General features: G+C 39.3%; 2 protein-coding genes across 21 annotated transcripts; both read left to right on the forward strand.

Moving 5' to 3' along the window:
• The first annotated feature begins 5,610 nt into the window (after positions 1-5,610).
• ABCC9 (ATP binding cassette subfamily C member 9) lies at positions 5,611-85,647 on the forward strand. Of its 18 annotated transcripts, XM_068655196.1 has the most exons (42): positions 5,611-5,841; positions 7,200-7,237; positions 13,389-13,554; positions 16,159-16,300; positions 16,666-16,787; positions 17,884-18,050; positions 18,704-18,946; positions 24,358-24,552; positions 27,682-27,846; positions 29,369-29,524; positions 32,247-32,381; positions 33,633-33,795; positions 34,410-34,450; positions 35,377-35,519; positions 38,223-38,331; positions 39,533-39,643; positions 40,560-40,632; positions 42,256-42,361; positions 44,220-44,264; positions 46,481-46,519; positions 48,084-48,185; positions 53,562-53,646; positions 55,028-55,108; positions 56,135-56,272; positions 56,764-56,889; positions 57,446-57,542; positions 59,195-59,439; positions 60,458-60,606; positions 61,405-61,474; positions 62,325-62,482; positions 65,148-65,240; positions 67,950-68,052; positions 70,338-70,439; positions 73,201-73,321; positions 74,382-74,512; positions 75,758-75,836; positions 78,770-78,878; positions 79,114-79,217; positions 79,897-80,030; positions 80,409-80,471; positions 82,298-82,477; positions 83,307-83,446. In XM_068655196.1, the coding sequence occupies exons 3-41, from the start codon at positions 13,410-13,412 to the stop codon at positions 82,433-82,435; spliced, it is 4,728 nt and encodes a 1,575-aa protein (XP_068511297.1). In that variant the 5' UTR covers positions 5,611-5,841; positions 7,200-7,237; positions 13,389-13,409; the 3' UTR covers positions 82,436-82,477; positions 83,307-83,446. The 18 variants fall into 18 exon arrangements, with proteins under 18 accessions (XP_068511297.1, XP_068511362.1, XP_068511401.1 ...); XM_068655213.1 differs by lacking the exon at positions 82,298-82,477 and having other exon boundaries at positions 5,612-5,841; positions 7,104-7,237; positions 83,307-85,647; XM_068655187.1 differs by lacking the exon at positions 82,298-82,477 and having other exon boundaries at positions 5,612-5,841; positions 83,307-85,647.
• Positions 85,648-93,267: 7,620 nt separating this feature from the next.
• KCNJ8 (potassium inwardly rectifying channel subfamily J member 8) lies at positions 93,268-101,233 on the forward strand. 3 transcript variants are annotated; one of them, XM_068655631.1, is made up of 3 exons: positions 93,268-93,359; positions 94,181-94,629; positions 98,338-101,233. In XM_068655631.1, exons 2-3 carry the CDS (start codon positions 94,265-94,267, stop codon positions 99,236-99,238), a joined length of 1,266 nt encoding a protein of 421 aa, XP_068511732.1. In that variant the 5' UTR covers positions 93,268-93,359; positions 94,181-94,264; the 3' UTR covers positions 99,239-101,233. The 3 variants fall into 3 exon arrangements, with proteins under 3 accessions (XP_068511732.1, XP_068511723.1, XP_068511715.1); XM_068655622.1 differs by lacking the exon at positions 93,268-93,359 and adding an exon at positions 93,518-93,959; XM_068655614.1 differs by lacking the exon at positions 93,268-93,359 and adding an exon at positions 93,524-93,950.
• The last annotated feature ends 9,700 nt before the right edge of the window (positions 101,234-110,933 follow it).

Here is a 110,933-nt window from a genome sequence, read left to right on the forward strand (position 1 = left end):
TTAAGCATTGAATGCATCCTCTTATGGTAGTGACTTTTACAAGAATGTATAATATCTGGTGGAAATAACAAAACAAATGCTGTATTTTGGATACAGCAGATGTCAAATTTTAGGGTTAATATAAGCAAATATGGACTCTATGTTTTCCTGTAGAATGTATTTCTTATAAATCTTTCTTATTTCTTATAAATCTTTCTTATTTCTTATAAATCTTTACTTGCATTTATACATTCATGCTAGCATAGAGCGAAATACTGCTCAAGTATGAATAACAAGTTTCAGAACTACCATCAGAGATCATAAGGCATATTGGAGGAGGCTTGTTCTACCAGGTCTAGTAAAAACGGTGAAGATGACTTCTATAAGATACTTGTCATGATTATTACTCTTTTTATCACATTGTAAAGGACTCTTTTGCCATATTAAAAAAAATAAAAAATAAAAAAATAAAGTGGACTACATGCAAAAATATCTTGTGTTGATAATTTATTTCCATACCTCAAAGAAAAAAAAAAAAAAAGAAGAAAAAAAGAAAAAAAAAGAAAAAAAAAGAGAGAGAGAGAAAATAAAAAGATACAGGGTAGAAAAAGATTTTTTTTAGAAAAAGGTAGAATTTTCAAAAATGTTCCAGTTATCTAGATTCATAATTCTCATTTCTAAATGTATCATAGAAGCAGGTGTCCACTTCACTAATTCTATGTGTGTGAGAATTACTTAAGCCTAAAACAATCATACAGACTCTCTGTTAGTCTATGGAGTGAAATAGTGAAATATCCAGAGGAGAATGAGTTCCCAGTATCTTATATGCTTGCTTTACAATGAAAAGCAAGCTTATCTTCTTTATATTTATATTTTCTATTTATTTATATTTATATATATTTATATTTTCTATTTATTTATATTTATATATATTTAATTTATATTTTCTTTATAGAAAATATATATTTTCTCTTCAAATTCTGTATAGATAGTCTAGGCAACTAGCTAAGATGTAAGCAATCAATTATCAGCTATCTAACTCTAGGTTAGGTGAGTTCTGTTTTCTGGGTTCCCCTTTCAGTAGTTCACATTGAAATTAGTCACCTAAACATCTTTTTGTTCCTGTCTATGATGTATCTAAAATCCAAAATTTGAAAAAAAGGGGACTTGTGAAGGCAGGTGGCTGGTTGATTTCTATGGGAGAAAATGATTCTCTCCCTAGTTTAGTCTTGTCATGTTTGCAAAAAGGATAAAATCAGATCAGAAGGTTTGCTGGTTTAGAAGTGAAATGAGATTTTACGGTCAACATGCAAGAACAGTCTAAATCGTCCAATGTCAGCCCCAAGGACATAAATTCAATACAGCACAAATAAAAACAAAGAAAACACCAACACTTTGCTCCAGCTCCAGCCAGACATACACACACAACATCCAGAACAGTGTTGTCATTTATATTTGTGAGTCTAAGCGTCTAGTAGACTTTATATTGTAGTAAAAAAGACTACTTTATGAAATTTAGGATCAAACACCTCTGTGCTTAAAGGAGATGCAAGTCTTCTATTGTTCTTGACAGACTCAAAAAGCCCTCCAGTATTAGAAGAATAGCTGTCAGGTTTTGTGACTTTTTTTTTTTTTGACTAAAAATGTGTAATTTTGAAGAAAAATGTTTAATTCAAACCGTACATGTTTTCTTGCCCATGTGACTACCCTTAAGTACCTTTATCAAACAGAACAAATACAACTGGAGACCTAAAAGTAATATTGTGTTTAACATTTAAACATATAACTAATTTTTATGTATTTATCCTAGTGCTTTACTTCATATTTCTGGGATCTGAGACACTGAGACTCAGCTAGTCTATCTCATTTTTGCTTACTGCCACTTTCTAGTTAATGCTCTGTGTACAAAGGCATGTTATTCAAGTGTTCCTGTTGCAACTTAGAACTTTCTAACTCTTTATGTGGTTGGACTTGTGTTTTTGTATTCATATAAAAACTACTTGGGGCTGGAAGTTTGGCAAAACAATGTGAGGAAGCATCATGGAAGGATATGCTAACAACTAAGTAGTAGTCCAGACTTATGCTTATGAGCCTTGTGTGGGACAACCCAGATACCTGCAGCAGTGCAAATCTCTTCTGCGGATAAACTGCAATTTTGCACCCTGATTCAGCCAAGATTATGAACTACTGAGATGAGTGTAGCATTGCATTTGGTGCCTGGGACTTCACTACTGCACCACTTACACTTAGTTGTCCGTCAAAAGATCAGAAGGATGGTACATCCCTGCTCAAGTCATGTGGCTGTATACACCTTTTATAGTGATGAACTCCGAGGTCTGGGATTTTCTTGTAGTTCTCCATATAGAGCTCTTTTCCACTTAGGTTGCTCTGTTGAACTTTTGCTGTATATATTTTCCACAACACTTTTCCCCATAGAAACCAGGAATAATAACTTTTTTTTTAAAGCTGTGGAAAATATTTTAAATAATGCTAAGCTTCTGGTGCTTCTCCTCTCCAAGCTTAATCACAATAAATATTTAAAAGGGACAGAGAAGTTATTCAAAGAGCAGGCTGCATTTTCCATTACATTAAAAAAAAATTAAAATAGAAAATTGACGTTTTGGTACTTCTTTAAAGTGTTCTTGGCAGATCCATTTTTTGAGATAAAATTAAAATGAATGCAGAAAACCTTTCTTTTATTTTAAATAGAACTGTAAGCATAAATACAATTAATCTTGAAGGTGTGTCACTCTGGTCTTTTTATATGATGGCAAGAGTCCTGACACAGCACTACTAAAGGATAGCTACTGTGACAAATTTAGAAGTAAGATAAAGGCTTGATATGCTTTAGCTTATATAATTTCCTCCTAGCATTGCCTATGTAGCTATATTAGTGTAAGACTCTGGTACACATAGGTTTAAAATAAGTCAAGTAATTTATCCATACTTATTCAGCTGAAGATCCATGAGAGGTTTTGTGAAAAACAGCTGGTTCAGTGTCAACAGTTCAAACAAAACCTGTGTGTATATGTGAAACAATGGTGATTTCAGCTCTTTGCCTAAGGAATGGGAGAGACTGAGGGCTTGTATGCAGCTACCTGAGTTGGGCTAATGAGTAATAGTTCTTTAAAGGCCAATTATTTGATTGCTAGTGTTCGTGGGCCATGAAGTACGTGTTGAGGGAGGTCTATGGACTGGTCTGCAATGTGGGAGAGAGCTGTACTCAGCAGAGACTCCACATATTGCAAAACAGCTCGTTATGTGAACAGTGTCCAAAGCACAGGTACCCTCTGCTGTGTGGAGAGTTAAATAATCCAAGACAATTAGAGTGGAAAGTGCTCAGCTGGGAGCTGTGGCAAATTAATCCACGGCTGCAATGGATTGTATTCACAAAGGTGAGTGCTATTTCATGAAAACGTTTTCCCACTCCCGCTATTCCTTCACCATTTCAATTCCTTCAGGTTGAGCCAGTCAAGCATGATGCAAGCCTGCAAACAGCACGGAAACTATCGCCAGCATGTTAATGGGCTTTGGCACTTAATTTTGCCTGCTGCGAGCCAGCAGCCAAAACTCGGCGGTTTCGTAAGATCTGCGCACTTTCCCCCCAGAGTCATCAGGTAATATGGCTGGCGGCGCTGCGCTCTGCAGCCCTTCAGCCCTGATGGCTGCACACCCGCTCCCCGAGCAGGGATGGCAGCGAAAGACTGGGGCCTAGGCCAGGGCTGGGGCTGGGGTTGGGGCCAGGGGGCAGCAGCCCGCAGTGGGGGGCGTCCGGGGGCTTCTGAGCAGTGGCTACAGGCATTCGGGAGGCGGGCGTGGGAAACTGGATGGGAGGTTTTGGGCAGAGACACCTAAAAATCACCCCATTTTTCTCATTTAGTTACAAATCCGAACGCATCTTAAACCATTTTGCATTCCTTGTTATTTATTTATTTATCTGGCGAATCAAGAAGCCCAAACGCAAAAAAAAAAAAAAATCATTCTGGATCAGAGCAGAATGTTTTCTGACGTTTTAGAGCTTTCCGCTCTCCTTAATCCTTCTAAACATTCATTTACAAAGCATTTTAGCTAAAAATTAAAGCATTCAATTGGAAAATAGAAAATGAAACATTCTGGTAGCTGCTACATTTATTTTCATTTACTGTACCCTTTTTTTCCTTCCTTTTGAAACAGTTTGATGGAAATGGGTGAATCAAATTTTCATGTTTTAATTAAGAAAATCTTTCCATTACTTTTTTCCCCTTGTCTGAAATCACATTTTTTTTTTTTTTTCCAAAACGCCACATGATGGGTTAAAGATTTTATTTTGTATCATCTTTAATGAAACATAGATATATAACAGAACTCAGATCCTTTCCCCTCAAAGTTACTTTTTCCTGAAACACTAAATATTAATATGTTTGAGGGAAGGAAAAAAAAAAAAAAAGGCAAGTAAAACATTTCAAGTGCTGTGGAGGATGGTCAAGGACTGTCTCAGTCGCTCAGTGTAATGGTGTGTTGATGTTTCAAGTCAGTGTGATATATCAAAAGGCAGTACTCTTCTTTAGATCTGAGGTTTCCACTTTTTTTTTTTCCCTATAGTCATAAGGTAAAAAAATAAAAAATATAAAAATCTCAGAAGAAGGAAAAGGCTGGATTTGCCAAGATTTTAATGATTCTGGCAATATTTGACCCCAAGCATTCCCCTGCATATTCAGATCACAGTTTTCTGTAATCCCTTTCATAGCATGAAAACACATTTGACCACAATCCATTTGAGACCATCCGTTCCCCGCTGATCTCAGTGCAACCCCTGGATTCTGCTAGGTCTGAGCAAGACGCCTCTAGCTCTGGTACCCAACCCCAGAACTGCTGTGCTTGTAAATGCTCTGAGTATTTATGCCAAACCCCAGGTCTAGCCCTAAGAACTTTACCGTTTTTGGCCTCAAGGTGTATGGCTTGATAAAATGAAGCTATCATGACAGAAAAATCTGAACCTTGGCATATCTTGCTTCAATGGCACTGAAAGAAAATAGGCAACAAACCAGCCTTTAGGCTCTCGAGGACCTCTTTAACTTTAAATAAAGAAACATACGCAATGTAGCAACTTCCAGTGTTGCCAAAAAAATATTATCCCTTATAAATAAGGGCAATTGTATGAAAAATTATATCCCTGGAATAAACATAAAATTTACTTTGAATTTTATTTCAAGATTATTTGTTTTCAATCTATTTCAAAAGAAAAGCTATCCAGTGCTTTAAGTGATAAAAAAGTGGAATTTCTTCTATGTTAAGTGGGGGAGTCTGGAGGGATCTAGGTTAAAGTAAAATATCTGAGTAGACTTATGCTTTCTCTTTTGCTCAAGATGATGGACAATTTACAAAATTATGTTGTCAAATTCAAATTAACCAAGCTTAATTCAAAGGAATTCAAAAACTGAAGCTCCCATGTCTGCCAAAAGTTAGACTACCTTGTCCAAATCAATTATTTCAGGATAACCATCTGATAATAGCCTGCGCATTGCAATGCAGCCTCTTGGATTCTTACCACTCCAGCGAGTAAGAATGAAAATAAAAGCAAGCAGAAGAAATCCCAGGGGACTGTAGCTTCAGGCGGCGAAAAATTGGTGCTTCTTGCTTGCCTGTCTCTTCCCAGTTTCCTGCCCCCTTCGGCGTGTGAGAAAGACAAGCAGAGTTTGTGCGCTTTGGAAACTCGATAGGAGGCAGCAGCTGATCTTCCCATCACCAGCCTAAAAATAATCCACTCCAGGGCTTGGAGCTGCTTCACTAAGTGGAGGAAAATCCTGCCACCGGGATGATATTGATCACATAGCACAACCGAGTGAAAATTTGGGTTGGTATTTTGTTTTTGTGTTTGCAAAGGTAAGCTACAAAGTTTGCTCTAACATTCAGCAAGCAAGCGGGGCATGCAGTGCCCCCCCCCACCCCGTCATCCCCCACTAACCGTCTCCTCCTCCTTCCCTTTATATCTGTGGGACAGGGCTGCTCCTTGTTCTTTCCTGGGATTACAACTCAGATCTGTTTTCCTTTTCCTTTTCCATTCTCAGGCATTCTCAGGCTTTACAGTCCCCTACCGCTGATGTTTTCTTTGCTGCTGTGCACAGGGTTATGTTTCTTTTTTTAAACCGTCCTGTCTTAGCATGTGGAGTCATAGGTTTTGCAGCAGGCAGCGTAGCACGCCGATGGTTGAAATTGCATTGTGTTAAGGAGCTTACCAAAAAAGAAAAAGCAATGTCTTAGATGTGTGAGAGCACTGCAGATGTTTGTGTGAAATGCTTTTCAGCGTCAGTATTGTGTTTAGCAGCCTTGGTGTTGTGATTTTCTCTGTGTTTGGGGCCTGATCCAAAACCCACTGAAGTCAATGAGATACTTTGCTTTGACTTCAGTGCAGTTTGGATCGGGCTGCTGGTATACACCAGTTAGTGATGAGAATGCTGACAAGTATCAGAAATTCATCACCTTAAGGCCCAAGGTAACTGGGACAGTGCTTAGCAAGGAAGCAGGGTATATCTAGGGTAGCTGGTCAAAGCCGAAATAGAAATGGAGAAGTTTGGTACAGGATCATTTGGGGTAAAAGAGATTTTAAGTGGGCAGCACTTTTTTGCCATTGACTTAGCAGAACTCTTTGCAAATAATGCATATCTATGGATTGCAGATTCCATTATATCAGGTGCTTTTAGGGAGGTAAGAAAAAAGAATTAATAGGTTTACACCTGGAAAGAAAAATGATTCAGAGCACTAACTGAAAATCCATGGCAAGTTAGGCCTTCCATACTGCTTATCCAACCTAAAAATAATTTGATCTTTTTTAAATTTTCTCTGTGAATTTCAGGAAAGAAGGAAAAAATATCTTGCTTTTGTAATGACTCCATTACTGAGAAGTTAAAAACCAACTACTTTCATAAAACTCGCAGCATTTTCTCCATCCTGCATCTGTATGTGTACACATATGCATATATATATATATGTATACATGTATACATGTGTACTTGTATATATGCATATATGGGCATATAATGCAAATTCTAAGACCAAAAAAATATGAACTGAGACCCAAGTATGCTCTGTAAGCTGATGTATTTTAATCAGGAAGTGCAGCTATTGATTTTATTTTATTTTTTTAGGCAACTGAACTACTGAAATAAATACTTTTTTAAAGTTCCATATTTCCCCCAAGCAAGGTCCACCTGAGAACTGTATTTATGCTGTTTCCTTTACAGTCATATCTTGCAGAGCGTGCAGAACAGTGATAATCCAGGTAAGATAAAACTCTTGAATATGAAGATTTTTAAGCCCAATTTTAAAGTCTTATTTTAAAGATAATTAAAATGTATTTATCTTATTTTATTTATTTATTTATTTACCTATTTACTTATTTATCTTATTTTAAATATAATTAAAATAAATTTTAAAGATAATTAAAATGTCTGTAACTCAAATTCTTAACAGTTTTGCACTCAGCGAGGCTATTCTTATTGTTTTTATGGAAATTTACGTTATCTGCCATTTTCCCATTTTATTCTTTTCTATACCTTATGTAAATTATCTCAGGAATTGACTCTATGCATTAAGGATCCCAATTTCAATTTGTTAAAATGAGATTTGTAAGTGTTTAGGTTAAATATTACATCACATTCTTGCTTAATTTGTTGTCCTTTTACTTTTTTCTTCCCAAAATGCTTTTCTTATTCACAATGAGTATACATGTATGTTCCTAAACTCTTTTGTACTGATTTCTGTTTATTATATTATGACAATGTCTGTACATCTTAACTCAGAGCCAGAAAGTCTCAGTTTGCCAGTGATGGAGATTTTTTGATGAAAATTTAAATGCTTAAAGGGCATAAACTTTTTTAGCTATTTCATTGCAGGGTGAGCTGCTGTTAGTTCACATCCTCATTAAAGTAAACCAACAAGGAATCAGATTGCCAAATGATGTCAAGGAGAGATGAAACTGTCCACTGGCACCATCATGGACTCATCCTCCTGACTGTTCTTTTCATTCCTCTACTCTGTGAAGTTCTGCTCATTGCTTTAGCTTGCAGCAGACTGTTTGCAAAGGGAGAAAGAAAAAGCACCACTGAAAATCTGTAACTAGTTCTACTGTTTGCAAAGACTGAAGTTAAACTGAACAATTTGTCATTAATTTTGAAGCACAAAGGCCTCTCATTGTACAAGTGATAAAACAAAAAATTACCAGGTATTTGGCAGCCTTACTGGGGCTGAATGTAGCTGCTACCCTCAAATAGTATGCACTTGTTATCCGAAGATCTTTATCACATTACTGCATTTCTCCTGACTGAAATGCTAGGTTAAGCCTAGTGTGCTTGCCAATGTTATTATAAAGTATAACATTCCTACTATAATTATTAGTAAAGCAAATATATAATGATATCCTCACTTTGGTGCAATCAGCCCTGCAGAGCTTGGTGGCCTACTGTATTCAGCAGAAAGAGGAATTATCTCTGGGAAAGCCATTTTTGTAATAGCCATAATACTGTTTTCTGAAATGAGTGTTAGGATCTCAACAGGCATCCTGAAAGGCTACAGCTACTTGATGAGAAATAGTGGTCAATAACTTCTGATGTCCAAAAAATTTCAAAACAACTTGTTACCCTTTCATCTGTCCTCTCCTGAATATTTATGTCTAGGTTATGCATTCTGTTGTTTTGTAGTGGCAGTTGGACTGCTCCTGTTTATTGCAGTCATTTCTGTACACTATACAAAGCCATCTGCCTGTAAATAAGCCTTCAGCTACAAACACTACAAACTGAGTAAGAACTTAGAAAAAAGGTCTTGGTAATTCATGTGAGAAAAAGAGGTATGTGTGCTTTCCAGAGGCTGTCCCTTCCTTTGGGACACATAGGTAAAGATTTGCTAAGAAACCAGTGGACATTTCCCTGCTGTGCTATTCCCCATGACTCATAGGTCCTTGAGTTTGTCCTAAATGAGCTAACATTGAAATTGAAGTATGGCAGCTGCAACAACTCAAAACTGGTCTCGTCTCAGGCTTGCAGCGAGCAGAGCTTCTTGTCTTGGAAAGAGTACCATGGTAATAGAACACTGTTAACTCTGAGACTGAGTTAATATTTTTGTGGTTCCCCATTGGACCTTGTAGAGTACAGCAAAGCAGGCAGCTGCCTGGAGCAGCAGGCTGCCGGGGAAGATAAAGCAACCTGGCTTTGCTGCTCGATTCACCTACATACAATTCCAGGAATTAGAATCTCCATGCTGCTGCCAGTGTCACCAAGGATGGAGGCTTGGCACGCGTAGGAGGGCAACTGTGATAACGTCTCTGAGTTGCAACAACCTCTGCTGCTCTCTCTACCATCCCTTAACAACAGAAATCTCCTCAAATCTCTCCTCATGTGGCTCTGCAGCCCAGCTTTTCCTCTTTGACCCCTCACTGCATACATACTGCAGCCTGAAAAATTTGTCTCCACATCTTTGGTAAGGAGAAAAGTTAGCTTTGGCTACACTGTGTGGAAAGCTTGAGTGAACTTTGTATTCTGACTTGCTTAGAGCTAACTCAAAGAGCTTCAACATGGCTATTCATTTCAGGCATAAACTGTTTTTCAGTGTGGCCAATATTCTGTCTTTGGCAATGATAAAGAACTGGTGCTTGGGAAAAAGCATAAGAAGTCTTTGGAGTATTTAATTATGTTATAGTATGATGCTTAGCACTGCATGAAACAAGCAGCACTTCCTCATTTAGGCAATATACCTCTATCCATCTCTCTAGAGGTCTAGTTCTAAATGAACCCTACCATAACCTTACTAAAGCCAATGGAAGAAAAGTCTAATTATTAATGAGGAACCCAAATTTGGTCAGTGATCATTCATAAATGTGTTTCATCTTCCTTTCTAAATCTATATGTAGTTTTGATGAGTTTTAGCAGTAGGAAAAACTACAATTCTTGATATTATTTCTAAATTTGATGTTCTTCCATTTCACATTTTTATTCTGTGAAAAGAAACTTTATAGTATTACAGAACAAGAGGGATTAGTGCTTTTTCATTCTGCCTTTTATCGGTTATATGCAGGTGAGATCTTCCAAGCTATCTTCATTTCCAGAATCAGTTTTTTGACTCAAAATTTTCAAATGTGCATCTGTGCATCTCCAAAGCCTCCTATGTACATGAGTTTTCCAAAAGTCAGAACTAGGTCTAGTGATTTGAGCCACATGGGCAAAACTGGGCTGATCTTATCTGATCTGATACCTTCTGCACCTGAAATGGATGCGAAAGGAATGCTGAAGTGGTTTGTTGCTCCCTGTGAGGGACAATTATTTCTCTGCCTCTAATGTAATGCAGTGTATTTTTGTACATCACTATTCAAGACACAAAGAACAGCTAGCAGCCTGTCTTCAAACACCAGAAAGCATCCACGAAAGCTGGCATGTACCAACAGATGCAGTACATCTCCTCTGTGGGTCCTCCATTCACAGCCATAGTTCAGGTCTAGCTCAATGACAGATGGACAGTTGGAAGGAAGGAAAGGAGGACGGACGGATGGATGGACAGGAGGACAGACCACTGGAATATTAATGTTTCCTGATGATCAGAATACTTTAATAGATTTTAAGCGTTAGGAGCATTAATAATGGTGGTCACTGGATGTGCTGATTAAAAAAGAAGTATTTTCTGATTTAGTAACTTGGGAATTAATGGTCATTTACTTTATTTCATTTCATTGACAATGCAATCTTTTTGACCGTGTTTTTGTTTGTTGGTTGGTTTATTTTAACAAACTAACCAACCTAGACTCTGATTTCTCTCATTTTAAGAGAAGAAAATTAAATTCTAGCTCTTTGAACCTGTAACAAACATGTTGTAAATAGACTGCTTATACGTATCTTGAAAATGATCATCAGTATGACAGACACTGTCTCTCTGTATTGGTGTTAATGATAGAAACAGATTCTTTCCTCAGCTCTATCAATGTACAAAGGATGGTTGTTTTTAAGACAGTATATTGTTGGACATACTCCACCATAAAACTGAGCATAGCAAAGGTGTTATGCATCTTTCTTGACAGCTTCTAGGGACCACTGTTTGAGGTGTCATAAGAATCCTCTAGAAACTGATGGTTAGGTCCTAGCTAGCAGAGAGCACTCTCCATGTAGATAATGGCCTATTCTTCCATGGGGACATCTACTGCCTATATTCCATTTCACTTCCAAAAAAATGGGAAGAAAGAAAAAAAAAGGCAAAACAGTTTCCCTTAGCTTCTCTTGGACACAGTTTTAATCCTTTCTTCCAGATTTATATTTGACTAGAAGCCAAAAGCTACACTTGAAGTCAGTGATTCAGTACTTGTTTGAACCCAGGATCCCCCTGCCCTTCAGTACCAATCCAACCACTAGACCACAATAGCATCTTATGCTGTCTCAGAAAAGAGCCCTATTTGTGGGAAAGGGAGGAAAATTCCCAGCAGAACTCCCTTGGACTTCTGACCTTCGATAAAAATGAGGAAACAACACTTCTGATTTTCAAGAGATTATCATTACCATTTTGTTTCTCTTAAAGGAGACATGTCAAGCTTTTACAAATTAAAAACAAACAATCTCCTTGTAGTTTTTTTTTTAAAAAGTTATTTGTTTGTTCTGTTAATAACTCTACAGACTATTTAGAAAGAATTCATGAATTCAAAGGAATACTTATTTTGCATTATTAAACATTTAGAATTTTGAATATATTTTATATTAAAGTATAATGTCAGATTGATAGTGGTCATATCATACTATTCATTTTGGAGATTGGGTCAAATTCTCCATCAAATTTTGTTCTACTGAAAATTGGGTGGGTTACCCATCATCTGTTGCACCACAGTAAGTACATGAATTCATGTTTGCAGAATGTGGTCCACCATATGACCCTTTGTTATGCTTCACTTCTGGTAAATCTCAATCCACGAATCCCTGATATGTTTGGAAAAGGGGTTGCATTTATCACATTCTTTTCAATTAAACTCCTTTACATGTTTCAGTGATATATTTCAATATGGATTACGCTTTCTGGACCCAGAAAAAACTACTTAAAAGCAAAAAGAGGGGATTAGCAGAGGTTCAAAGTGCTTCTTTGATCTCTGTATTCTTTTGAAGATCTTTGTATTTGTGTTCTCTCCAAGGTAGTACTTGAGTAATTTATATTTACCTTGTCATATTTACCGTTTTTAAACAAGTAAACCGATAAAACTAGTCTGAACTATCTAAGGAAATAAGGAAAGCATTTTTCCTCATTGAACTAAATTTTTATTTTTTAAATTGTATTCATGTATTTTTTGCATGTCTTTATTGTCCTGAGTATGCAAAACTCATTAATGCCAATGTTATTACAGAAAGATGCATTCACCAAAACATACAATATACTTCGCTGAATTAAAGGCATTCTTTTTATTTAGCGTGTAAAATTTGAAAAACAATGTTGTAAGCAGATAAGTTTACACAAGCTATTCTACAGCACTACATTTCTGTGTATAGGTTTTGGGAAAAGAAACCAGCAATGAAACATTTTGGTGGCAATCTTCTTTGATCTTCCTATAAAGAAGAATGAATAAATAACTAATGCACAGGGTGATAAAAGCCAGAATCTGGCCATAACTCTGGGTCATATTGTGGCCCACACTCTGCAAGCATGAACGCGTGAGCTATCTTGGTGTACAAAGATAATCTCATAAGAAAACATGGAAGCCAGATAGTGGCATAGATGAGGCTAAGCATGTGCATAAGGATTTGCAGGATCAACAAGCATGAATGCTGATTTACTGCCCATGCAATCTTCAATACAACCTACTTCGATTAAGTAGGTTCGCACTTTGTCTGGAATGACTAGTGTATATGATCACTGTTGTTCAATGGGACAATGAAAAAATGCAAAATATCAGGGAATTCAAAGCTGCCAAACAAAAGGTTCAATGTGCTTGCACTGAAAATGCGCAACAAATCTTATGAACAGAAAAGTTGCGCAGAGTGTTGTCTCATCAAAGAAAGAGTAACACACAGGATTCAGCTAATGTGAACTTGAGTTTTCTTACTAGAAGTGAAAGTATTTTTTCTCAAAAAATTCTTGTTCTTTTTCCACATCCTCTTATGAATATAGAGCACTTGCAGTCTAACTCTTGTGCATATAATGAACACTAGAAGACATTGCACAGAATATTTAATTAATGTATATTCGTTTAATATATTTAATATAAACACGGCCTTCTTTCCAATGTGCTTGTACTTGAACAGGCCCCAGAGCATTTTCAAAATACCAGAAATTTATTCTTTGTCAATTGCCCAGTGTGTTCCTCATGTATCTCTCTCTCTCTCTCTCTCTCTCTCTGTATGTAGCTGAAAGAAATGTTAGCAGTCTTGGTAGTCAACTCTTGCTTCAACATGTCTCCTGTATTCTCTTTTTTGTAGTAGCCAGACCTTCTGGAAGCCATGAGGCTTGCATTTTGTGGTAACGACAATGCTTCAGCCTATAACATCAGTGCTGGTGTTCTTAGAAATGTCTGCTTTGTGGATGCCCTCAACTTGGTTCCCCATGTCTTCCTGCTTTTTATCACCTTTCCAATTTTGTTCATTGGTGAGTTATTCAGTGGAGCTGTGCAATCCTACAAACACTTGAGCATGTGTTTAAACTCAGACATGTTTACATGTGCTTGGAGGCCTGTGGTGCAAACTGCTGGATGCTTTGTATTTGATAATTTTTAAAAAGAAGAGAAAGAGTGGTTTGATCCAGAGGACCCGGAGCAAACTCACTTGACATATTGGGAATTTTAGATACAAATCTGAAGTAAGAAACAAGAAAGATGGATGAGAACCAGAAAAAACGGTTTGAAATGCTTTGAAACTCCTCTGTGGAGAGGCTTTCTTCAGATTTGAAATAAGCAACTTGCAAACTTTGTTATTTATAGATGCTAGAAGACTTAAGACAGTGGGTCTGAATTCCCTTGAAGTTATGCAAATTTTGGAGAATATCTTGGATCTAGCAGTAGGAGAAGTGTAGGAAACTTTTAGAACAATAATTATCTCTTTTGTCAATATTTGGAAGCAAAGGTGGAGCAAAGGTTACAATCTTTGCCTATGGGAATGAAAATAATAAATGATAAATATTTCTGGGCTAAGTGGGCCAGTGAGCTAAGACACTTAATAACTAGTGATCAAAGCTATCGTAAGGTTCAGAGACTGAAAGCTAATTAAATAATTAAACGGGGGAATAGGAAACAAATTTTAACAGAAGAATAATTAAAGACTGGAGAAAAAAAAATCAACAACAAAGGTTACGGAGCACTGCATCCAACAGAAATCTTAATATCAATGCTGGATCTTTCTCTGAGGTAAGATGTGAGCCATCCTTGAATTACAGGGCTTTCTGCAGAAGTGTTTGAAACTCAGTACAGGGTCTGAGGGCTGACGTTATCTCTTACAACTTTCAATGTTGTATCAACTTGTAGCAGGCTCCTTTAATATTTTTACAGGTATTAGCCAATTAATTTTGAAATAGTATTGCGACAACTAAGAATTCACTCTGTTTTCTAACAATGTTAGACATAAAACATGGTAGCTTAAATTATATGGCATGCAATTATATATGTGTGTGTGTGTGTATACAATTCTTTCTTTTCTATTTTGTACCATGATAAACAGGAGAAGTAAATGTTGGACAGAGCTTTAAGAGCCAGATAGAGTCCACAACATTGACTGAATCTAAAATTGAAAACTGATGATGAAATGTGTGCAGATTTATGTGCAAAAGGTAATAAAAATGAAAAGCAGTTTGGAAGAGACAAAGATAAAAGCAAGGTCAAAGGAAGACATATTTGACTAGGAAAAATCTTTGGAAACTCTGGAGAGTTCTTGAGTTAGACAGGGAGAAGAGAGGATATTTTGGTCCTGCAGTACTTTGCATATTAAAGGATGAAATGGTGATAAACTGATGGTTTCCAAAAATGAATAAACAGGGGTTCTTGTGTATGTCTTAGTCACCTGATGAGCCCTATGCATTATGAGACACTACCTCCATCCATAGTAGGGACTTAGAACTAGATGAGCCTTTCCAACCCAAACCTTTTTATGATTCTATCATTCTGCGATCCTTGTGTATCAAAGGTATATCCTCAACTTTAAATTCAGTTCTGCACCATCTGAAAGAAAAAGATGGAAAGCTCATATCCTAGTTAAAAATGTTTTTGTTTGTTCGTTTGGTTGGTTGGTTGTGTTTTTATTTCTTTACTTCCCCTAAAAATTGGTGTTCTTGAGTTTCTCTCTGTGAGTTCCAGAATTTGCTGTATAGTAAAAGGGACGTGTACGGACCAGAGCATTTAGACTGAATGGTTCAGGACATGCCTGTACCAGAATGGGAAAGGACAGAGGACAAGTTTCCTTACAAAGCAACATGCAAGAAAGAACTCGACACCATGAGAGACTAACCTCTGATCAAACTTCAGCACCTCACAGCACTGACACGCCTGTCAGGTCCCTGGTGTCCAGCTTGTTTTCAGGTTACTGGCTTAGAGACAATCTTCTCTGAAGAGGATAGTTGATATCTGAGGTGATGAAACTGCAATAGGCTTCAAATTTAATTCATTGATTAAATCAGCTGAGTTCTGGTAGCCTAGTGGGAGCTTCGAATGCACAAGGCCAGGCTACAGCAGAGGAGACTGGGAAATGGCTGCGTGGTATCCCCTGAGATAGTGCTCCCAGCCAGGCCTGAGAGAGACATAATAAATTTTATTTGTTTGAAGTAAATATATCTCTTTGAGGCCTCATTGGAGGATGTATTTTTATATCAGTTGGCAGCTTTGCCTGCTCTTGATCCGTGGCTGGGAAAAACATGACGACACCACCATTTCAGTTCTGTCAGCCCCTGTCGTGCGAGGGAGAGACCGAGATATTCTTATTGTCTTTTTCATCTTTGTTCTTGGCCAGGAACCTCTTCTCTTTGATTGCTATTTTGGAAAGTCTGTTGTCCTGTTGTCTGCAGGGTCAGATCTAAATTATGGAGGGCTACATGGCAACTCAGACACTCCTGGGTCACAAGGGTAGTAACAGGTCTTGTAGCTCTTCTATGATGTTGATAGTTGATTTGCTTTTCAACTGATGAAGCATGACTATGGCTTAGAATGGATAACCAGATCTCTTGCTGGCTGAATGCTAACTTTCTTCCTTCATTAATATTATTTTCCAGGCTGGGGAAGCCAAAGCTCCAAAGTCCAGATTCACCACAATACATGGCTACACTTCCCTGGACACAACCTACGGTGGATCCTGACATTCACTCTCCTGTTTGTACATGTGTGTGAAATAGCAGAGGGCATAGTTTCTGATACGTAAGTGACAGTGATGGGTGGATAGCCAAGCTAATCAAATTTGTTAATGTACACTGTTAACATGTGACACGCTTGCTAGTATGTTCTAAAGAGTTGCTTTTTTTCCCAAAAAAGATGGAGCATCAATTCAGAAACTCTTGATTTCAATGGGGTAATGAAATGACTGTTCTTAGATAATTGTTATTCTCCTCTCAAGCTATAACAGTAAGTAAATATTGACAAAAATTAACACATACACATGGAGAAAAAAATGCTACTAGGAAAGTCGTATTTGTCCTCTTAAGTAGTTTAACAGAATACCTAGCAATGTAATATTGGGGAATAAAGACACCAAATTCACTAACTTAAACCTCATTTATTTTCAGACAAATGAAATCTCGCCATCTCCATCTCTTTCTACCAGCTATAATGGGATTTGTGGCTGCTACTGTATCCATAGTCTATTATCATAACATTGAAACATCTAACTTTCCAAAGTTACTGTTAGGTAAGTCTGAGTCTGATATTTCTGTACTCTTACAAAAAGCAGGTTAGCCAAAGTCAGCTTGCTTAGATTGAAAAGGAAGATGAAATCCAGAGGAATATTAAAAGTAATTTTCTGCTCATAGAACTACTATTGCTGTAGGAGTTACTACACCTTTTATTAGGTACACAGAGAAAACTATTTTTAAAAATGATCACAAAAGGGAAAGCACAGTATGCTTATAGTATTTCTAGCATGAGCTTTTAGGTGTTCTTTTTTGACACTGCTCATTAATTTTGGGGAAAAACTTATTCAACTCAAAAGGGCTATTTTGAAAGGCCATTTTTAATAGTAATCTGTTCACAAGCCATCCTGTGCAGATGGCTGTTGTTTCTCAGCATCTATTGCAGCTTACTCTGCATTTATCCAGTCTAATGAATGCCATCCCTTGCTTTTTCCAAATACGATTGGCAGGTAGGGGGTAAGGAAGGTTTATCTTTGAGAAACACAGCTACCTTGTATTCATGACATCTATCTCAGTCAGCAGGTGGTCAGAAGAATTTGACTAGACAATGAAGGATAATGTTTCATGGAACTATACTGTCCAAATTACCTGTATCTCAACAACCTGAACTAGTAATTGTCAGATACAAACCAGGCTGCAGGATATAATTAAACTATATATACTTTGTTTCAAAATAAACACATTTCCAAATGCACACCTATGATGAACCCTACTATTTCAAGGATGCAATAAGATATTTGTCATGTTAAGTGATTTTTCCTTCATTTTAATAACAGAGTTTCCCATCAGATTGTCTTCAATGGACTTTTTAACTGTGCAAAGACTCAACATAGTGGATCTCTCTGAAAGGTGGTAGCCAAGAAAAGTAAACAGTGACTTGTGAAAAGAAAATGCAAAGCAAATCTCATGATCCCCATCTCCTGACTTTGTCTGACATTACCCTTGGCCAGCCTGCAGGCTGGTGATACAGAAGATCACCATGCTTGCATCAAATTAAGCCTAAGAATATTTCTGCTTGAGAAAGCTACAGCTTCTGCAGCATTATCATAGCTAAACTATGTATTTTATAATGATGCATGTGCACCTGTTTTACAGCTCTCTTTCTTTATTGGGTAATGGCATTTGTCACCAAAACAATCAAGCTTGTCAGATACTGCCAGGATGGTGTGCCATTTTCTCAGCTGCGTTTCTGCATCACTGGAATTATGGTCATTCTCTATGGACTGCTGATGGCTGTGGAGATCAATGTTATTCGAGTTAGGGTATGTGATTTCATGATCAGGTTCTGAAAAGATATCTGTAGTATCTCAGGGATGAAGATGGATCATTAGTCCCAGTAACTGTAACTTGTGTCAAGTTTACATCCAACTTTGTCTTATCCATGAATGTCTCATTAATTCTGTAGAAATCAATGGGACCTGGTGTCTTTTTTAAATATATCCTTGATTTAGGCCCTAGACTTGTTATTATGTGTGCATATGAATATATATACATATAGAGAATACATATGTGTATATAGATATACAAGCATATTAGTGCATGTATAGGTATGTGTGTGTGTAATCTGTACAGTATATGTTAATGCAGATAAACTATATATGCATAAACAAGCATATGCTTTTACCCATTGTAATTTAAAACATATACCAAGAGTTCTTTTGTTGCTATTCAGACAGATAGGTGGTACTGGTAGGGTATAGTGGATTGTCTACATACCACAGTGGTCAATTATTTGACCATTACATTGTCAAAATGGAAATACTCCTGCTTAAATGCAAATGTATATTTGACTGTAATGTATAATTGCTTTTACATGCAAATTTGTCACTGCAGTTATATTATACATATTTTTTACTAGAAATTGCACTTAATAAGATAATTCCTGGGGACATGCTGTTTATTATCTTCTTTCCAGAGGTATGTATTTTTTATGAACCCTCAGAAAGTAAAGCCACCAGAGGATCTACAGGACCTGGGGGTGAGATTTCTTCAGCCCTTTGTCAATTTGCTCTCAAAGGCAACTTACTGGTGGATGAATACTCTCATCATATCTGCTCACAAGAAACCTGTGGACTTGAAGGCAATTGGGAAGCTCCCAATTGCAATGAGAGCACTGACAAATTATGTTTGCCTCAAAGAAGCATATGAGGAACAAAAGGTAACCAGAGATGTCCATGTCATTGTTTTGGCTTTCAGAACCGTAAAGTCACTGTGAATTTCTTCTGCTTCTATGAAATCCTTGTTTTAGGATTTTTAACTTAGGACTGTTTGTTCCAAGGTAAAACTTGGCATAGGAAGTTCTAATCCAATAGTTACTGTTTGGTTTTAAGTGAATTTACAGCAGGGGAGAGTTGCCAAATTGAGAGCAAGTGGAAACTAGAACCATAACAGAATGATCACTTGCTGGATTCCTCTTTAAAAAGGAAAGCTTTGTTTAAATATTAGATATTCATGACAGCATGTTAATTTAGAAGTGTATTCTAATGATGAGTATTTTCAACTGGAAATACTCATCTTCACTTTCTCCTTAGAAATTCTGCCTTAGAAATGTTGCATGTTTAAGTAAATGTTGTCCTTTACCCTTGCAAGAGGATACAAACTCATGGACAAACCTGTCCATATGACGTAAGGGCTCAGCTGTGGTTTTCCTCTAAGATGCACATTGGAAGGGGAGCATACAATTAAGAATGTTAATGCAAGGGGAAGCTGGAAAGAGCAGCGCTCTCCACCCAGTAGCTGGTGGAGCTGCAGACTATTCTGTGGTCTCTGATATGAAGGCCTAATAAGTACAATTCTTTACATTTTAATAGATTGAGGTTGCTTCTTTTGCCTTTTGTAATAGAGTTTTAGGCTATCAAAGAGTCAAAGACTCTACTTTAAGCAGAAAACTACAGAGTCATCAGAATTGGGCTTTTCACACCAAAGGAGAAGTGCATCTCTTAGACCAGCTCCTTAAAGAAGCATTTGATACCTAAATCTTACTTAGACCAATGAGCCTTAGACACATACATATCCCTGAAGGGCTCAGTCTTGTTCTTTTCTTTATCACAAGCATACATGACAGTGCAAGCATTTGTCTGTAGCTCATTTATATCTTCAGATATAAATGTGTGCCTGCACAAATATGTGATTCAGATTCCAAAAGGCAACTGAAGTGTTATTGCTCCTGTGCATGAATGCAAGCGTTCAGCGCATAGCTTCCATCAATGTGCACCATGAACATATGAACACTTGCAGAATTTTGCCCATACATTTGCATGCACCTACATTTATAAAGATGACTTACATCAGATTTTTTTTCTTCCTGTTGGTTTGCATAAATGTTTGAAGTCTCAAGGTTATGATAGCCTCTATTTGTGCTAATATTCTAAAACAGGCTATAACCCTTAACTGGTATGTTATAGACAGTGTGGAAGTAAACCAAAGTGCTAAAAGCAACATGTTGGTTTTGTACATGGCCAGGTTAGAAAATAGCCACAGAATTTGGAAGGTTGCACGGTCTGCAATCTGGAATAGATGCTATGTCACTGTCTCTGTTGACAGGGTTGACATTAACCTTCCACAGGTGGTGAGGGAAGCCCCCATATCCTCTGGATTAAGTTGGGTTACCCCTGCCTGCACCTGCAGAGATCTGATCTCATCTGTACTCCCTGGCCATGTGGGAAGGCTACTGTTCCTTTCCAAAACCTTTTCATCACACCTTGATGAAAGACATTGCGCATGAAAATGAATGTTTTGTATTGTAAAATGCCTTTGACACAGCTCACATGAAGTGTGGTTTGTTGCTATGTTGTTGTTTTTCTGTCCCTTCTGTCTGAAATTTAATTTGAAGGCATACCAAAAGATAAAGCAAGGGAAATTAATTAGGTTAATGACCGTTTGCTCAAAATCATTGTTTTCCTGTTCTGTGTCCCAAGCAGATCGGACTGTAGGCTTGTAGGGCTGAGACCAATGTTCTATGGCTGCTATATTCTGCTAAAATAAAACGCCACTTGAGTAATGATGAGGTCTGTGAACACTGGGTGGAACCTTTTCTTCTTACCTTTGATGCCAGTAGGATCACTCCTGAAATCTGTATTCAACTCTTTTGACAGAATCCTTCTGGCTCCTACCAGATGAGGGTTTGCCCACTGACACATGAGACACTTAGTTAACACACAGTTAACACTTCTTGGTGACAAATCTGAATTCACTATTCTTTTCTTACATTTACCAATCTGCATCAAGCAGTTCTTGGCATTGTTAATACAAACACTGCTCAAAATTATTGACTTATAACTATTTTTTTCAAAGCATCAAGTCATTTAATTTTAATATCACTTTCATGCTGCATTATATTTTATAGACTATTGAAGTCAGTTATCAGTAATGTTATCATAATATAAAGTACTTTAAAACAGTACAATAAAGGCTAAATAACTGGAGATAGACATTCTACTTGTCTGTTAGTCTAGTAGTCACTACTGCCAAAGGCATTCCAGCTCTTACAATAAGATACAGGTTGTTTGTTACAGGATTTGTAGACTATTTGTAACAGGCAACATAAAATAGAATAATCATAAAATAGAATACAGCATGTGTTCTTTCAAAGTAGAAAATATTATAAACTAACAGGTAAAACATGCTCTTTTCATAACCAAGCTTACTTAAATATGTTGTTTGAGTTTTTTCCTAATCAATGTATTTGTTTTTTCCTAAGCGATGTTTTTTCCTAAAGGATGTATTTCAGTAAAACACGCTGCAGTTGGATTTCCTTTACTTTTTTTTTTCCTTCAGTAAATATCCTAAAAGATAGACACAATATATTTTCTTGCTTTTCTAGGTAGTCTGCCCTAGAAACTGAAATACTTGATCACTGTATTTTAATCTCACCATTCTAAGAACTGTAACAGTGGATAGGAAGGTTGCTTCTGCAAAATAAGCTGTGGTGCACACCATGTGCATAGGGTTAGACCTTTAATGCATGTTCCCAGTTCCCACTCTATAAAAGAACATTTTGGCTGAAGATAAATAATTCTTTATTAAGATTAAGATGATAAAAAAGTCCTTAATAATATCAAACTAATCTCTCACAGACAAATTTTTGGACCGATGTACTACATGTGAGTAGGACTTGTCATATAATCCTTAAAAATATTTTGATTGTGTTTCTGCTGTTGCTTGGTGTTGTTGTTTTTTTGGTAACTGTACAAGTGGTCTAGATGTTTCAAACCACAAACTAATGCATATACCACATATCCAGGAGAGATTTGCACTGTACACCATACTATACTGCAGCTCATAACATTAGGCCTAGAGGACCATTCTGTAAAATCTCTTGTGATTATTAAAAAAAATCCACTATTCTTTCTCCTCCCTTCACATTAGATACTTCAGTTATGTTGAAGTCCTGATTAAATACAAAGAGAACAAACATTGTTAAGCAGTAGAGATTAATAGTCTAACAACCCTGTGACAGATATTAAATGTCTAATGATGTTTCTATTTTTCTGTTTATAATTAATGTCTTTTTTTTTTTTTGGTAGAAAGTTCTTTGAAGGAATATGGAATGACTTCACAAATTGAAGTGGCAGATATCAGGGAAAGACAATAACTTTAAGGCTTACATTTGATCTTTTTTTAAATTTTTTTTTGTCTTTGATATACTTAGCTTGAATAGCAAGGAGGATGACAATTGCACTTGTAATTAGAATATTAATTTAATTTAATTAGTAGAATTTCAGTGAAGAGTAAATGCATTAAATGCAGTGATGACAATTATGTGAATTTTGTATAAGTAATGAAAACAGCAATTAAAATAGCAAAAAAATAATTAAAGAAATTAGAATTCATCATTACCATTTCCCAAATTTGCCGTTGATGGAATGCCCAGAATAGCATGTGTTGTTGTTTCTAAAAGACGACATGCATTTTCCTAGGAAGGTAACTTAGCTCCTATCAAACTGTTAAAGTGCAGGTCTCTGTAGCTTCCTGGTGAGATACAGATGTGTAGGAGTCCCTGGGTGCAGAGTTGCCCACCGTCTGCTGTTGTGGTCTGGATTGCCCCCAGCAGCAGTGAGGATGTGGGCACAATGCAGGGCAGAACATGCATAACACCCATTCAGACCAGGTCACTCTGTCAGTACCATGGTTTCAACAGGAAAGAAGAGGCTTGAGAAAATTGCACTCTAGCTCCTATTTCTAAATTAGTTCAATGGGATTCTTAGTCTGTCTGATTCCACCTGTATTCATTTATTTATTTATTAATCTGGTTGTTTCATCTTCAAGTGTCAAAACATCTTTAAAATTTGGTCTCTGCTACCTGAATAATCCAAAGTTTGTCTGTGACATACATTCTCCTTGCCTACAAGCAACAAAAAAAGAGAATTGCTTCTGTGAAGTGGAGAGCCTGAAAACAGCCTGTTAGGTCTGGTTTGTCCCCGTGCTGCCTATTTCTACTACACTTCTTGCCATTGGTTATGACCAGCCTGGTCTAATCCCTAGAAGCCAGCAAACAGTTATCTGGCCCTCCAGTACATTTGTATATTTTTGGCACCATGGGAACATTCTACCTCACTGTTGAAGTGGCACAAAAGGAAAAAAAATTGAGAAAAGAGAAAAAAAATGCATGAAGCAGACAGACAATACAGACATACTAGCTTTTTGTTGGTTAACTTGCTGGGTCAGGGGCCTGTTATTACTGGGCTTTACTTAAAATGTCTCTGTGAACACTCAAGAGTGCTTGGCTTAGGTTATAACTTGCAGGCATTTGTGCTACTTGAAAAATGACAGATGCTTTTTTACAGTGTCAAAAGCTGCTGCCCAAAGTGCAAGACAGCACTCTGCAGACCATGGATCTGTTAAATAAACCTCTTTCTTCTTAAGATTAAAAGGGCCTCAGCAATATCAGTACTTCTCTGACAAGGCTCAGAGATATCCATTGGCTGGTGTTTTAGTGCAAGAGTCAAGATATTGCACAGATTCACAGAACTGAAGGCTCAAAAGGACCATTAGATGATTAAACATTACCTCCTAAAATAGCCCACCACTTTTACCTTTCTGAGTGCAGTAATTAGTGATTAGCTGAAGTATAATCTTCCCGAAAGGCATCCAAGAGAGAGAAAAAAATCCAGATAAATTAAATGATGTTCTTCTCGGTGTCTGACCATATTTTTTCCCTCTCATATCAGAAGCCTTTGGATCAAGTTGTTTCATACCTACTGTGAAAGTAAAGATTATCCATAGGAGCAAGGGCTTGAAAGGTCAGACCCTTTCCTGAGCACACGTGACAAATAGCAATATCTACATACCAGTATGCTTAATCTGTATTTGCATCCCTGTGTTCATTGGTTCAGAAAAGTTTTAGGATTTAGAGGTGAGGAACCACAGTTACCAAGAGTAGGCAGAATTTGAATTTGCTGTGAACAGTGTCTGAAATCTGCTGATACCTACATCATGTTTGGTGCTTTGTCTACCCTTAAAACACCCTGCAGGAACCATTTGGGCATCCGGACAGGAATGAAAGGGAAGTTGCCACATACTGCCAAGGAGGCCTCTTGGTGCATTGACACCTTTCTTTCTGTTTTCCAGAAAAAGGTAGCAGACCAGCCCAACCGGAGTCCCTCAATATGGTTAGCAATGTACAGTGCTTTTGGACGACCAATTCTTCTCAGTAGCACCTTCCGTTACTTGGCTGACTTGCTGGGTTTTGCTGGGCCATTATGCATTTCTGGCATTGTCCAGGGCTTCCAGAACACAACCAATAACACAAATACAACAGAAAAGGTAACCCGACAACATGGATTAAAATATTTTGTTTGGCATAAGTTCTTGATTGATATCACATATTTAATACTGTATGTTCCTATATGCCTATGATCATCATTGTAATGTTTTATTATTACTTTCAAGCAAATTGGGTATTTTTGGTGAGAGACCATCAAGTTATAGACCTGAGTAGTGAAAGTCTTGGGTATGAATGCAGCACACGTACAGAGGTAGTGCAGGCTTCCCCCAGCTGCCCAGCTGTCTGCCTCTTTGTGGAGTCTGTTCTGAACTTCTGGGGAGAAGGAACAGCTTCTGTGCTTCAACTGTGCCTCCTCATTTCAGGCAGGACACCTCACTGGTAGTGCCCCAAAGATGGATTCAGCAAGGAAGAGTCTGCGGATTCTGCCTAACTTCTGTCCATCTGTCTATTTGTCAGTCATTGACACTTTGAGCAATTTGCAATCCATTTTCCTCTGAGAAGCCAAGAATAGTCACCCTCTATGACTGATTATTCTGCTTGTTGCTGTGATGAAATAAACTGAGTATGTGCAAAGTTGAAGGTCATCCATTTTGTTCAATAGAATCCGTTCTTCTAGAGATGCACAAAAGTTGCTGGTTTACATATTTCAAACTTCACTGAGACTGCACTTTCAGATTATCACCTCCCAAAGCACTGAGCAAACCTCTGATGCAAGACATTTTCTGTCATAAGAACAAGAATTTGTTAGTAACTAGTGAAAACATAAAGACAACATTTATTTTACTAGCTGACATCATACAAAACACAAGAAAGATATTTTCCTTTGTCTTTTTTAGGGTATGGAAATACAACCATACACTTTATATAGTGAATGTTTTATATTTGAGTGAGCAGATAGGTATATAATGGAATAAAGTTTTCCTCTGCAGATAAAAGATTTGACTGTCATTGTTATCCAATCATCTTCTTGGCTGCTTGCTCCTGACATTCATTTTCTTGACTGATTCTCTCAATTTGGCTTTAGACTCTCATCCAGCCATTACACTGAAGAAGCAGAATGTAACTGTGCAGCTTATCAAATAAAGCATTTTATCATCTTTGAACCTCCACATACTGGATTTGAGCCACAGAATTAAAAGGCAAAGTACATCTTTTGCCTCAAAAATAGGTGGTGTGTTTTGTTTTGTTTTGTTTTGTTTTGTTTTTGCTTGTTGAACAAACAAAACATTTTAGTTTGGGAATGATCATTTCTGGATCTCAAATGTAGTAACCTGTACCTTTTCCCCTTCCTTTATCTGTTGCACTCTTCAGTGAAGTGTATTCTTTTGTTGCATTTTAATCACCACTGCCTAAAAGGAAGATTAAAATCATCAGAGAACTTGAAAGTGCTCCAAGAGGCTGGCTTGGTGACAGTTACTATTTCTGTTGGATATATTTCAGAATACATTTGCTTTTAATTTACAGATTTTGATAAACTTTCCCTTGGTTGTTCTTGCTATTATGTTTTTCTCCTTTAAATTCTTTCTAGCTTCGACTAATGTAAATTACTTGAATTTTATGAGAATTTTACTTCATGAGAACCCTATATATATTGATAAAGGTATCTACAAATGGTAGTTTGTTATTGTTATCCCTACTATGTACACATGGGGAAGTTAGATTTATCTGACCAATTATGCACTTAGGCAGCCCTCGTATCAAAAAGTCTTGAGCTAGTAACCAACTCAGTCCTATTATTTCAGCAGGATTTAGGTGTCTTACAGACTTTAGCTCTTTGGAATACACCATTAGGTGCTTATAAATGTTTGAGTACATCTATGACTTTTGGAATTTTATGGTTTAATTTGTACAGAAGATGTCTGACTGGGGACAGGAAATGATTCCCCCCAGCCCCACAACGGGTTCAGCCCAAACCCAGGCTACCCATTCACTGTGTCTTTGACAGAGGGAGGAGAGTGGAGTGAGGTTAGAAGAGAATAGGACAGAACAGAGCAGAACCAGAACAGAACAGAAAGAACAGAACAGTTCAATAGGAAGGGACCTTCAAAGGTGATCTAGTCCAATTGCATGACCACTTTAGGGCTAACCAAACGTTAAAGCATATTATTGATGGCATTATCCAAACATCTCTTGAACGTTGACAGGCCTGTGGCATCAACCACCTCTCTAGGAAGCCTGTTCCAGTGTTTGACCACCCTCACAGTAAACAATTTTTTCCTAATGACCAGTCTGAACTTCTCCTGGCTGGGTGACCATGGTGAAGTGCACCTGCAAGCTCAGGGCACCTGTCTCCTCCCTGCAGTCCTCTGGGAGGTTACAGCAACCCAGAGTGATGAAAGACTCTGTAAGAGTGTAGGTACGCAGCTTACCTTTCAATATTTCCCAGACCTTTCATCTCAGCATCAGCCTGGGGATTTCAGAAGAACAGGCTTTTCCTTTCTTTTTTTTGTAAGAATTCCAGTAAATCCTGCTTCCAGCTGGATCGGAAATGCCAAAGGAACAGCCTTCCTTGCAGTATTTTGGTACATTTATTTCCTTCTCTGGCTGAAACAGAGTAGCACAACGAACATAAAAAAGTAGAAAAGGAAAACAAATAAAGTGTTTTAAACAAGAATTGTTTTTCCCCGTAGAGGCATTTACATGTCATTTCATGGGAAATACTGGAAGCTAAAATATTTCTTTATTCAGAGTACAAAGGTAAAATAGACTATATTTCTGGAAGGAATTGCTTCCATATTGTACAAATGCAACATACTCAATATTGCAATATCAATGCAATAAACCAATAACCAATCACATGTTATAGAAAATACTATTTTTTCAACTTCTTCATGTGCAGGTGGAATAAGCTTCATCTTCTTCTGAGTGGTATTTCTATCCTCCAAATCAGAATTCAATGGATAAACTAATGATAAACCAAGCATGGTAATCTCACTGTCCCTTTTCTGCTAAAAACAATTTATTTCAGAACTACTAGAAATTAGTGTCCTAAATCTTTGGAACAGGAACAGACAGTTTAAATTCTGCCTAAATGATTATTATACGTACAGCAGTAAGAGTTATAATTCCTGTAACTTTCCCATATTACCATCAATATATTTTATTCTAATGCAGAACAGACAATCCCTCCTTTGCCACTGTTGTCATGTTTTTCCTTTTATTTTCAGTCAAAGGATCCATCAAATTCATATCTCTCCTCAGAGGAATTCCTCAGGAATGTCTATGTTTTAGCAGTCCTGCTCTTCCTGGCCCTTATCCTGCAGAGGACATTCCTGCAGGCTTCCTACTATGTGACTACAGAAACGGGTATCAACCTACGAGGTGCTTTACTGGTGAGCAAAGATGTTCCCGTGATCTGCCAAGAAATTCACTGACATTAGCTCCCACTTTGTATTTTCATTTATCTTGTCTTTTTTTTTTTGTTGTTTTTTTTTTTTTGTTTTTTTTTAAAGACTCAGTTAATAATAATAGTTTGAGAGAAGATATACACTGTATTTTTACACAGAAAACTAGAAAATGTAATATCACTGACACAGCCAAAGTCATGGCAGCAATTCCTTTCACTGAGAACTAGACACATCATAGTAATATGGAAAAGTTTAACACTCAGTCTGTGCATCTAAGAACATATCTCTGCAGATAGTATTAGTCGTATGAAGATAAGCAGCATTGTTCAGCATATTGAAGTTTGAAGCTCTGTGTTTGCCTTGTTCATTTGCTTAGGAAGTTATTTTTGCTGACTGTGAACAGAGTCATCTGCCATATCATTGGCTGAGCTATGTTTTACTGGAGAGCTGTCCATGAATCATGAGTGGTGATTCTGAACAGTTATGCCCTTTTGCACAGAGCCCTGTGAGATGGGACAGGAATGATTCATCTCCAAAATTGTCTTTAAAGCCAGCATCCATTAACCCTTTGTGAAAGTCATGCTTATGAACTAAAGCCAGCAGCTCCAGCTCAAATTGTGGGCTGTAGCTGGAACATCCACAAACCAAACTCCTCAGAAAGTATCAGGACTTTGAGCAGAACAGAAGTTGGACTGATGTTCTCCCAGGTATAACTAACCACAGGATTATTGTGCCATCATGGAGGCTTCTCTTTCTGTGTGCACAGTGACTGATGTAGCTGTTTTAAACATTTTCTCTCTTCTCTCAGGATTGAGGGTGTAGACTTGGTGAAGAAAGAGTACCTGATTATTTGCTCATGTTTTTATGTTTCCTGGTTGCCAAAATGGGGTTCTATAGGATTTACCTTGCTCACAGACAAAACAGGGCAGAGAGTACAAATTATTCTAAAAAATTCCCTAAAGCTGCACTGTGTGAAATTTAATCATAGCTGTGACTGGGTTCACAGCATTTGTCTTTAAAATTCTGGTAGGTAGAAGCCCTAATTAACCTTAAACCCTGTTAAGCTCCTACAGATTTTATGGAAATAGATGGCTAGGTACAGGAGAGAAATGCAAAGGAATATAAATCCACCCTGTTCAAAATTTCATAGCTTAAATTCAACTATTTCACTGGAAACAAGAATTTCTTTGACAGTGCCCAGAAAACCAGGCTCACTATGTGTTTATCAAAAAAAGATCTGCCCAGTCTCCTCAATGTTGATGTTTTCTTGTCATTTTGTTCTGTTTTAGGTCTGCATTAAACAGCAAAGCTTTTGGAGTTTTTAAAAGTCTGTTCTCTCTCTGGTTCTTTTTCTCATTCTGTCTCCATCTCTCTTTGTCTCAAGTGAGAGAGTGGGAGAAAGGCTGTGCTAGGTAATCACTGACACTGAAATGTGAAACATCCTGCTGCTGCTATTGCTTTATAATGACATAATTTTCATATATGCCATTTTATTCCTTTCCCACAGGCAATGATATACAATAAGATCCTGAGACTTTCCACATCAAACTTGTCCATGGGAGAGATGACACTGGGACAAATCAATAACTTGGTCGCCATAGAAACAAATCAATTAATGTGGTTCTTGTTCCTGTGCCCCAATCTGTGGGCTATGCCTGTTCAGGTAGAGCATCAAAGTAAGGGCCAAATGTCAGGATCCTCCAACCTGTTTGAAAAGAGTATATGTCTGCTGTGAGATTAACACCAAATTCAGAACCTCTAGCACTGCACTTCATGCTCATTTTCTTGGAAGAGGACTAACAAGCAGAAAGGTGGTCCGCATCTCCTCCAAGAACTGGGAGGCTGTGTCTTTAAGGGCCGATAAAGAGAGGATTTTTTTTTTTTTTTGAGGATTTTGCTGTCATTGATAAGATCTGTGGCTTTAAAATTATGACCTGTCATCTTTTCCCTGCTCATCTCTCTTCGTCTACTGACACAAGTCATTGCTTTTGCTTCTGCCACATAGCAGCAGCACGGGCATCTCTCCAGAGCCAAGCGTTGCATTTGCAGTGCCCACTTGTAACTGCACTTTGTGGCGGGAACGAAAAGCAATTGAATTCTGCTCTGTGACTGATGGCAGCACCAACACTGTGCTGCGTGAAATGCTCAGAGGTGCTCTGATACAAACACCTGGTTGTTATCAAGGCTGGAAGAAAAGAGCAGATGTGTAGGAAGGAAAGGTAATAATTACTGTCCTGAAAGAAATCCTCAGAAGTACATATATAACTAAGGTCCTAAGCCACACTGATTTTCCACGAAGCTTGAAATCCTATAGCACCTTCAAAATTTTAGCTTCAGGTGGGATTGGCATGGTCCTAACCTATAGGTGATTCCATCAACACCAAACAAGTTAAAAATGGTATAGAAGCCATTCTTGTTGCCTGGAACTGCGTCAATAATTGATTACACTAGACAGCAGTATGACTACTGCTAATGGAAACAAATACTGTTTTTATGTGTATATTTTAGGATATGGTAGGGTTTAGATAGTCATAAAATAACTAATAGAGAAAAAGACAAAAAAAGTTTGCGTGGTAACAGACGTTAGAAATAATGTAGAGGGTTCAGATTTAAGTTATAAATCAATAAAAAGAGGTTTCTGTTTCACATCCAGGTTTATTTGGAAGTGTTGCTGTTAATATCAGTGTCACTAAATGAACAGGTGGTCTGGTTCTACTGAAGGAATGTAATGGGCTTCCTCATCAGCATTTCACTTTCAGGGAATCAGTAGGCAGTGAACACAAGAACAACTTGATCATATCTTTGTCCAAGAATGAGCATAACATCACCCAGGAATTTGCACCTGATGTTGAATTTAGTGAGCGTCTGTGGCCTGGGTTTTACTAGTCTCCTTCTGTGCTTAAAGCACTATAAATTGTAGTGAGTACTTTACAGCTCTGCTTCAACAATAAAATCGGAAGGAAAATACTATTTCCTTCTGAAAGTATTATGCAGTTGATGTCAGTGGCACTGTTATTGTGATAATGTGTCTTTATGCCTGTTCAGTTCAATTGGCAGCTCTTAGCCCTTTGAAAAGGAAAAAAAAAAAAAAAGAGAGAACGAAATAACCCTTGGTAACTATGGACTCGATTAGAAACATACTGCTTTGGAAAAGATGATGGAACTGTCTTGCCTTATGCCAAAGAGATGAGCTAGCAGGGATGTCCCAAGAAACAGCAGTTGTAAAGGCAGCCCCTTTCTCAGGCAGAACAGCTTCTAGCAAATACTGAATTTATATCTGCCCAGTGTGATCAAATGTAGTATAACTGGCCATAGCTTGCTGAATACTGTCACTAACCTTAGGAAATGTATCGTGTATCCAATATATTTGGCCTACTATCAAAGGGCAAAAACTCATAACGGGATTGGGCCTGCAGTAAGGATTTTGGAGTTTACCCCAAATAGAAATTATTACCTGAAATCTTGTACTTTTCTGCTAAAAAAAGGCATCTGTGTATGTTAACTTGCATTACAGATGCCTAGAAATCTAAATAATGCTTTCAGAATGTTGAACTCCACTGATTCTTTATAATTCTTCATATTCTTTATGATTCTTCATATTCTGTATAATAGGGCAGATTTAAAGAGAGAGCTGAGTCATGTAAGGGAGAGCAAAACAAAGTGGGGAACAAGTTCTACGTGTCCTATTATCACCGAGGATCTCTCTGTACCATAAAGTGAAGCTTTATATTAAAATACTTATGTTATAGAGCTTGTATTAACTTTGGCACCAGAATCACGGTAACTGCATCAGAGTCATTCCCAAGTAAACCTGTGTGGGTACTGTTTCTAAACATTTTGTAGTGTTCAGCCAGCACCTTGGTACTTTCCTACAGAGCTATACAGTATTGATGCACAAGCTCATGCTTGTGTCACTCCCAGCATGTCTGCTTTGTGCTTCAGTGCCTGTCTTAGACATGCCTCTGTCTGCAGTTGGAAGAGGACCCATAGGACAGAATGCAAAAGTGATTCATGACAGTTCCATGACCTTTGAATGCTTCTAGCTTGATGTAAGGAGCTGTAGTGTAAATAAGACTTGAGGCCAGTGATTCTGTCAGATGCCTTGGGGCAAGCACCATCTTTTTTGGTGCTACTTCAGTTCTTTGGAATCATTATCTGGAGTTAGGACTACCAGGCACCAAAATAAACTGCAGTTAATGTCAGAAATAAAGGCATCTGGGTTCATTTCCCACACTTTCTAAACATGACCTTCTGAAATAAGGTCTCACTCAACTCCTAGGAAACATTTAGCTGTTTATTAGAAGAATAAATATATAGATACATTTGCTATCATTCCAGTGTATTGAAATCTACTTTTCCTTCTACATATCTTTTTTTCTTCATAGATAATAATGGGTGTCATTCTACTCTATAATTTGCTTGGAGTAAGTGCGTTGGTTGGTGCAGCGGTTATTGTACTGTTAGCTCCAATACAGTACTTCATAGCTACAAAGTTGGCTGAGGCTCAGAAGAGCACACTGGTAAGTAATTTATATTTGGGGCAAGCCATCACTTAATTCCATCATTCTTCCCTTTCTGTTTCTCTGTGGCTCAGCAGCCCTTGCTGTCTGAGAAAACCACCTCAATGTTTGTCAGAAAGAATCCAAAAAAAGTGTGTGGGCCTTGGTTTGTCCTCTCTACAGAGAGTATTTTCACCCAAATGGCACGGTTTTCTTTGAATTCAATTCTATGAAAGGATGTTACTCCTAAATTCAAATGTTGTATTTCATGGGATGTTACCAAATAGTACAAGTGACTGATAAATTATGGTAGTATTTTATTAAAGAATGACAACCCCCCTCTATTAAAGAATACAACCCCCTTCTGAAATGGCTGGAGGTTACACTCTCGCTCCAAGCGAATTCTCTAAAACTCAGCTGGCATTGCTGGATTAATATCTGTTGCGCCCTCTGCTATGCTGCAAGTTTATTTTATTGTCTAATCTAGTTTACCAGTTGCAAGCGTTTTCTGATACTTAGTCTAATGTTTAACCTTATTCTCATGGCCCTTGAACTTTTTTGATCAGCCTTTGATGTGCGAGTCCTCAAATATTTAGAGATCATTGTTATCTTAATATTCAGTAAGCAAATTATATCTAAGTGTATCTACTCTTCAGCATACTTCAATCCTGTTGAGTTATTGCAGTTTATAACAATAGAGGATTTATCTTCTGCACTGGTTCAGAAATCTTTCTTTCACCATTTCTGAATCTTTCTTTTTGCTCTCTTCTGAATTTCTTCTGACTCATAAAATCTTTTGGATTATGATTTTACCTGCACATATAATCAATGTTTTCTGGTGAGGAACAATTAGCTAAATACATGAATAAACATCTCACCTATTTTCATGATCATTCTGTATGAATCCCAAAATGAGTCTTGTATCAGCAATTACACGTGTAGTTTTCCATCTGTTCTTATGGACACCATCAACCTACTAATCCACCTTCCCAAGTTTCAACCTGTTTGAGGGATTCAGGTATTTTGTTTTATTTCTCTTCTCAGAAAAGAGTCACTTAATTTTTCCTCGTGATTGTAAGTATTTTAATATCTCCAAAGAACCTGAAATTGTATGTTGCCTTACTCTGTTTGACAACCGAAACCCTATGCAAAATCACAAACAAAATTATAATTCTTTAATGAATTTTACAAGAGAATTAAAGGGAAGAAAAATTCTCATTAAAAATACAAAGCATTGTCAATTTCTTATCCTTGTTTTCTTTTGAAATAAAGGACTATTCTACTGAGAGATTAAAGAAAACCAATGAAATACTAAAAGGCATAAAGTTATTAAAGCTCTATGCCTGGGAGCACATATTTTGTACTAGCGTAGAAGAAACAAGAATGAAGGAACTCACCAGTCTCAAAACATTTGCTCTTCATACATCTCTTTCCAGTAAGTAACTGTTTTTAGCTCTTGGAAATGCATCCTGTTCCTCATGTCAACATTCCTTCTGACTGCAGCTACAGTGAGATACAGCTGTGTCTATGACATTTTTCTGTGTGGAATGTATTACAGTAAAAAGACATGACAAATACATAACACAGAAACTTGAGAAGATGTCTTGTTGGTTTTTGTAGTAAGTTTTCTGTCACCTTAATTATGACATTACAACTACAAGTTGTTTTATAGTAAGGAGTCTCCAGATAATATCAGAAGCTCTGATTACAGCAAAGATAAATTAGTGTCTAAAGCAAATTGTATTTCTTGTACTGAGGAAGAGCTGAGGGGATAATGTTTTAGTTATGTTGCATAATAATTGTGCACATAAAACGTTTCATCCAAGTTCACTAAAGTATACAAATGAGATAATTCTTTGGCTTATTCATTTGTATGTTTAAGATCTCTCTGTCACGGAAGGAAATTTCTTCCTGCAGAGGAATTTTCCCTTGGGAGTTTTCAGTACTTGAATTGGAAATACCTGGATTATTCTACTTCCATATAACTAATTGTAAGACTGTTTTTTATATGTCATGTAATCTGATGCCTATTTTATCTCTCTTCCCCAGTTTTTATGAATGCAGCCATACCAATAGCAGCTGTTCTTGCAGTAAGAAATGCTTTTTTTCACTCTTTTTCTTAAAAAGGGGGAAAGAAAAAGAGAGGAGGAGAAAGAGAAGAAGGACACTGGTGTTATTGCAGGACCATTTTTTACAGTCATAAAAACAGCACATGAGTTAATACACGTGTGCTGGCTGGAGCATAGCATGATGTTAGAAAAGCCCATTCCCAGTACTTGTATTTCACCAGCTGTAATTCAAAAAAAAAAATAAAAATAAAAAAAATAAAAAATGAAAGGCCCATTTTATAAACTCAGAAGCTCTCATTTTGAGAGCTCTCATTGTGAGTTCTCATTTAGGTGGCTTTGCGTTTCTGTTGTCTAGCAGTGAAAAATAATTCCTGTTACACAGTGCATTGTAAGCCTCCATTTCAGTATTCACGAAAGCATACTACAGAGTTTAAGGAGAAATAAATTTTCCTTGTCCTCTGGCCAGATATAAATCTCAGCCTTCACTACAGTAGTTATGGCCTGCTGGTCAGTAAGAATTCTGCAGAGACCAAATTCTGGCCTTACTCAGAGTTTGATGATGGTGTGTACCAGAATTCAATGAAATATAATAATAGTTTTGTGTCTGTGAAAAAAGTAAAAACATTTAGTAGATTTTTTTCTAAGTTGTCTGTTTTCTCTAAACACTGAAACTTTACAAAGTTTCTATAAAACTTTACAAAACTAAACATTTTGATTTTACAAAGATTTTTATTTTTCATTCTTAATTGCATGAGTCACTTGAAATTTCTCGCAAATGTTTAGATTCTTTTTTACTTTAGCAGGACCCACCTTTCTCTTCAATTTTCTGGAATTCCCAGCAAACTGAGATATGTAGTTATCTGCCTTATTGAAGTAAAACATTTTGTTTGTTTTCTTTGTTTTCAAGAGCCTTTATACTAATATGCTCTGTTTTTCCGATGTGACAGACATTTGTGACTTATGCATATACCAATGACAAGCCACTGCAGCCTGCCCAGGCCTTTGCATCACTGTCATTGTTCCACATCCTTGTCACACCATTGTTTCTGCTCTCCACTGTGGTTCGTTTTGCCGTCAAGGCTATTGTAAGGTAAGCAGTCCTTTTAGTTTCTCCAGCTCTTAACATCTACATTCATTTATACAGCAGGAAAGGTGCTGGAGAAAAAGGTTGTTCCTACCTAGTCACCTGGAAGAAGATTTAGAGTTGGGACTCAGAATGTTTATAAGCCTGAGAGAAAACAGAGTAACCATTTCTCTTCACTGCATGATACAGAGACAGATAAGTGTTCTGTTCTTTTTTATAACTTCACTAAGTTTCTAAGTCTGGATTCAAAACCAGGCCGGTCTCTCTTGTGTTGAGGTTGCTTCTCTTCTCACAGTGTTGCCACCTGTCATTGCACTCACATAGTACTTTTCTGGGCTATAGCCAATGCAGAGGCTGATAAGAGAAGCTGGGTTGCAGTTATCTAGTAAGGCTTGCCTTGCTGGTACAAGGAGAGCAACAGGCTGAACTTGACCTCCACAAAGGATGCATTGTGCTTCAAGTGAGAAGTTAGTATAATCCTCTCTCATTGTCTAGTGATAGCATGGACTCTCTTTGGAAAGAGAGTGATTGGAGGAACATAAGGCACTGAAGAACTAATTATGCAAGAGCAACAGCACTACAGGACTTTTCTTATAGAGGAAATTCTAATTTTTTACTGTCATTCCTCTGAATGACATTAAAGAGGTGCAGGAGAGGAAGCAGAGCAAGGCAGAAATTTGGGAGTTTTGTCTCCAAGTCCAAGAGATCTTCATGTCAGGACAGCAAGGAAGCTGGCACAAAGTGGAAAAAAATAAAAAATAAAAAAATTTAAAGAAAAAGGAACTCATAAAATGTGTTACTTCATCAGAAGCATGTATGTGCCACGCATACACTTCTGCAAGTAACCTGACAAAACAGCTTCCTTTGTGCTGGGGTACAGAACACTTAATCTTAAGGAAGCTGGTTGGTAGTAAGTCAAATTTCAGATCTTCAGCTATTGCATCAGTGGTCTATATGGAAAGAGTCATGGTCATAGGGCAGTTATCTAGAGGTAGGCACTGCCAGGCTGCCCGAAGAGGAACAGACTGACACCTGATGGGCAGTAACATGTCAGAGGCCAAGCACTAGCAGGACATGAAGATCAAACTAGCCTTCCCACCTGGAAGGCTTAAAATAAAAATCAGTGAGACTTCAGGCTACACAGCTGTAATTTACCAGCACTCATTAATAAACAAAAACAAATTAAACAAATAGTGTTTATTTTTATCAAAGCAGCATCAGAGCCACATGAGAGATTTTCCCTACGTTGCAAATGATTTCTGACTAGTGGAAAATATCAAGTCTGCCCTATAAATCATCCTAGCCTCTACATCTTTGTACTATATTTAATACAGCCTTGATATCAAAATGGTGTGGACATTTTCCTTAGCACTGCTGGCCATCCCTCGGGACATTATTTAAAAATATGTTTGCCAAAGCAAACTTTATCCTTTGGCAATCTTCTTTGCTATCATCTTTCTCCCATGAGCATCACATCCCCCAAATAAAGAATGAATTCCATCAGTTAAATATATGTATATAAGTATGCACTCATTTGTGTTAAAGTTAAAACACTAATACTGTGGTCAGAATCTCCATTTTATTTTAAAGAGTAGTTCTAGTAATACAAAAACTTTTGAGGGTACCTGTCCTCATTCAAACACAAAGTAATGTTTGATGTCTTATTAGGCAGATGATCAGAGCAAGGTTTCTTATCTTCTACAAGATAAATTCTTGCCTGATGCAGATATACTTATGAAAGACTGAAATTCTGTTATGTGAGTGAGACATCTAAAGAACATGTATACCGGCAAGAGGAAGCAATGACAATAACAGTACATTCTTGCTAGCCACTACCTCTGTAGCTTGAACAGCTACTGGTTATTCCATACAAAATGCTCAGACAGGTCTTGAAACAGATCTACTTTCCCATTTGCAGGTTCATGTTCAAATCATTCATCTAAAGGTATATACCCTCCTGCTATCTCCTGCACCTAGATCTTAGTTTTCACAAAGTGATGTAGCTCGACTGTGGCAGGTGGGAGTTTATGTTCATCTCTTCCTCAGAATGATGGAGCCAGGTACTTATAGCAGTCTTACAGGAAGTGGGACAGAGGGAAGATAAAGCCTTTCTGAAGAATGAAGAATTAAATGAACCTTTGTGCTGTATTTCCCAGGAAGCAGTTTTACAAAGTAGGCATAGAGAACTCTTGCTGTATTTCTTCAAAGCTGGCCATGGCTGTGCTGTTTTGTGTGGTGTTGGGTCCTGTTAGAATGTAGTTTATGCCAAAGCTGTGTTCAGGATGCACCTACTGCACTGATATTTTCAGAGGATGCAGGCAGGTGAATGACTCATTTATGCACCCTGACTGTGTGTAAACATGTCAGAGGCACAGAAGAGAGAAGTCTGCTGAGACGGAAACCATATTCACAGAGTTCTAGCAGCAAGCACATGACTTCAGTTCTCCTCTTCATTTCCAGCTACCACTGCATTTATTTCATCTGTCCTCCTGATAGGTGAAAATTGCCCCAATGGCAAGTGAAAACTTGCAGACAGTTAATAGGAAGAGGAAAATATCCCGCAAACTTTTATTGAAATATTTTTGGTGTATCCTGCTGGCTGGACTGCAGATAACTGGAAAAGTACCCATGGAAACCTGGGCTTATTTAACTCACTGTCCTGTGGTTGTTTTGTTGTTGTTGTTTGTTTTGTTTGTTCGTTTGTTTAAGTGTACAGAAGCTGAATGAATTTCTCCTCAGTGATGAGATTGGAGATGACAGCTGGAGAGGTGGGGACAGCTCTGTGGCTTATGAATCCTGTAAGAAGCACACGGGACTTGTAAGTTCTGTTTCATGGAACTGAATTTCAAAGCAGAGAGCCCATACAACCCAGGACAAGGCCAATGGCCTGGCTGATAGGGTTCAGGTTTTTTTGGCTTCTTACCTGACATTACTGATGACCAGTTTTATAACTGTCCCAGGTGCATTTTCTGTGTTTACAGGGATTGTTCTGTACATTGACAGAATAATGGTACATTGGGCATTTTTAGGTAGGACAACTCCCTGCTCTGGGAAATTCAGGACTGGAAGTGGAAGAAAACAACACTGAAGTTTGTGAAATAGGAATTAATTCCAAAGTGCTGTTGCCGGAGTGCTAAAAATCTAGTGAATTTGAGTAAAATTTGAGGAATAGTTCTAGCAAAGACATCAATTACAACAATTAAGATGATTTGGGAAAAGATATTTTTTTCATTTCAAAATTTTTCTAAAGCTAGATAATTCAATTGTTTCAAACTGATGATTTCATTTAAAATGTGACTAGAACTCAAAGAAAGCAACAGAAAGAGTAAGCACAAAACAAGCTTTCTTTTCAGCTGAATTAACCTTTCCAAACCAAAACAGCATATTTTTTCTTCTAGCTTAACAATTATAATAAAGGAAATAAAAACAAAATTATTTCAGTGTTTACTTTGTTTCTTTTGTCTACGTACTATGCCTATTCAGCTCAATACAGTGTTGCTTACAAATACCCCAGGTAGCTCTAAACAAGCTCATTCTACAATCAGAATTATGCATTAGTGGAGGATTCTGCACAAGCTAATATAATATGCTTTTCACTGTTGCATCTATTTTGCTTCCAAGAACCAAGCTGGTAACTCTGTGTGTCTTCAAGTCACTCTGTGTGTCTGTTACTCAGTTTTACTGACACAGCTTTGTTTGGAGCTATCTCAGGTAGAGCAGACACACCTAATAGTTTGAGGAGGATGACAGAGCTGCAATTTGGTATAGTTACACATGGGAGACCAACACCAAAAAGATCAATTCCAGTTCTTCACTTAAGGATGATTAAAATATTGCAATATGTACACCACAGTATAGTGTTTTATCACACATATTGAAAAGCACTGTTTTCTTCTTGTGACCAAGAATGGTGGGAGGAAAGGGAATGGACTTTCTTTTTTCTATGGAACGAAATGCTTTCCTTTCTTGAGAATTCCAACTCTTCTCTTCTCTTCTCTTCTCTTCACCTCACTGTTTAGCACACCAAGGCCATCAACAGGAGGCAGCCCTTGAGGTATCAGCTTGAAAGCTATGAACAGCCATCAAGGAGGCAAACACGTCCTGTGGAAACAGATGACATTGCAATCAAGGTGGTTAAAAAAAATCAACACATACCGTCTTCCTGCTAAGTACTACAATACTAGAAAGCACCTAATTGCTGTTCCTCTTCCAAAGGCAAATTGTCCATTGCAAGAACAAGAAAAAAAAAAAAAAAAAAAAAGCACTTTACCCAAAAATAAAATGTGAAGAATTGTCTTCAGACCAATTCTTTACAATGTTTCCCTGTCTTTTTAGGAAACAAGAGGCATCATGAGTCTAAAGGAACAAAAACTAGATAATCTGATTCTCAGAATTAATACAGATTTTTTAGAGTTTCCCTTCATGCACTTCTTTTTCACTCTTAGAACCAGGATCAAAATTTTGTGTCATTTTTTGTCGTTTATTCTGCCATATTATTTTAAGTTATTTTGGACAGCTTTTCCCCCCATATGTCCTTGTTCTCTTTGCAAATAATGGTTCATTGGAGGTATGCACACAAAGGCCAGGTTCCACTGGAGAATATTTTTCTTATGGCCAGCATGAACCTTGAGAATATTTAATGTGTACATTGGGAATCCATTCACAATAGGCCATATATCACAATATGCAGAATTACTCATTCCTTGATAAGCCATGGTATTTTGAGTGTCGCCTGTGAAATCTTGTGATCATTATATTCAGTGTTTAATCTTTTATTTGACAGAATGAAAGTGTTTGGTACAGCTCAAGATCACAACTTTATCACCTTTCATGCTGTGTATATATTTGTGTATGTAACCTTTCTTATTCCCAAATTTTTCTGAGTTTGACAATCTTTTCTAACCTAACTTGCATTTTTATGTGTCTGTGTGAGAATACCTCATCATTCCTCATAGGTTTTTTTTAGTAACATATTTTAAATACAAACTAGACATTCTAGATTTTGCTCCTCATGTTTCTATATCTGACATGATAATTGTTTTGTAGGTGACCAACGGATACTTTTCATGGGGAAGCGGTTTAGCTACGTTGTCCAATATAAACATCAGAATCCCAACAGGTATGATAAATGCACATCTTAAAAATGAAATATGTAATATCAGATTGCTAACAATTCCATTTCTTGATGTTGTGAAAGACTCAAAAATACATATTTTGTGTTTTTTTTTTTTTTTTTTTTTTAATAAAAAATTAGGATTAAAAATATACACAAAGTTATGAATTATATTGGGTATGGAACTTTGTCATCAACATGAAGTACTATATATACACAGAAAAAAAATGTAGTTTTTATATACCTGTATTGTTTATATTGCTTTTATAATAGCAGGAACAACATTAAGAATAACTGTAAAAAGGATGGTTGCAGAAAAATACAATTTTTATTATGAACAAAAAAAAAAGAGAACTCCAGACTTCTTCAAACCACAGGTTCATCTAGACCAGGATTTTGTTTAAGCAGTGGCCACCAGTCGGTGCACAGGAACACAGCAGTCATATATTGTACTTCTCTCATTCTTCAATGTTACCGTCTCCCAGTACACAGCTGTTTTTATCTCAGTGTATTCCTTGACCTTCATGCAGTTTGTCTTTTAAGGAATCCTGAATGAATTTCTTTTTCAATTAGTCGTTTGGTTTGCCTCCTCTACATTTCTTGCATCCACAACATCTTTTGGCTAGGAGGTGCACAGGTTTACAAAACATTGATTTGTTTTGGAAAACCTATGAAGCAAGTGCAAAAGCTATTTTTTACTTTGATAATGGTGAATACTATAAAATTCCTAATGCTGGTCTGGTGGTATTTCATGTTATTAAATAAGTCTTTATATATATGAATATATATGTATTATATCCTACTGTTTACTTTCAAAATAGTTTGTTCCTTTAAGCTGACACATGTTGAATGTCACATAGCTGGTTAGTAATCCTAGAGTACATTATTCTACATAATCTTTCTCACAGTAGCATTAGGTGTCCTATACATGGATGAACACTCCTTTGTGCTGGCCCAGTCCCACCTGTAACACCAGGAGCAGATCTTGGCTCCAGGGAGTTTACAATCTAAGGCCACAGGTTCACAAGTTTGGTCAGCCATTCTAAGAACTTACATACTTTCGAAGGAATGAGTCCATTAACACATTATCTGGCAAGAAACTCACCTGGCAAAAGCAACAAATAGTGCACTTTGTGATTTCAATAAGTTTGTGGCAAGATCTAACACCATTACCACCGTAGGGTGGAACTGCAGATGGAAAAGTGGGGTGAGGAGGAGGCAGGAGGAAGAGTACAGCAAAGGAGAAAAGAATAAAATGGATCTTCTTTCAGAAGCAAACACTTCTGTGATTGGCCCAAATTTTCATGGAATCATGGACTGAATCCTTACTGCCCACCCAAATTATCATTTGACCCTAAATAATTTTTACAAAATAATACATTCTCATACAATGTATGATAATGTATGTCAAAGCAATATTCTTGTGCTTATGGAACTTGGTGTGTACTTGTACTATCCATAAGTGTACTTCTATAATTGAACAGATGCAATGCTATCTAATTATATAGCGTATACTAACAAATTTAACCAACTATCTCAAGTGCTGTAGAATGGGATCTAGTTGGGCCTCAGAGCAGTAGTTTGTTTGTTTGATTGTTTGTTTTAATGTGTTTATTGTTATTATCATAGGTCAGATGACAATGATTGTGGGTCAAGTTGGCTGTGGCAAGTCATCACTTCTCCTTGCTATATTGGGAGAGATGCAGACACTGGAGGGAAAAGTTCACTGGAGCAAGTATGTATCGTATAGCTATTAATTGTTTTAATTCAAGAAGGAGGTAGCTGGATTTTTTTTTTTGTGAGAAATGTAAACTTCATGTCTCATACTGCTTCTTAAATAATTACCCATGTGCATCACCCAGATTCTCTTTGAAAAGCATCAACTGAAAGCTTATGAGGGATTTTCATTTCTGATTTTTTCATGGCTCGTAGCAGGCAGAGCAGAGTGCCTCAGGAAGGGAAATGGGCCAGTATGGTGATTAATATCTAATATATTAGCACTAGGAAATAACTGGAATAGAAAGAATAGAATATACTCTTCATATTATCAAATGTCCTTCCGTGGTGGGAATCAGCTCTGGGTTTACAGTACTCATTATATTAGAAGAAAATCTTACAGCAAATAACATGTATTTCCCTGTTGTGGTAAGAACAATGAGGTTCAATTTATATCTGTTGTGTTTCGTCAGAGGCATTTGTTGTCTAGTAACACTGTGCATAGTATTTGCAACTCAGGTTGCACAAATAACAAGATTCTTCAAGATGCATTGAAGGGATGGGATAGTTAGCCAATGTAAAAGGAAAAACAATGTGGATTCCTACCCAGACTTAAATCAGCATTATTATGCTGCAACTGTTCACAAGTGAAGGCGTGACAGGCTGGAGCTTCTTCACTTGAGAAGTAGCATGTGGGAAAGGCTGTCTTCGCCACTCAGTGATATTGCTGCTAGCAGAAAGAAAAAAAAAAAAAGCTTTAATAAAAAAAAAGCTTTAATAATAATAGCATGAGAAGAATGTTTTCTCCCTTCCCTGCTATCTGCCCAAGCTTCATCTGTGAAAGCCATATTCTTTCCCCTATGCCTACAGAAAGCAGACTGAGGATGCCAAATACTGAAGAGTGAATGCTCTGAAGAAGCTCTTATTGAGGAGGGGATTGCAGATGGGGTCAGACCTCTGGATCTACATGGATTCGGACCCAGTGAATGAAAATTTCCTATGGAAACTAAGTGGGACCTTTATTCCAGTGTAGGCAGGACAGAGGTTGTGGAAGTGGTGTGCTGTAACCCCAAGACTTGTTCTCTGGTTCTAAAGCTCAGTTCTGTTTCCTTAAATCTACCAAGCCAAAATCTTAAGTAGCTTTTTGAGGAGAAAGGATGAATTTCATCAAATATACCAATATTTTTTTTGCCCTTTCCTTGAATAGGAACCTGCTTTGTCATTTTTTTCTTACAGCAATGTTGCAAGATATTTTTACTTTTCCTGTGTTAGCACGCATGGCATTTTTTTGTTCCCTAGCCATATTTCACTGTCTGCTATTCTAAACGTATGATCTCACTAGAGTAGTAGGTACAGTTGGAGCCAAGGCAAGACTTACTTTAGTGTAATCATATGCAAGCTGAAGTTTTGATGGACAAATATGTGACTTGCCATGGTTAATTTTTTCAAGATATATAATGAAAATATTGAGGTCACAATGAGTTGGATTCTATTCTGAAGCAGTTTAAGAAAAGATGAGTCAGAATAGTGTACATAAAAATTATTCTCAAATATTTTCAAAGATATATTTGAGAAAGACTCAAATTGAGTCCTAGAGAAGGATATGAAATCTTAGAAAGATTAGAGAAATAGAGAAATCTAGAAAAATGCAAGATGTTACAGAAAGATTGTGAAATAATGTGAAACTTTATGTTGAACTTTCACAGTGTTTAAGGGATTATTGTCTGTTTACCAGCAATCTGTACATAACCAAACAGGTAACTCAGGTTTTTGCAAGCATCTCAGGCCTTACTGAGTGACTGTTTTCATTGCAAGGTATAATTTGGTTCCTTGCTATAGCTGATGCAAACATGGTTATGTTTTGCTGATAATTTCAGAGTGCCTGACAGAGAGATGAATACATGTACAGAAGGATACTTCAGGTATTTAACTGAATGGATTCTATACTTTACAAAATAGCAATAAAGGTCCTATTGACTTTCTTGAATCCCTTTCCATGTGATTCCATATGCATGACTAACATAGCTACTGATCCAAGGGTGATATGCAGGAAAGGTGAATTCTCCAACAAATTCAGGGGTAACAACACAGTAAAGTAATGATGGATCAAACTTCAGCCATAGTATAATCCTGCAATACATCACTGTGAAAGCTCATCATGGGGCTTGAATGCCCTGTTGCAGTTGTGGTTGGCTCTACTGAGAGCCGTATGCTCTATTGCCAGGGTTGTCATCGTTTTGGTGTCTTAGGGAAAGCAAGAGCGTAACACCTCTTGGCAAGAATAAATTTGATGGGCCAGATCTCAGTTCTTCCCAGTTATATGAGACATGCTTCAGGTGCATTGCAAACCTTAGACAAGGAACTGTGGTTTTGTTTTCGCAGTGAACAATCAGCCAGACAGATGTCTTAAACACTGAAAAACGAGTCTATCTAGATTCAGTGATTCAGCTGAGCCTGTTTCGGATCTGAGTTACTGTTAATTGTATACTGGGAAAAATGTATATTTTCCTCATCCACATCAAGCCAAGGAGTCAGAACCATCTTCTCAGACAGACAAGCAGAGAAGAGTAGCTAAGTGGAAGGCCCTTCACTGGGTATACAACTATCGAACAGGTTTCTGTGCAAACAGGCTGCCATGTACTAAGTGAGAAACAGGGGGAACTCAAGAGTTACTTGCATTAGATTTTCTTCCTTTTTGTTTGGTTTGACCTCATTTCTGACCTCTTTCTAATCTCTCACTAGAGTCCATCTTTTGATTTCTTGAAAATTCTTTCCATGATAGAGAAGACTGGGAGCGTCTGCTCATAAAGGACAAATGCTGGTGAAGCAGCGTCTATTCAAACTAAGCCTCAGTTTGTGGCTCTCTGACCCTTCTGAGATAACCAGCAGGGATCATTCACCTCTGATCTAACATGTTCTGCAGCAGTTGGTGCATGAAGAAAACACACTGATTGTACACTTAAGGAGACATTAATTATCAAAGTTCTTAGAAAGCTGATGCATAGCGTAGAAAGCAGCATGTCTCAGTTCTAGCACTTTGGGAAGATGCTAAATATGTGAGTCTGGCACTATAAGGGCTCTGCTATTAGAATTTTTCTGTCCTTTGCCAGATTTGGATCCTCTGCTTTCGAGTGCAGCTGCAGTTACTGGTATCCTAGCAGGCAAACACATTTCTGTTTCAGCAGGAAAATACTTCAGTTGGAGGATTTGTAGACTTGGGAAGGGAGGATTTGGGGGATTTTTTTGGTGGTTGCTTTGTTGTTGTTTGTTTGTTTGTTTAAGTGAGGCAAATAACACATTAATATAATTTTCCTAGTCCTTTCTAATGTCTGTTTCCATTTACCTGCCATGAACTTACTTGGTAAGGTTTTGCAGTTTGGAGTGATGCATTGCTGTTCCTGGCAGCAAGCACCATTGCTGGTCTAGAACCCCTTTGCCTGAATGCCTGTATGGCATTCCATGGCCTTGGCACTGTTAATAAGTTAATTCATGGACAAAGAACACTGCAATATCATTACTGTCATTACTGACATTGTGTGTTCTACAAAGTGAATTTCATAAATATGATCCTTAGAAGTGGAGGCTGACAAGAAAAGTCTAGGCATTGCAGTGCCATGCATAGCTTGATGCAGCCTCGCTGCTACAAACAGGTTCAAAATCTGTGTCACCTGAACCTTGCAAAATTATATCTGCAAAGGTTGTCTTTGCCCCAGTGAAATCTGATGTTAGGGTAGTTACCAGCTTCCATAGGTCATTGGTGGAACAGTATAGAGAAGCTGACTTACTGATTGTCATTTTTTTATATTCACAGGCAATGTTAATAATTTCATTTTAACAGGTTTTACAATGCAGTTTTCATTTTTAATTCATTTTCTAACAAGATAGATTGCCTGTTTAGCCACTATGCAAAATAGATACAAAACTGTTGTGTTTAGAAAAGTTATATGCTTTTAATTAGTCCATGTTTATTTTCCCTTTAAGAGAAAAAAAAAAAAAAAAAACCTAACCAGACAGAAAAAAGCTGATGTTGAGTTCTTAAAGTATGTACTTAACTACAGTTTTCCTGTATATAAAACTTGCATAAAATGTTATTTTCTCTACTTCCCGCTTACTAAATGTCATTTACCATAACTTACAGTGTAAATGAGACTGAACCTTCTTTTGAAGCATCCAGAAGGTATTATTTCTGTTTTTAGTGTATCATAATACACTAATTTTTTCAGAATTTCCTCAAACTTTCATCTTCATACCCTTCAGCCATCTCTGTGTTTCCTTACTCTGTCAATAATTATTTACTGTAGAATTAACTGACAGATTGCTCTAAATCCAGTGGATCCCAGTCTTTCCCAGCCGTTGTACCACTACCTCAATCTGAGGGCTAGCATCCCAGAAAGGCCCACATCTTGCTTAAAAGAGGTTGAGTGGTCCTAGCTCCCATTTGACAACACTGGGAGTTTAGTGTGTTCCATATCTCTCAAGACAGGACATCCAGATACAAGTCGTCATCACATGTACCCTCCCATGAGCTTGCATGTTTTCTGATCGGCACTAGGTTTCATGCTGTTGGTAACCCAGCTACTTGCTGCACAATGAAGCAGGGCCACGGCATGCAAAGGGAGCAGTCCAGCTCATGTCAACCGGTAATTCCAGCCCTGGCTTCCATAAAGGAGCCTGCAGGATTAAAAGATGGGCAAGCTAAACTAAAAAGGCACGCCATAAATGACAAACAAGTAGTGGCACCAATAGCTGTGGTTGGGAGCCACACCGTTATTTGATACCTGACAATCCTGTGGACATATTTCATACTAGTGGATATCGAACTGCTGAAACTGCTAAAATTTTGGGAGTACTACTGACTGCTTCTAACCAGCTATTACTCATACCCTAGCACCCTCTCTCTCAAAAGTAATAGATACTTACATTCAAAGCTAATTTGAATGCTTGGTTTTAAGCAATGCAATCAAAGAAACAGAAAGGAAAGATAACTGTTCAGATTTACAAGCCATTAACAGTGCTTCCCACATGTCTCAGGCATCACAGAAAAAGGCCTGACATTATATGATCATTTTTGCCACAATACACAGACAAAACACCCAGAAGTAAAGAATTTTCTTACACTTACTGTACATATTTAATGAAGTATTTAGACACATTTAAAATTAAGCCTAATAAGTACTTGGGATACTGTAATGATTCTTTCCAAATCTGTATTGAATTGTCCTCTCCTCCCATATCATGTCTGTTCACTGAACATCTAATAGGCTTAAAGAAGAAAAAACTTTGCCTGAGAAAAAGATATTTCATGTGCACAGGCTGGTAAAATAATTTAAGGCTTCAGAAAGCAGCAAGACAAGTATAGTGATGACATTTGAGCAGTGCCTTTTTACTACCTGTTTTAATGTTGGAGAAAAAAAAAATCATTTTTGTCATAATTTCATCATTCTGAATATTTATAATCTACTTTTGGATTGAAATTACAGTTACTAAATTGAGGTAGGTACCAGTCATTTATAGCAGAATAGAGTACAACCTAGAATATAGATCGTGCCACCAGGGGAGAGAGTGCGTGCTGTTCTAACAAAAGCATCTCATTTAAAGTTCTTCCCTTCACTTCAGTAACAATTGCTCTGCCTATGTGTTTCTCTGTATTTTTTTATGAATGAACATTGTTTCCCCTGATTCTCAGACATTTCATAATGTGGATGTGTTGCTTTTTACTAATGTTCTTTATTCATCTACAGTAGAAACAGATATTCAGTGGCTTATGCAGCTCAGAAACCATGGCTGTTGAATGCAACAGTGGAGGAGAACATTATATTTGGGAGCCCATTTAATAAACAAAGGTAAATATGAAACCACTTGCAAAAAAATAAAAATTTAATAATAATAATAATAATAATAATAATAATAATTACAGAATTACAGAATTTCTAGGTTGGAAGAGACCTCAAGATCATCGAGTCCAACCTCTAACCTAACACTAACAGTCCCCACTAAACCATATCCCTAAGCTCTACATCTAAACGTCTTTTGAAGACTTCCAGGGATGGTGACTCTACCACCTCCCTGGGCAGCCCATTCCAGTGCCTAACAACCCTTTCAGTAAAGAAATTCTTCCTAACATCTAACCTAAAACTCCCCTGGCGTAACTTTAGCCCATTCCCCCTCGTCCTGTCACCAGGCACATGGGAGAACAGGCCAACCCCCACCTCTCTACAGCCTCCTTTAATGTACTTATACAGAACAATAAGGTCACCCCTGAGCCTCCTCTTCTCCAGGCTGAACAAGCCCAGCTCCTTCAGCCGCTCCTCGTAGGACTTGCTCTCCAGGCCCCTCACCAGCTTCGTCGCCCTTCTCTGGACCCGCTCAAGCACCTCGATGTCCTTCTTGTAGCGAGGGGCCCAAAACTGAACACAGTACTCGAGGTGCGGCCTCACCAGAGCCGAGTACAGGGGGACGATCACCTCCCTAGCCCTGCTGGTCACACTGTTTCTGATACAAGCCAGGATGCCGTTGGCCTTCTTGGCCACCTGAGCACACTGCTGGCTCATATTCAGCCGACTGTCCACCATCACTCCCAGGTCCTTCTCTGCCTGGCAGCTCTCCAACCATTCCTCTCCCAGCCTGTAGTTCTGCTTGGGGTTATTGCGCCCCAGGTGCAGGACCCGGCACTTGGCCTTGTTGAACTTCATACAGTTGACCTCAGCCCATCGGTGCAGCCTATCCAGATCCTCCTGCAGAGCCTTCCTACCCTCGAGCAGATCGACACACGCACCTAACTTGGTGTCATCTGCAAACTTACTGAGGGTGCACTCAATGCCGTCATCCAGATCATTGATGAAGATGTTAAAGAGGACCGGCCCCAGCACCGAGCCCTGGGGGACGCCACTAGTGACTGGCCTCCAACTGGACTTGACTCCATTTACCACAACTCTTTGGGCCCGGCTATCCAGCCAGTTTCTAACCCAACGAAGCATGCGCCAGTCCAAGCCAAGAGCAGCCAGTTTCTTGAGGAGAATGCTGTGGGAGACAGTGTCAAAAGCCTTGCTGAAGTCAAGGTAGACCACATCCACAGCCTTTCCCTCATCCACCCAGCGCGTCACTTTGTCGTAGAAGGAGATCAGGTTCGTCAAGCAGAACCTGCCTTCCATAAACCCATGCTGGCTGGGCCTGATCGCCTGCTTGCCCTTCAAGTGCCGCATGATGACTCCCAAGAGGATCTGCTCCATGAGCTTCCCTGGTACTGAGGTCAAACTGACCGGCCTGTAGTTCCCCGGGTCTGCCCTCCGGCCCTTCTTGTAGATGGGCGTCACATTTGCTAGTCGCCAGTCAGCTGGGACCTCCCCCGATAGCCAGGACTGCTGATAAATGATGGATAGGGGCTTGGCCAGCTCCTCTGCCAGTTCTCTCAGTACCCTTGGGTGGATCCCATCCGGCCCCATTGATTTGTGGACATCCAAGTGCCATAGCAGGTCACCAACCAGTTCTTCGTGGATGTTGAGGGCCACATCCTGCTCCCCGTCCCCTTCCACCAGTTCTGGGTACTGGGTATCCAGAGAGCAACCGGTTTTGCCGCTAAAGACTGAGGCAAAGAAGGCATTAAGCACCTCCGCCTTTTCCTCATCTCTTGTAACTAAGTTTCCCCCTGCATCCAGTAAAGGATGGAGATTCTCCCTAGTCCTCCTTTTTGTGCTGATGTATTTATAAAAGCGTTTTTTGTTATCTTTAACAGCAGTAGCCAGATTGAGCTCCAGATGAGCTTTGGCCTTCCTAATCTTGTCCCTGCACAGCCTCGCTACATCCTTATAGTCCTCCTTAGTGGCCTGCCCAATTTTCCAAAGATTATAAACCCTCTTTTTTCTCCTAAGCTCAAGCCACAATTCTCTGTTGAGCCAGGCTGGTCTTCTTCCCCGCTGGCTCATCTTTGGGCGCATGGGAATAGACCGCTCCTGCGCCATTAGGATTTGCCTCTTAAAGAGCGCCCAGCCTTTCTGGACCCCTCTGCCCTTCAGAACCGCCTCCCATGGGACTCCACCAACTAGTGTCCTGAGCAGCCCAAAGTCAACCCTCCGAAAGTCCAATACAGTGGTTTTACTGGTTCCCTTCCTGGCCCCGCCAAGAATAGTGAACTCCACCATTTCATGGTCACTCTGCCCAAGACTGTTCCCGACAATCACATCCTCCACCAGTCCTTCTCTGTTTGTGAAGAGAAGGTCTAGTGGGGCACCACCCCTGGTAGGTTCACTAATCAGCTGCGTCAGGAAGCTATCTTCCACTTTCTCCAGAAACCTCCTAGACTGCTTCCTCTGGGCTGTGTTGTGCTTCCAGGATATGTCAGGGAAGTTGAAGTCCCCCACGAGTACAAGCACTGACGATTTTGCAACTTCTGTCAGCTGCCTGTAGAACTCCTCATCCGTCTCCTCATCCTGGTTCGGCGGTCTATAGCAGACCCCGACCAGGACACTAGCCTTGTTGTCCCTGCCGATCCTAACCCAAAGGGACTCGATCTTGTCATTCCCAGCCTCGAGTTCCACAACATCGAAAGATTCTCTAATATAGAGAGCCACACCGCCACCCCTTCTGTGCTGCCTGTCCCTTCTGAAGAGCCTATAGCCAGGCATCGCAGCACTCCAGTCATGAGACTGGTCCCACCACGTTTCCGTGATGGCAACCAAGTCGTAGCCTGCCCGCTGCACGATGGCTTCCAGCTCCTCCTGTTTGTTACCCATGCTGCGTGCATTGGTGTAGATGCACTTCAGCTGGGACTTTACCTTATCCTCCGGCCTTGCCATTGTTCCCCCTGGCACAGCCCCAACAGTCCTTGCTTCAGCCCCATCCCCCTTCTTACCTAGTTTAAAGCCCTATCAATGAGCCCCGCCAGCTCCTGGCCCAGGATCCTTTTTCCCCTAAAGGATAGGGACTCGTCTACTGCCATCAGACCAGGTGCTGAGTAAACTGCCCCATGGTCGAAAAACCCAAGATTTCTGCGTAGGCATCAGCCCTGGAGCCACGTGTTTAACAGGTGGGCTTTCCTTGTCCTCTCCGTACCCCTCCCTGTCAACGTAGGGATGGACGAAAATACTACCTGCACTCCTGCTCCGTCCACTAACCGTCCCAGCCCCCTAAAGTCTCTTTTGATAGCCTTCAGGCTTCTGTCATCAATGTCGTCACTGCCCGCCTGGACTATCAGGAGAGGATAATAATCAGAGGGGCGTACCAGGTTGGGGAGCTTCCTGGCAACATCCCTGACCCTGGCCCCAGGGAGGCAGCAGACTTCCCTACGGGTAGGGTCAGGCCGACAAATAGGGCCCTCTGTCCCCCTAAGGATAGAGTCTCCCACGACAATCACCCTTCTTTCTTTCTTGGTGGAGGCAGTCCTGAGGCGTGGAGTCGACCTCCTCGCCCTAGGCATCCTCCTGGGAACACTTTCCATCTCTTCCTCAGTCGCTGGTCTCTCAATCTCCAGGGCCTCAAACCTGTTTTGTAAGGGCACCTGGGAAGGTGGGGCCGGAAGGGGAGGGCATCGCCTGCCATGTCGCGCAGGGACCTGTCTCCACTCCTCCTCAACTCCCAGATCCCCTCCCTCTGTCCGACGGCGACAGGGCAGGGGGTCCACCCCCGTTTGGGGGGTCTCACCCCGGTACCTCTCCTTGAGGCCCTGCAGGGAGTTGCTCCAGAAGTCTATCTCCCGCTCACATTCCCTGATGGCCCTCAGCCTCTCCACCTCCTCCTTGAGCTCCGCCACCATGCGGATCAGGTCATCCACTTGCTCACATCTCACGCACGCAGCGTCTCTGCCTCCCGCCAACGGCAGCAGCAGGCTCTGACACTCCCTGCATTAATAATAATAATAATAAAACCTGACTGCTTCCCTTAAGGGGTTTTGTCTTCTCCTTCTGGCAGAAGCTTTCAGATTCTGAAAAATATCAATGCACATGAACCCTAGTGTGGATTTAGCTAACCTGACTTTAGCCGTTTTAAAAGGCTTTTGCTTTAAATTAGCCTTTCGAGGCTCTCTCTCTACCCTGAGTGCATGTCTAAAATTTATGTGAGGAATCACACAGCAGCAGCGATTCTCCATGGAATACAATGGAAGCCTTATATGTATTTTTCAAGCAGCTAAAGTCAGGTGAGATGAATCCCATCTTTGGATGCTAGTGCCATATTTTTGTTTTGTTTAGTGGAGCTTAAGGTTGCCAGAGGACTATGGAAACAAAGATAGTAGGCATGTTTCCACTGAGTTTATGTCCTAATCCTGCTGTGATATAGTTGCTGGAGCACCCACTTTACAAAAACAATGCACATATGCAGATGGGGTACCTCAAGGAAATAACCTTAATTCGTCCTATAGAAATACAGGAGAAGGGAGTGTGAAAGCTGAACTGCATAGTTTCTGTTCTGCCTATCCAGCACTTGCTTATAACATCTTTCCAAAAAGGCCAGCTAACAAATACAGTGGAAAAAATGACTTAAGTAAAATAAATTGCTGTTGTTTCAAAGGTCATACTCATTTTATTTTAAATTATAAAAAATACAACCCATTCCTCTTAGTGTGTACTTTGATAAGATGTATGATTCCATTCCCACTTAACAAAAGTTAACAAATATCTCAAAATTCAGATAAGCACCTACATTTTCAGGGACCGGGTTCTTCAGCTAGTACATCATCTTAAATTCATTCATATCAAAGGGGCAAAACTGAATTAACACCATTCAGATTTTCTGGTCCCAGCTGCTTATTAGCAGATCATCAGAGATACCCCAAAGACCTAGAAATCTCATAACACATATCAAGTTTTTCAAGAGGTTTCCTGACGCAAGATCAGAAGCACTGTAAGGATCCTTTGCCCTGAAATATCACACTGAAGTAACTGAAGAGGCACCTAAAAGGGGAAGAAGAGTAACTCATTGAAAAATGCCTTCAAATACTCCAGAGTCCAACAAAACTGCTCAGTGACAGAGACGAATGTATCCAGCAATTTAAGTAACAGAATCTTCAAAAAATAGTCTTGCCAATGAAAATTTCTGATAAATATGTGATTTTTTACAACATTTGCCTTACTTATTTTTGCAATTATCATTTGCAAAACATCACAGGGCCATAATAACTTAGCTGTGAATTTGAGATATAGGGTTTTTTGTTTTGTTTTGTTTTTGTTTTTTTGTTAATAAAGCATGTGGCTGGTTAAACAATTGCAATGACCGTATTGGTTTTACAGATACAAAGCTGTTACGGATGCATGCTCTCTGCAGCCTGACATTGACTTACTACCATTTGGTGATCAGACAGAAATTGGAGAAAGGGTAAATAACCTCAAGGCTTTCGTGTTTGCTTAGTCTATGTATTAAGAAGGGACTTTCTGATGTCACTCATCTAATCTGATTTGGGTTGCCAGCCTGATAAATAATTATAATTCACTAGGGTTTACTGAAGTTATTTTGCATTAGCTGCTGCAGCATTCTAGGCAGTCATGACAATGAATAAATGCTATGACATTAAACAATATTGTTATGTGATCTCTAATCTGGAGAGCACAAGACAGATACAAATCTAAATAATGTATTTTGTTTCAGAGATCAAAATTTGCCCCTACACATATATTGTTTCTTTGTATGCCATAGAATTACTACACTGGATGTTATGATACACAATGAAAAACAGAGATTCTCAAGGGATTAGTTTTGTGCAAATTTCCGTAGAAAATTGGGAAAGATTCATACTGGAATTATTTCAGTGAGTTTGTTGTTCACTATGGGATAAAATTCGAAATGTAGTAGTCAGTAAAAGGATAAATAGTGTTTAAAGTGATGGGTGAAATGGCCCTTTTACAGTATATTTATATAGCAGAGTGATGTTGCTGTGAGCATACAGAAATTTATACTGTATATTTTGTCCTACAGGAAAATTGGGTTACTTGGCACTGATCTTAAGTCAGGAGAGCTTTATTCCCAAGCTCTTGTCAAGCACATCTCCATTTTGGTCTGAATGTGTGTGAATGAGTTAGTTTAAAAAATCTAATTCTGTTTCCCAATAATGAATACATGGCCATATAAAGCTTAATTGAACATCCTTGGATAAATACTTGGACATCTAGACAGGACTGAGGCCTGTACAGCTACAGCACAGATCAGAAGGTCTCTGGTTTATTAAGACCTCAGGGATGTGAACGAGTGGCCCTCCATCCTTAACTGTAGGATGGACATGCCTGGAAAAAGGCTGACACTTTAATGGTTGAAAAGGAAAGAAAATGAAAGAAAATATAAAAATAAATAAAAAGTAATGTGCTCCTTTTGAACAGCTGCACCATGCTTTTTGTTGTATTGACATGTTAAAAATTGTTTTGAAAAAAAAATCCTTCTTCAACTGTACCTCAAAAGGGATTTTTGATAGCCAATATTTTGCTTGCAGAATTTTATGCTAGCATTGGTTGCGTTTTTCAATCTAAGAAGCCTACTGTGCTTAGAGAAGCTCTTCATAATTCATACTTATCCATGATTCGTTGCTGAATAATAATTTTTCTTTGTCTGTAATGTAAGGATTATGCTTGTTTATCAACAGGATTAGCATTTTAACTAAGCAATTGATTTTTATTGGAACCTTGTATAACTGTAAAAATCATATTTCCCAAGACCTATCATAATGTTTATTCAAAGATGCATATTTCTGATCCATTATATTCATTAGGGGATTAATTTAAGTGGTGGCCAACGACAGAGAATCTGTGTAGCTCGAGCACTCTATCAGAACACCAACATTGTCTTCTTGGTAAGATTTTTCTTTTTCATATAGATCACATAAAGTTAGTAATAAAACTGTCATTCCTTGTATATATCTTCAGAAAACTTTATATTATCTTCAGAGAACTATAGGGACTTGTATTCAACTACAAATCCAAGTTATGGTGTTAGGAAATAAAAAGCCACCAGAGGCGGTATCAAAACATACTGGGAGACTGAAGAAGGTGGGATCTACAGAGATTAATGCTGAAGGAGGCAAACAGATTGCCTTTTACTCACTCACAGTGGTACCTTGTATCAACATAATCCTGCTGAAATCAGCAAGACTTCAGGATAAGGAGAAGCACTATAATGCAATTAGATCTGAGCAATGAACAGACTGAGCATTCAGCAGTCTCCTGTAGAATGCTGTGGATTCAGACAGACTTTTCCTTCTCGGTTACTAATTTCAGGGTATGTCAGGAATTTCAGGAGGCTACTGTTCATGAAAGGGCTGTCTGAGACCCTTCAAAATTAACCGGAGACTTAGCTCTGTTCTTAGAGAAGAAGTGTTTGTACAGCTGAGTGTTATCTTATTGCTAGCTGCAAGTTTAGTTTGGGTGAAATCGGTGTAGTTCCTGACTCTGCTTTATCTTAACTCTACCAGTTTCACATCAAAGTTAGACCCAAGTTTGACTCTGGTTTCCAACATTTTCAATTTTGAATGTGAAATTTCAGACTTAGTGTTCCTGATCATGTTTACTTCATATTGTCAGTGTGGCACCAGCACTGCACACATCTAGACACAAAAAATTAAATGAGTCTATTACTATGAATTGAAGAATAATGGATTCTAGGTCACTGCTTTATAGCAGCCCTCTGTCTAGGTCTTAGTCATTAGAGAGAAATGATTGGTCATGGAAGATGCTTTCTATTAAAAAACAAAAAAAAACAAAAAAAAAACAAAAAAAAACTTCTTTAAATTAAAAATATATACTTTTTAAACCCTGTTCTTTTTATTTATTTTATTTATTTTATTTATTTTATTTATTTTATTTATTTTATTTGATTGCAGGATGACCCATTCTCTGCTCTGGACATTCACTTAAGTGATCATTTAATGCAGGAAGGGATTTTGAAGTTTCTCCAAGAAGACAAGAGGACTCTTGTTCTGGTGACACATAAGTTACAATATCTACCACATGCTGACTGGGTAAGAAAAGAGCTACTACGCTGCAGATCTGCTAATGATGAACATATGTTTGAAGTTAACACTGTAATGCTTGACAAATTCACTATTGCTTTCTGTAATAGAGTGATTAATTCTATATATCATGTGGCTAGCTACAACATTACATAACATGGATTTTATAATAGAAGAAAACATTTTATTTTTAAATTATTTGTGTAGGATTTTTGATGGAAAGCCACTAAAGAATTGTGACTTAATTACAATTATGACTAACTTAATATGGCTTGTCCATGTGTTTTACAAGTACAGATGAGTTTGGCTTACAGAAATTTCAGTTTATGAGCTGTGCTAACAAAATTAAGAAATTATTTCTTAAATATTGAATACAGTGAACACATAAATTTATATGAATGTAATCTCAACAATTCTAGGACATCTTGTAGGATCCAGGTCAGTGATTATACTACATATATTGCTGAGTAGACAGACCTATTGGGTGCTTTCTCCCCTAGATCATAGCAATGAAGGATGGAATGGTGCTTAGGGAAGGGACACTAAAGGATATACAAAACAAGGATGTTGAGCTGTATGAACACTGGAAAACTTTGATGAATCGCCAGGATCAAGAATTGGAAAAGGTAAATGTGGGCAAGGATATCAAGGAAATATTTTTCAGTTAATTTTTAAAAACTCAAAACATGTCATGAAGCAACTTTTAAACTAGACACTAAGGAATAACACATGAACAGTAGGAGATGTAAGGTCTAGAAGAGATTGTCTGAGAAGTCCATCCTAGGTGGTTTTTAAGGACACATTAGGCAAACACCCTTTTGGAATGATGTGCACAATTGATCCATTCCTGGGGCAAGGGGTCTACTAAGGCACTTTCTAAAATCTATTTTAGCCTTATGTTTCTGTTATTGCCATAAGGATTTAGGATTCTTTAAGAGCTATTTTCAAAATTTTTATCATTCTAGAAGAGAGGGAAAGAAAGAATACAAGGCAAAAAAGAGGAAGAAAGTGTACAAAGCAGGATTTTCTGAAAGAAAAATCCTAAAATACTGTGTTTTTGCATTCTGTGGCCTAACTGATCCAAATAAAGTCTCTTTGAGGTTAATGTTGGTGCCAACACAGTAGCAGACAACTGAGCTCTCAAATATTAATTCTTATAATGATGATGATTTCTTTTCACAGGATATGGAAGCTGACCAGACTACTCTGGAGAGAAAAACTCTTAGAAGAGCCATGTACCCCAGAGAATCCAAATCACAACTGGAAGATGAAGATGAAGGTATGTTTTATCATTTCATTTTTTTATTCTATTGCTATCATTGCCATTTCACTTGAATATACAAAGCTGACAGCTAGCAGTGAAGTATGAAGACGTTGAGGGGAGGCTGGATACTGGCAGCTGGCAACAAGACCCATCAGGAACATCCCTAGGATGACAGACCAGGCCTAAAGGGATTAGTCAGTCCTGAGAAGCAATTCAGTGATTTCAGGGAAGAGAAAAGGTGAAGTGCAGGCTTCCTCTTACAGGGAGCACTAATCACAGAGATTCCAATGGTGCTGTTTGCTGTAATGATCACAGAATACAGACTAGCTATTTGCAGGCTCTTTACTAATGCCTTGTGTTTCATCTGGCAAAACTCATGGTGGATTGCTATTTAGGACATAGATCTGTTGGGCCTTGATTACTGCATTTTGAGGAGATTCCCAATCATTGTACAGTAGGCAGAGCTAGACACCAAAGTCCTTGAGATGGAAATACTACATTGTCTTCATACTTATTTGGTGATGTGGGCAGAACAGCTCTTACTATGTGCAGTTATCACTACATTTTATCAGTTAATTTCTTGGAGGAGTTTAAATTGGGGTCACTCCCAAGCTCCTCCTTTTGGTCTGTGCAGGAAAGCCTTGCCAACAACCTAATCCCAGAAATTGGAAGCCATTATTTCTTTGTGGGGGTACAAAAAAAAAAGATGTGTCCATATAGTCCACAGAATGCTTACAAAAAACAGTCATCATTAGGATTATAAGCTATATATCAGTATCTTCAGGGCTGAAATATAACCTGAGAATGCATTCCAGGTCATCCACAACTCCTATGTGGCCTGGGAATGTACACGTCTCTGTGTCCCAAAATAGTATATAATTTTCAAAAGTGTATAATATTAACTTTAAAGAAAATGTTTCTTACTAATTCATTTTTAATGTTCAAAATCAGAAATAGGTTGCATACACTGTCAGTTTAGAGTTGTCAAGTAAGAGCAGGTCATCTTTTTTTTTTACCCAAGTGTATCATGCAAAGCTATCAGACATATATTCTTTTTACTTGGTGGAAAAATATTTTAATGTAATATTTATGCATATATGAAATATATATTTGCCATAGCAAAAGTCTGCCACCAATTGTATTTCAGTATGATGTGCAAATTATCAAATAGTCAATGGTAGGCCCAGAAGAAATACTAATCCAACATCTACATTCTTTTAAATAGACAAAACTTTAGTACCTCTAAATAAAGTGAGAGTAAAATTCACTTGTGCAACAAATGACAGAGCCTTTGAATGGAAAGCTTGGGAGAACGTTTTGTAATCTTGCACATAACCCAAAGTGCTCTGCTGACGGGACAAGAAAAACAGCTGAACACACTGGGAAAAGGCCTAGTCTCTACTATAAATACAGTCAGTACTGAAGACTTAACATTAGTGAAACTTCAACTAGTCAAAGACTGACAGACTACAGAGTTGCTCAAAGAACACAGGACAAAGAACAAGTCTTATGAAAATATGTCTGAAGTGTTTTCTGTTTTCAAATGATGAGTTGTATTTTGCCATTAAAACGTAAGGTTCAAAACAAAAGTCAACCACATACAGTAAAACCAGGTATGATTCTTAGGACTGCATCCAAGCTAACTTGATTAAATGTCTGAATCACAGAGGAAGAAGAGGAAGAAGATGAAGATGATAATATGTCAACTGTCTTGAGGCTCAGGACAAAGATGCCGTGGAGAACCTGCTGGAGATATCTAACTTCTGGAGGATTTTTCTTGCTCTTTCTGATGATTTTCTCAAAGTTGTTGAAACACTCAGTTATAGTAGCCATAGATTATTGGCTTGCTACGTGGACATCCATGGACAATGAAAATGAACTCAGGAATGCTGATGATGCTAAGAGCACAAAGGTGGGCCATACCTTGGAACCTGACAGAAAAAAAAAAATAAATAAATAATTTAAAAAAATAAAGAGAGAAAATGTTTGCTGTTCATTTCAAAGCCAGCTAGACTGGAAAGATAGATAGACATAGTAAAATTAATCATTAGATAGGATGTATGAAAAAATTATGCTAAAAATACAAGGCAATTCAAATTTTATCAGTCTTTTCAAACGTAAAACTGAAGCAGAAGCATGTTAAGGGTAGAAAAATGGTTGAGAAATGAGGAATCTCATAGCAAACTTTTCCAGCTGGATTTTTTAACACCTAAGTCAATGACCCCATTTACTGGCTATCCGGTTATGTCCTGTCAGGAAAGAAAAGTAAAAAAAGAAAAACAAACAAATAAACAAAAAGTCTTCAAATATTCAAGTGTACTGCTTAAATAGGATCTGTTTATTGTTGTAAATGTAACTAATATACAAATATCTTATCAGAATCCACTTAGCAAACTTTCAGAAGGCTTAAGAATGTTATAGCCCTGGCAGATTAGTGTAGGATTTGCTCTAAGAATTTTAGTGGTGCTTGAGCTTAATAATGTGGAAGTTTCCAACATCTCTATAGTGCCTTAATTATTGAGATAATCTAGTCTGTTTGTCTGAATTCCCTGGCTAACAATTTGCCTACTTTCATGTTTACCCACCTAGTCTATCTTCATAGTTCTATAGTTCTATAGTTCTTCGTAGTTCTTCAGTGTCTTGAAGGATACTTGTCAGTAGCTTGAGTAATCTTGGAGCAGTCAGATTTTCTAGTTACATTAGCTTCATGAATTTCAGTTCCATGACAGCTCTTTTATTTTCCAAAAAAAACAAACAAAACAAAACAAAAAACAACCTAAAATGTAATATAATTATGTAGTATCTGCAATGTGACATAGCATCTGTTTGTACCAGGTACTAGTTCTGAAGAGCAGTACCTTGAGAACTTCACAGTAGACAAAATAAATGTGTGTTTACTCCTAGGACTGATATATTTGTCATTTTATTAGACTTATCATGTAGCTGTCTTCAGCATCCTCTCTGGAGCAGGAATAGTCCTGTGCCTCATCACATCTCTCACTGTGGAGTGGATGGGTCTTACAGCAGCCAAGAACCTACATCATAATCTCCTCAATAAGATCATCCTTGGACCAATCAGGTACAGGAGAAATAATGTTCCTTCTGGAGAACTACACAGTCAAAATCTGCCCTCTTTTTAGCTGGAAATGTACTCCTGTGAAAAACTCTTGTAATGGCCCTGTTTCCTTCAAGACTTCAAAAAGTCAAAATAAGCAGTGAAGCAATGGGGGAAAAAATCCCGTGTCAGCACATGTCAAATTTTGACCCTTTTTTTATCTGGCTGAAAGGTAGGTGTGTCAGATAGCTGCATGCAAGCTTCAAGGCTTGGATATCAAGGAAGGCTTTAAGTGTAGTTCTGGCTCCACAGTACCCAGAGCCAGCCCTGGGGTCAAATGATTTGAACACTAAGCTTCTTCTAATGCCTGTGGGGATAGATTCTGTACATGCCAAGCATGGTCTCTTGTAGGCAATGGTGTGGCCAGAAGGGTTCCTGCATAATGAATACAGCTATCACAGTTCTTTCACAAAACAATGAAGTCCTGGTGCCTGGACCTGTGCAGGAGGTCACATAGCAGCCAGGGAGAGGATTTGATCCTTAAAATGGAATGTAAGCCTGGAGGGAGTGTAGAAGAAAGAGCAAAAGGTAAAATGATTTGGGAGCTTTTGGAAGAGGTGAGTTAGCAGCTAAGTGGGAAAAATGCCAAGAGAAGCATTTGGATAGTTAGAATGCAGACATGATGGGCTGGTGTGATATTTATATTTATTGCTTAGTTTTAGAAAATAGCTGGACACAGCCTTATATTTTATCTGACCGGAATTTTTATCCAAAACTGGAATTCCATTTCAAATAACATTTTGCTTTTAATTTTTTCAACAGGTTCTTTGATATGACTCCACTGGGACTAATTCTAAATCGCTTCTCTGCTGATACCAATATCATCGATCAGGTATACATATCAATATATTCTGTTTTATTATATCTTAGCTTTGTAAATTTTCACTTAGCTGCTGAATAAGATGATGCATTAAAATATTCACTAGAGAAGAGCATAGCAAAAAGAGGGTCTGGAAAGGATAATAGACAAATTCAAAATATAAATTAGTCATACGTTTGTAGCAACAAGGGCATTAAACTATTAGATGAAATGTGATAGGAGATGGCAGCTCTTAATTTCTTCATATACAGATTAGTAACTTCTGTTGGAAAATCTGGGTTAGCAAAACACCAGATTTTGGATTCAAATCAGGAAAACAGAATTTAGAATATAATAACTTTTACTATGTGGTAGTACATGTGAGGTAAATAGGTGCTCCATCCTGGCTGTGGCACGTATGAATTTAGATCATTCAGGGAGAGAAAGGGATACTTTCATTATGTCTGTAAATCAAAAGGTTTGAATGAGCAATAATCCTGGATATAAGGATGATGGGAACTTGGAAGAAAAATTAAGAAGTTCTGAGAAAGAGAGTGCTGTTTCTCTAAATATTTAGTATATCAAGAACAACATAACTCTTTCTTCCCTCTTATATAAGTGAGGTGGAAATGGCCCCTACTTCATCATGATCTTTGGAACACTGACCTCTAGAATAAGAACTACTATGCTGTTTTTTAACCTCTGCACATTAGGGAAGTGGAACCACAGAAACATGCAGGCTCCCAGTGTAGGGGGGTATCAATGAGTGTACAGTAATATCATTCTACTTTCCCTAGGGTCCTCTAAAGGAAAAGGCATATAGTCATGCTTTCAGTTGATTTTGTCTTATATATTCTGTTTTCTGTTTTTCTGTTTGCTTTAGCACATTCCCCCTACCCTGGAGTCTCTTACCCGGTCCACATTACTCTGCCTGTCAGCCATCGGGATGATCTCGTATGCCACTCCGTGGTTCCTTGTTGCCCTTGTGCCCCTTGGCATAGCATTTTACTTCATCCAGAAATACTTCAGAGTTGCTTCCAAGTATGCATTTAAAATCTGCCCTGAAAATTTCTTTTAAAAAGTTGGTATATAGGACTGTATTGAAATGTGAGATTATTGAACTAGTATAAGGGGAAAATTGCCATAGTGACCATGGCATCCTGTATACAGTCCTGAGGTATGAGTTTGAGCCATGCATTAGAGGATGTTTCCAGCTGATCTGACCACAAATAAGGTATTTTGGGAAGTAACATTTGTTGCTGAAGTCTTGTACACTATTAGCTGTTGAGAATGATTAGCGTGAGTTTTGGTAAGTCACCTGAGCCAGCTCACATCTGGTCAAAGCTCCTCTTTGATCTTTTGAGGGTTAGTAGAGAATTGAAAATAACTTCCTGGATTAATGCCAGTCATGACTTTTTCTTCATATTGTGAAAAAATCCACAGAAAGTTATTTCTGCTGTACAGCAACATCTCATACTCAGAATGGTTTGGCTGGTTTTAAAGAGAACATTTTTTTCAGTAGAAAAGTGCCATGATTTCTCAGAGTTATGTTTTTAGTACTAATTATATAATTTAGTAACACATCTAAGCAAGTCATTCTAAGTTTTTTCTTAAGTTTACTCAGTCATGCTTCTTTTTTTTCTTTTCTTTTTGTAATCAGACAGATGTCTGACTCATTTTATTCCAATCCCTGATACTTAAAAATGCCCATCAAGGTACCTGCTGGTGGAACATGCATGGAGGCCAAAATAACCTTCTCATCAGCAACATTTCACTTCAGGTCCTGTCACTGTAGTAGGCACATTGCAAGCATTAACTTCTGGTTTTTAGCATCCATCTAAAAGGAATGGTGCTTTTAAATCAAGTGCTCCAGTACAGTTAATCTCATGGATAATTCTCTTATTTAGGTAGCCTGAGAAAGAATTATGCCAGTTATTCCCCTTAAATCAATGCAGCAGGTGGGGCACAGAGCAAAGTATCAGTAATTTATCTTCACTGTAGCCGGCTTTTCTTCAGCTTTCCTCAGAATTTCCAATGAATTTTTTTCATAAGAAAACTCCTTAAAGTCAGAATTGGCAAAATAAAAACTGTTTAATTCTAAAATAATTGCTTACATTTTCTAAGATTTTGCAAAAACCCAAAAACCTTGTTATTTCTACACTGTATTTACAAACTGAATCTGTGCATGACAGTCCAGCAGATCTCAAGGTGGCTAGGGAACCAAGGGACCTGTTTTTCATTCATAAATTCATTATGATCTTCTGTCACCCTGTTCTGCTATACACAGCAGTGCACATCATTTAAAATTCTTAAAATACACAAGAGTAAGCAAAACCTGATATATTAGACCCCAAGGAAATACCGTGGTTTCTCTCTGTGATATTATAAGGGTGAGAAAAGTCTCCATCCATCTCCAAACCTGTTTTTCCCACGTGCTGAACTGATAGCCATAGCACACAAGCCAACAAGAGGTTGGTCACTCCTGTAGGTCAGCACACACACATGTGTACCATTGGTTTTGCAGTCCCTGATATTCTGCAAGTCCATAACTACCTCATTTATTTTATTTCCTGACAGTTTTCTGGGAAAATATGCATCAGCAAGTGCTTTATTTTTTTTAACTTATTTAAATTAAATTATTTTAAATCACTCATGAGGCACACAGGATTGAGTTATGTTCTTCCACTTCATGATAGAAAAGAATACATATAATAGTTATTCGTAGAAAAAATATTCTTGGGAAATGTATGATGAAGGAATAGCTTGAGCCAGTATTTATAACGTATTTGCATGCAATACTTTCCAGCCATATAAGCTTCAATAATTTTTAGAAATGCAAATATTTACAGTATTTCTTGCAGCACTTTGATTCTTTATTGCATTTTCCATTACATCTCTCAAAAACTTCTGTGTATTTTCCATCATAAATTTGAAATAGAGCATATTTATCATCAAAACATAAGCAGCAAATTCAGTTCTGTATACTGTAATGTTCAGCATCATGGAGCAGCTATTTCTGCTGGCCTATCTAATACAGTGTGCAAACAGAGTAGTATTTTAATAAGGAGTTTAAATATCTAATGCTGTGGCCTCTGTTCTGTTTATACTAGTACAGCTGGCTGGTATGCCAATGGCAGTGTGTGACAGAAAGATGTATTTGTCTCTGTGCCTTGGAAAAATTTCCCGTTTCAGAAGACTGGAACTTTTAGACTTAAATGTCATTGCTCCTTACAGTTTTTGAAAATAAGAAAATTTCTCATTCATATTATTGCTCTATCAGTGATATCTCTATTTCAACCAGTGGGCAAATATTAATGCTACAAACAGGTGGTCTGCTATACTCTGCCATATTTTGTGTAGAGCATGCTGTTGTACTTACAGATACCGAAAATGAAGAAAAGTTTTTATGCAAAGACATCAACTTTGTCAGGCCAGCTGAAACGCACTAAAATAGACAAATTTACAGATACACAAGCTTTATTTTATAACTGGTGTAAGAGCCACAAATAACATGCTATGAAGTTTCAAATTAACTGCTCTGAGCAGATTTTTGTGCCAGTTTCTTTCTACACTATAGAAATTGTATTTTGCATGATCCTGAAAAGAATATGTTCAATACATAAAATACTGCTGTTGTCCATTAGGCAGTAACATTTCTACAGGAAAAGATGTAATAGCTTCCTGCTGTTTGTTTTCTCTGCTCCAGGGACCTCCAGGAACTTGACGACAGCACCCAGCTACCTTTACTCTGTCACTTCTCTGAAACAGCTGAAGGTCTTACCACCATCAGAGCATTCAGGTCTGTAAAACCAATGATTAGAGGGAGGCTTGGGTTCTGGTCAGGCCCATGAAGCTTTCTTGGAGCATGTCAAATCACTTGATTTGGTGGACTTTAATTAAGCTATCTCATAAAAAGGAAGTGGTTTTTGTTTTCATGTTGCTTTTCCATACCTTTAAACTCTTGTGCATGTTTATAAACATGTTTTCCCCTGAATTAAAGATGGTGACAGTTTTAGGATATGCTTTTTAAACTTTTAAGATGTTTAGATTAACTGTGCCTTACTTGGACAGCAGGGAGCTCGCCTTTGAGGGCAGGCACAGGAATCACTCCTTCAAAATCCCTGTGCTACAGCCTACAAGCTGTGTTATCCAAGTGCCTCTGAATCATTTCTGTATTTAGCCAATACCTCAGTCAGGGATGCATCACTGCTGTACTCACTAGCTGGGAGAGTATATAAGCAACTAGAGAGACTTTCCAAGAAAACTATGACAGGACAGAACCTGATCTTGATATTCTACAATGTAGCCTTGTCAGCCAAAACAAAAAATTATATTCCAGGTGAGAATTTTTTCACTTTTCCATGCATATGTTTTTCTTTTCTTTTCTACATGAAATATAAGCCAAATTAGCTTATTTTCACTGCATTACAGCTAGCATGCATAACTTTGTCAAAGTGCAAGCTTGATGTTGTCCCCAAGTATAACTTGCACTCATTCCACACACAGTAGAATTCCAAACCAGAGTAGATCACACTGTACTACTATTTACATATGTATTTGATCTGGTTCAGCTCTGCAGGAGACTTCTGATATTTTTTCCAGCTCTACTGGTATTGGCCCATTTTAGCCAGCAGTGATCAGGCTGAGTTTAACAACAGTGCCTCTGCCTCTTTGCAGAGAGATGGACAGAGTGGGATAGAGTCTAAACCCTAGATGACCAGTGTCTGGAAGAACTCTTTTCTCATCTTGTCAATGAATTACACATTCTCTGAGACTGTTCCATCACTTCAAGCTAGCTTTAGGACCCAGTTTATTAGTCCAGAGAGCTGCAGAAAGGACTGTGGCAAGACGAGCAAAAACGTATGCAGTGTATTGAAGAGATATGAGCCAGTGGTTAACACAAAATATTTTGACAAGCTATGTCAATATGAATGAAGTATTAAACCGGTAATTCATAATTAAGTTCCTGATACTGATGTATGCTGAGACATCTTCTTGAGACATTCAGCGTGGCCTTTCATCACATTATCTCCTGAGAAAGAAGAGGAGCTTAGCATTTCTTGGGAGTCATTCAACTCTTCCTTACCTAACAAAATAACTATGTGAGCTTGGATGGCAGAGAGTAAAAGACAGCCCCAAAAAATGACGAGGCATTGTAACCATCACTTGAATTTTGCCAGATCTCTGGTGCAAATCAAAGCCATTTTATTTCCCTTTTTTTGCTCCACTGTCAACCAAGAACCTGAAGTCTCCAGTGTTTTTTGTCAGCAAGCTCATATTTACTAATAATTCCATTAGTCATTCTCTGTAGTTTGAGTTCAGTATGTTCCAGGATAAAATAGAGCAGCTCTCTGCATAACTTACCACAAAGTAGCACAGTTGGATAAGAAAGCAATTTCAGTGACCTTTGCTGTTTGTCATCTGACAGGATAAAAGTCTAAAAGAGCCCAGAAGATGAGCTGGATGTGGATGAAAAGATACAGATCGAGCAAGTCAGATTTTCCATTAGGAAAACAGGAGTTTTGCTGCCAGAATGGCAGATGAGCAGAATATTCAGTGAATCTTTGCTCCTCCCCACGTCATTGCTGTTGCCAGTTGCTGCCTTGGGGAGGTTGCTTGCCATGTTTACAAGCTGTTCAGAGGGAAATGAAGTATCACTGGGAAAAAAAAAAAAAAAAAACAAGAAGAAAAAAAAAAAGAAAAAAAAAAAGATAGGAAAGGTTTCTGGTAGAACAAGGATTACAGGAGCTTCATAGCAGGGCCCTGAAACTTTGAAATGTAGGAACTTGCCATGATAAAACAGACGATAAGCGGCAGTATGAAGTTTGGCTATTTCTTTCAAGTGATGGTATTGAACAGACAGCAGAATGTGAAATGAGAAAATGTCTTCCACCTGACTGCAGGCCAGACAGTGAAGTACTGTAAGGCACCATCAATTTAGTGTATTTATACCAACAGAGATTTTACTTATATCCCTCCTCTCCACCCAAGTCTACCTTCATTTTCAGGTGCTCTGATGTTCTTGCACTGGTTTTTAAAGGTGATGGGCATTAAATGGGAGAGGCAATTGACACTGGAGGTGATACAACTCATTTCTGTAATTCAGAAATGATCTATAGGGATCATTGACTACATGGGATCTACTCCCTCATTGTAGCTGTCTGAGCCTCTTAGGCAGTGTATAGCTGACTGAGAAAACAGCTGAGCTAAGCAGCTGAGAGATATCAATCTACAAATCAATCTACAACCTACTAATAAACAATGAAACTTTAGAGATGCCACTCATTTGGAAGACTCACAAAGCTGTCCAGCTAACTTCTGCCTGGTCAGAAGGCTTTGGCAGCAGGCTTGGGTCCTTAGGGAAGGGCTTTTAATCCAAAGTTTGGCAAAGGCACAAGGGCAAAGAGTTTGAGGTTGAGGGAAGGGGAGGGAAAGAAGAATTTAATACTTCATCCTTTTGTGTATGAGCGTGTAATGTGTTGTAATATAACAACTTTGCTCTCGGCAGGCATGAAGCCAGGTTTAAACAACGTATGCTGGAACTAACGGATACGAACAACATTGCCTACTTATTTCTATCGGCTGCCAACAGATGGCTGGAGGTCAGGACGGTACGTTCAGTTTAGTCCCAGCCATGATTTTGAAACCTTGGAAGCAAACAGAGATTTTGCATGATGCAGAAGAGAAGATAACAAGAATAAATCTCGCTATGAGATTATACACACTGTTACTTAAAATAGATTGGGATTGTTTATACACATAGGGGTTTATGCACATAGGGGTTTTTAAGCTTTCTTGGCCATGAATAAGAAAATACTAGTCTCCCTCATCTTTTGCTGTTGTGATGTCTACTGTCTGAAGAGACTGCAAGAACAAACATTTACATAACTTGAAATAAGGTTTCTCTACTACTGTGCAGCATCTGCAGACCTGTCCCTGCAGCAGCTATTTTCAAAGCAGAGCATGGCTTTTAAGTAATTTTGTGAACTGTCATAAATCTGCCAGGGCTGTTTCAGGCATCATGAAGCTCCCTGAGATGTCTCCCCAACAACAGGTTTAATCCCACAGCTGTAATTTAGAGCCCCTATTTGCACAGCCCTTACTGCTGCTGTGAGCCCATACTGTGTGTAATGTACAGGACTGTTTAATATCACAAAACATAGCAGAGCTAGGCTTCAACTTAAAAACAGTAGGCCACAACACAGCCAGTACCAGTGAGACAGGCTTCTGGATTTTATAGGGGCTCTCCAGTGACAGCATGTGAGGAACTTCCCTGATGTGCATGAGGGGCAAGCAAAATCACTGTGATTTCCGTATTCATCTGACATGAAAAGAGCAGAGAATGAACAGAGCTGTGACCTGATTTTGCTAGACACAAATAGTAACATACACAACTAATCCTCACATCAGGGGCATTATTCCAACCTTCACTTTGTGGTACACTGCTAAATTAAAAAAGCTGTGCTTCATTTCTTATGGTGGCATGGCTTTCCCTTGTGCATGAAGCGTTCAGCATGTGAGATCAAGCTGAACTTGCATTCACACCAAAGACAGAAAAATAACAGAGCCTCATCAAGTCCTGAAATAAGCTGTGGCAATGCCCATTAATGTCTCAGTCTCAGACTTGCTTACATGCAGAATGAATTTGATCCAAGAATATGCATTGCTTCATCATCACATTAGAAATAATGTGGTCTTGCCAAGGAATAGTTCATTTAGCTTTACCTAACAGTGCAGTGGTACTAATACCACTCAAAACTTAGGAGAGTTTAATGGCAGCTGTGAAGTCCTGTCCCAGCTGCTCATGGAGATCCAAGAGCACTGTGCTTCTGTTTCCCAGTAGTTAGGTTAGAGTCTGTCATCTGCTCATCAACACTTCTTACAGAGAGATGAACTAGGCAACCCTTGTTTCAAATCTCAGAGGAAAGACTCCAGGAAGGACATTATCAAACAGGAGGGAAAAAAAATAGATGGAAAATGCTAACCCTGTAATCCAAAGTAAATATAATGCAGGGAACAGTAAGAGAGTGGGAACACCAGCAGCCCCATGAATCAGTCACCTTGACAACTACAAGACCACACATATCTGGCATTCACTTCAAAACAGAGATACACGTCAAGGAGATTGGTTCAAGCTCCTGCAGAGGATATGAGAAGTCAGATCTGTCCAATACAATCTCCACAGCAATTTCTGCAAGAGCAAGGCTTACTAGCCCAAATGCAGCCCTATAACTACATTGCTGTATTGCTTTCAGCTACTGCTACCAACATCAACATGGTGTTTCACTGCAAGCTGTGAGTGTATAGCAGGCTTAGAGATGCCTTCCCCATGCACAGTGTTCCATTGCACAATGCTTTATGTATCATGCTTTATTGCAGACACTTTATGTCTGTCTGCTTACAAAACGTGTGCATTAACTGTAGAAGTCCTACTAGAATCTTTTCATGGACATTGTGAAGTCAGCATTACTTCTGTTTTGAAAGGTAAACCCATGTTTGAGAAGACATGGAAGTGGAGAGGAATAGACTTGATTTGTTTTAGTAGTAGTAAATAAGGGTGTCAATGTTATGCTATTCTTATGTTTTTCTTCACACACTCAATAGATTTTTTATACCTCCACTTTTGGGTGTAGCTACACTGAGATGCCCCAGCCCAACTGTATTTGAAGAAAATACTGGACTGTTTCACTTGTGTCCAGCAAACTCCAAGAGTATTTCAGTTTGGGCACCAAAAGTCCTGACCTTTTCCAGGAAAAACAACCCAGAAGTAAGGACTAGGTGCCATTATAGAAGTAACTCTCAATAAACTGAATGTGCTGTGAGACTGAAGAAATTTTCTTGGTGCTGCATTTTAATGTTGTCTAGAATCTTTCTTTCTCCCTCTGTCTCATTTTAGGATTATCTTGGTGCCTGCATAGTTCTTACCGCAGCTGTCACTTCCATCACTGAAGGGCCTAACTCGGGGCTTGTGGGGCTAGGTCTCCTGTACGCTCTGACGGTATGTACCAAAGCAGAGGAACTTTCAGACCAATGTATCAAGTTTATGGTAGTTTTAAAAAATACATATACATGGTTATCTTCCAGCTTTCTTAATCTTGAAAAAAAAAAAAAAAATCTTGCAAATAATGGATTCAAGCCAAAGTTGAGAGAGTTCAGGGCAACTTGGACTTGCTTCAGGTTTTATGAGCCAATTAAAAAAACACAGCCATTCCCAGGCCCCGCGTGCTCCCAAGCAGAGCAGAAAAATTGAAAATGTGTAAAAGAACCTGCTGTGCACTCTGTTTTGAACAGCACAGTGTTGGTTGCTCCTGTATACGGCAAAACCTGCCAGAAACTGCTATCCCACAGACTGTCATAACCTGGGTAATGTTTAACCAATGGCTGATAGAATCAGTGCTGAAGAAGAACAAATGCCATTTCTGCTTTTGGAGGGAATCTGCTCAAACACCCAATATTCTCCATCCAAATCTGGATGGATTTGGGGATTGAGACCTTTAAGGTTGGTAGGCATGGCCTATCATGACAAGTAGCAATTGGAAATCAGAGAAGATGGGGTTAGGAAAGACAAGATTTTGATGGCACAATAGCCAATTAATTTTAACTCTTATCATTAACAGTGAGCTATTTGAGATGAGTCACAAAGGTGGAATGGTGTTTTAGTGTAGTAGGCTGTAAGACAGGATGAGAGAGCATCATGGGCATAGACTGAGTACTATCATCATTGAGAACAAAAATATTGCTAAATTCACCAAGAGAGTGGGGATAAAAGCAGGATGAGGATAGTCGCGGGGATAATTTTTGAAATCATGTCTGGAGTGGCACAAAGCTGGCTGCTTTATGCACTGGTACAAGGAAGGTGGTGTCCTCTAGAGGATACGGGTATGGGTCTAACACTGAGATTTGGCTTTAAGCATAAATGCTGGTAAGCCTATGGTTGCAACAGAAGATTCTCAGCAGCTGTCTTAGGGTGGCCTTAGATCCCCTTCAAGCCACTGTTGCAGCACTTTGAGCATCTGCCAGCAACTGAGAATCAGTCCCAGACTTTCAGCTTCACTCTGAAAACATTCCTGGTAATCCTGCTTCATTAGCAGAGATCTGGAAGCGCCAAGATGTCTGCATCAGCTTTGGCTACTTTGCATTTAGTCTGCATTTGCAAACAGATCATTAGTGCAAGTTAGCTGTTCGCTCAAGTCTGGTGTAGCAGATGAAGAGATGCTCCAGTTAAAAAGAGGTTACCTGTCTTTCCCCTCCCTCATAACAACATTAGTGAAACTTTGGATGCAGTTGGATGATTGCCTGCATCTCCTGACAGGTTTTTGTGTAATTTCTCTTTGGAGCTAAGAGAGGGCTGATGTTTGGACCTGGATGAGAGCAAACTGTTTGCACCAACATGATGTTTACTATAGACATTCAGAAGCTTATTCTCTCCCCTTGTATAAACCCTCCCAATTCTGTTTCACAACTGAGATAAAGGCTGAAACAATGGGCAGAGCCTTTGGGATACCAGGCTCTTTTATCAAATCTGTTAGAGCTATGATTGCAGATAAATTTCTGAATCAAAAGCTGGACACAGAAGATGTGTATTTCTGACCAATAAAGAAAGTACTTCACATTACCCCTGAGAATAACTCCTTATCATTAGGGCAAGCAACTAAATCATCTAAATCAACCAAAACAAATATTGTTGACTCTCAGTGAAAAATATTTACTGTATGCCTATTGCATCTGTATTAGGTAAGTGGTAAAGAAGTGAATCTGAGTGATTTATTCATAATAAACATCTGTCAGATTCATCAATCTCTGGCAAATAAATGACAAAATCATTCTCTCACTATGTTAGCATGTAGAATGTTCTCCGTAAGTGAGGTTTATACACCCTTATTCAGGTTTCTAAAGCTGCTCAATTTCTAAAGGTGCTTGTCAATCAACAGTACCTAATAAGATCATTTTTGTTGTTGTTGTTGTTTGTTTGTTTGTTTTTGTTTTTTAATTAGCACCTAAACAGACTTAGGAACATAAGTTTAGGAAATGGCTATACAGTTTTCAGCCTTAAATAGTCTTGACTAGGGATAAGGTTCCCTAAGTTACTGGGTATTGTTTGACAACTAGTTATCAGTAGTTACTTACTACAAGTAATACCTTTTTGATTACAAATGGGAATAAAAACTAAGAAGGAAATATCATTGAGCTGATAGTATGTTTTTTCTCATATATTGCTATGATAAAGGAACACACATTTTCCACTGAGATAAATGGATTATGTAAATATGCACAGAAAGAAGCAGAATTGAAATGTCCATAAAATTCTTTTCAATGTATTTGCAAATAGTGAACTTTCTTAATCTTTAGTCTGTCTTTGTAAGATTATAAATTGCCATATTCCCAAATGGTATTACCAATTTTGATTTCTTCTGTGTCGTGTGTTTAAAGAAGGTGTCTTTCAGTACTGCTTACTTGGGAACAAGAGATTTCCCTAATCAATCACATCTACAGACTCTGGGTATAACCTCCTTCAAAAAAAAAAAAAAAAAGAGTATACTGTGTGCTAAATTACTATGTCACAGTTGTTTGCATTGGAGTATGACAAGCCTGTTATGTGTTTGATGCTGTTCCACTGAGTTTAGGACTGTTGCAATGCCAGTAACAGATCCACGGTGCTGGGTCTGGCCAAAGACTTTCACAAATTTATCTGAGTTTTATTCGCAAACAGATAGATGCACAGACCTGAACCCTGTCCTTGTTTTCTTTTTGTAATGTAGATAACAAACTATTTGAACTGGGTGGTGAGAAATCTGGCTGATTTGGAGGTGCAGATGGGTGCAGTAAAAAAAGTACACAGCTTCCTGAACATGGAGTCGGAGAACTATGATGGCTACTTGGGTATTGCACTCTAAACTTTTTTGTTCGTTGATTTTTGTTGTTGTTGTTCTTCTATAGGATTGTTAAAGCAAGGTAGACTTGGTCATGCAGAATTTATAGGTTTCCTTGTTATGTAGGAACTCCCACTGATTTGACTAACAAGGATAGCCAAAAGCAGCCATGAGATATGTAGCCTGTACTAGCCAACAGGGAAAAAAAAAAAAAAAAGAGGAAGAGGAAGGAAGAGGGAGAAGAAGAAGGAGAAGAAGAGGAAGAAGAAGGAGAAGAAAAAGGAAGAGAAGGAGGAGGTGGAGGAGGAGGAGGTGGAGGAGAAGAAGAAGAAACCTATCAAAATGTAGATAAGAATTAAAAATGCATTAACAGTCACATGCTTCAAATGTGGGATTTTTGTAGCCCCCGTTTGCTGCAAGACAGAGGTATGATGGCAGTCAAACCTCAGTCAGACCTCAGCGACTCTTCCCTGAACTGTATGCTGCTCTTTGTACTGCTGCTGTTTTATTCAAATTAGCTTTAACTGGTATTTTGCAAGTGCTAGCAGTGCAGAGATGAAGAAGCTTACAGGTCAAAAAGCCTCCTTGGAAAGCCAGGCTCCTATTGCAGAAGGCAAAACCTGACTGCATATTTGCAAATCAGGATGACATATGAGCTGTGATAATGTCAACAGCTCAAGTTGTAAAGCAGTAACAACATCCTTCCTTGCACTGTCCTTCCTCTGCTGGTTACTGACCTCAGAAGATGTTAACACTCCGCTGACCTTTTCTGCCCTCTTTGCTTCTCCCCATTTCATTGCTAAGAGCCCCTTAGGCATTTACCCTCTCATCTTACGTGTCAAGATCTGGCAGCTAAGTGCTAACGTGCCCTGAGACGGTTCTCAGCTCCCCTGCAAAACAGTCTGAACGCCAACCTAGCAGAGGGCGCACCCTTAGCCTATGTCCTTCTGGCATGGCCTAGGTTTCTCAAGTGGCTTCATGAAGACTCCCAGGAAGGAGGGAGGGGAAAGGGAAATGTCATAAAAAGTGGCCCTTTGATAGCATGTTTTGTTTTATTGTGACTATTCCAGACTCTTCTCAAGTCCCAAAAGACTGGCCTCAAGAAGGGGAAATCAAGATTGAAAATTTGTGTGTGAGATATGAAAACAACTTGAAGCCTGTTCTCAAACATGTTAAGGCCTATATTAAACCAGGACAAAAGGTACTGTGTAATTGCATATGGTCCTCATTCTGGAGCAGATCCTTCCTTATTGTGTTTTCTTTTCTAAGGTAGCAGAAGAACAAGAATAACAATTTGCAATGACATCTGCATACATTGATGGTCCTCTCTGAGGTCCCTAGTCATGGGTGTAGAAACACACTGATGATATCACTTTATTGGCTGGGATCAGTTTTTCTTCTGAGATTCCCATCTCTTTCTGTGTCCATTCCCCTTGCTTAGAGTGAGAATAGGTGGCAGATGAGATTAGATGAACATCAAAAAGGAGATGAGTAAACACTCAAGAACATCTCACATTTCAGCATGTAGTGTCATTGGAGTCCAGGACAAAAAAAATTACAAAATTTTAAAAATCTTCCTGGAACAGATGTTTCTAAAGATTATTTAGCAAAAGGGAACTATTTTGTTCCAACATTTTTGACTGATCAATTCAACAAGCTGAAATAAAATTCTACATGAACCAAAAAAATATATTTTTTCCCTTGGTTAAAATTGCATTTATTGCAATATTAATATTGCAGAAATTTTGTATTTCACTGTATGAATTGTGATGCATACATGCAAACTCATTGCATGTAAATGAGAAACACCATTATGTCTCACTGTGAAGTAAATAATACTCTTTTTTATCAAGCTGAAAATACCTAGCTTTTACAATGTGATTGCTAAGGTTGTTTCTTGGGACAGGTGGGAATCTCTATCACATGTTCCATGAGCTCTTCAGTGTACACGTGAAGCAGCTTCACCTTTCACTTAAGGGTTCCTCTCCAGGTCTCTGAAATTTCAGCACTGCACAAGCCATATGGAGAAATTAAGCAGGTTTTCTTTTTCTTTATTTATTTTATTTTATTTTATTTTATTTTATTTTATTTTATTTTATTTTATTTTGAGATAAGACATCAGCTGTAGCAGCTGAAATACCACTTTAAATAGGTTTTAAAATATGTTTGTTTGTTTGTTTGTTTCTGTTATTACCTTCTGCCTGGAGTTTGGAGCAGGGTAACGATCTCTTCCTAATACTCCTTAGCATCAGTGAAAGCCCAATGCTTTTGTTTTCATTTTACAAGTCTTTTCTGATGCACAGATCAAAAGGAGTCTGCCACTGGCCATTGGGAAGGACCTTTATTCTCACCAGTAGGGCAGTCCAGTCCAGCTTTCCTGAAGGACTGCAAGTCTGACTTACAGCTTCGTTTTATAAGGAACATCTTTACATGTTTTCTTTTGCAGGTTGGGATCTGTGGTCGCACTGGCAGTGGCAAGTCATCCCTATCTTTGGCGTTCTTCAGAATGGTGGACATATTTGATGGTTAGTTTTCACTGGAGTCTGTTGTCACTCCTGACCTGCTCCCCCTTATGTCTTCAGAAGACACTATATTGATATTTTATATCCTGGCTTGAAAGACACTTGGTTTGAATGGGGCTTGTTATACCTGATCCTTAAAGTACAAAGTGTCCTATTGTGAGTAGCATTTGGTTCTTCCAGGAAATGTTGCACACAGATTATGCTTGTAAATTTTATTCATTTATTTATTTATTTGGCATTGACAAAACAATATGCCATTTTTGAGGTAGGAGGAAAAAATATGCAAGTCTCTGGAGTCTCAAAATTTCTCACTAAAGAATGACTGTATTAACTTATGATAAGTGTCATAATATTAGCAGAATAGAAACTGGAACTTGACAAGCCCATTCTCTTGATAATTATTTTTATTTTATTGTGTTTTCCCACAACTGCAGCAGAAACTGACTGAGGGTTTTGGATACCTTTTACTATGTTTTCACTCCTGCAGCATTTCACTCTCCTAGCTCATTGGAATGAACTAGTGTGCAGCAATACACACCCTGGCATTTATAATAAATATACATGTGAACTGTTGTACAAATATGGAAAACTACTGATCTTTTTGTTACAAAGATTTCTGTTTCTAAATTGGTCGTTGTGCATTAAATGTTTGTCAGGGAAACCCCAGTAGGATGTGCGAAGATAAGTAAATCTGATGCAGCTAATACTTGCTTTTGTTGTGGTTCTGTGCCTATATGTATATATGGTTTCTGATTCATGACTGAGGTTCCTGGATATGTAAGTAGTGCAAACAGTTTTATTTCTGCTCAGCTTTCAGTTTCCTTCTACTTTAATCTTCTTTCTATATCGTTTCTTTGGCTGTTCCTTCTGTATCCCTGATTTTTCCCTGTGGGAATTCCTCAGCTTTTTCTAATTGAGCTTAGTTTATCCTTTGTGCATAACCATCTCTCTCTCAGCAAAAACCATATTTGGACTGTAAGCTGATCCACTTCTGGGTGGGGTCCTGGCTCTAAAAAAAGATTATTTAACAAGATTACAAGTAACTTCAGTGAAGCCAAGAGTTCATTCAAGGTATCCATCTTGCTTCCTTATGTCTGTGTTACTTCTTAAAATTTTTGTTTATTCCATATTCCATGTTCTCACTTTCTTCTTCAGTTTTTAATGTTTTCCCTTTCTTGTCCTCTCTTCAAGCCATCTCTTTCTTTTGTCTTGCTTGAACGCCCTCATTACTTTCTTGGTTTCCCAACTCCTCTTTACTTAACTTTTTCCCACAAGGAAATTATCTCATCTGCTCTTTTCTTTTCCTTGAGCACCCCGGCTTCTATCAAAAATATCTTACCTTGTTCCCAAGGCATGACATATTAATTTTTCTCTCATTAGTCTACCTCATATTCTTCTAACCTTCTCTTATGTCCTCATTCATGCTTGAGTTCATGCAACCACTGTTGTCTCATGCTGAAGTCTTATGAGCTGATTCAGTCTTTATGAAAGTCTGGAAATAATTGAGCTTTGCATTCCACAGATGAAATCTTGGTTCCTCTGAACTTCCGAGAAAAGCATGAGCATGTTAGTCTGGCTAGGTGGGGATTGGGTCTTTCATTGGAATAGGCCCTCATATTGTAACCTACAAAATGGAAAGTCATTAAAATTGGAAATGATTGAAGGGTCACACACACAGAGCTTTGAATATCCATTTACTTGCCAGTTCATGGTTAGGTTCTTCCTGTTTGAGAACTAATGAACATTAAGTAGGTACTTTCCAGGACTGGGTGCAGTCACACCATGAAGTAATCCACAGGGAAAAGGCAGAGTTGAGCCGGATAATACTTTAATAATACACCTCTTATAATATCCTCATCCAGTTTACCCCGGCCCATCCCATCCACATGTGCAGAGGGAAGCTTCTGTGTCCAGGGAAAGTCATTGGATTCACTAGTTCCTGGCTTTTCTTTGAGGATCGAAGGGAAGAGATTTCTGTTGCCCTTCCAGCTCTTCAATTTACAGAGTAGCCATCCATGGTTCCTCTTATACGTTTTCTCCACCTTCCTCACCTGGATATCAACAGTTCCAACAACTAGCACATCATGAATCAGATTTTCAGATGAGATCCATATGCTCATTAACCTGGAGTAGTGACTAGGAATGGAAAAATCTTCTTGCTTTACCAAGTATCCCAGCTGTACCAGCAACTTCTTGTACGGGAATGAACTACTAGTTTAAGGAATGATTAATGTGACCACTTCCAGTAATCTTATGCTAGAAGAACAGTATATGGCTAATTCACAACCAAATATTTAAGTGAAATTTATATGTAAGAACTGCCATGAATGGTATTAAAATGCTTGCAGTACGACATCCTTTTTTCTTTTTTTTTTTTTCTTGATCCGCATCTTGTTAAAAAGTTAGTGCTATCCCATTCCCTCTGGAGTTACAAGATTTTTGGCTCCTGATGCATTATTGGTTGTAGAAACATATATTATGAAAAATAAGTGAGCATATCTGAAATTAAAGATCTTCTGCTACTGTTAGAGTCAAAGGGAATAGAGAAAGGTACAGAACATCACCTAACTGTATAAGTTGCTCCCGTTCTTCTTGATCTGTTTGGCTGTAAACCTTAGGTTGCCCCAAAATAAATTATCTTTCAAGTGCTATTATTAATCACAAGCATAGGAGCCACACATTTCCTTGGGGAGGTGTGTGGGTGGGGAGCAGACAGAAAGGCAACAACATCACTAATAAACTAGATTCCCTCTGGCTTGTGTTAATGCATACATGCACCTTCTCCATGTTTATGTAACAATGCTGAGAGAATGCAGAAGCAAGCTGTTTCATCATCTGGAGTCCAGCACAAAGGATCTGCTTTATCTTTCTGCCTGTTATCTGCAAATCACATTTTGTGCAATTCTCTCACATCTTCTGCATGCTGTTTTAAACAGGGAGGATAGTGATTGACGGAATAGACATCAGCAAGTTGCCTCTTCATACTCTTCGTTCCCGACTCTCCATTATCCTCCAAGATCCAATACTGTTCAGCGGTTCCATCCGGTAGGTGTAAGCAGACAGGGGGTGAAGAAAAGCATTGCATGGCGTGTTTGTGATGGTTACTGTGGACAGGAAAGGATGGAATTGGGAATGAACATTCCCAGCTCACTCCAGTGTGTCCCCACAGTCTGTCCAAGAGAAATCAATTGAGATACACTGTGCCAAATTGTTCTGTTACAGAAGACCTGAATGAACTGCAATTGTAGTGACAAGACTCCTGCTCTGTTTTTCTTTGCAGATTTAATTTGGATCCAGAATGCAAGTGCACTGATGATAGACTCTGGGAAGCTTTGGAGATTGCTCAGCTGAAGAACATGGTCAAATCATTGCCAGGAGGCCTTGGTATGTCCAAGTAGCCAGGAATGTAGGCCAATAAAGTCATTCTACGTGAATGAGCATGCACTTATACAGATAGATACATGGTATCTTACACACTGAACCATCATGTTGACAGGCATCCTATGAATATACTGTCTCCATGACAGAGAAAATATTGTTAGTAAAAAGCTGGAGAGTAGTCTTGTTTTCCACTCATTTCAGAGAAAAATGTGGCACTTCAGCATCACAGAGGGGTGACCTATCATTTAAGAGTTTTAAAAGAGCAGATTTACCTCTGCTCCTTCAGCAGAACTTGGCTTGGCCAGCAGAGTTGTTGCTCTTGTTGAGAACACTGACAGAGCATTTACCTTATTGTTTGAGATTTGGTTCATGAAGGAAGCTCACCTAATTCCTACCATATTGTGTATTTCATATTACTAAGATACAATCCTGCAGCCTACCAGATTTAACTATTTTTGTCAGCTATTTGTTTAATGATATGATGATCCTTTCCAAGAAGATGTGCTCATTTTTCTTGGTATCTCTCTATTCCAGTGTTCAGTCAATATTATTCTTACTAGATTTTACAGGGATCTTGCTTGATGCAGGAACAGTGCACAAGCAGAGCTTTCATGGTGACCACTCAAAATAACTGCATCCTGATTGTAAGAACGTACTTTCAACTTAATTGATTTTATTACAGACGCAATGGTAACAGAAGGAGGAGAGAACTTCAGTGTAGGGCAAAGACAGCTTTTCTGCCTGGCCCGAGCCTTTGTTCGCAAGAGTAGCATTCTCATCATGGATGAAGCCACAGCATCTATTGACATGGCCACAGTGAGTATAGCAATTTATACCATTGATGCATGGATCTACTAGGAGAAGAGGCGTCATTGTCCCCAAAATGTAAGCTATGAGATCTAGTTAGAAAAGAAAACTGACAGACTTTTTGCTTTTGTCTTGTGTTTAGTTTTAATTATTTATGTTGTATTTTGGGGGTCGATGCCTGCAGTGAGGGGAAAAAAAAAACAAAAGCACAGATTAAATATTTTAGAGCATCCCTACATTTCACCTGTGTCATTTCATTACTAAGAGTCTGATGTGCGGATGGAAGATGGTGTGGAATATGACCCTGTCTTTTTGATGTTTGAAGATACGTAACAAAGTAGAATAAAGAAGGATGAAATAACTGAAGTAAGTCTTTTACTTTGGTAGGAAAACATTTTGCAGAAAGTTGTGATGACTGCCTTTGCAGACCGTACAGTTGTAACAATAGCGGTAAGTATTGACACTCACAGATGCTCTGTACTCATTTCTTAAGCAGTTATTCTTGCCTTTCAACATAAAAAAATCATAATGAAAACAACATAAAAGTAAAACCCAAGGTCAGAATATTCCCAAACTAAAACACTGAGATCTGAAGAAAGACTTTTGTCCTGGTTTCAGTTAGAATTAATTTTCTTCCTAGTAGCTGGTTTTAAACCAATTTTAGTTTAACACACTCTGATCAGATCTGCCATTATCTCAACCTTTCGAGCCCCACGTTGGGCGCCAAAAAGACTGTCGTGGTTTAACCCGGCCGGCAGCTAAACACCACGCAGCCATTCGCTCACCCTCCCCCCTCCCTCTCTGGGACGGGGGAGAGAAACGGAAAGTGAAGCCCGTGAGTTGAGATAAAGACAGTTTAATAAGACAGGAAAATAATAATAACAAAAATAATAATAACAATAATAATAATAATGATACAATGGTGATAATAGGAAAGTAATAATAGTATGTACAAACAAGTGATGCACAATGCAATTGCTCACCACCCGCTGACCGATGCCCAGCCTATCCCCGAGCAGTCCGGCCCCCTCCCCCCGGCTAGCCACCCCTATATATTGTTTAGCATGACGTCAGATGGTATGGAATACCCCTTTGGCTAGTTTGGGTCACCTGTCCTGGGTCTGTCCCCTCCCAGCTCTTACTGCACCCCCAGCCTGCCCGTTGGCAGGACAGAGCAAAAGGCTGAGATGTCCTTGGCTTAGTATAAGCACTGCTCTGCAACAATTAAAGCATCGGGGTGTTATCAGCACTCTTCTCATCCTAAGCCAAAACACAGCATTCCACCAGCTACTAGGAAGAAAATTAATTCTAACTGAAACCAGGACATCTTTATAGGAAACTTCAGCATATAGATTGTCTCAAAAAAAAAAAAAATTGCAGTTATTCTCATTAACAAATTTAAACTGAATCCATGGGTCAAACCATTATTGAAAGTTGCTTTAAAATCTAGATTTGAATTTTGCCTCTAAAGTTCATGCATGTAAGGCATCTAAAACCATGGCACAAATTTATAAAAGGAGCTGAAATTCCAAAAGATTTAAAAGATTTCTCAGGTTGGATGGTCTTTTCTCTTTTAGAATAATAATTTTTTAAAAGGTTGGTTTTAGAATAAAGATTTTAAAAATTAGAATCAACAGGGATTGCTCAAAAATTAATATCTCTTCAACTAAATGTTTCTGACGTTTTTTCCTGTTTTTTTCCTGCCATTTCTAGTGACACAGAACATACCCAAATATCTGTGCAAGTATGCGCAGGTATGTGCGTACATATACATACATAAACACACACACAGAAGATACCTTTTAGATAAATTCTACCTTGTGATTGTAGGCTTACTCAAAAAGCAGACATTTTATATCCAAGAGATAAATATGTGTTTCAACAGCTGTTTCTTCACCATGTCTAGAATCAAGTCCTGTGGTTAGAGATTAGAGTTATGATTCCTGGACTCTGGTTTCAAGTCTGTCAGTGGCTAGTTGATGTCAGACAAATGACTTAACCCAGGGTAATTTACAACAGGCTTTAAGATTACTGGATACATAAGTGCTGAAGATGCTAGCAGTAAGCATATTCCCCTCCAGTTAAATGTCATTCAATTTTTTAATATTGTTCTTCACTCTGGAATCTCACTTTTCCCTTGCTTTTTGAAACTTCATGTCTCAAAATGGCACATATTAATATTTAGCTTTCCTCACACAGCTGGCTTCATTTCCTTCCTTTCTTTACTCATATATGATCTTTCCTTCACCCACCTGTTTTTCTTTTCTTTTTTCCAGCATCGTGTATCTCACATCTTGGATGCCAATATTGTCCTAGTCCTTTCTGAGGGCTCTCTAGTTGAATGTGACACTGCCTCAAACTTACTCCTCAAAGAGGATGGCCTGTTCACCACTTTGGTGAAGACTCACAAATAGACTCTCTCAGTCCACACTGTTCACAAGACTTCTGGCTCTATGGTAGTTATTTTTTACCTCTTTAGTTCCCTTTCATTCTGCTTCCTTTCTACTGCACAATATCTGAGATGACAGTGCAAGAAGGAGTTTATTGTGTGGTTCCTGGGTTTGTTTAATTTTGTCAATATTTATACTAATTACTTTTATCTAAAGCCTAGACATGCAACTAACATTGATTCTATGACGTGAAAGAAATCCACCCCATAAAGTAATCCCTGACCTTCAGCCTATATAATGAAATGTCTCATTTTTAGAGCTAGTCATGTCTATATCTGACTGGCTATATTCACAAAGCATTGCAACCAAACTCTACCTGGTTTCATTCCTGTTATATAGGACTAAACTATTCCCTTCAGCAGACACCAATTTAATCACAGAGGGAGTTAAATGATTTGCAGAAGGAGACAACGTAGGAATTCTCTAAGATGTATGCAGTGTGTACAGACAATGTACGAAAACCAAGGATTGGAGCAGGATGATAAACCACCTTGACTATACAGGCATACTCAGGATGTTTCTTCATATTTCCTTAAGGGGAAGATGTATTTCAGTGATGCCGTGGGATTTATTCCAACAGCTGTGTTGTCCATAAAGGCAATTAGCTGACTGAAAGTGAAGTGCGTGCATGCATAAGTATTTTCAGGCTTGGTGCCAGAGGTTGAAAAATATTTTGAGATCTCTTCAGATTAAAGATATAGTACAAGGACCTACTCCAAATACCACTGTAAACAAGGACAGCCATTCACCAACTTCATAGGCCCATTAATGAATTGCAATGAAAACTATCAAAATGAAAACCTCTGTATGTGTTTTTTGTTTCTTTTTATGGCAGCATCGGGTTCACACTATTCTAACTGCAGACCTGGTCATCGTCATGAAACGAGGGAACATTTTAGAATACGATACACCTGAGAACCTGCTTTCTCAAGAAGATGGCATCTTTGCTTCATTTGTTCGGGCAGACATGTGAAGAATCACACGATGTATGTTAATAGCTTATTTTTAAACAAATCAAATGCAAATACTTTCTATTCAATGTAACATCACTTTAACCTTTTTTTCAGAGCTTTTTTTTTCTTTACACGTCCATCTTTCAAAATAATAAAACCCATTACAATACATGTATGCCTCAAAGAAATAAAAATATCACTTAATTAAAAATCCATTAAACTTCACAAACACAAACACGCAGGCAGAAAGTTTTTATTTCCTGGAAATCTGACATTTTTCTTAGACATTTTAAGTGACCTTATTTTCTTTTATAGACAACAAAATAATGCACTGTTCTTACAAACTGCATATGTTATTCTGGAAGCAAGAAACAAATCGTGCAGTTTGTCAAGGAAGCTAGAGAATCCCAGAAGCATTCAGTCCCCAGAGAGGAAAATTAAAAAACAACAAATCCAAACCCATAACACTTGGGGCATTCCAAAGGGATAAACTTTGCTCTTCAAGTTGTAGTAGAGGAGCAGTGAATGAGGGAAAGGAATTTCATCAGAAATAAGGAAATTCTTCCTGTCCTTCGTGTTAGTTCACACACTGTAGTTAGTACAGCACTATTTTTTCAGTGTAGTGATGACTTATCCCTACAGCCAGTTCCTAAATCTGTATTCATTCTGCAGACTTTTTTGAATCAAAGACCCCTATTTTTGAATCAAATCACCCTATAATTATGCATGCTTTGATAGGTTTATAGAGGAATACATTTTGTACAGTATCTTAAGACTTCATATTAAAATTTATCTGAATTTATCTGAACTTGCTATTAGTCAATCTTTTAAACATTTCCACTAAAATATTCTATTTAAAGTGGCATGTAATTAGACAACCACTAAATGTGTTATATGTCTTTAGCCCTTCACATTATTTTTTATGTGAGAACAACCTGTCTTTTCCTTTGCACATTTCTGAATTATCCATAAATCAGATCTTGTCCAAGCAGACGTGATTTTCAAATGATTCCTTCAAGATTTTAGGTGCGCTTATATATATATTTACCTCACACATGTTTGAAAAGGTTTCCTGCACTTGGCTAATGCATATGGCTAAATTCTGAACTATGATAACTGCGCAATGAGCAATGAACCCCCTCTAGAAGGGGTTTAATAGACATATTTTCAAAGGCAGAGTTTGAGACATCAGTTTCACTAGTAGTATTCTATGTGATTCTTATTCATCTATTTTTATAGACAATTTATATATTTTATATATAAATACATTTTGACTGGCTGAGGGAGTTGGGGTTGTTCAGCCTGGAAAAGAGAAGGATACAGGAAGACCTTGTAGTGGACATTCCAGTACCTAAAGAAGGCCTACAGGAAAGCTGGGGAAGGACTCTTTGTCAGGGGGTGTAGTGAGAGGACAAGGAGTAATGGCTTTAGACTAAAAGAAGGAAGGTTTAGATTAGATATTAGAAAGAAATTCATCACTCAGAGGGTGGTGAGGCACCGGAACAGGTTGCCAAGAGAAGCTGTGGACGCCCCGTCCCTGGAGGTGTTCAAGGCCAGGTTGGATGGGGTTTTGGGCACCCTGGTCTAGTGGAAAGCATCTCTGCAAATGGCAGAGGGTTGGAATTAGATGATCTTTAAAGTCCCTCTCAACTTAACCCATTCTGTCATTCTAATGTTCTGTAAGATTGAGGATGAACAAGAAGTGCAGTTATGCCTATTTCTAGTGTAAAGAAAAGAACACGAGACAATAATTGCTCCCCTTGGCCTCCAAAACTAGGACTTGAAATTGGAATTGTATTTAGTCTACTATTGTAAAAATGATACAATGGTTTATGTTTGGGGGTTTGGGTTGTTTGTTTGTGTTTTTGTTTGTTTGTTTGTTTGTTTGTTTTCTGTTTTTTTGTTTTTTTTTTTGTTTTTTTTTTTTTTGTGTGTGTGTGTGTGTGTTTGTTTTGGTTGGTTGGTTTTTGTTTGTTTGTTTGTTTTGGTTTTGGTCAGTGATACGGGTCTTGGTTTGGTTTGGTTTGGTTTTCCCATCTTAACTATTGGAAATACAAGCTTTGTGGCACAACTAAACAAAAAAAATCAGCCTTGAAAATTTTAATAAGGGAAGCATCGTGATTTCCCTGTCTACTGTTGTGAAAAGTTTTTGCTCTTTTCCCAATTAATACTCTCTGTTGAACCCTGTCATACAAAGAAAATAATAAAAAATAATAAAGCAGATGTTTACAGCATGTTTTTATATAGATTTCAGAGCCAAAAGGCCAGAAATATTCTTGGTTTAATTTCATTGTATTCAGTGAAAAGCTAACTGGATTCATTGCTGTCAGACTCAGACAGTGTGAAGATGAAGTACAAATAACTTCACCTGTGTATCTTTGATGATGTCCTGATTTATGTTAAGAGATACTGATCCTATCATTGAAATCCTATTTCCTGTTAAGCCACATTAAGTGGCTGTAGAAGAACTAAGATTTGTTAGGCATCCTAAAGAACTTAAAAGGGGCCAACAGTTAGCACCTCTTTCCTCTTACATTTGTTCCAAAGACATCACAGAAGTAAGAAGACTGTTCTTTGCTCATCCATTCCTCCAGAGGTATACAGTGTAATAAACACTGCTATTTCAATATGTAGAAAAGAAAATACATTGTGGGCTGAGTATAGTGTACCAGCATGCTAGATTCATTTTGCTGAAGGAATGCAGGAGTACTGCATGGAGTTCAGGAGTTACGCAACTGTGGTCAAAGTGTTTGGTAATCATTGGAGCATATCCTCTAGCAAGTTTAAATGTACGATTTGGTTTCTCAAGCAATTAATCCTGCTCAATACACAGATTCCAAGAGACAAAGCACACAGATTGCCATAGATCTGTCAGATCTTGCATTTTAGTCACCATGCCTATGTTACGTACTCAGCAATGGAATAGGCTGAACTTTTGCTTTGAAGAAGGGTGTTCCCAACAGTCACACAAAACAGTTTGATTACTAAAATAGGTGCAGAAGGGATTAAGTCTTTGAAACAAAGTTCTCTTGATTACATGTAAAGGTCTTAACTGAGGCCCCTTTAGGAGCAGTTTTCTTAGGCTGTTGGCCCTACATGGACAAGGAAGCATCAACCTAGAGTTTCGGTTTCTTTGACTCTTGCCACACTCCCACCTCTGGTGTCACTCCTCAGCCCTTCCTCTCTTGCCACAGCCTCCTTGCTTTTTTTCCTCCCTCAGCACCTCTGTATATCATAGCCTCTTTGAGGTTCATGTTTGTATTCCTGAGTGCTCCCTACTCTGCCTGTGGCCTCCCACTCCATGATTTTACTCTGTGTTCTCTGCTCTATTCCCTCTCTGACACAGCTTGGCTCTCTCCTCCTTCCCCTGCTTTTCTCTAGTTTGCTATCCTTACACCCCTCCTCTTCAGGGGACACATACTCTAGTGTGATCATGATTTGGATTTTTTCCCCCAAAGCAGTAACTAAATAAGCCTTCATTATTGCAAAATTATACTCTAGAAATACCAAGTTCCTCCTTTTACAAAGGAGCTTTGAATGCAAACACTGGCCACATGGATATTTTTTTTACCTATGGATAGAGGAAAATCACCTCTTGTGAGACTTCTGAAATTAAGTTTCTCATCTCATCTGTAATTTTTTTTTCTCTGTCAAGTATTTTTCTGGAACGTTTGAAGTAAAGTAGAAGGAGTAAGGTCCCTTTTTGCCAATGCAGCTGTTTGTGGATCCACAACTGTGTTCCTCAACCTTTGAGCTGCAACCAGTGTATTGTCTTTCCTTTTCCCTGTATTGGCTGGCTTAAATGGCTTTGTGCCCTTCTTGTATGTGATCTTTCACCATACTAGTAACAGCTAACCTCTCATTACTGCTTCACTAGCAATGTCCCGTACAGATGTTGTGTTAATTTCTGAGCCAAAATGTTCATGTACCATGAATCCCATTGCAGGGGTTTTAAGTTGTGTTTGAGCTCAGTATCCCCATTGTGATAGTGTCAGTAGAAATCTATTCTAAAATAGCTAGTGAAACCACATAGCTACTAGTTAAAATCTCTCTGGAGCAATGATTCTCCCATAAAATGTGTTAAAAAGCAAAAATGAATTAGTCAGATTTGCTATTTTATATCCTCAAGCAGTACCTTTTGAAAGCCTAATTTAAAACCACAATAAGTTTTGTAAACTCTCTGATATGAATTCAGTGATGTCATGTGAGGAGTTCTTTGGTTTCTTTGGAAATAAATCCTTTCAGAGGCAAAACAGAGTACTAAAAAAAAAAAAAAAGTCTGAAAACAAAACTGTAAATCAAATTCTTCATTGCCATGCAAACATCCCAATCATTTCCACATTGTTTTTTTACTGCTCTGTTTTTTTCTCCACCAGAACTGACCTCTGTGTAGAATTGTGGGGAAAGACTACCAGGTTCTCAAATTATCAAAAAATTATTATGAGGCAGAAGTTCCCTGACTCTTACAATTCAGCGATGTGCTGACGCTCTTTTGGCAGGACAGCTTAGAGTATTGGCTTATATGAAGCTATGAAGTTCATAGAAGCTTCCAAATATAATTCTTCAAGAGAAGAGAGATTTCTAGAAAAGTCTTAAACAATTTCCTACACAGTTATTATTAATTATCCACCATTGATAGAATCTGTCTGGTGTTAGACACTACTCATGCAAACGTAACTGACATTCCTGGCAGGAGTTTTTTATTCCTCTAATAAAACAAGCCGCATTCTTAACAGACTATAAACAAACATTTATTGCAAAATAACTGTTTTATTAATAAGAAATAGTTTCTATTTAGTGTATTGACACTCACCATGTGCAAGAAGTCTTAATTCATTTTCATTGAATATGGAGATTTCCATCCTATGAATTACTCTATAATAATGTAGCATTCAGCTCAAATGTTACCATGTTGCAAATTTCACCACCTGGTGATTCTTGATTGAAGATTTCAATTCTTGAAAATTGATTCTTGTATATGCATATTAGTCATTTTTATAAATGAATACTTTGCATAGTTGCACATCCTCAGAATAGAAGGTATAAATAACAGTGACAGCTAGAACTGCCCCTGAGCGTCTCAGCTATTCCCATGACATTTCTTAACTCTCCCTTTATTTTACTTCAGGGTTTACTGACTGTACCAGCTTACATCTGAAAACATCACTTAAACATCCAGTAAAATATTTAACCATGTAACCAAGGAACTAATGCACCTCAGTGTAAATGACATGGTCCAGAACCACTGTCCTTCAGTATCACAGTTACAGATGCTCCAAAGCCGCATATTCTTTGAAATGCATAAAGTTATAGACTCGTGGTTGACAGTTATGTGTGTTTATAGCATACTAGCTAGATTTGGCCCTTACTCTTTCAGCAATATCAGCTATGAGTATTAGACTACTCCATCAGAGGGGGGAGCCTTAAGTTGTGAGAGGCTCTTTGTACCACAGATTTTCACAGCTGAATCATTTGGGTTTCGGGCCATCTATTGGGGCCACTGTAGCATCTGAGACCAGAGGGTTCAGAGCTGCCAATTATTCCATGATATGATCTGAAGATGAGAGGTGGTGTTTATCTTCCATCAATGGCATATGTTAATTTAACTCTCACTCTGCAGCCAGCAGAGAGAGCTATTATATCAATCACTTGTAACCAAAGCGACCTGGAAGCACAGAGATGGAGATACAAAAAAAATCCATACCTCTATGGAATTTTATGGAGATGAAAATGAATTATGCTACTCTGATGCTGAAGACAGCCACAAACCTTCTGGCTCCAGCTACACAGGAGGAATAGGAGAATTTGGACAAGGACATCAATCAAAAAACCTTTGATACCTGGCTCTGTTTCTCCAGATCCCTCCAGAAGTAAAGGAGAAAAGAATTGTCCAAGCCCTAGCAACAGGGGTGTGTACCCTCTTCTAACTTCTGGTTCCCCAAAGTTCTGGCACAGAAAAAGGAGACAGAGGCTGTTCTGCCACAGTCAGCACTTTGCTACCTTAGGCATTTTTGACTGTCTCTAGAGCCAACTAGGGACAAGCAACTGCCCTATCAAGGGATAGGGCATGAGGTTTTTGTGACAGTCTCTATAGTGCTGAGACTCAGCAATGTGCAGCCTTTGGTTTTCAACCTTCACTGTCGAGATTTGGAAAGAAACAAACACAATGCTAAAATAAAAGACAAAGGCAGGGAGATGGGTAAGTAATGTGGGGTGGCAAGAAGTCTCGGTGGGTTTTGCACACAGACATAGTACAATGTGGTTGCCTCTAGAGGGAAATGAGGCTGAGAGTGAGGATAAGGTAAATCCTGGAGCACAAGGCGTTTCTTTCATCTACCCCCTTCTTGGCTCAGGCATGTCCCTGGAGCAGAGGTGGAGTACAGGAAGCAGAGGCTAAAAGATGCTGGATTTCACTCTAGGAATCACATGGTTTGGGCATGATAATCCCTCTCCTCTCCCTCCTCCTCCCCCCTCTCTGCTGACTCCGCAGGAGCCCCAGCCCAAAAGGGATCTCCCTGCACCATTTCCCTAAGACCATGTCCTCTGTCATGGAAGCATGCTGGTGGCCTTCATGCTGATTCTCTGGAGCAACAGGGGGCAGCCCTCCAAGTATGGTAGCACTTCCTAGGAGAGGCCATGGGAGCCAGCAGGGCCAGGGGAGCTCATGTTGTTTCGCAAGCAGTGGTAGGGGCCCAGCTCTGGGCAGGTTTGGCTGGAGTACCACTGCCCATCCCAGGACACATTCCTACGCAAGCAGACTTGGCTCCTGTTCCTTGGTGTAGGAAGAAGCATGAAAGAGGCATGTGCTATCACTTGTTCCATAAAATCTTGTGTCAAAACTCCCTGGAACCTCTCTGCCACTGCAGTGACAAAGAAAGCCAAAAGAAATGACTATTTCTCTAAAAAGTGGCTAAGATCTCAACAACGTGTATCATTTCCAAACCAGACAGTCTTAATGTAAATCAGTGCCTCTGCCAGCAAACCCACAGGACATATATAGACTCTACTATGTAACTTAGCAATAATGGATGAGGGGCATGAGTTACATGCATTTTGATGATAAAGACTATTTTTGTCCTGCTGCTCTTGCATGAAACAGAAAAGAAAAAAGAAAAATTGTTTCAGGGTAACAGACGCCCTTAGTTTGCAGTTTCTGCTCTTTCATGTTTGATGGATCTACTGCCAGTTCAGCTGGGGAAGAGTTCATCCATGCTGTCCGTATAGGGCTTATCAGCTTTGTGTCTTTGTGGAAGCCTTGTGCTGAGTGCATGACATCTCTGTCTGCCTGAAAAGTCATCCTAAGCTAAGATTAGAATTTCAAACAAAACTTATTATGAAGCAGGATTTTCTGAAAGGACTGGGCACAGCTATAATGTGGAAATTTAAGATTCATGCCTAAAAACATTATTTAATACTTTTTAGATAAGCATAATTGTGAAGTGATATTTGCCATAATATCAGTAACTCTTGTGAGTGGAGGGCAAATGAAACAGCAAAAAGGGAGAAGCATAATGGGCTGGAATAAACCTGGACCCAAACCTGCCATCAATTCTGATTATTTTTTTTCCGCTGTACAGGATGTGTTCACAGTACTCAGACACTATGTTCTTAACAAAAAGGGCTAGGAGACATTTGGGGAGATTTTCCCAGCTATTACTTAAATCTCAGACTTTCATGTGCATGTGGCAACCAATCAAGTATTTAAAAGGGCAAAGGGGAACATTTTTGGTAGCTGTCACTCTCTGGAGCATATTCATATACTGGAGCTTGGGAAAGTGTGTGCTGTGCTAAAAATCATGTCTCATATTATTGAACCAGGAATGGTTCTTGTTAGTAGTGCTCCTGACCTTCACATGCCAACAGTCGCAGCTCAGCAAGCTTCCTCAAAGCTGATCTCAGGTATAAGAGTGGAGGGAGGCATCCCTTTCTGTGAGGGGGAAGCTCTTCCAGTATTGAGTAGGCAGAGATGGAAAGATGGGATTTACAAGCATTTTTCTTCCAGTGTATAATGATGGGGAAAATGATCGATAACTTTGGTGTAGTCACACTGGGGTTACACCAAGACTATCTGTGTTTGAAGGGACCCCTTCCTATCCCAGCTATGCACAGTGCTCCATAGATGGTGAGGAAGTGGGGCACCCTCACGTGGTGCTCCACCATGGTGAGGAAGCCCCCAGCAGTTCATGGGAAACAAGAGGGGCTGGGAGGTAGCAGGGGACTCCGACTGCAAAGCAGTTCCTGTTCCACCTGACCAGCTTTTGGAAGGTTCCTCCTCAGAACCCCATCAGCAGATGGGGCAAGGGGCACACCAGCAGACAAAGTGGCTTGGCATGGTGAGAAAGATCTGAGACTAAACACAGAAGCAGTAGTGGGTTTTGCTTTAAGGTGGCAAGTAAATAAAAGCGGCATCACCTGGTATTTACAGGTCTGCATTTATAAAGCTATGGATGTCAATAATAACCTTAGGGAAAACTAGAACTGGTTGCATGGCATGAGTTGTGTCAAAAGCAAAATAATAATATGCAAGGATCTTCTGCAAAAGGAGGGGGGTTTGCATGCAATTTCCTGCCAGCTCTGTATGTTTTTTGAAACACAGCTAGTGACCATACTGGGGAAACATCAGACTTGTTTCTAGCCCTAGCATGGAACAAAAGCTTCATGGGGCTAGAAGGGGGAAAAGGGAAGGGAGAGGAAAAAGGAAAGATGATTTTTTGCATGTGTACTAAATCAGCTGTTTCCAACACTTACACCCAAGTGAGATGCTCTTTTGGAGGCTGCATCAAATGAATGAGTCAGTCCCTCATGACCAGCCTCTGCCACTCCATCTGTAGCAGAATAACCTCCCAAGCTCTCCCATGCTAGCCCATCGAGTTCCACAGTGGGCAGCAATGCCGATCCTGCAGATACACACAGAAGTGACTTGCTGGGCTTGTACTCAAGCCTGGTTACAATCCAAAGTAATTGATTTAGAACCTGATTTTTCACACTGAAGCAGGTCATCTGCCTGGAGTTAATTTCCTACAAAAATGTTTAGTTAATTGCCTAATATGACCGTGGCTTTGAGTCTGTCTCTTTTCTGACTACTGGATACTTGGTATTAGAAAGGATACTGCTAGAAAAATTTCCAGGAATCACTCATCTATTTAAACTTGAGCACGTGCATGTTTTTGACAGGATGGATATCTTCAAGCTGAGGATTACATTGCCTTTCAAATGTGCCTTCTCAATTTTTCCAAGTCTGAATACACTTAAAGACTTCCTGGCTGCAGCACGCCTGTGAAGCATTTCTTTCTGTCTCTAGTTTATAGAAAGAAGTAATGTACTATGTTCTGTGTAAATTCTGTACTGTAAAGGTCATTCACTTGAGTGTTACGCAGAAAACTTTAGAAACCTCCCCACTGTACACACACATTCCTTGGGCATGGAGGAGTTAATCCGACACAATGAAATCTCTGCACTTTGCTTCATTAAAATCTAAATTTAGATCTTTTCGTAAAGTTGATGTACTGTTTATTCTTCCTACTACAAACCCTAAGACTTCGGAAAAAAAGCCGTAATGTCCAAGAATGCAAGTTTCCATTAAACACAAGAGCCAAAACTGTAAACCTTGACCTGTGGGAAAACGACTGAACTTCTATTATATCATTGTTTGTTTTTGGCATTGTGCGTAATTTCTCCTATACCCATCACATACATAAATATCCATCTGTCAATGCCTGTTCCACCAGCTGAAGATTATAATGGCCCTGACACTGCACGCATCCAAGTTAACACGAGTTGTGAACCATATAAAGGAGTGCCTCTTTTCCTCTTGCAGAAACAGGTAATTAAGTTTGTCAAAAGCAGCAAAGGCCGTGAGATTCTGGCGTTGCTCCTCCAGATACTTACGCATGCAATTCGCTTTCTGCCTGCAAGCTGTCTCACTGAGATCCGAGGTACGATAAAGCTAAAAAGGAAAAAACCCTGGGCTTGCCAGCCCTGCTACTGCCAGAGGTGGGCTTCACGCAGGGAGCCGCCTTGCCCCCTGCTACATTTGCGGGATCTGGCCCTAGGGGATGCATCCAGCATCCCTCTAGGCGCCTTTTCCAGCCCCACAGCACCGCTTCTGGGGCCACGGAGGGGGGCCGGTGGGTCGGCCCGGCCGGCAGTGATGCTGGGAGCCCCGCTCGCTGCTGCTGAGCTTTGGCAGCCGGCTGGGGCCAGGGCTGGGGATAAAGGCAGGGCTGCCCCGCCTAGTCCCGGCACGGGAGGAGGGCTGCGAGGGGAAACGGGAACGCCTGCTCCGCCAGCCCTTTCTCCAGCTGCCAGCTCAGCTCCTTGCTGTGATGCTTTCTGGGGACCGGATGGGGGCTTTTTGGAAGGGTCGCGGCAGCTAAAGCCCTGCTGAGCGAGGCAAGCCTCGGTTCGAAGCAGAGGAGCCCAACTTTTCGAGTCCCAGAGGATGCAAACCAACGAGCGCCCCACATTGCGGTACCCACCCGGGCACAGCTGCATCCCGGAGAAGCAGCCCGAGGATCCGTCCTGTCGTACGTCAGGTTACTTTACACCGAGTTTGCGAGACGGCTCTGCAGCCTGCTTTCCCGCAAGGAGCTTCGGAATAGCACCTTTCCTTTCTGTCGGGAGCTGATGCCGACTGCTTGCATAAAAGTTATGGGCTGAAAAGGGGAGGGCGCTGTAGAATAAAGCCACACAGTGACATTTGATGTAAGGGTTAGTGCACGGGTGACAAATCTGACCGGCTTTTCTCTCTTCTCAGGGTAGGCAGTGATTCCTCCAGAGTCGCGCTAGAGGGACTGGCCCCTGTTTCACATCTCGCTGGGTGGACTATGGTGGCAGGAAGATGCTGGCTCGGAAGAGTATTATCCCTGAAGAGTATGTGCTGGCGCGGATCGCTGCTGAGAACCTGCGCAAGCCCCGCATCCGAGACCGGCCACGCAAAGCCCGCTTCATCGCCAAGAATGGGGCATGCAACCTGGCGCACAAGAACATCCGTGAGCAGGGGCGATTCCTACAAGATATTTTCACCACCTTGGTGGACCTGAAGTGGCGTCACACACTAGTCATCTTTACCATGTCCTTCCTGTGCAGCTGGTTGCTCTTTGCCATGATGTGGTGGCTGGTGGCTTTCGCCCACGGTGACATGGACCCAAGCACAGAGAGCACCACGAACAGCACAAAGTGGACACCTTGTGTGACATGTGTCAGGTAAAGTACAATCGGTGGGACAAAGAAAGGGGGGAAAAGAGCTGCCTGCTGTCCTGCCGATACCTGAAATGCAGCTTTTGGGTTACATGAACCGTGATGTTTGGTTGAGACAATTGAAAAGTGTGGTGTTTTCCTCTTGAGTACATAAATTCAGCAAGCCTTCTGGGCTTGGAAAATACTGTACTGTAGATTTCTTTGATTCCTTACAGGATCTGAAAGAGAGGGAGACCTGCTGCTTTTCATGTGTCTCCACACTCTGTGGGTAACATACCCTGCCTGTCGAGATAAGAGCCTGCTACAAGAGTGGGTATGTGTTACACGTATTGTAATGTTGTCTATGGCAGCGGTAGCATCCTGAGCATGGTGCAAGCTGCTTGCCATGCTGGTAAAAGGTTGCCCACTGCAAAAGCGCTGCCTGAGAGGCAGGGCACTGGTCATGGGTGTCAGCTAGTAAGAAAAGTGCTGCTTAGGGCAAAGATAGATGTCTTTTGAGAAAGCTCCCTTGAGGCAGCTCCAAAATGCCTGTCCCTTGCTGAAGCCACAGGCCAGCGGTTTGACAGATGAACTGTTTCCATGACGTGCATGATGTATCAGACAGTGAAAGCTTAAGGGACTGCTGGGTTAAATGTCAGCTGTTAAAGAAAAGTATTTTCCTCTCTGTCCCCAAAGCCATGGCAATTTTCAAGGCTCTGACAAATTGGCACATACTTACACAGGCTAGAAGAAGTGTTTGTTGTTTGGAGGTGGGGGTTAGCAACAAGATTGCTCTGCCACCAGTAACATCTCTTTTTACAGCACGAGGTTTTTCAGCAGAAAGCTCCGGATTCAGAATGGCCAGAGCAACTGCCTTTACATGGTGCAGTGTGGTAGGGACCATGAGGGGGCTGCAGAGCTGGCTGAAGGTATCCACTCCTCTTTCCTCCTCTTGGAGGAAAACTCCAACATGGAGTTGCATGTAGGTTTTGAGGCACATCAGCAAGTGTGAAGGCACATCAGATCTGGCTCATAAGGGAGCAGTGATTTCATTCTACTTTCATTTTGACACTTTTCTTGCTAGATTAGTTTTTTCAAACTGAAAGGAAATGGGATTTTCCAAGCCAACCTTCCTCAATTTTGGGGGCTAGGGAAGGGGGAGGCTGCTCTTATTTCTTTTCCATTAAGTGGCCACAGTTGCCTCTGAAGTGAGATGTCACGGCCCAGCTTGTGTCCACTGGGGAAGTCTTTCAGGATGTCACCCCCAGCCTTTCTGGTGTATTGGTCCTAGAGAGAAGGATGTGCGTGGTTTGTTCAATCCAAACTAGTAGGTAGCTGCACCCAGCAGCTCTCCGGCATCAGCTGGGAGGACACACCCCTGTTTGCCTGGAGGCCCCCTTGGGACTCCCAGACCACCCCACAAAGCCTGTTCTGGGTGCTGAGGGCTTCATGCCACCAGGACAAAGGAGAGCCATGGCCCCTCACTAACTCCCCAGCAAGCCCACTGCTGCAAGAACAGCCTGGAAGGATGGGGATAAACAGAGCCAATGAACTGGTGTGGCTGCGTGGCTTAGCCCATGACAAACAGCACACATGGTGCTCTGCTGTGAGTGCCTAAGGAGTTTCAGCAAACAGCTGCTCAGGTATCCATTTTCAAGCCATGGAAGATCTTTTATCTTCATCTTCTTAAACCTGGCTACCACTTTGGACACAACCATGCAACAGCAGTATGACTGCTGATATTTTTAAGAGCAGTGAATTGCTGGATGTAAAATATTTCATGCTGAGATGATCCGCCAAAACAATAGCAAATACTTTGTAACTTACTTTTTCTGAGATTTAGGCCTAAAGATATTTCAGAAGAGTTTTTTGAGTAGGTGCCATTCCAGATTTATGGGAAACCTGGGTTTGGAAATTTTAATCATTGGATGGAACTTGCACAACACTTCAATTTCTCAAAGTACTGCAGAATTTCTAAGGCTAGAAGGACTTTGCCACAGAAATAGAAAATAATCCAAAGAGGAAAACTTGCAGAGCTCTGAAAAGAGGGAGCTGGGAATAGTGTAATTTGGCATTTATGGCTCCCTCTCCACATGTTCAAAATGCTGTACAAGCTTGCTGCTTCTGTTACTTCTGCTGTAAAAAGGTAGATCTCCTCCCCTTCCCTCCTCCCCCCTCGTTAAGGAAAATCAGAATGTTTCACTGCACAGAGCCTTAAGTTGAATAAAATTGAATTAAGTTTCAGCCAGAAGTTTAATTCTGCATGTAGATGAATATTTATGAATATAAAAATCATTCCATGAATTACATTAATAAAATCCCTCATCATTGATTTCTCTAGAATGAAATGCAGAAATAAAACCCTCAATATATGGGGATCTGCCGAAGAATAAAGGGATGGGGGAGAGAGAACTAAATGACAAAGTTCTTTCAAAGTTATCTATGTGGAGGCTGGCTGGTTTTCTGAAAGATGAGCTTTCTCGTTTTACAGAAAATTATCCCTAGTATTACCTATGCTATTGTAATGTCTCTTCATGGTCTCTGTGATTCCAGGCTCACTGCAAATCTGGTTAGGAAAAACAAACAACAACAATAAGAAGTTATTTTAAAATGAATTCATTGGAAAGCAAACCAAAACCAATGAATGTCCATCTTTATGGACAGGATACATATTTTCTATAGTTAAAGCCACAATGAGCATGAGGATGGTTCAAGTGTTTGTGTGTTGCACTGTGTTAGAAGGGTCGCTATAATGTTAGCTCATGAGATCCCATGTCTACCAAATAAATCCCAAGGTACAAGTTTTGGACATGAGAGACTTTGGTGAAGGACATATCTGTGTTATAAACAGAAATGAAATAGCCTGGTGTATACAGGGGAGGTGACATTGTTCAATATTATAAACCATGTGTTTTGGAAAGCTTGTGGACAGCCTACTCTGATGTCCAGCACTGTAGCTTACCAGGGACATTTAACTTAACTCACACTTCTACAGTACACTTCTGTGTTGAAATTTTCCAGCTAGCCTTGACACAACAGTGAGCTAAACCCAAGCCCAGGGTCACAGTACTGTCCTCCTGCAGGGATGCGCATAGAGGACCATGGAGGCCACTGTCTTCCCTCTGCAGCCTGATCCAGCAGGCTCAGTCGTGAAGCAAGCATAGGTTTGGAAGGTGTGAGAAATGTGGGAATGTCCCCTTTCCCTCCAGGGAATCCTGTTAAAGGGGCTCAGGACAGATGGGCAGGTAGCATGAGTGAAATGCTGCCATTTTCTCAGTTTCCTTTCCAGGTGCAGGGTGGTGGGAGAATGTCAGTGTGCAGCCAGTTGCTCACCTGTCTCCTAAACCACAGCTCCACCAAGATCTCCATGGGAAGGAGAAGGTGGAGAATCATGCTGCGAGTTAAAGCACTGTCGGCTAACATGGTGTGGGACGTGTCTTCCGGAACAGAGGTTTTAGTGAGCTTCTCAGGTTCACCTCCTATTAGAGATGGTCTTATAGGATCTCAGACTCTCAGGTCTTCCTTCCCCTCTCACCATTAGATGCTGCTCTGATCATGCAAACACTGAATCACCAAGAGTGCAGTCTTTCCGCTGATGCTAACAGAAGGCTTAACTGTACAAAGACTGCAAAAATAGGCCTCTAAGGCCATTTGTTTCTAGAAAGTACATGCTAATAGCTTATCAGTTAATGTTTGATATACTTTGAGTTAACTTTGTGCAATCTTCCCCTCCAGGTCTTTCACCTCTGCTTTCCTCTTCTCCATTGAAGTTCAGGTGACCATTGGTTTTGGGGGCAGGATGATGACAGAGGAATGTCCCTTGGCCATCACAGTCTTGATCCTACAGAACATTGTGGGTCTGATTATCAATGCTGTCATGCTGGGCTGCATATTCATGAAAACTGCACAAGCTCACAGGCGGGCAGAGACCTTGATTTTCAGCAGGCAGGCAGTCATTGCAGTTCGAAATGGCAAACTTTGCTTCATGTTTCGAGTAGGAGACCTGAGGAAGAGCATGATCATCAGTGCCTCAGTGAGAATTCAGGTTGTGAGGAAGACTACGACCCCTGAAGGAGAAGTCATACCCATTCACCAAGTAGATATCCCTGTGGATAACCCCATTGAAAGTAACAATATTTTCCTGGTGGCTCCTTTAATCATTTGTCACGTCATAGACAAGAGGAGTCCTCTTTATGATATCTCTGCTGCTGACCTGGCACTCCAGGATCTGGAGCTCATAGTGATACTTGAAGGTGTCGTAGAAACAACTGGCATCACGACACAGGCAAGAACCTCCTACATAGCAGAAGAGATCCTGTGGGGTCACCGCTTCGTGCCCATTGTCACTGAAGAGGAAGGCGTGTATGCTGTTGACTACTCCAAATTCGGCAACACCGTCAAAGTGGCAGCACCACGTTGCAGCGCTCGAGAGCTTGATGAGAAGCCATCAATTCTCATCCAGACCCTGCAGAAGAGTGAGCTGTCCCACCAAAACTCCCTACGGAAACGCAACTCCATGAGGAGAAATAACTCCATACGGAGGAGCAACTCCATGCGGAGAACCAATCCCTCCCTCATCGTGCCCAAAGTGCAGTTTATCACACCCGAGGGGAGCCAGAGTGCCTCAGAAACATGATACACAGCCTTGTATGAGGTCGAGGAGTTCAAAAGGAGGAGGCACTGTCAAGTTTGATTTAAATTTTATTCTACTGAAGAAAAAGAAAACATGATGCAGAAAAGGACTGTTTAAGAACTATTTATTATATTACTGAAAGCACCTCCTAATGGCATTAGGAAACACATTAGCACTTAGTGTATGAATTAATAAAAATGGCATGTACACTAAAGAAAACACAGTCCACTCATGTAATATAAAGCGTATTTATACTTCCTTTAATGGCATGCTATTTTTTTTAATTATATTTTTCCTATCAAAGGTCTCTTTCTTATCTGTTTCTGCTGGCTGTCACAAAATGTGTTTTTTCCTGTAGAACTGGGTTACTCACCTGCAGGCAGAAGTTCAAAACTACTGCATATCAACAGCTTGCACATACATTGTGAGGAATATTTGGACATCAGTCTTCTTGGGGTGAATTCTCTGTTCTCTTGAAGAGTAGCTAAATTCCTCAGTGATTTCACTGGAGAATGGCCAGGATTTTCCCTTCAGTTTTCTAAGTCTTTTCTTTCCATTTTTTTATGGTAAAGTCATTTTGAGAGCAATGCCAGTCAGCCAAAGTGACCTGGCCACCCCAGAAGAAACCTGGTGCCACTCTGGGCAGAGCCAGGACAGAAAAAAAATAGTTCAGCAGGCCCACGAAATGGCATGGCCTCTTGCAGGACGCTGCTCTTGTTCTGTGGGTGAGATACCCGACTATGGGACAGCAGGCGTTTCTTATGTAGCCGTAACCCAAGACTCAAGTCTTCCCAGACACCACTTGAGCATACATGTCATTGAAATTATTCAAGTTGGAAACAGCACACGTCCTTAATGTTCTCCTTGTACTGGTGGAAGACCAAATCCTCTTTTTTTTTTTTTTTTTTTCTCTTACAGATTAATATATTGAAGGCAGGAAGTCTATTTCATTCACTTATATTACTTTTGTAGGATTAAGTATGTTTGCTTCAGCAGGTTACTTTTTTTTGCCAGTGGGAATTTGTAAATGGGAATGGGAGGGAATCATGGCAATAATATTAATGATAGTATTTTCAAAACCAGATGACTAATTTTCAGTTAGGGGGAGTGGGGCACTGCTCCTTTGTATTTTTCAGCAGTGTCTCTCTTGTGTTTTTACATAAAATGGCAGTGAAAATTGGTGGTAAGCAGCTTTTCTCTTCAAATTAAAATGGGCATTTGTTATCAACATCCTTCTCCAAAATGTCACCACAAGTTTTTTTTTACAAGAATAAATACATATATAACAATTAATTGCGTCCCCTTTGGTAATGCTAAATTGATGCATGCTTCTTTCCCTGTGAATATTAATTATGGACAAATTTCTGTTCATGTTTCTTCCAGGAGTTGCCTTTTCATGTTTCTTCCAGGAGTTGCCTTATTAAGTCTCTGGCTTGAGGGAAGTAGTGACTTCCCTCCCCTGTACTGACTCTGTAAACCACCCAACTACATAAATAGTCCTGTAATTTTAAATATCTGCTTACTCCTATCAGGTAAAACAGTCAAGAAAAATGCCAGAGTCTCATTCTCTTTGCAAGTCAATTCATCAGCACTTGCATGGACAGTTTACAGCTACATTTGATGTTGGTTGTGACATGGAAGAGCATTTCTGTGTAGCATAGGCTCTGTGTATTTGGAGCAGGTGCTCTCCACAAAATGCTTTATCTGAAGCAGTAGCAGAAACTCAAGTTTCTGCTAAAAGCATTTGTTGCCTGTCCTGCCCGTCAATGTTCTGGGAGGATGGCTGGTGAACATCTGGAGATATTAATCTGCCCATTGTGTGTCCAAACAATGAACAGCTGTAGCTTCCAAGAAAAGTCAGAGTGAATATATACAATTTGTCTCTGGCCTCCATTTCCAGGGCTACAAATTTCTTTGAGGAAGTCTGTTTGAAATATGGTTAAGCCAAATGCTGTACAAAAGCAAATTTTCTAAAAAAATAAAAAGTGACAACAATGATTTATTCCGTCTCTGATTTTCTCCTCATTTCTTTTCTTTTCTTTTTTTTTTCTTTCTATTCTCCATTCATTTTTCTATACTCTTAGTCCTTCTTCTCTCCCAGCCTTTTCTATGGTCTCTGTGAGTAATGATTTATTATTATTTCAATATTTTCTTATTATTTCAGCTGAGATATTTTTAACCACAACTTTTTTTTTTTTTAATTTTTTTTTTCTAATTTTAATTTTGCCCATGCCTTTCTCTCTGCTTTAGACCTGGTGTACTCTCTCTTTCCCACACTGATATTACTGGGGTATTGGTACTGTGGGGATAATGCTAAGGCACCTTGGTCATATGCTAGGGTGCTGCACAGATACCCAAAGCAGACCCTTCCCAGACAGCTTTATCATGAATTTCATCTTCATTTCTTCTGAGCTCCTGCTCCTTGCAGAAATCCTCTTAGAGCAAAAACCATTCCTTGAGGGAGCACTGCAGTCCTGGATGAGGCAGGCTGGCAGAAGCAGCCCAGTTGAGCCACCTGGCTGGCTGCAGAGAGCAGCAGGGAAGTTTTGGGGCCTGGAGCTGTGTTCCTCATTGAAGGATGGCTCTCAGACCTGTCTTCACAGCAGCAAGACTGCTGAAAGGGGGTGAGCTGGTAGTACTGCCATTTGAAATGTTTAATGACTTATTCTCCCTGGTAACTTTATCGGGGGAGGTTATTTTAAATTTGAAGATTTCTGTATTTAAAGTACACTGTCAAGTTAAGTTACAAATGACATTTCTACCAAACACTGCTGATGGTTTCACACTGGCATCCATGCCAGGATGAGAATAAACAAGATGCTCAAAAAGCTGAGCACCCAAAAGCTCCATTTGACACCCGTGCTTTTATCAGCCTCTGGTTCATCAACCATAATTCAGAACAATTAGAAACAATCATTTATGTGTTGTTTGTCTGCCTTCTCTTCACACTTCACTGATTTATGTGTGTCCCTACCGTTACGATCCCCCAATAACACAGTGTAACTGGAAGGGCATTATTCAGCACACTTACTTCTGCACACTTACTGTGTTTGGCTCTGTAAATAGCACACCAGGAAGGTGTCCCTGTCACTGCTGCAGCCTTCTGTGGGGAACAAAACTACTTCCTGAGAGCAGAAAAGTCCTTCCAGGATTTTAAAAATTATAAAGTCCTTCCAGAACAGACATAATTTTAAATAGAAAAATGGCAGGGAGAGCCTTTGTTCTCTCAGTGGATAGCCAGAAGATTCAGAGTTACTGTGGTGGGGACACAGAGAGCAAATAAACACAGAGAGCACTTAGAGGGGATATAAAGCTTAATGCTACAGGGTGGAAGCCAACCTCTGAGTAATGGGATTTTGAGGGAACTTCTCCCACTGGCAGGTCATTCTGTAGCTGTCACCTTCAGGTTTCCTTGGACTCTCTTCCAAAACATCTGGTGTGAGCCAGGGTCAGGGCAGGATCTGGGGTGGGCGGACCTTGAACCAGCAGTGTGAGTGATGTGCCTGCAGGAGGGGTGGCAGACCACAGACATCCCTGTCTGCCTCAAGCACCATCCAATGCACCCTGCTCTGCACACCAAACCTGCCCGAAGCTTTCCCTCAGTCACACAAAAGTGATCCACTCCTGAGTGCTACCTTGTGGGAACGTGCTGCACCATGGCAGTTCACCCTTGCAAGTGCAGCTGTGTGGCTCCATCTGTAGAAGGGTTATCCCAAGCTTTCTGGGACACTCAAGACATCATGTGGCATGGGAGCAAAGGGCTTATTAAGATTTAGCTAATAGCTCGAGTACACAATAGGCCTTTGCTGTAATGACATGTCTTACTGTAGTCCCTCAGCTCATTTCAGAGGCATGGGACTTGACTTACCTCACAACCATCTTGAACACATTTCACACACCTTCTATTTTGCATAACATTCAGGCAAGGCATTATGCTTTTTCTTTGCTGTCTGGAAGCAGTATGCACACCTCATTCTGCTGACTGAAAAAACATTCCTAGTTTTGCATATCTTTTCTTCCTTCACAAACTAAGATTGAGGACATTTTGTGAAATCAGTTTCCAAGTTCTACAGTGATTATTCTTAGCAAATGCTTGTTGATGCAAGCTGGAAAATATAGTTGGTGCAAGACCAGAAAGGAACTTTGTCTGAAGAAAAACATGAGACATTATATGATGAAAGGAATAAAGCTTTCATTATTTTTGATAAATGATATTCTTTGCAGAGCATGATATTTTCAAAACACTGGTGAAGGTTTGGAAGGCACTGTCTAACAATAAATCACATCCCACTAGCCTTTGATTTTGTGCTCTGCTGCTATTAGCAACGGGGTTTTACAGCCACAGAGAAGCATCCTACCAGTGTGTGTCAGCCCTTTCTCCAGACGCCTGCAATCACCAAACCCATGATGCTGGGGATTCATGGTGACCTGGGTGGTGGCTGGCTCCAGGAGCTGTGGTCACCAGTTTCTATGGGTATCAATGCCAAGGGTTGTGGACACGGAGTTAGGTATGGAAATGGCAAGGACCTGGTGTCTTTATGATATCCAGGCCCGTGGGCAGGACGTGGACAGCTCTTGCTGTCCAGGCATTTTCCTTCAGTATCCTTCATAGGCAGACATCATTATTCATGCCAAGGTGATGGGGGAAACTCTTCCTGTCCATAACAGAAGGCAGTGAAATATGAATTGATAGAGTAAAACCCTGTTTCCCTGCATCTGATTTCCTGCTCTGGGTTGCTTGCAAAGTCAGGTGAGTGATACTTCCTGCCTGTTCCTCCCTTCCCCACTTCCTCCTTAACAAATCCTTATGTTAAAATATATTTTCCATATGTTTGTGCTTACATCACATCCAGGCTAATCTAAGCTGATAGGCAAGAATTTCTAATACCCCTAACATATTAATAATGTTTCTTCTCCCTATCTCTCTGAATTATGTTTTCTACTTCCCTTTAAGACTTCTTTAAACTTGAAGAAAATAAATAAATAAATAAATAAAATAAAATAAAATAAAATAAAATAAAATAAAATAAAATAAAATAAAATAAAATAAAATAAAATATTTCTCATGTGATAACTAGACAGCAAAGATAAAATATGTTCTCACATTCCTCCATTTGACAGTGTAGAGAGATTTACCCTATGGAGACAAGATCAGTGCTGTCCAAGAGAAACAGCCACTGAAATTGAGGCACTTGCAGTTGGGAAATGTCACCAAGGGGCCTGGATTAAAAGAAACCTTTAAAAATACTAAGTGTATTTACAGGACTCAGGACTCTCCTTCCAGGCTACTAATGAGTTAAAAGTTAACAGAATATGCTGGAACCATCAAGCCATACTACAACATAAAGACAAAAAACATTTGTTCAGGGAAAATATTGTCCATACTTTAGCTAATGCTACCAATAATTTTAACATTTGTGTTAAACAGTCTAAGAGGAAGACCTAAAAAGTGATGGATTCTCTATTCATATCTAACAAATGCTTAACATCGTGTTTTTTTTTTTTTTTTTTTTTTCCTATTTTTTTTCTCTACTCTAAAAAAAGTGTTGATCCAACTTAACACGTTACTTCTACCCATGAACCTGGTCTATGTTTCTGGAGGATATGCATTAGCCTCAACAGACATTTCTGGGCTCAGTGCAGGCATATTTGCACATGATGTCAGGGCCTGTGTTACTCAGGAAACAAGATGGGAAGATCTAATGGTCCCTTCCGGACTGCAGATTTATGAATAGGGAGAGTTAATGAATTTTGGTCAAGAGAAAAGTTCCTCTGATTCAGAAGTTTTAGATTAAGCTCCCACTGAGGAAACAAACAAATGTGCAAAATAAAAAACAGTGTTAGGCATCACCAAATTGTTGATTTATTTTGACAAATGCATTTCAGTGTTAATTATGGACCCTTCAAACATTGCTGACAAATGTCCCTGAAGATAATCTGTAAAAATTAGGGTATTTTATCATTACGGGAGTTTACTTTGCTACCTAATGCTGTTAAATTTTGGCTTACTAGCAAGAATGAGAAAGCCGGTTTCTGTGTGTGCCAAAGTGAAACCATATTTCTTGGTTTTATGGTCTGAGGTCTACTGCAAAGGCCATTAAATTGAGGAACAGACTGGAGTGACTGAAAGGGCTGTTGTGGTTTGGGTCTCAGTGTCTTCCTCATCCAGGGAGCACCACTGTTCTCCTCAAGGGCTATTTTTGTAACCACAATAGCGATGACAATTAATTGCATCCTTCCATGGCCCAGCCTCATTGTTCTTCAGGGTATATTTTATGATGTTAGGTCTTTGATTCTGGGTGATCTGGGTTGGTCTGTCAAAATGTGGTTGCTTCTGCTGATTGGCATGATTTTTATATTCCGTCAAGGCCAGGATTTAAAGGAAAACTGAAGGGTTGCAACACTGGATAAATGAAACACCACTGAGTTTGAGGGAGAGCAAGTAATGATTGTTAGCCCCTTGGGTGGCCAGTTTTGTGTCTCACAGCATTTTAAAAATATATCACATAATAAAAGACATTCTATGCTCACTCTTAGCCAGTGTTTCTAAAGTATGTTATAAACAGATACTATTCCTGGTGGATGAGATTAAATTGTGATGTGCTACATTTTCCATATACGAAATCTCAATTTATTCTCTAAATTTTATGTATTAAATGAAGAGAATAATAAGGCTTCTGAACTAAAGGTCTCCTTATAGTTAACCCCTTTGTAATGCCTATATGCCAACATGAAAAATGGAATGCAAGTCAGGATGTGATTTTTGAAATATTTAATATAAGCTGATTTTAAAGACACAAGTATTCTTCAGTTTATGTTGGTACAAAGTATGCCTTTATCAGCCATGTTTTCTTCTTCCTTTCAGGGACAAGAGTATGTTCAAATATCAATTCAGATATTCTGGTTAAAGATAAACAGTAACAGACAATGAGCAAAGTGTAAGTTCACATTTTGCTTGAGTACCACAGAATTGCTTATGATACAGCATCAGGTTTCTTCAAAGGTTTGTAGTAAATGGTGTAACTGAGGCCATGGTTTTCATCGTGTCCTTTCTCAGAGATTAAAAAAGAAGCAAAAACTCCATCCATAATCCAATTTATTGTGGTACTTCTTGAGGAATGACCCCAAGAAAATATATAGCTGGGCATGACTATAAGGCCCAGGTCAGTGCTGTACTTAAGTATGTGCTCAATTTTGAAGCACAGCTGTCCTATCATGGAAAGAATAAGACTATGTCCAGCACTAAAACTGGGTTTATTCTTTGCCTGTATAACAAAGTTATTTTGTTAAAACCTTGCAAAAGAATTACTGTGGTGTAAGAGTCATAAGAGCTTGCTGTCCTTCCCTTTGGGCCATGGTCCCCTTCCCCCAGTGCGTCAGATGTGCCCATCCTGGCTCAGCCTGCAAGTAGGCATGGGATAAACACCCTTCACTGCCTTCAAGCGGAACAAGTTGGGCCCACTTAGAGCATTTTCAGTCAAAAGTGGATCACCTTGCAGCAAAGCAGATGAAGGACAAGCACAGGGATGGGGAGCATTTGCCTGTGGCACCAATGGGTCCATGCAGTGGTTCCATGCATGGTCAGCAATCCATCATTGCCTAAGTTAGCTAAAAAACAACCTGTGGAAACCTGGCCTAATCCTCTAACTCAGATCAACTAAATCAACTACACTCATGGACATGGTAACACTGACCCAACTGCATGCTGTACGTGTACATCCTCACTGTCTGTTGGCTGTGGTTAACTCCTGCAGGTTTTCAAGTTAAAGCTCTACTTTGCTCAGTCACAGCCTAAATTATGATCATCAGGTTGACAAAGAAAACCTACATATGTCACCCATGAGATACTCTTGGGATTAAACCGGTAGTAGTAAGATGATCACATAAGGCCACAAAGCTGATGCTGATAGTGGAGCCACCTGACCCTTATTTGTGCTCCTTCTGTCAATGGATACTCCAGGAAAAATGGGCCACCTTTTAGGCTGTTTTTGTTTGTTTGTTTGGTTGGTTGGTTGGTTTGGTTTGGTTTGGTTTGGTGTTTTTTTGTTTGTTTGTTTGTTTGTTTGTTTTTCCCCAACAAATGTTCCACCCTGATTTAAACTTGGAAACGGTGCAACACAAATCATGCACAACACCCTGAAACATTTTGTCACTATAGTTTTAAATTGATAATTAATGGAAAATCCTACATCTAAAATGTGAGTATCTATGCTGTACATTGCTTCCAGGGGAGGTTGGAGGAGGTCCAGGGCTAATATCCTTCAATCATATCAATTACTAGATTAAAAGCTTGAAACCAAAGAAACGAGGATTTAAGATAACTAAAAGAGGGATTTCCTGACCTTGCACTGAGTGGTATGTAGAACAATCTTCAAAGCAAAAGTGGCAGAAACTTCACTGATGGCAATGCTAAAATGAGACCATACACAGGCATGTACGAGCCATAATAACTTAGCAGGAAGACATGTAGACCAAGTTCACTATATCTTTCTCATTTCAAAGGTCAAGATCTGAACATAGATTTACTGAGAGCCTACTAATGATGTTCACAAAAAAGAAAGACCATCTCAGGTTCATAGGGGCACCTTGCACAATGCTTACAATTCTCTGCAAATAACACAGCTAGCAGCTAGTGATAACTTCTCAGGGTCTTTCCGCATGATACATCTGTGTATATTATTACATTCTTTGCTATTCCACTTCAAGCACATGGCTGTTAACTCCTCACTGAATTCCTTAAATTCTTCTTGTATACATTAGCAAATCAAAGGATAAAAGCTTGTTTAACTTGCTATTTATAGAAATAGAGGAGGTAAGTGTTTGCACAGCCAGATTTGACGATAGGGATTCTCCAGGTTATAGTTAATTTGGTTTTCCAGCCAACAGATTCCACAAAAAGCTTGGTCTTGGTCTCTGGCCACACAGACACACAAGTTATTTATACATCAGGAATTCTCATGTCTCAGAGACCCTCTCGTGTGTTTTAGCAAGGAAAAGAATATCACTGTGACTATCATGCCTTTGGACTGCTCTCCCACCCAGGGCCTCAAATAACCTCATTGACCTTTGAACAAAGCTACCAGCTCCATCTGTTCTGGCAAACATTAAGGAAGGTCCGACACAGAAGACGTGTTTTTGTTTTTTTTTTTTTGCTTGGGAGAACAGGCTGTGAAGGGGGAATTTTCATCCTTATTAGGGCAACCTAGCAGTGATTAATGTGACATCATGTCACAGCAGAAGCACTGTTTCTGAGAGTGATTGTTGTTTGTAACTCTTTGAAATGTGTTGGTTTAGATTTCTGTCAAGTGTTTCGGAGAGCTTCACCACTTTCCTCTTTAAACTTTTCAAATTGACTTGCATGGGGATGCAGTGGCAGAGAAAGGCTGGTACATGCCAATGTGCCATCTGGCAGGGTAGTTAAAGTGAGGCTTCTTTTTCTTCCCTCATCAGGATTTCCAGGCACTTCATATTGGCACTTCAGAAATGTCATTTTGAGTATTAAACAGAGGAAATAAACAGTAGTGTAATATGTGCACATATAACTGTGCAAACAAATGCATGCAAAGACCATTTATATTTTATTCCTGACCTTTTTTGTGTGAAAAAGTAAGAGTTGTTTTAGTAGAAACATATTTCAAACTCCCTTTGAGAAAATTGTGTGTAGTAATTTGGTGCATGAAATCATGAAGAATCTGTGGCAGTTCAACATGGGGAAGTTGCCTTATGCATGGACCCATCCACCCAACAGCTAAGTGATTGTGCGCACACACACACAAAAGAAGGTACAAATAGACGTTCCAAGGGGTGACATATTTATTAACAAAGATATGGTAGGCTAACCAAAAGATTTCTTTCAAAGGTCTGAACTTTTTAAGGTTAATGCTCAATGTCAGTACATGATCATGGACCCAGGGAGGTCCACTAGTGCAGATGATGGCGTACGGGAAGATGCACACAATGTGCAAGACATGTTCTTCCAGTCATGAAAAGGAATGGTGACCACACAGTTACGTGCCTAACCATTCACATCAGGCAGGGACTCACTTCCAACTTGGTTGCATGCCATGACCATGCAAACATGACAGCAATGGCGAGGATCAGCCCCAGATCTTCCAGCTCTCTAAAGCAGATGTGCCCAATGTCCCCCAGGGAAGACTCTGAGCTGCCAGAAGCAGTTCAAAAGACTGTGAAAGACAAATCAGAGTCCCGATTCCCTTCCACAGCTTTTGCTTTTCCTCTTGCTAAACAATTGTTTGTTGCATAGAAGGGTTTTGCACACACTGAACCAGAATATTGCTTTGTGCCTTCTGGCTGACCTTGATTCTCTGTACTAAACTGTGGACAATGAATGCTGATCCAGTTCCTAGCATGCTGCTATGGTTAATCAGCTAAATAAAGGTCTGCTGGGCAAAAGAAGCAGAAAAGTCAAGAAAAGTAGGACAAACCATCCTTCAGCACACATGGAGTATTATAAAGAAAGAAATTCAGGGTAAGGTGGAGCCTGAGGATAACAGAGATTAAACTACTGTGGCAGACTTGAAGGAAGACATCATCTACAGGAGGATGGCTCCTCCAGGGATCCAGGCTAATGTGGAAATGTACCAAAGAAGTCAAGGTATGGCTGGCTTTTAAGGAAAGCGTAAGTGAATGTCAGCTGTTCACAGTTTTAAAAGCATTTATTGCTAAATGTGTTATTTTTTTGGTAACGTAAAAGTGACTTTGATTTCAGATACAACTGATTAAAGACTTCTGAAAGGGAGATCTGCAGGTGATGGATTCCAGCTGCTGTGCTGGGTAGGGAATGATAACACATGGGTACCTAATAAAGTATGGCCTATAGAGTACTATCTGATAACATGAATAAATGTGAGCATTATTAAAACACCAAGGCAAGGATACTGTTACCTAGTGAGACAGAAACACCTCTGCACTGTTGAAATCCTGAGCAGTTCAGTGATCTCTACATGCTTGTTTTAAGTTCTCTCTAATTTAGGAGGTACCTCAAGGAAGCCTCTGAAGCTAAATACATGCTTAAGTGCCCAGAGTCCAGGCAGGAAGAGTACTTAGTATGAAAAGTGACAGGGTCTCCAGAGCATAACTCTGCCTAGATGGGGCCTTTTCCTAATCCTGATTCAGACCTTCCCAGGCAGCGTGGGTGTGTGCTTTCCAGCCCCAGGGAGTTATTTAACCCTCAACTTACATAAAAACACAAGCATATTAGTTTAGACATCTCGGCACAATCTCTGCAGGAAACGAAAATGGCAGGAAGGTTCCTGTTGTCCTTTCTGCACGAATGCACTGTGCGCTTGTTTCACACTTAGGCACATTAAGAAAGAATTTTGTCTTCATTGTTATTATGAGATTATGTTAATTTCCAGAGCTATGGGCTGCTCCAACCCTTCCATATACAAAGCACATTCATAACATCTTGGTAATAAAAACTATAATCTCAGTTCATAGCCTTGTAGAGTTAGAGATAAAATACTGTATAGTTCAGATGAACTTTCTTTGACTAAATTGTTAGGCTAGGTAGGAACAGTCTGTGGGATCCACCTCTGTCTGGAGAAAACTGTCTCTGGCCTTTGCTATAACATAAGGAGCAGCTATATCCATTATGATATTCCAAACTGAAAGAAAGAGAAGGAATTTCATGGAAAAAATAAAAAAAAAATAAAAAAATAGAAAGGTACAGAAAAAT

Source organism: Anas acuta, chromosome 1 (assembly GCF_963932015.1).
Source record: "Anas acuta chromosome 1, bAnaAcu1.1, whole genome shotgun sequence".
NCBI classification, from domain to species: Eukaryota; Metazoa; Chordata; class Aves; order Anseriformes; family Anatidae; genus Anas; species Anas acuta.

Bases quoted from the DNA above. Each gene is read 5' to 3' on its own strand.
- ABCC9 (XM_068655196.1), top strand. From the start codon at position 13,410: ATGAGGCTTGCATTTTGTGGTAACGACAATGCTTCAGCCTATAACATC. The intron at 61,475-62,324 runs GTATACATATCA...TGTTTGCTTTAG, and splicing joins ATACCAATATCATCGATCAG to CACATTCCCCCTACCCTGGA. The intron at 79,218-79,896 runs GTATGTCCAAGT...ATTTTATTACAG, and splicing joins ATCATTGCCAGGAGGCCTTG to ACGCAATGGTAACAGAAGGA.
- KCNJ8 (XM_068655631.1), top strand. From the start codon at position 94,265: ATGCTGGCTCGGAAGAGTATTATCCCTGAAGAGTATGTGCTGGCGCGG. The intron at 94,630-98,337 runs GTAAAGTACAAT...CTTCCCCTCCAG, and splicing joins CCTTGTGTGACATGTGTCAG to GTCTTTCACCTCTGCTTTCC.